Below are 144,179 nucleotides of genomic sequence, written 5' to 3' on the forward strand. Positions count from 1 at the left end.
AACAAGAATATTTGTCTTATTTTTAGTTAAAATGTCTTATTTTTAGTAAATAAATCTCATTACACTTAAAACAAGAGTCATTACCTGAAAAATAACTTGTTATTTGACAATTTTCACCTGTTTCAAGTAAATTTTCACTTGAAATAAGTAGAAAAATCTGCCAGTGGAACAAGATTTATCTTCTCATTACAAGCAAAAAAATCTTGTTCCACTGGCAGATTTTTCTACTTATTTTAAGTGAAAATCTACTTGAAACAGGTGAGAATTGTTGTTTTTTCCAGTGATGAGTCTTGTTTTAAGTGTAATGAGATTTTTTGACTAAAAATGAGACATTTTAACACACATCTGACACCTGAAATCTGAATATTTTAACTTTGATGACTTTAAATTTGTGAACAAATCTGTTTTAGTTTACTAACATCTGCACTGTGACTGCAGGACACAGAAGGGATGAGGCTCAATAATCTAGACCAGGGGTTGGCAACCCAAAATGCTGAAAGAGCCATATTGGCTTTTTATGTTTTTTTGTTTTATGTTAAGCACTTTGTATTGCATTATTTGTTTGAAAAGTGCTCTATAAATAAAGTTTGATTTGATTTGATTTTGATATTAGTTATAACTGGGGGAAGATTTTTTTTTCCATTATGCACTTCGAGAAAAAAGTCTAAATTTCGAGAAAAAAGTCAAAATGTCGAGAGAAAAAAGTCTAAATTTCGAGAAAAAAGACGAAATGTTGGGAAAAAAGTCGAAATGTCAAGATTAATGTTGAAGTATAATTTTGAGAAACAAGTCGAAATGTCGAGAAAAAAGTAAATTTCGTGAATAAAGTTGAAATGTCGGGAAAAAAGTCGAAATGTTGGATTAATGTAAAGTACAATCTCGAGAAAAAAGTCTAAATGTCAAGAAAAAAATCAAGAAAAAAGTCGAAATGTCGAGAAAAAAGTCAAAATTTTGTGAAGTCGAAATATTGAGAAAAAAGTTGAAATGTCGAGATTAAAAACTAAAAAGGAAAGGAAAAAGGAAAAAAAGAGAAAAAAAGGAAAAAAAGAAGAAAAAAAAAGTGAAAAAAAGAAGAAGAAAAGAAAAAAAGAGGAAAAAATGGAGAAAAAAAAAGGTCAAACATTTTTGAAAAAGCTAAAGAGACTCTAGGCTGATCTAGCCTACCTGTGCTCAAGTACACAGGTACAAGTACACACTCAGACACCCCCATGTGACCAGCCCCCCCCCCCCGGGTCCTCCCTGTCTGCTATGACTGTTGATTACCGATGGAGAACAGGAACTACAGCGGTCAAATGGTTCAACAATGGAGAGTGTGTGTGTGTCCATGTGTTTCTGTTGTAGCGCTGCCATGTGTGCGTTTCTGGCCGTGTGTGAGTTGTGGTGTGCTTCAGTGTATTGGTTGCTGATAAATGGGGGCCTCTTTAAAGAACTTATCTCTTTAAGTGTTGCCACGGTGAAGGATGACATCATTTGGATCCCCCCCTGGCTAACTGGCTGCCATGACGACATTTTGCCAACCTATCCATTTGCCAGATGGACTGATAGTGTCTGCACATGCACACGTGCATGCACACCGCCTGCGCGCACACACACACACACACACACACACGGACACGCAGGTAATAGTGGGCCGTGTGGAAATTACAGCCAGCTCCCAGTTCTGATGCACACTGCTGCGATAGGAATACACACACACACACACACACTGATAACAGACACTCAGGTGTAGGTGTGTTATAAACGCAGACACACACACCGCCCACACCCCGGGCCCTCCCTCCTCTTATCACAGCTTAACAGAGAGAAAAAAGCATTGAGGAGGAAAAATTAAGTATTGATCAAATTAGCAGTTTTTTAAAGCATCAAACACAGTGTGTGTGTGTGTGTGTGTGTGTGTGTGTGTGTGTGTGTGTGTGTGTGTGTGTGTGTGTGTGTGTGTGTGTGTAGGAGGTGGTGGGTTGAGGAGGGTCAGAGACATTTAATGAACCCATCAAGCTGCAAACAAACTGAAAAGGCCAGAAGGATCCTTGACCTGAAACACAAACACACACACACACACACACACACACACACACACACACACACACACACACACACACACACACACACACACACACACACACACACACACACACACACAGTATGACAGCAGTGCTTCAGCTGCTTCTTCACCCTCACAGCAGCATCTTTGAGGTTGTTCATGAGAGTGAAGTGGTCTCTCTCTCAGTGTTGTGTAGCGGCTTCTTCTGCAGCACCAGCTCTATGATAATAGCAGGACAAACAGCAGATCTGGCACTTCCTGTCTGTGTGTATCGATGGTCTGGGGTCGATAAGTCTTCATTTGTCTGCTAATTGGCTCTGTCTGAATGAGAACTCCTGGCTGGATGGGACACTGGTGGCCAGAGGCCCCGTGTCCCTCTAGCCAGCGTCAGTGGTACAGCTGCTGGATCATCCCCTCCTTTCTGTCACTCAGTACGTTTACATGCAGCAAAGAAATGGGATTTCTGATTGTATCAGATAAACATCCAGAAGACCCAATCACTTGTCTGAGTTTACATTCTGTTCAGAGAATCGGATAAATGTCCAGAGCATGGCTGACTCCGTGACGCTATGTGGCGCTGTAACCATGGTAACCATGGTAACCATTGTAACCATTTGTAACCATTTGTAACCATTGGAACCATTGGAACCATTGGAACCATTGGAACCATTGGAACCATTGGAACCATGGTAACCATTGTAACCATTTGTAACCATTGGAACCATTGGAACCATTGGAACCATGGTAACCATGGTAACCATTGTAACCATTTGTAACCATTTGTAACCATTGGAACCATTGGAACCATTGGAACCATTGGAACCATTGGAACCATGGTAACCATGGTAACCATTGTAACCATTTGTAACCATTTGTAACCATTGGAACCATTGGAACCATTGGAACCATTGGAACCATGGTAACCATGGTAACCATTGTAACCATTTGTAACCATTGGAACCATTGGAACCATTGGAACCATTGGAACCATTGGAACCATTTGTAACCATTGGAACCATTGGAACCATTGGAACCATGGTAACCATGGTAACCATTGGAACCATTGGAACCATGGTAACCATGGTAACCATTGTAACCATTAGAACCATTGGAACCATTTCAACAAAGAGCCACTTCCGGTTGACGGTTGTTTTGTTTGGCGCCAATGTTAAACCTTCCGTATATTTTTCCGCTTTATTTTGATCTGCTCCGGTGTCCTGATGAAGCTTCTGCCATCTCACAGATCTTTTCAAAGGTTTTTAAACAACTATTTAGCACGCGGCGTCTCCTTTCACTTCCGGGTGAAGCCCCAGAGTAAATTCTCCAGCATGTGCAGCAATATCCGATGTCTCCGTATACATGGTGTTAACATTCCACCTGTGAACGAATTATCTAGGTGTTGCTATCCGATTACTAAATGTCCGATATAGGTCCGAAGTAGATCGGATTGAGGTGTTTACATGCAGTTTAAAAGTCCATACTGCTGCATGTAAACGTACTGAGTGACTGAACCGGGGATAGGGATGGGAATGGAGAACCGGTTCTTGTTCAGAACCAGTTCCCAGTGTTTCAATTCCTTGGAATCATTTGCATGTTTTTCAAATGATTCCCTTTTTCCATCCCAGTGAGCATAGTGACGTCATCACGCATGTTGCGTAACATGCCTAAGCCAGCAGTCGATAGACATGGTGCCCGAGTGATACAGGCGTACCAAAGTCTGGTTATATTTCAGTAAAAAAGACGACAACTGGCTAACTTGCAATACTTGCTAAGTAGTGGTGGGGAAAAAAATTGATATTGCAATATATTGTTGCGCTCTCTGTCGCAATAAATAATTGATAAACTGACGGCAGATATCGATATTTTATTAAAACACACATCATGGATTTACGCGGTTGTCACGTTGGAAACGTTGGAGTCTTCAACTGATGTTCAGGATTTTATTAAGTTCCTTCACACCGTAAGAACTGCAGTAAACAGATATTCACCTTACAACACACTTCAAACAAATATTTACAAACGTATTCATTGACAACATTACCTTTTTCCTCTCTAACTGAGACACTATAACAAAAAATCCGTTTGACAGCAGCCAAAAAAACCCAACAAAAAAGTTAGCTATGGAGGTATCTGGTCCGAACATTCAAAATAAAAGTCCTTTTCAAAATAAAGTTCTCCTTTCATCCTTTCAAAGGATCGTTCATCCGTTCAATTAAAGACAAAGGTGCTAATATAATGTAAATCATAAATATTTATACAAGAGAAGTAACTGAATAAAGAAACGACCAAATAAGGGCAGTGAGGTACTATGCAAAATGAAGTTGCTTACTGACTTTTCAGAATTAGAAACAAAGCAGTGCACTGTCCTGGTTTATGTAAAACATGTTATTAAAGTTCATGCACTTTTCCTTTCCCAGACGTTTTCCTTTTTATGGGTATTTTTTCTTTTTCAGTCGCATATATTGTGATACATCGTTGTTGAAATTTCTTACAATATATTGAATAGCGTAGATATCGTGTATCGTGATATTATTGTTATCATGGGCCACATATGGCCACAGTATTGAATCGAGAGTTACACATATCGTCCCACCCCTATTGCTAAGTGAATATTTCGTCAAAGGGAGGAAATGCTACCAACATGCAAGAATATTTGCGCACACAGCAGCAATAATGATGAAGGAATGTTGCGTTTTCCAGCAGCATCAGCAACGTTAGCATGTCCATGGCTAATAATACTGCAGGTAACTAATTAACTAGTGAACACTCCCTTTCATATTAGCGCCATTTGCCTCATTGTTGTCCTTTTTTTCCAAATGCGATAAAGGAATTGTTAAAGAACCAAATCGGTAAGCAGGATCGAAAATGGAATCAGAATCGTAAAAAACTTATCAATTCCCATCTTTAACCGGGGATATGCAACTCTGCTTTGAAAAAAAGTTATAAAGATTACAAATGGATATTTTGGCAAATCAACTTCAAACATAACATTGTCCGTAAATCCGTCTTCTAGGCCGGAGTCCTCCTATCCGGAGTAATGAGGGTTCTGCTGGAGCCATCCAAGGTGTTAATCGGGATTTTAACCAGGAACCCGCTTACTGTGACACAACACTGAGAACATTTTAAACAACTTTGTGTACGTACTACTCTTAAAAGCATGTGCACATCAGTCTGAGGGGGAACTTTGTGGAATGGTGTTGATGAAGAAATCAAACGAAACACTAGTTTAAAAACACATACCACAAAACAATTCTTGACAAATATAAAAATAAGGACCTCTTAAGAACTCAATTTACCTTCTGTATGTATTTATTTTATTATTATTCTGTTCCTTATGTGATACATCATATACGATACAAATGTAACTCCCTGCCACAATAGGTCCCCTAAACTGGTTTAAGAGATAGCCTACTGGACAGAAGAGTGAAAGAAAAACAACCTAAAAGTGTCACCAATTTATGGGAACTATTGCAAGAGTTGGGAAGAACTTTCTGAAGAATATTTGATTTCCATCATAGGAGGGATGAATATTAGTATGATCAGCTGTTATTTCTGCCAAATAAGGTACTTTGTCAAAAGTCTAAAGTTTAGATTACCTTTTGGTCCAAATTGATTCCATGATTTCTTTTTTCTTTTTTTAAGTCAATTAAGTTGCTTATGCGCTATAATTTCATTTCAGAGTACAATGAGACATTAAAATGCAGAAATGTCAAAAGCGGGCGTTCTAAAACCTTTGACCTGTAGTGTAGAATACAGGACTGTCTCAGAAAATTAGAATATTGTGATAAAGTTCTTTATTTTCTGTAATGCAATTAAAAAAACAAAAATGTCATACATTCTGGATTCATTACAAATCAACTGAAATATTGCAAGCCTTTTATTATTTTAATATTGCTGATTATGGTTTACAGTTTACGATTAAGATTCCCAGAATATTAAATTTTTTTGAGATAGGATATTTGAGTTTCCTTAAGCTGTATAATAATAATAAAAGGCTTGCAATATTTCAGTTGATTTGTAATGAATCCAGAATGTATGACATTTTTGTTTTTGTAATTGCATTACAGAAAATCACAATATCCTAATTTTCTGAGACAGTCCTGTACACATGTCCATATTTTACCATTTTTAATATGCTGTATTGATATTTAATTGTATTTATTGGATATTTTAGGCAGTGATGTGTACTGTACAGTACATAAGTGTGGTTTGCACTTCCAGTCTTCATGTAGGTAACATTCTACCTCTTATTTCTTACATGAACGGGTTCAGAACCTTCTAGTACATGTCACTTTCCTTTACCAAGAGGGAGAATTCCCTCCATCAGCCTCCTCGTGTTTCCCAACACTCGGCCTGTGCGTGGTGTCCCATGCAGCAGCGCTGCTCATGGTTACTAATAGGAGTGCTCTGTACGATCAGGGTGACAATTACTCATTCTTAAAATAAGTAGTATGTCCCTTTAGACCTCTTTGGACTGAACTAATAGTCTCTCAGTGAATGGAAAAGTCAAACAAATGCCGTTGGTAATGATGAGCTATATGTTCTGCTTGTGTGGACTTCATACTGCATATTCACACTGGAAACAATACAAACACACACTGACCTCATTGACCTCACATGCAACACACAAACACACCAAACACACACACACGCACAGACAAACACACTGTACTCTCACACACATATTCACATATCCAGGGGATGCAAGGGAGAAACTTATTAGGTTATTATCTTTCCGCCCCATAAAATAGGAATAACTTAAAGCGGTGCCGCAATTAATAACCCAACTATAAATCTGAATAATCCCCATGAATATTATTCCATATTACACACACAGGGATCAGCAGGGTGTTTGGGAGCACGCAGAATGATAAAGCCATCAGAGAATGTTCTGGATGAAGTGAGCCAAACGTGAACGTGTGCATCAGAGCATTTGAGTACCGTAGTGTGTGTGTGAGAGTGTGTGTGTGTGTGTAATTGTGTCTATGTCCCTTAAGAGTGTGTTCTGCAAGGCAGAATATGCATCAGCACACTGATGCATTTCCATCTCCACGGTGAGTTCCAGTCACATGTTCTGGTTAAATCAATGCTCTACCTTGTAACCTCCAAACAAACACGCACACACACACACACACACACACACACACACACACACAATGCTGTCTCTCACTGTGACCTTGCTTCTCGCCACTACACACACACCCTCACAAAGAGCTGCAGACATGCATGTGCTCCTCGTGCTCTTGAAAGAGACATGTATGATGTTTTTTTTTTAAGTTGACACAATAACTTGATGCAATTATGAAATGTCAGACATTTTTGGCCAAAAAGCGACGGGCTACAGCCCAGCAGCTCCCTCTTCAACCCACATATCACTGATTCACTGAGAGCTGGGACAAAACATGTCCTACATAGGAAAGTCTAATTTATATTGAAAATCAAGAAATTCCTCATGGTCTACATACTTACAAAGTTCATCTAAAGGAACTGTCTATACCAGGGGTTGGTAACCCGCGGCTCTTTAGCGCCGCCCTAGTGGCTCCCTAGAGCTTTTTCAAAAATGTTTGACCTTTTTTTTCCCTTTTTTTTTTCTTTTTTTCCCCTTTTTTATTCTTTTTTTTTCTTTTTTCTCTTTTTTTCTTCCTTTTTCCTTTCCTTCTTGACATTTCGACTTTTTCCTCGACATTACGACTTTTTTCTCAATATTTCGATTTTTTTCTTGAAATTTTTTATTTTTCTTGACATTTCGACTTCTTTTTCACCATTTTGACTTTTTTCTCGAAATTGTACCTTCAAAATTAATCTCGACATTTTGACTTTTTTCTCGAAATTGTATTTCAAAATTAATCTCGACATTTCGACTTTTTTCTCGACATTTTGGCAAGTGCATAATATTATTTTTATTTTTCTCCTGCCTGGCCTGGTTATAACAAAGAGTGGTCTTAAATATATAAAACAATACATAAAGTGAACTTCAAACAACATTTTCCCTAAAATCCTGGTACTGGTGGCTAGCCGTTGCTGTGGATACCGAGCACTGAGATGTGAAGGTGGAGTTTCTGCATCCTCATGGTCCAACAGCAAAGGTTAAACCTAAGCTCGGCAGGAAGGATGTCTGTTTGTGCTCAGTTGAAGACGTCATAGTGAAACTAATGGGAAATGCATCAGCAGTCCAATGAAGAACCAGAGAGATCTACAGCAAAGCCCTGATGTGATGGACTTCATGTCCGACGCCTGTTGCTCAAGGCAAAAATGAAGAGTTAAGCTAATTGATCCTGTTTCTAGGTAAAATATTTTGTGTTGCAGTATTGTTGTTAAGGAATATCAATTTAAAATTTGAATCAAGCAGTGTCACACACACACACACACACACACACACACACACACACACACACACACACACACACACACACACACACACACACACACACACACACACACATAAAATTATTGTTTTTAATCTACGTAGTTGTTCTTTTTGCAGGTAAATGAAAAACAAACAGAGATGCCGCAGTAGATTGATATATTGATATATATATATACAGAGCCGTCTGGGAGATTTGCGAGGCCCTGTGCGAAATGGCCAGGGGGGGCCCTCGCGAAATTTTTGGGTTTTTCGGGTCGGATCGGGTGTCTATATGCGCAATTTTAACTTTCCAATTAGCAAAATACTGGATACCTTCCTTTGCCTCATCATCATCTGGGCTTGCCTCGACGCGGGGCCCCACGGCTGCTTGAGACCCGGATCGGTGATTTTTGTAACAAATTTATCAAACAAGCCTTTCAGAGAGGCATTAAACTCTTCCATTTTCTTTATTTTTTTTCTTTTTTCATCCCCTGATGGAAATTTCCTGAAACTGTCTCGTTCTCTCGACATTGTGTGACAGTTTGTTCCACACTCCACCCGTCTGGATCAGAGCACCATGTGTCAATGCGCTTGGTACACATTTAGGTCTGTAATGGAAAGTGACTGTTTATAAGGGAAAAAAGGAAAAAAAAAAATAAATTGAAAAAAATTCAATTAAAAAAAACGGCCCATAGCGCGAGGCCCCGTGTCGCACGGTTCGCACACCCCTTGCGGTGGCCCTGTATATATATATATATATATATATATATATATATATATATATATATATACAGGGCCACCGCAAGGCTTATATTATATATATATATATTATATATATATATATATATATGCACTGAGCTCAGGTCTCCTCCTTAACCTGAGGAGTGAGCAGGCCGCATCTTTTCACCAGACAGGGTGGGGTTTCTCCGGCCGGACGTAGCGCGTGGAAGGATCACGTTATTCCGGCCGGATCCTCCCCACCCCATCTGGCGCCCCGGTTGGCCAGAGGGGGCATGTATAGCCCAGGACTGTGTGCATGTTTTTTTGTCAGGGGGTAACTCCCATTAGCTACCCAGGGGAACACGGGGAGAACATGAAAACTCCACACAGAAAGATCCTTTCTCCAACCCCACCCAGGGTGTGGGCGCTGAAGTCATGGGGGAACTAACACGCACTTCAGCGTCCACAGCGTCCCCGGCGGGAATCGAACCCAGGACCTTCTTGCTGTGAGACGGCTGCACTACGTGCTGCGCCACGGTGCCCCCCCGGTGCCAGCCTCCTTAACCCAGATTGGAAGTTGGTTCAATAGTAATGGTGCCTGATAGCAGAACGCCCGCCCTCCAAATCTACATTTAGATACTCTAGGAACTACGAGTAAACCTGCACTCTGAGAACGGAGAGCTCTGACAGGAACATAAGGCACTATCAGGTCTTGCAAATATTGCGGAGCTAAGCCGTTTTGGGCTTTATACGCAAGTAATAAAATTTTAAATTGGATTCTGAATTTTACGGGTTGCCAATGGAGCGACGCTAACACTGGAGAGACGTGGTCTCTCCTGCTGATTCCTGTCAGTACTCGCGCTGCTGTATTCTGGATCAGCTGGAGCCTATTCAGCAAGTCACTTGGACATCTGCTAACAACACATTACAGTAATCTAGTCTAGAAGATACAAATGCATGAACTAGTTTTTCTGCATCACTCTGCGAGAGGATTTTCCTAATCTTTGTCTGAACAAGATTGGCCCTAGCACTGAACCCTGCGGAACACCATAACAGACCCTTGACTGTTCTGAAGAAACTTCATGTACATGAACAAACTGGAACCTGTCATATAGATATGATTTAAACCAACGTAGAGCTGTCCCTTTAATCCCAACAACATGCTCTAACCTGTGCAGTAAAATGCCATGATCAACAGTGTCAAAAGCAGCACTGAGGTCCAGTAGAACCAGTATGGACACTAATCCCTTATCTGAGGTCCAGTAGAACCAGTATGGACACTAATCCCTTATCTGAGGTCCAGTAGAACCAGTATGGACATTAATCCCTTATCTGAGGTCCAGTAGAACCAGTATGGACACTATTCCCTTATCTGAGGTCCAGTAGAACCAGTATGGACACTAATCCCTTATCTGAGGTCCAGTAGAACCAGTATGGACACTAATCCCTTATCTGAGGTCCAATAGAACCAGTATGGACACTATTCCCTTATCTGAGGTCCAGTAGAACCAGTATGGACACTAATCCCTTATCTGAGGTCCAGTAGAACCAGTATGGACACTATTCCCTTATCTGAGGTCCAGTAGAACCAGTATGGACATTAATCCCTTATCTGAGGTCGAGTAGAACCAGTATGGACACTAGTCCCTTATCTGAGGTCCAGTAGAACCAGTATGGACACTATTCCCTTATCTGAGGTCCAGTAGAACCAGTATGGACATTAATCCCTTATCTGAGGTCCAGTAGAACCAGTATGGACACTAATTCCTTATCTGAGGTCGAGTAGAACCAGTATGGAAACTAATCCCTTATCTGAGGTCCAGTAGAACCAGTATGGACACTAATCCCTTATCTGAGGTCCAGTAGAACCGGTATGGACACTAATCAGAATCAGAATCAGAATCAGAATCATCTTTATTGGCCAGGTTCGAACATTGTCCAACAAGGAATTTGACTCCGGTAGTTTCACTCTCTATGGTCTTAAAGGTAAACAATAAACAAATAAACAATAGACAAATGTGGAATTTCTATGTACAAAAATTATAAACATTTTAAGGTGCAGCAGTTTGAGGTAGTGAGAATAATTATGACCTATTTACAATTTCTACAGACAAGAATTATGCAAAAGTACAAGATAAAAAATTAAAATTTTTACAAAAGAAATAAAAAAGTGAGAGGTGCAGCAGAGTGAGGCAACATGAATATTAAAGAGGGGTGCTGGATGATTTATTTATATTTTGATGATTTATTTTTATAATAATAATCCCTTATCTGAGGTCCAGTAGAACCAGTATGGACACTAATCCCTTATCTGAGGTCCAGTAGAACCAGTATGGACACTAATCCCTTATCTGAGGTCCAGTAGAACCAGTATGGACACTAATCCCTTATCTGAGACCATAAGAAGGTCATTCGTCACTCGAACCAGTGCTGTCTCTGTGCTATGATGCATTCTGAACCCTGACTGAAAGACTTCAAACAGATCATTTCTATACAAATAGTCACATAACTGGCTTGAAACTGCCTTTTCCAGAATTGGAAGGTTTGAAATTGGTCTATAATTAGCTAAAATGTCTGGGTCTAGAGAAGGTTTTTTAAGTAAAGGTTTAACATTGCAACTTTGAAAACATGTGGTACGTATCCTAAATTTAGGGATAAATTGATCGGGTCCAGTATTGTCGTGCCTCAGACCTCTACAGGAGATCCTTTAGACCTACAGGAGATCCTTCAGACCTCTACAGGAGATCCTTCAGACCTCTACAGGAGATCCTTCAGACCTCTACAGGAGATCCTTCAGACCTCTACAGGAGATCCTTTAGACCTACAGGAGATCCTTCAGACCTCTACAGGAGATCCTTCAGACCTACAGGAGATCCTTCAGACCTCTACAGGAGATCCTTCAGACCTACAGGAGATCCTTCAGACCTCTACAGGAGATCCTTCAGACCTCTACAGGAGATCCTTCAGACCTCTACAGGAGATCCTCCAGACCTCTACAGGTAATCCTTCAGACCTCTACAGGAGATCCTTCAGACCTGTACAAGAGATCCTTCCGACCTCTACAGGAGATCCTTCAGACCTCTACAGGAGATCCTTCAGACCTCTACAGGAGATCCTTCAGGCCGCCGCTACAGTTAATCCTTCAGACAACTACAGTTAATCCTTCAGACCTCTACAGGAGATCTTTCAGACCTCTACAGGAGATCCTTCAGACCTCTACAGGAGATCCTTTAGACCTCTACAGGAGATCCTTCAGACCTCTACAGGAGATCCTCCAGACCTCTACAGGAGATCTTTCAGACCTCTACAGGAGATCTTTCAGACCTCTACAGGAGATCCTTCAGACCTCTACAGGAGATCCTTCAGGCCGCTACAGTTAATCCTTCAGACAACTACAGTTAATCCTTCAGACCTCTACAGGAGATCTTTCAGACCTCTACAGGAGATCCTCCAGACCTCTACAGGAGATCCTTCAGGGCGCGACAAGAACTCCTTCCTGGTTATGAAATGTCCCCCCACATTAGAGGTAATATATCTATTATCTTCATTGCATTCTTCTGGACCTTTTAGGATTTTACGTAGGCAGAAATGATGTGTTGGTTGAGCTTTTGGTTAATAATCTGGGGAATTTTGGGCAGTGAAAATCTTTTCTGGCCTGTAGTGATATCTATCCACTCAAATGCCATCATTTTGATTTGGTTTGTCCAGGTTTTATGAGGACAGATCTCAGACTGGTTCCTTACAGCAGACGTGCTTTTTTTTTCTTGAATTTACCTCAGCTGGCCTGTTAAGCTAAATGACAATTTCTGCAACCTTGTATCTACTCATCCACACTTCTCCACCTCTAACCCCCCTGAGATCATTGATTCAGATGGTGCCAAACGTGCTATCATTCTCTCCCATTATCTCTGTCTCACACACACACAATGCTGACAAAGTGGGGTCAGGACCACTGATCACGCCACCACTTCATATCCCTCATCCTCTCTCTTTGTGCCCTTTTTTATGTCCTACTATATGTTGTTATACTTTTGTCCCATTCCTCCCGCTCTCTGATCTATGTCCTCCAGCTCAATCTGTGTGCTCCAACACTCTCCTGTAGCCTTACTTCAATTCCCCCTAAACAGATACCATCAGAGCAGCCAAGAAGAGAGGAAAAAGCTTGACGTCTCTTTCCTTCTCTCACTCTCACACACACACACACACACACACACACACACACACACACACACACACACACACACACACACACACACACACACACACACACACACACACACACACACACACACACACACACACACACACACACACACACACACATCATAGCCACTCAGTAGGTTGACAGATGTGCTGGGACAATAAAACAGTTTGTAATGGAGGTAATATGATTTAAAATACTATCTATTAACTTGGATTGGCCTGTCAGGTGTGTGTATATGTCTGTGGGAGATAAAACAATGAAGATGGCAGAGAGAATATAGGGTTGAACATCTAAATCACAATGAAGGCACACAAACACGGAGACAAAAAGTCCAATTCATCCCATTATACAAAGCGGTCCAACCAGTCCTGTGAAAACAGATAACACACTCACACAAATACAGTAAATGCAAAACCAGTAAGAAGTCAGATCCATATGTCACTTGAGCGGACTTGATAAGAGAATATAGTGATTTCTGAGAGACCTGCTATACATATCTTCCTGTTCATAATGCTGCGGTTCAAGTAAAGCGAAGAACTCTTAGACACTAGACTAATTCACACGCTGGTATGTGGCATGGAAAAATATTCCCTCCAACATTTACAATGGCAATAGATGGATAGCTCAGTGGGTTGAGCGGGCGCCATTTGTAGAGGTCCTTGTGCGGGCAGCATAGGATCTAGTCCTGGCCTGTAGCTCCATACTGCAATGTCTACCCCCTTCTCTTTCCCCATTTCCTGTCTACCTACTTTCTCAATAAAGGCCACTAGCACAACAAAAACCTTTTAAAAAAAACAATGGCAATTGATTACACCTGCAGGTTATTTGCCCGGGGACAAAGCTGGCGGATATGCCGACCCTCACTGATGGGACGGCTTTGGTGGGATTCCATCTCACTACCAAACCCGGAATGTGAACACAGGGCCTCTCATTTCCCTGAGTGTTAGAGCTCTTCTGTTCCTCAGAAACCTCTACCTCCAGCAAGAGTTCACAACAAGAGTAAGTCAATTACCTATTAATGAGCTAATTAAGCGAGGGTCTTCTTCTTTCGTTCCCCAACTGGAAGGTGACTGGATTGATCCCCGACCACATTATGTGCTAAAGTGTCCCAGGGAAGGACCCTGAACCCTGAACCCTGAACCCCAACCACTCCCAAGTACAGTTGATAAATGGGAGTAGATTGTCAGGAAGGGCAAAAAGGGAAAAAAATTACCAGTAATTATAGGGGGCATATGATGAAAATGCAAAACTTACAACAAGATTATGCTAAAAGAAGGATCGATTCCAACTGTTAAAATTCACATTCAGTTCAGAGCTGCCAGTGTCTTATGAGGTGGAGTAAAGTGTTCCTGAATGGTGTCATGGAGCTGGTTAAGCACATTTGTCCAGGATAAAATGTTTGAAAATATTTGTCATGAACTACCTGCAACCAAACAGTTCATCAGAGGGCTCTTGGTAACGCTTGACATGGTCTGTTGGGTGAAAAGCAAAAACAAACTTTCCACAATGAAAGTTATTTTGTGTTTATTTATTACAAATATTAAGAAATAAAGTTGATGTTGTAACTTTGGAAACGTGTTTAATATAACTATTTATTAGTTGGTAAGGCACATACTGAAACCAGAACAGTTGATTTAGGATTAGGGTGGGGGTTAGGATTAGGGTTGGGATTGGGGTTAGGGTTGGGGTTAGGGTTGGGGTTAGGGTTAGGATTAGGGTTGGGGTTAGGATTAGCACGAGTCAGCACGAGTACTGACAGGAATTAGCAGGAGAGACCACGTCTCTCCAGTGTTAGCGTCGCTCCATTGGCAACCCGTAAAATTCAGAATCCAATTTAAAATTTTATTACTTGCGTATAAAGCCCAAAACGGCTTAGCTCCGCATTATTTGCTAGACCTGATAGTGCCTTATGTTCCTGTCAGAGCTCTTCGTTCTCAGAGTGCAGGTTTACTCGTAGTTCCTAGAGTATCTAAATGTAGATTTGGAGGGCAGGCGTTCTGCTATCAGGCACCACTACTATGGAACCAACTTCCAATCTGGGTTAAGGAGGCTGACACCACCTCCACCTTTAAAACTAAACTTAAAACATTTCTGTTTAGTAAAGCCTATAGTTAGTGTTTAGTAAACCTCTAGCTGGTGTTGGTAAATCTCTAGGTAGTGTAAACTTTAGTGTGTCAGAGTCGCTCCTGTAGTTTCTTGTGCTGGCCCCCCCTTCTCCTCCCTTTTCTCTCTTTTGTCCATGTTGCAGCATCCTTTGCCGGACACCGGAACCTGCAGGTGGTCGTGGGTGGCTTGTAGCTTGCATTACGGAGCACAAGTCTTTCCCTGACCCTGCACCCCAACCTGGGACTTGCTGATTGGGCCGGAGCTTCGGGAGCTGCGTGCTGGCCTGCGGTCCCCACCCCTGGTCATCCCGTTGCTGGCCCCCCTTCTCCTCCCTTTTCTCTCTCTGCAGGTGGTCGTGGGTGGCTTGTAGCTTGCATTACGGAGCACAAGTCTTTCCCTGACCCTGCACCCCAACCTGGGACTTGCTGATTGGGCCGGAGCTTCGGGAGCTGCGTGCTGGCCTGCGGTCCCCACCCCTGGTCATCCCGTTGCTGGCCCCCCTTCTCCTCCCTTTTCTCTCTCTGCAGGTGGTCGTGGGTGGCTTGTAGCTTGCATTACGGAGCACAAGTCTTTCCCTGACCCTGCACCCCAACCTGGGACTTGCTGATTGGGCCGGAGCTTCGGGAGCTGCGTGCTGGCCTGCGGTCCCCCCCCCCTGGTCATCCCGTTGCTGGCCCCCCTTCTCCTCCCTTTTCTCTCTCTGCAGGTGGTCGTGGGTGGCTTGTAGCTTGCATTACGGAGCACAAGTCTTTCCCTGACCCTGCACCCCAACCTGGGACTTGCTGATTGGGCCGGAGCTTCGGGAGCTGCGTGCTGGCCTGCGGTCCCCACCCCTGGTCATCCCGTTGCTGGCCCCCCTTCTCCTCCCTTTTCTCTCTCTGCAGGTGGTCGTGGGTGGCTTGTAGCTTGCATTACGGAGCACAAGTCTTTCCCTGACCCTGCACCCCAACCTGGGACTTGCTGATTGGGCCGGAGCTTCGGGAGCTGCGTGCTGGCCTGCGGTCCCCCCCCCTGGTCATCCCGTTGCTGGCCCCCCTTCTCCTCCCTTTTCTCTCTCTGCAGGTGGTCGTGGGTGGCTTGTAGCTTGCATTACGGAGCACAAGTCTTTCCCTGACCCTGCACCCCAACCTGGGACTTGCTGATTGGGCCGGAGCTTCGGGAGCTGCGTGCTGGCCTGCGGTCCCCACCCCTGGTCATCCCGTTGCTGCTTCCACCTGCCTGCTGTGCTGTTGCCGTCCCTGACCCACCAGTCTGGCCCTCGGCAGGAGGGTCCCCCCTTATGAGCCTGGTCCTGCTCAAGGTTTCTCCCCTCCTAAAGGGGAGTTTTTCCTTGCCACTGTTTGGCTTAAGGTTTTTCTCCCACTAGGGGAGTTTTTACCTGCCATTGTTTATGTAATAACTGCTCGGGGGTCATGTTCTGGGTATGGGTCTCTGGAAAGCGTCTAGAGACAACTCTGTTGTATTAGACGCTATATAAATAAAATTGAATTGAATTTAATTGAATTGATTAGGGTAGGGATTGGGGTTAGGGTTGGGGTTAGGGTTAGGATTAGGGTGGGGGTTAGGATTAGGGTTGGGATTGGGGTTAGGGTTGGGGTTAGGGTTAGGGTTGGGGTTAGGTTTGAGGTTAGGGTTAGGGTTAGGGTTGGGGTTGGGGTTGGGGTTGGGGTTAGGGTTAGGGTTGGGGTTGGGGTTGGGGTTAGGGTTAGGGTTGGGGTTAGGTTTGGGGTTAGGGTTAGGGTTGGGGTTAGGGTGCTCCATTTATCCCTGGTATAAACAGCTGATCTGTGTGTGATCCTTCCGGAAAATGATCTTACACATATTGATAGTAAATGTTATGGCCAGTGTAAAAGTGCGGTTGCCTTGATTAAAGTCTTTGAGAGCTGCAATACAAGGCAGAACTGATCCGCCAATCTGGTTGTCTCTCTCTTTTAAGTCTGGTTGTTATTTGATTGTTGAGTTCGCATTCAAACCAGACTGAGAACCATCACATTGTGAGCTTGAACATCTCCTAATGTAGAAAGTGGAGGGTCCATTCATCCAAATGCATTTGATTTACTCCTCCATCTGGGTTCATGCCTCAACTCCATGGAAACAGTCCCATTTCTACATGGGACTCTTTACCTGCTCTCTCAAGAGTATCAAATATCAAATACCTTCTATGACCAAGTGACTTAAAAAAAACTATATATTATTCATGAGTTGCCAGTATTTTGGTCCACAAGAACGATCTAACTCTGTGGACCATGATCTATTTGCACCATGGAGCAGCTCTCCGTTATCAGGTACAGCAGGTATTCCTGGTAAAGAGTCTGAACAGCTGACCCTCACAAAGAGGCTGGTGAGGGAACGTTAGCTCAGCAGAAGGTTTGATCAATTCTGACTTCTCCTCGTTCTTTATTGTTTTACTTACATGGACAACCTTTATTTATTCTGTCAGTGATTTCATTTCATTTCATTTCTGTCATCTCTTAGTTTTCATTCATTGAGTCTGAATGTGGGTGACTTGTTCTGCTTTTTTTGAGTGGGTTTCTCTGTTAGATTGTTCTGCTTTTTTTTGCATTTCAACTATTATTACAGTCATCTGACCAGCACAGTGATTTATTTTCCCCGCTGTAAAGCAGACATTTGAAGTCTGCTAGATTTTAACATCTGTGTTGATCCAGCAGTGATTGAAACTGTCTGGCCGTTGTTTCACATTCTCATCGTAAAAAAAAATGACCCCAAATGCCTCCATGAGAGGCAACATAAGCATCAGCCACTCAGGTAGCCTTTAGATGGAGTAAACCTCGGGGCGTGCAGAGAAGATAGAAGACATATCAACATGGACAGAGAGAAAATAAAGGCCCTGTGGAAAAACAGAGCAGTGTTTGCAGAATCCAATTGAGCTGACACTTTTTCAGCTACATACCATTTTCTGTTGTTTACGGCCTTATGAGCGCCGGACCCGTGTGTGTGTGTGTGTTTGTGCGTGAGTGTGCGTGCGGCTGAGCGGCTGACCCGTGTATGTTTGCGTGTGTGTGTGTGTGTGATTGAGGCTGATGGATGTTGACAGCTGCGGAGAATCACTTTCCTGTTGGTAAAACAGCACATTGACCCTGCAGCCCCGGCGCAGGCAGAGGTTAGAGCAGGGATGACATCCAGCTGGGGGCTGAGGGCTGTGCTTGAACCCACAACATTACCCTGACCCACAGAGTGCCCTGGACACACACCGACACACACCACCTGACCCAAAACCATACCTGCCAACACTCCGATTTATGCGGGAGTCTCCCCATCTTCAACCATTTCTCCCGCCCTGCTCCCGATTTGTAATTTCTCCCGCTTATCTCCCGATTTTAAAGTGAAATGAGTCAATGTTGTTTCATGTGTCGTGGTCAGTACTGGAGTTGTTAAAAAAAATCAGGGGGGATGGTGGATTTTATCATATGGGGACAGATAATTTGTGCTGATTACAAATAATATCATATATTACAAATAATAGCAGTGACCAAAACACCTGCAGAAATACTGCAGGAATGACATAGCAGCAGTTAAATGCAGCCTTCTGTAAACTTTAAATATCCACTGGGCTTACATCAAATACATCAAAACACAACAATAAAAAACACTTTTCTGAACTTATCAATATGACTGTCCTTCACAGGATAAGTAAAATGGATCACTGCAAAAACTCACAATCTTAACAAGAATATTTGTCTTATTTCTAGTTAAAATGTCTCATTTTAGTAAAAAAATCTCATTACACTTAAAACAAGACTGATGACTGGAAAAAACAACAGTTTTTACCTGTTTCAAGTAGATTTTCACTTGAAATAAGTAGAAAAATCTGCCAGTGAAACAAGATTTTTTTGCTTCTAATAAGAAGATAAATCTTGTCCCACTGGCAGATTTTTCTACTTATTTCAAGTGAAAATTTACTTGAAACAGGTGAAAATTGTCACATTTTTCTGGTGTTATTTTTCTGGTGATGACTCTAAATGTTGAAATAGCAGTAAAACCACATTCATTGATGAAATGACATAAGGGATGGAAAGGGGGGGTGGCAGTTTTACAGGGGGGATGATTTGGACCGTTTTTATTTCAGGGGGGATGCCATCCCCCCTCATCCCCCCTCATCCCCCCTCAACTCCAGTACTGGTCGTGGTACCTGACAACCTGGCAACCCAACCCAAAAGCACCCGCCCTACATGCCTTGCGTACGTCCAAGCTCACGTCCATTCCCGGGCTACACATAATGAGTGGGATGGAGACCATAGACATATCCGTACATCCATATTGGATGTTCAAGACTGCGCTGTAAACTAATACTAGTAAATGGACTTATTTTCATAAAGCGCCTTTCTACAAAGAAATGTACGTTTTACGTCTCATTTATTCATTCACACACGCACTAATATACTTGGGAAACAGTTAGGCACCAAATATAATATATTTAATTTTCTCAGATGGCAAAAATAAGAACTTTATTGATCCCACATAGGAGTAATACATGTTATATCAGCTAAAGAGAACGAGGTAGTGCCGAAAAACAATATATATCCCCCCTCACAAAAATAAGAAAAATAAAGAAACATATTTTCTCATCAGCAAAGAATATTTTACATAAACATATTTAATTATTTTTCAAATAACAAAATAACATATTTGAACCATTTTCCAGACAATAAAATTACATATTTTAACAATTTTTCAGATTTTTATTTTATTGTCTGAAAAATTGTTCAAATGTTATTTTATTGTCTGGAAAATGGTTCAAATATGTTATTTTGTTATTTGAAATTTTTTAAATTGTATATTGTATTTTATTGTTATTAATATTTGTAGCATGGCTCGCTGCTACAGACAGGACAGCAGACACAGGGATTTGTGCAGAAAACATTTTTATTCTCGTTCAGCAGAGACACACGTGCACCAGCACCTTCAGCAGAGCTGCACTTCCGCTCCGCTCTGCTTCCTTCCTCTCCCGTCTCCAGGGCCCGCACACTACTGAAATACACAGAGAGTGATTAGACACACCTGTGCAGCATCAGCTGTTCCAGCCGCGTCACCTGTGCGCCACTCCCCCGCACTCCCTCTCTCCCCTGCAGACCCTGCCCCAATCCTGCACCCTGCCACAATATTAAATATATTTGGCTCCAAGAAGGCTGTAGAGTCATTTTGGGAGGTACATGTTAGCATTTCATTGTAGCTATGGATTTAAAGCTCATTAAAAGTGGTCTTGTTTATATCAGGGTGGGGATGTTGTGAGTGGAGCATTCCAACCGCTACCCCAGAAAATCTCCCTCTTTTTCACAGCCCAATGTTGGCAGGTATGCCCAAAACCCACGACTACCGGGACAAGAAACTGCTGCTGCTGCTGCTACTGCTGCCGCCGTGTCAGAGCTGTGCTGAGATAAACACGGGGATGAAGCGTTAAAGTGTCACCTCTGATTCTGAAGTTATCCAGTCCTTGTACATCATCATCAGGTGACAGGAGCCGTCTCTCTCCAATCAGCTCTAACAACATTAGTGTAGGAAAACCCTCAATTATGATCAAACAGACTGAGATCCAGCGTGATGATACCATAAAATAATCTTTAAAATTTAAATTAAATTTTATTTCTAAACAGTAGTGAAAACAAAACGAAACAATAATAATCAATTATAAATAAATATAAATAAGAAAACAAAAAGACAAAACTGTAAATAAAAACATGCATCCATCATAATTAACATGCTCGAAAAGGAGTTGGAAGAAGTAAAAACGTATTAAATACTACCCCCTAAAGTCTATTTCATTATAAAAAATTAATTTAATTATACAAAATTAATTTATTTTCATATAAAAAACAAAAGATATATATATATATACACATACACACATACACACACACACACACACACACACACATATACACATACACATGAAGTACGGCTCAATGCACCCAACCTGACCCTGGCAATGGACCCCGTAATCGCCTGTTTGTACCGGATGCTGTCCGGCCCAGAGTACTTCAGTGGGGTCATGCCAGTCTTTTCGTCTGCCACCCTGGTGCTCGTCGTACTTTGGCTTTCATCCGCAGGCGCTTCTGGTGGCCTTCCCTTGAGGCTGACACGAGGAGTGTGATGTCTGCTCCCGCAGTAAGGCCTCTCATCAGCCCCCAGCAGGTCTCCTACGCCCCCTCCCAATCCCCAGTCGGCCATGGTCTCATGTGGGGGTGGATTTTGTGACTGGGCTCCCCTCATGCCAAGGTAACAATACCATACTCACCATTGTTGACCAGTTCAGTAAAGATGTTCACCTTGTTGCCCTGCCCAAACTCCCCACAGCTACTGAGACCGCAGACCTCCTGGTGACCCATGTCGTACGCCTCCACGGGATTCCCCAGGATATTGTCTCGCACCGTGGCCCCCAGTTCACTGCTAAGGTGTGGCAGGCTTTCTGCAGTGGAATTGGGGCCACAGCCAGCCTTTCATCGGGATACCACACACAGACCAACGGGCAGACGGAGCGAGCTAACCAGGTTGTGGAAGCGGCTCTACGCTGCGCTACCACCAGCAACCCTGCCTCCTGGAGCAAGTATCTACCTTGGGTGGAGTATGCCATTAACACTCTGGAAAGTTCTGCTATGGGGCTGTCTCCCTTCGAATGCTCCTTAGGTTACCAACCCCCATTGTTCCCTAGCCAGGAGCTAGAGGTGGCGGTCCCTTCCACCCAAGCTCATCTCCATCGTTGCCAGTGCATCTGGAAGACTGCACGGAGGGCCATGCTACGGGCCAACGAGCAGTCTCGGCGGACTGCTGATCGACGGAGGAGGCCAGCACCAGACTACAGGCCGGGTCAACAGGTGTACTTGTTGGCCCAGGACTTCCTGCCACCTCCAGATGGGATCCCGCTACGTTGGCCCATATGCTATTGACCGCATCATCAACCCCATGACGGTACACCTCCACCTTCCAGCTTCACTCAAGGTGCACCCCGTGTTTCATGTTTCACGTCTCAAACCCGTAGTCTCCAGCATTCTCTCTGCCCCAGCTCCGCCTCCCCCCCCACCACGAGTCCTGGAAGGGGGTGACCTGGTCTGGGATGTTAAGGAGCTCCTGGCTGTCCGTCGTCGGGGCCGGGGCTATCAATACCTGGTGGACTGGGTAGGGTATGGCCCCGAGGACCGCACCTAGGTCCCTCATTCTTACCTGGCGGACCCCACCCTCCTGAAGGACTTCTACCAAGCCCACCCAGATGCCATTGGACGGTCGCCCGGTGTCTCCCGGAAGAAGGGGGTTCCTGTTAGGAGTCCTCCTCCTCTGGCTGGGAGAGCCAGCAGCACAGGTGCTGCTGATCTGCATTCAACCCCAACTGCCACTAATCGCCAGCCTAGGCTTAAAAGGAGACGTGGACCTTTACTCAGTGCTTGATTGTACTGAACCTATGCAGTAACTAATCTGGCCCTTCGAGAAGTTTCTCCAGCTTTTCCAGCCCTCCAGTTTGAACCTTTTTGCCGTGCTTGCGTTAATCCCTCTTTGTTTTTTGTCCCAAGGCTTTTTGTTTCTGTGTCTACGTTGCCTCCCTTGAAACCTCCGCGACGCCTCTGCTCCCCTCGCGACCATCTCGTGGATCTCTGTGACCCCCCCCAACCAATCGCTTCCCCGTTTCCTCTGCCTTCCCCTCCGGATCTACCCCTGAGTCAGTATTTTCCCCTTTACTTTAATAAACAGCCATCTGGCTCTTTAGTTAAATTGTTTGGTCTCCTGCCTGTTTGTGGTTGGCTACCCGGGTTCACTTCAGGGTTTTGGTCGGACCCAACACAGTATTTACTCAAAAGTAGACACTTTTGAGTAAATATCAGTAGTATGTATTAATTCGGACGTACTATTCAGAGCGCAAACGTCTCTTCCTGCCGTTGGGAGGAAGTGACGTGTCACAGCAGCAGTAGCAGCTGTTACCATGGTAACAGCAGCAGTAGCAGCACCGCTCCGCTATTTCCTGTTTATTCTGGCCGAAACAAGATGACATTATATAATATTATTATATACGAATATTATAATATTAATAATAATATTATTATACTTAAGATTATACTTATGACATATACGTAGCACTTAGCAACCAAACACTGCTGCATTGCATTGTGGGAAGTTTCTGCTTAGCTAGTGTCCATCAATCCACACTAATACATTTCTCCAGAATGAGTATGGATAGCGCATACTACTACTTGAGTACGTTTTAATGTTTCGGACGCACTAAAAAATCTTGCATACTCATTCTGCATACTCATTAGGGTGGAAGTATGGAATTTCGGACACAGCCCAGTAGTGTGTGTGACCCCTCGGCCGCACCTGGTTAGCAGCATTTGCATGTGTGCAGCCCATGCACCTGGAATCAGTTTTTAAACCTGATTTGGGCCGCCGAGACACATTGCAGTGCCACTTGGTGTGGCCCCTGGGCGGCTGTTGGGACCACTTTAATTTGTGTTGCTGTTGGGGTGTAGCTGACCGCCCTGGCTTAATGACAAGGTTGGCCGGCCAGCAGGACCCGGCTGTCCTCCACGTTTCTGTCTCACAGAGCCCGACCACGGCTATGTGTGTGTGTGTGTGTGTTTGAGGGCAGCCGGAGTGTGTGGGTGAGGGGTGTTCACCTAGAGAGTGTAAGCTGTAATTTAAAACAACTAGAGCAAATCTCTATCTCTCTTTGTTTCACATGCTCTCACAGAGTCTCTGTCTCTCGTTATTACAGACTAGCAGGCAGCTGATTGGTGGAGATTACTAAAACATCCTGCCTGTCTCAGCAGCGCCCTGCCACCCCTGACAGGCGGTGTGTGTGTATGTGTGTGTTGTGTTGTGTGTGGGTCAGTCATGCCCCATCACCCAAAGTGACCACAGGGAGTATGTCCTTTAACTGCTCTTTCTCTCCCTCTACTCATTCCTTCATCTCCATCCCTCTTTCCTCCTCTGTGATTTGTTTCTTCCTTTATCTTCTCTTTACCCCCCCCCCCCCCCCCACCTCTTCCTCTCCATTATAAAGACAAAGTCATTTTGCATTCATGTCCAAAGGGAACGGTGGTCAGGACCAACTACGATCTACAACACAGCAACAAGCGTAGAGATTCCACAGCCCGTATGTGACAATTAAATGCTCCACATTGTTTCTCTATCAAAATGCACCTTTGCGTGCTTTGGTGCTGGTTAAGTGCCACGTTGCTGGGAAAGGCCCACACAAGTTCAAATGAAACGACGGCCCAACGACTATCAAATGGCGCTTTTCCACTAGCACCTACTCAGCCCGACTCGACTCGCCTCGGTTTGGTTCTTTTCCACCAGGGGTCTAACGTGCCGACTAGATACTTTTCTGTATCTATTCTGCCGAGGTTCTAAGCTGCTGAGTCGGCTGTATCTGACATCATCACACTACAGGCCACCGATTGGTCGGGGGGTTGGAGTCAGACGTCTGAGTCAGGAGGAGGAAATCAGAGAAAGAGACTCTGACGGATTCTTGTTCATTTTATTCAACAAGCAATGGCAGCAAAAGTCATGATCCAACTCTGAGGTGCAGATGTTCATAAACCTGGTGCTGAGGAGAGAATTAAAAAGGGATCTAGACGGAGATAAGGAACGACCAGATCTACCAGGAGCTCTGTCTCTTCATAGCTGCTCACGGCTCCAGCTGACTTTTCAGCAGCGCCGAGACAAACTAACAAAAAAATTAAAAAGTGTTGCTGCTTGAAGTTTCTCTCACTCTCATTTTTTAACTTGATATCAAACACAAGCCAAAGATCCAGCAGCACATCTATCATCTCCTCCAGGTTCTACATCTTTAGTGTTGTTGTCTTCTTCATTTAGATACACAATCAAATACGTCACAGCAGCTTCACTCCAACATCCTACTTCTGATCCAGGTGCTGAATTGTAGTGGAAAAGAAACCAGGCCGAGTTGAATTGAGTAGAGCCGAGTAGTTGCTAGTGGAAAAGCGCCGTATGGCAGCATGCCTGCAGTTTGGTTTGACTGGTGTCTGTCTCTGCTGCATGTCCTGCATCCGGCCTGGCGTCTCACGTCTTACCTGGTTCCTGCTCTCACGGATCTTTTTCAGCACAAATTATTCTGGGCGGCATTATTTTAATGGAGCCTAAAGATCTGTTTAGATTCACATTTTCCCACTAGCTGTGTTGTACGGAAGAGTATTAGGGAGGAGAAAAAATATTTTAGAGAAGATTTTTTTTTTTATTGTGCACTTCGAGAAAAAAGTCGAAATGTTGAGAAAAAAGTCGAAATGTCGAGATTAATGTTGAAAGACAATTTCGAGGAAAAAGTAGAAATTTCGTGAATAAATTTAGCCTTTTTTCCCGAAATTTTTACTGTTTTCTTGAAATTGTATTTCAACATTAATCTCGACATTTCGAATTTATTCTCGAAATTGTATTTCACCATTATTCTTGACAGTTTTTTATCAACATTTCGACTTTTTTCTCCAAATTGTATTTCAACATTAATCTCAACATTTCGACTTTTTTCTAGACATTTCGACTTTTTTCTCGAAGTGCATAATGAAAAAAAAATCGTCCTCCTCTAAAATATTATTTGTATTCTTCCCCTGCCTGGCCCTAATACTCTTCTGTAGTACTGCAAGCAGGAAATGAAAGAATTTCTGTGTGTAAGCAGTTTAAGTCGGAGTTTACCACCATCAAACTCTTCCTCTCCTCTCCTCCATTAGCGCTGACCCCTACGTAAAAACACTGGTCTGTAATGACGGCTAAACTAACGCCATTCATCATCCGCTCAGCTTTGACACTCCTCTAACCCCCCGTTCCTTCATACGCACGGTCGTAGCGCCGGACACGCCGGCAGAGAAACTACTGTACCCACACACACACACACACACACACACACACACACACACACACACACACACACACACACACGCACACACACACACGCTGATAACGGTCTGGCTCAAAAGCAGAGCAGTAAAGTGGAACTCCAGTGAAACAGAAGTGTGTGCCGAATGAACGGTGTGTGTTTGTGTGTGAAATAGAAACACGAGGCTGATTGCTGTAAAAGTCACTGGCCACCCTGCTGTCTCCTCGGGCGCCCGGCTCCTACGCTTGATTAAAGCTGCAGCCCTGCAGCCCTGCAGCTTTAGCAGCTGCTGCCACTGAAAGGTTGCCTGTTCGAGTCCCTGGATCCGCAGCAGGACTGCGTATATCTTCGTCTTGACATGTGTGATACGAGACTACATGCAAACTTGACTTTCTGGCCTTCACGTCACTACAGTTAATTTCTTCCTATGAGCTATTTTTTTTAGCTTTTTTTTCTTTTTCTTTTTTTTCTTCTTTTTTCCCTTTTTTTCTTCCTTTTTCCTTTCCTTTTTAATCTCGAAATTTCAACTTTTTCTCGAAATTTCAACGTTTTTCTTGGGATTTTGACTTTTTTCTCGACATTGACTTTTTTCTCAACATTTCGACTTTTGTCTCAAGATTGTACTTCAACATTAATCTCGAAATTTTGACTTTTTTCTCAACATTTCGACTTTTTTCTTGACATTTTGACTTTTGTCTCAAGATTGTATTTCAACATTAATCTTGACATTTCGACTTTTTTCTTGAAATTTCAACTTTTTTCTCAACATTTCGACTTTTTTCTCAACATTGACTTTTTTCTCAACATTGACTTTTTTCTCAACATTTCGACTTTTTTCTCGACATTTCGACTTTTGTCTCAAGATTGTACTTCAACATTTATCTTGACATTTTGACTTTTTTCTCGAAATTTCGACTTTTTTCTCGACATTTCGACTTTTTTCTTGAAGTGCATAATGAAAAAAAAAATCTTCCCCCAGTTATAACTAATATACAGGACTGTCTCAGAAAATTAGAATATTGTGATAAAGTTCTTTATTTTCTGTAATGCAATTAAAAAAACAAAAATGTCATACATTCTGGATTCATTACAAATCAACTGAAATATTGCAAGCCTTTTATTATTTTAATATTGCTGATTATGGCTTTTTTCTGAGACAGTCCTGTAGATCCATGCACCCTGCTGTCTCCTCGGGCTCCTACGCTTGATTAAAGCTGCAGCCCTGCAGCTTTGGAAAGGTTGCCGGTTCGATTCCCTGGGTCCGCAGCAGGACTGCGTATATCTTCATCTTGACATGTGTGATACCAGACTACATGCAAACTTGACTTTCTGGCCTTCACGTCACCACAGTTAATTTCTTCCTATGAGCTATTGACTGGTCACCTATTGATCTCCACACAATGTATCTCACAAATCATCCGTCTGTCGATCAATAGAGAAATCTCCCGGAAAATTCATATTGAGAAGCCGTGTGTGCTTTCTGCTGGCCTGCTGAATGGAGGGTATTGAATGTTCATTTGATTAATCGGGCTACTTTAAATTTGACCGTGGCTAGCTCTATTAAACAGTGGCCAGTGTAAATCAAGATGCTGCCGTTTGTGATTGAAATGAGCTGAGCTCTGCACACACAGTTGCTGAAAATAAATCACACGCCGGGTTTTCATATTTTTATTGGCAGTAATAACTGGGAAGAAATCTGGCAAAGCCAAGGTCTTTGTTGTGATGGATAATTCACATTTGAGGGCATTAAGATGATATGAACGACTGTTCATCTAGCGTATGTATATTAAAGCTTGACGAGTGTTTGGGGCTCATGTCCAGGTATTAGATGTAGGATGTGGTCTGTTGATGATGTGGTCAAGTCACCTCTGATTTGATTGATATTATGATCAATACAACTGTGATTATCTATGGGACACTCTTAACCTCAACTGATTCTGGAGAGACAGTTGGAGGATTTGTGTGTATGAACGCAATTACAGTGCAGTCACCTTCAATAAACTGAAGAAATTAACTCCAGGCCGTATCAGGACCGACTTTAGCCGGCCGGGTTTAAGGCTTCATTAGGATATTAGGTCGTAGTTTACCGGGAGTTCTGGGATTTATCCTAAAGACGATTTCATTTGTTATCTCTTTGGTTTAAGTATGATGTACAAAGTTGTTTATTTTTTCTGCCTATAGTTTAACCTGTAAAGGAATAAATGCTGGAAGAAGGTAAGAATGAAATTCAAAATGGATTACTTACTGATGCCAGTTTTGATGACACTTTCCTGAGGTCTTAATTTAATATCTCTGACATGGTTAGGTCCAAATACGGCAGACGAGTGCAGCTCTCGAACATTAAAACATGAATAAAAACCAGGATTTAAAATTGAAACAAAAGAAAGAAAGAAAAAAAGAACAATACATAGAATCCGTAGCTAAAATATGATCCAGTTTTGTTTCTCAAGTTTAAAAGTACCAGTTCAGGTTTGGATCTTTACTCAAAGGCGGCTGAAAACAGGTGAGACTTAAGGCCACGTTTACACATAGCTGGGTATTTACAAAAACTGATATTTCCCCCTCTACGTTTTGAAAAATCTCTGGACCAGGACCTGGATCATAAGGGGGTAGAAACCTGGACCAGGACCTGGATCATAAGGAGAAACCTGGACCAGGACCTGGGTCATAAGGAGAAACTCCTGCTGAAGGCCAGCCCGTTAGAGCAGGAACAGAAAGATGGAACAGAGAGGAGAGACAGACACAGTGGTTACTGCTGGACTACAGAGAGGATTATATAAACAGTAGACAGTGAGGTGGTGAGAGGCAGAGCCGGACAAGGCATAAGTAACTAAGCAGCTGCTTAGAGCCCCGTGACCACTAGGGGGCCCCCAAGAGTAAAAAATATATATGTACAGGACTGTCTCCGAAAATTAGAATATTGTAATTTTCTGTAATGCAATTAAAAAAACAAAAATGTCATACATTCTGGATTCATTACAAATCAACTGAAATATTGCAAGCCTTTTATTATTTTAATATTGCTGATTATGGCTTTTTTCTGAGACAGTCAGTTTACAGCTTAAGAAAACTCAAATATCCTATCTCAAAAAATTAGGATATTCTGGGAATCTTAATCTTAAACTGTTGCATTACAGAAAATAAAGAACTTTATCACAATATTCTAATTTTCTGAGACAGTCCTGTATATTTTTAATAATTAATATTATTACATAAACAATATCTAGTTGACAGACTACAGTTAACCTGTAAATGGTTTATAAATGATCTATTGGATTATTTTGTTTCTTTTATTTTGTATCCTACACTGTAGATGACACTCAGTATCACTTAGTACTATATCACTTTAAATATTAATGTAAATCAACCCCAGGCTGCTCTTGTAGCTGAATTTGCTCCATTTCAGATTAAAAACCATAGATGGTAAAAACCTGCCAGGCTGACAGTAGGATGATGGAAACAACTCTGCTGCAACCCGCGGCTCTACAGCCGCCCTGGTGACTCCCTGGACCTTTTTTTTCTCCTTTTTTTCCCTCTTTTCCTTTTTTTCTCTTTTTTTATTCCTTTTTCATTTCCCTTTTAATCTCGACATTTCGACTTTTTTCTCGAAATTTCAACTTTTTTCACCAAATTTAAACTTTTTTCTCGAGATTGTACTTCAACATTAATCTCGACATTTCAACTTTTTTCTCGACATTTAGACTTTTTTTTCGAAGTGCATAATGAAAAAAAAATCTTCCTCCTCTAAAATATTATTTTATTTTTCTCCTGCCTGGCCCTAATACTCTTCAATAGATTTGCGTAACAAATAGAGTCATGTGGAAAGACATTAGCAGCTACATTTGCAGCCGAGGACCCAGTTCTAACTAATATAGAAACATGCAGCATGTGTTTGTTTTTTGTGTTTTTGGTCCAATATGGCTCTTTCAACATTTCGGGTTGCCGACCCCTGGTCTATTTCTTCTCTGTGTGGCCAGTAGGGGCAGTTGCTGACTTTGATCAATATTAATTGAACGATGTTTCTGCAAGTTTGTTAATCTGTTGTAGCTTCCATGGTCTTAATCACTGTGGATTACAATCTAACTACAACAAAAAGTTCTTACATTTAGTTTTACAAGTGTATTTGTAATGACAGGGAAGGACATTAAATAAGTTAATAGTGGGTGTGTGAATGATCAATAATCAGTATTATTGGCAGTAATAGAGGGCCCCAAAATCACATTTTGCTCACAAAGGAGAAAAGGAGGGAGCAGACCAGCACAACAGACTACAACAACCTTAAGAAGGTTAAGTGACACGCATCTGTTTCCAGGTATATTAAAGGTTCCTCTGTTTCCTCTCTACATACTGTAATCAGCGTGTAATCACTGTTGCATAGCCCTCAAGTCTTAACCTAAACCAAAGTGTGTGAAGTTGATTTACAGCTCATTTTCTGGCCATTGTTACACCACAGTGTGCCAATGCACTGTGACCTACAGACACAATTACACACCGCACAGGTGTGTGTCGGTGAAGGGCACGAGGCGCGTGTTTTAATTTGGAGAGAAGATAACATGATGTTATCAGGACAGAGAGGAGGCAGACTGAGGGATGCGGAAGGTGGAGAAAGTTACACTTGTCCTAAAAGTTTTGTCTTTTATATTAAAATGGTTTGAAATGCTTGTGGGATGCTACAAGTCAGGTGGAGCAGAATTCAGTCATTGTACTTAGAAAAGGGGTCGGCAACCCAAAATGTTGAAAGAGCCATATTGGAGCAAAAACACAAAAAACAAATTCAATTCAATTCAATTCAATTTTATTTATACATGTATAGCGTCTAATACAACAGATGTTGTCTCTAGACGCTTTCCAGAGACCCAGAACAAAATATGTTTGGAGCTGCAAAAAATGAAAAGTCTTGTATAAACCTTAGAATGAAGACAAATGGTGAAAGGCGAAATGTTGAGAAAAAAGTTGAAATTTCGAGAAAAAAGTTGAAATTTCGAGAAAAAAGTCGAAGTGTTGAGAAAAAGTCGAAATGTCAACATTAATGTTGAAGTACAATCTCGAGAATAAAATCGAAATGTTGAGAAAAAGTCGAAATGTCGAGAAAAAAGTCAAAATTTTGAGAAAAAGTCGAAATGTCGAGATTAATGTTGAAGTACAATTTCGACAAAAAAGTCGAAATGTCGAGAAAAGAGTTGAACTGTCGAGATTAAAAAGGAAAGGAAAAAGGAAGAAAAAAGATAAAAAAGAAGAAAAAAGAAAAACAGAAGAAAAAATAAAAAAAAGAAGAAAAAAAGGAAAAAAAAGAAGAAAAAAAGGAAAAAAAAAGGTCAAACATTTTTGAAAAAGCTCCAGGGAGCCAGTAGGGCGGCGCTAAAGAGCCGGGTTGCCGACCCCTGGTTTAGAAGTATTGAGATGTGAGCGGTTGTGACGCAGGAGGCTACAAGGTCTTTGCTGCGTTCCCTTCCACCGGTGAAGGACGCTGATATCGGCACGGAGCCAGGGAGGTTTGGTGTTTGAAGGCACAACCGGTAGAGACGATGACCTGATGAGAGATGGAGAGATAAGTGGACAGATAGATGGAAACAGAGACACAGAGATGTGCAGGCTGAGAGGATTAGAGGAGCAGAGGTGCAGCTCTGGAGCACTGGGACATGATACACTACAAACACACTCATACATACTTTGTAAATGAAGTCACTGCACAAATACGCGTTCACTTCAGAGATTATGATAAATACAGCAGATTTACAGCTGACACACCTCTTCATGCTCCAACCACACAGTGGAATATGCACATTATGAAGGAGGGACTTCAACATTCAGCCCTTTCACGGTTAATTGGAAACTTCTTTAAATCCATAGTTCCTCTACGAACCGTTGAGTGGCAGCAACGACACACTAGGAATACTAATTTGAAAGACGTTATGCTCAGTGCTCATGAATAACTTTTTGCAAGTCCAAGTCAAGGGAAGAGTGTGTTAAGAGTTGTATGCATGTTTGTTAGGGCTGGGCGATATGGCCTTTTATTAATATCTCCATATTTTTAGGCCATGTCACGATACACAATATACTGTATTTTCGCGACCATACGGCGCGCCGTATGAAACGGCGCCGTCTACACACACATATGGCGCGCCGCCTAACAACAACACACACACAAGCATACAAGTGTGCGTAGTGTAAAGAACTGGAATGTTTAATTGTTCTGTTCAGTTTAGAAGTGTTGTGTTGTCCGGGTGTCCATGAAGGCCTCACGGGCGGAGAGTTACCATGGTAATGGTAAATAACGGGCGCAACGGAGCGGTTGGTGGTTGCTGTGAGAGACGGAAAAGAGAGGAGTAACTGAGGCCCCGTTTCCACGTAGCAAAAACGGCGGCGTTTTCATGCGTTTTGGACGTTCGTTTACACGAAAACGAAGCTCAAAGTCTCCAAAAACCATCATTTCTGAAAACTCCGGCCAAAGTGGAGATTTGCAAAAACTCAGTCTTCACGTTTGCTTGTAAACAGAGGGAAACAGAGATTTAGGCTTCAGAACGTCACATTATGCAACAGAAACGTCACCAGCGTCATGAGTGCGACCTGTGTTTACAATTAGTTTGGCCACCGTCAATATTTTCTTGTATTTGACCTGTTTTATATTCTAAAGTCACACTTAAAAGTAACTCCACTTCTCTGTCACTCCAAACCAAAGACTCTCGTTCATCTTGGAAGTAACTGGCAGTCAAGGCTGATTTATGGTTCCGCGTTACACCAACGCAGAGCCTACGGCGTAGGGTACGCAGCGACGCGCACCGTACGTAGGCTACGCCGTCGATTTAACGTGGAACCATATTATTCAGGCTTCACACGTGTCATTTGTTGACGTTTTTTTCCAGGATTCTGATTGGCTAGCATGACTTTATCTTCTCGTTACACTGCCCCCTGTAGGTTTGGATGCTCATTTTATTCTTTATTTCATTCATTAAAAGAAAAACAAAACAGTTCAATATAATTACAACAAATCTCTTTCCTTGAATAAAAGGAAACAGAAAGAAGACTAAGCATATTTTATGTGCCCCTTTCGAATTTCAATTCATATAATAATAAAAAAAAAACAAAAACAACGCAATTTTTAAAAAAAACAAATTTTTCTGTGTACCGTGTATTGGGCCAAAGCCTCGCCGCTATGATAGCTGAGGCCCCGTGTGTGTTTTTAGCTCCTTCTTCTGTGATTTGATATAACAGGCAAAGATTTCTCAGTTATAGCAGAAACATCAGGGAGGAAACTCACAGAGGAAGAGACTCGCTGCTGCACGTTCACCTGATAACTACAATTATTCAATACGCTGTTTGCTTCCTCATTAACGCTCTAATTACACTTCCTCCCTCTGAGCTCCTGCACACACACACACACACACACACACACACACACACACACACACACACACACACACACACACACACACACACACACACAGGCACATTCATGCATGACCTTGTGATAACCTGTTTGTTCTGTGGTCAGGACCAAACTCTCACACACACGCACACACACACACGTTTGACCTTTATTTTCCTTTTTTCCTCTTTTTTTTATTTTTTTCCTTTTTTTCTCTTTTTGTCCTTTTTTTCTTTTCTTTTTTTTCTTCTTTTTTTCCTTCTTTCTCTTTTTTCTTCCTTTTTCCTTTCCTTTTTAATCTCGACATTTCGACTTTTTTCTCGAGATTTTGACTATTTCTTCAACATTAAAACTTTTTTCTCAACATTTCAACTTTTTTCTCAACATTTCGCCTTTCGCCATTTGCCTTCATTCTAAGGCTTATACAAGACTTTTCATTTTTTGCGGCTCCAGACATATTTGTTTTTTGTGTTTTTGGTCCAATACAGCTCTTTTAGCATTTTGGGTTGCCGCCCCCTGGTCTAGCCCCTAACGGCAGGACGTTATGAATCTGAGTTCATGCATTCATCAGTGGAGCCGCCCACACTGGCCTCATGGCCACTGAGGATTAATGAATGCGTGAGAGGGATGGGGGGATGAGAGGGGAGGGAGAGAGGCAGGTTAAACGGTATAAACGTGTGTGTATGAACGTAGAAAACAAAAGCACACAGGGAGCAGTTTGTTAAAAGGCTTTCTGGAAGAGGTCATTTAGGCTTCTTTAAATGCAACCACGGTTGGGGGGGGGGGGGGCGCAAGCCTTCCCTCCCATGACCCTCAGCTGGTCTGGGGGGTCTGGGGGGGGACGAAGCTGCTGATTCCAGTTTTGGACGATGACTGAATGTGACTTGTGTAATTGGAGTCATTCATGTTGGTCAGTTTAGAGAAAGAAACTCTCTCTCTCTGTTGCTCCGTCTCCACCTATATATATATATATATATATATATATATATATATATATATATATATATATATATATATATATATATATATATATATATATATATATATATATGTATGTATATATATATATATATATATGTATGTATAATATATAGGACTGTCTCAGAAAATTAGAATATTGTGATTTTTCTGTAATGCAATCACCAAAACTAAAATGTCATACATTCTGGATTCATTACAAATCAACTGAAATATTGCAAGCCTTTTATTATTTTAATATTGCTGATCATGGCTTACAGCTTAAGAAAACTCAAATATCCTATCTCAAATAATTAGAATATTCTGGGAATCTTAATCTTAAACTGTAAGCCATAATCAGAAATATTAAAATAATAAAATGCTTGTAAAAATTTCAGTTGATTTGTGAATCCAGAATGTATGACATTTTTGTTTTGGTGATTGCATTACAGAAAATCACAATATTCTAATTTTCTGAGACAGTCCTATATATTATACATATATATATATATATATTTTTATATATATATATATATATATATATATATATATATATATATATATATATATATACATATATATATATATATATATATATATATATATATATATATATATATATATATATATATATATAGGACTGTCCATCTATGAATCCAGAATGTATGACATTTTAGTTTTTTTAATTACATTACAGAAAATAAAGAACTTTATCACAATTATCAAATTTTCTGAGACAGTCCTGTAGAATATATATTTTTGTTTTATTTATTTTTTTCATTTGATATATCTTCACTTTTTTATTCCTTTCATCTCTTATCTTAACTTCATTATTTCTGTTTCCTTTTAATTATCAAACTGTAGCACTTTGAGTTTTTCAGTAACGTAAAGTGCATTATAAATATAATATAAATATATATATATATATATATATATATATATATATATATATATATATATATATATATATATATATATATATATATATATATATATATATATATATATATATATATATATATATACACGCTGCAGAACCATTAGTAAAGGACAGATGAGGTAAGCGGGTGTTATATGAGTGAGGATCATTTACGTTTTAATTAGTGTGTAATTACTGTGTAATTACTGTGTGGTGTACAGTAACGGGCCATAACTAAGCTGCACTCCCCCAGGGCGTGGGGCAGGTTTGCGTGGCGGGGCAAGTGTCTTAACCCGTACTGTGTCGCCATCTAGTGGAAATAATAACCCCGTTTTAAACTCACTCTGCAAGTATTATTTATATACAGTTTATTTATTTGTAACCCAGGTTTATACATTATGCTAATGTTGGACTTGTGCTTTTGTGTTTTTTATGAAGCAACCTGTTTTCATAGGTTTCATTTGGATGTCATATATCAGTGTTTCCCAACCCTGGACCTAATGGCCCCATGTCCTGCACCGAGGAGACAGGATAAGTCTTTCATCTATGTTGCCAATATATGAATATATGCCAAAGTTCAACTTCATAATAATATCACTTATATCACATATAATAATAATGTTTTTATTTATTTATTGTAATAATATTGGTTTCATTTTTTTAGTTATTTTTGTAATAATATTGGGTTTATTTAGATTTATTTATTTATTAATTTATATTTATAAAAGTATTGGGTTTATTTTTATTTGTATTTATAATACTATTTTGTTTATTTTGAGTTTTATTTATTATTATAATATTGGGCTTATTTTGAATGTCTTTGTCACGTGACGCTGCTGTTGTGTCTGGTTCTCGCGAGAGTTGGCATCGCTGCCATAGCAACGGTTATACAGAAATGGCGGTCTGGGATAGCGTGTTATTCTCCTCCGTTCTTCTCGTGGTTGTTGTTTTGATTTCAGCCGAAAATACAACGAGCAGCGATCTGAACTCTACTACGCCGAGTGAGAGGAACTCTACGGAGGAGATTACACTTTATGAAACAACTACGGAGACTGAGTTAACGACCACAACGCCGACTGACGGCAGCCCGGAGGAGACGTCCCAACCCGGGGAGACAGTCCGAGCCGGGGACACGTCCAGCCCGGAGGAGCCGGTCCTCCCCGCGGAGCCGCTGCCCGTCTCCGGCAGCCTCCTCACCGCGGTGACGAAAGGTAAAGGCTGATTTATGGTTCCGCGTTACACCGTTGCTGCGTCTCGCGTCCAAAACATTAGTACGTACACTAACACTAGTATGCACTATCCATACTCATTCCGGAGAAATGTATTTATTTATTTATTAACAACAAAACTTTATTGAAAATATACAAACTCTAAAAGAGGATAATGGACAAATATATAAAATAATAAAGGAAAATAAAATAAAAATAAAAAAGGGGATTCTTGTAAGGAATACAAAAAAACAAAAAACAAGGCGCTCTAAGAATTAAAAGAATGAAAAGGTGCATATGAATAACAATATAAATTAAGCATTTAAATTCACATAATGGGAGAAGGCCCTCGCTGCAGCACCGCGGAAGGGGGCGGGGCGTCGGACATCACAGGGGCGGGGCGTCGGACATCACAGGGGCGGGGCGTCGGACATCACAGGGGCGGGGCGTCGGACATCACAGGGGCGGGGCGTCGGACATATATAAAGGCTAGATGACTCGTCCGCGCTGCTGCCAATGGAGAGCGACGTCGTCACATGGCGGCCATCTTGCCACAGGAGAGCTCGCTCACTTTAACATTGTGTTTAATGGAGCATGTACTGCAAAAAAACCATAACTTACTCAATTCTCAACAGATTTTCAAACTGTGTGGTTTTTATGAACGTCAGAGATGTAGTTATGACACTGCATACTTGTGAATAATTATAAACATTGAAAAACGTACTTTTATATGAAAATAACCAGAAACAGATAGCTATAACATGGTATTTATATTAAATCAATATTTCCATAGTATTCTTAGTAACATTTATATTTACATTTATATTTACATTATAACATATATACATATACATATTATTACCATATAACACATGTATATATGTATGTATATATATATATATATATATATATATATATATATATATATATATATATATATATATATATATATATATATATTATTACATTATAACATGTTTATATATTATTACATTATGATGTATTTATATCATGACATTATAACATCTATGTATATATATATACATGTTATATAGTAATTATATATATATATATATATATATATATATATATATATATATATATATATATATATGTTATATATATTGTTGTTGAAAAAATGTAATTTGTATATATATATACCAATGATTTTTAGTGCTAGCCTACTCATCACACTCAATACCCAATGACAATCTATATATTTTTATTATAATTATGTAATATTAAACATAATAATTATATTACACAAGTATGTTTTATAATCTTATATAATATCTATCTTTGCATATTATGAGTATATATATTAGTGTCACTGTTGCAGCCAATTTAGAGTTCTGCTATGTGTGTGTGTATGTGTGGGTGGAGGTTGTCATGACATCACCTGCGCACCTGTGGGGAATGAGAGGTGATTGGCAATCAGAGGTTAAGTAAGGGAGACACAGGTGATCAGATGGGGAATTAGGAGCTGGAAGCCACACAGTTTTTCAACCGTGCACAGAGTTTGTGTGGGTCCGTATGGTTGTGCTATCACCAGCAGCTTAAGTTGTTTTTGATACTACACCGGCTCGTCAGCACCCAGGTTTTTGTAGGTGTTTTTTGAGGCTTCACATGCAAATAAAGTGTTGAACGCAGCTCCCTGTCGGACCACTTCTTTCAAGATCAGCATCAGTTGGAAATGGCTTCAAAATCCCTCATATGACATTTTTTGTGGATAGATTGCCATAACAGTCACCTTTTGAGTTTAATTACTGAAACAAATTAACTTTTGCACGGTATTCTTATTTTCGGAGATTCATCTGTATAAATGATGACTTTGAATATAAATTTGCATTTGGAAATGGCCACCAGATGGTGCTGTGTCATTTTGATATCACGCCCCGCCCCTGTGATGTCCGACGCCCCGCCCCTGTGATGTCCGACGCCCCGCCCCTGTGATGTCCGACGCCCCGCCCCCTTCCGCAGGGCTGCAGCGAGGGGTACTAGCATAATGGAGCATAGAAAAGGAGAGGAATTATTCAATTCAATTCAATTCAATTCACACTTTATTAGAGACACATCTCGAGAAAAGGTCCATAGTACTTATAAATATTATACATATAACATACACGATATAAAAGACAACAACCTACAATATAAAAGACAACAACAACCACAATATAAAAGACTTTAAGTGGTCTTCTTAGTCTTCTGCCCAACCGGAAGCCAATCAGTGCACGTTTAATAAGGTCCAAGACCAGAAAAAAATGAATCTGTCCAAATACCAATTTAACCTAAGCTTTGGTGTGTGTGTGTGTGTGTGTGTGTGTGTGTGTGTGTGTGTGTGTGTGTGTGTGTGTGTGTGTGTGTGTGTGTGTGTGTGTGTGTGTGTGTGTGTGTGTGTGTGTGTGTGTGTGTGTTCCAGTTGACAGCTTGTGTCCCTGCGATGAGCTCCAGGATGTGTGTGACATCAACTGCTGCTGTGACAGAGAGTGTAAGGAGGAGGTGTCGCTGTTCACCAGCTGTTCGGTCACCGCTGTCAGGTAGGTAGTACCCACCTACTGGGTACTTTACAGGTAGGTAGTACCCACCTACTAGGTACTAGTAGGTACTAGGTACCTGGGGCTGCATGTACGAAGAGTGAGACGCACAAGCAACTTTCAGATTCTGATATGGAGTCAGCTGCAGGTGCTGCAGGACTGTAGAAAGTGAGAGTGAGAGACTGGTTCTTTATTTCTCACGTTTGCACCTCGATAATCCCATTTGCACAACTCGTCTTTATTTCTGCAGCGGAGGAATCAGATCGTGATGCTTCATGTTTTAAATATAAATGTATATTGTTCACATTGTTATACTTATGAGAGAGGTTATCGCGGACATCCACAATGTGTAAAACTCAATAAACGTGTACATTGGGCTTAATCCGTTAGTATATAATACGCGTGACAGTAAAGCGGAACGAGGAGCCGTTTTTCGTCCACCAATTTAAGTTCTGGTGTCGGTTCTTAAAATACAAACAAGATAAAAAGGCCCAATCCCAATACTCCCCCTACTTTCTACCACTACCCCTAAAAAAGAAGGGACAGATTTTAGGGCACTTGAAATCTTCCCAGGGGCCTGTCCCAATACTCCCCCTCCTCCTACTTTCAGCACCACCACTAAAATCAGGAAGAGACAAAAGCTGTTTTAATTTCAGCTGTAGCGCTGTTAATATGCCACTTTATTAACTTTTAATATTTTTTCAGGAGTAAAAGTAACCGTTAAGATCCTCAACCTGGGCTCAGTTTATCCAAATAACGCCTGTTAAGAAATTTGATCCGATGTTTTGGGAGAAGAGCCGCCGGCTCCGGAGCAGCAGCAGCAGCAGCAGCTCACGGCCGGGTCAACCTGCGCCGTCGTCCCGGGGAGAAACCTGCAGCTCTGTGGAGAATTACCGCTGGCTGAAATAAATCATTTAGGAAGATAAATGTTGGTTTAATAGATGAAATCTAACAGTTGTAGCCTGTTAAGAAATTTGCTCCGATGTTTTGGGAGAAGAGCCGCCGGCTCCGGAGCAGCAGCAGCAGCAGCAGCAGCAGCAGCTCACGGCCGGGTCAACCTGCGCCGTCATCCCGGGGAGAAACCTGCAGCTCTGTGGAGAATTACCGCTGGCTGAAATAAATCATTTAGGAAGATAAATGTTGGTTTAATAGATGAAATCTAACAGTTGTAGCTACGCCTGTTAAGAAATTTGCTCCGAAAATTTTGAGATTTCTGCCTGCCGGCTCCGGATCTGATTTATGGTTCCGCGTTAAATCGACGCAGAGCCTACGGCGTAGGGTACGGCGTAGGGTACGGCGTAGGGTACGGCGTAGCGTACGGTGTAGGGTACGGCGTAGGGTACGGCGTAGGGTACGGCGTAGCGTACGGCGTAGGGTACGGCGTAGCGTACGGCGTAGGGTACGGCGTAGGGTATGGCGTAGGGTACGGCGTAGGGTACGGCGTAGCGTACGGCGTAGGGTACGGCGTAGGGTATGGCGTAGGGTACGGCGTAGGGTACGGCGTAGGGTACGGCGTAGGGTACGGCGTAGTGTACGGTGTTGCTGCTGTGTTTCTCTTCATGGTGTTTGTGCGAATGTCAGCGGTGGCAATGAAGAAGAGCGTTGAGAGGGCTGTGATTCCCTGCCTACGCCAACACCACCCTCCAGTACCTGCAGTCCAGCATGCTATATAAATAAAATTGAATTTAATTTAATTGAATGTGTTTATGGTTGCAGGGCCGGTGTGCAGCTGTGCAGCCACCAGGTGGCGTTCTACTCTCTACAGAGCAGAGAGGACGGCTACGCAGAGCTGCAGTCCTCCGTCCAGCAGGAGAAGAACTCTCACATCTTCTGCATTCATTCATACAACCGTGAGTCTACAGGACAACCCTGTTGTAAACACATGGAGCTCCAGATTTAAATAGATTTAAATAGAACTTTGACGGGATTTTGGATGTTAGGACATGATAAAGACTCATGCTTACTGTATAACGTGTGGTCCATCCATCCATCCATCCATCCATCCATCCATCCATCCATCCATCCATCCATCCATCCATCCATCCATCCATCCATCCATCCATCCATCCATCCATCCATCCATCCATCCATCCATCCATCCATCCATCCAACCAACCAAACCAATCCAAACCAACGGTTTAGATTTGTTTTTACATTTTCTACCATGAGTTGGTCACTGAAGGTAAAATCCCTGCATTTCTGGGGTTTGTATTTCAGCTCTAGTGGAAGTGTTTCTTCACTACGGAGCTCGTCTCTGTTCCCGTCTGCTCTCTCTCTAGGAGTTGATGGATTGTCTCACCCGTCACCAGCTCTTCCCACTGACAGCAACTTTGAGTCCGTCCTGAACCAGTTCAGCAGCTTCATGTTTGGGTGGGGGAGCAGCGTCCAACCGTCCCCTGCAGAGCTGCCGGCTCCAGCTGGATACCAGGTCACTGCTGTTCATTACTAATGCCGGGAAACCAGGGAACACTTCAAACACACACACTCACTCAAAGTTGTTTACAGTCTGCACTGCTTTCTACAGTAGAGCAGAGCTACACTGCAAAAACTCAAAATCTTACCACGAATATTTGTCTTATTTCTAGTTAAAATGTCTCATTTTTAGTCAAACAAATCTCATTACACTTAAAACAAGAGTCATTACCAGAAAAAGAACTTATTTGACAATTTTCACCTGTTTCAAGTAGATTTTCACTTAAAATACCGGTAAGTAGAAAAATCTGCCAGTGGAACAAGATTTATTTGCTTGTAATAAGAAGATAAATCTTGTTCCACTGGCAGATTTTTCTACTTATTTCAAGTGAAAATTTACTTGAAACAGGTGAAAATTGTCAAATAAGTTATTTTTCTGGTAATGACTCTTGTTTTAAGTGTAATAAGATTTTTTGACTAGAAATGAGACATTTTAACTAGAAATAAGACAAATATTCGTGGTAAGATTTTGAGTTTTTGCAGTGTAAAGATTATGGAAGCGTATTGCATTCATTTGAGAAAAAAAAATGCAATTATCTTAGAATTCCGAGAAAGATTTTAATTAAAAAAAAAAATCTGCTCTGTTTTTCTGAATTAACGAGATAGTTTTCACAGAATTCAGAGAAAAGCTTTAATGAAAAAAAAAAATCTGCTCTGTTTACAACCTGCATGTCCTGGACAACCGCAAAGTCCTGAGGTGCCTGCGCAAAGTCGACGAACTAATAACAATACCATCTATATAACTTAAAGACAATGTTTCAAACCAAAAGCAAAATAAAACTGGATTAAACTGGACAGGAACATGTTTGCTTCCATTAAATCCAGCTCTCAAGTGAATGACAGCTTCTTGCAAGTTGTGAGGTCTCTCTTAATTCAGAAAAACAGAGCAGATTTATTTTTTTTCATTAAAACTTTTCTCGGAATTCTGAGATAATTAACTCGTTAATTAACTCGTTAATAGTTTTTTTCTCAAGTGAATGCAATACACTTCCGTAAAAGAAATACATGCACAACACTTAATTTCTTAATCTAGTGCCACCTCACCTCTAGTGGCTTGGAGGGTGAATTGAAGATATGCCTTTTGTTCACATGTTGTTTTACAAATGTTGGTCCCACATGTTCTGCATATTGAATGCTGTATGCGGTGGTGGTGATTCCAGCGGTCCGGTGGGCTGATGTCTGTTCTGTTTCAGTATGGGGACGTGCTCCTGACAGCAGGGGGACGTGGACAGAGAGGGACGTTCTTCCTGCCGTCCCCTGGAATCACGGCGGCCTGTGTGAACAACAGTCCAGCAGGTAACTGGGTCATCACGGTGGTGAAGTGAGGACTAGGCCCGTGTTTAAAAAATCCATTTTCCCTAAATCAATTCTCATTATTAATTCCTGAAAATTAATTCATACGTCTTAAGATCAATTTTTTTTTTTCATCATTACATTACAACTTTTGGTATTTTTTTTGTTTATGCCCAAAAAAAGGAATATTTTGTTGGACACAAGAATAACTGGTGCATGATTTTGCCTTTAAATATATTTAAAGGTATGAAAACATTAAAGTTTTTCAGTTATAATTGCATAAATTGTCTATATTTCATTACTTTATATACTGTTTTGGAGTTACATTTGCTTGAAATGCTAAAAACCAAATTCTCAAAAAATGTAAAACCGAAATAGACCGAAAATGGAAAAAATTAAAACAGAATGTGGGAAAAATTAAAACCGATTTCATCCGTCGTCTGTTTGCTCACTGCAAAAACTCAAAATCTTAACAAGAATATTTGTCTTATGAAAACTGTCAAATAACAAGTTATTTATCTGGTGATGACTCTTGTTTTAAGTGTAATGAGATTTTTTGACTAAAAATTAGACATTTTTTTATTTATTTAATATTGATATTGAAATTAGTAGAATTATCATAATGATAGCAGTGACTGAAAATATATTACTAATGTGTGGTATTATAGTGTATTAGTATAATTATAGTGTTACTAATATATTATGATATTATGCATATATAACTGATGTGTGTGTGTGTGTGTGTGTGTGTGTGTGTCTACATGTATGTGTATTATTATTGTTGTTGTTATTATTGTTGTTTTTATTACAAGTGTACACTGCAAAAACTCAAAATCTTACCTAGAATATTTGTCTTATTTCTAGTTAAATGTCTCATTTTTAGTAAAAAAAAATCTCATTACACTTAAAACAAGAGTCATTACCAGAAAAATAACTTGTTATTTGACAATTTTCACCTGTTTCAAGTAAATTTTTACTTAAAATAAGTAGAAAAATCTTTCAGTGGGACAAGATTTTTTGGCTTGTAATGAGAAGATAAATCTTGTTCCGCTGGCAGATTTTTCTACTTATTTTAAGTGAAAATGTCAATTATAATGATGTTGTCCTGATCTTAGTTAGTCTCCAGTGAAAAACAAACATCTAAGGAGAATAATGTGTAATTTAAGATTTATTGTGGAATTTGTGCCTTTGAAACAGCCACTGTGGTTAAGATATTTTAAAAGGGGGAGTAAAACATGTGACCCGGCAGTGAGAGACTGCAGAACGCTGACCAGAGGTTTTCCACCGTGAGTCACATGACTGTTAATTCTCCAGCGGATGGTCCAGAGTACAACGCAAATAAAAGCAGAGCATCGTAAACGCTGTAACCTCAGATACTTTCACCAGGAGTACAGGACACCTGTTCTCTCACGCTTCATGGTTCTATTCTACCACGGCCCTGTTCCAGGTTCTTTGAGTAAACTCTGACTGCAGGAGCATGTTCTCACACACTCACTGCAAAAACTCTAAATCTTACCAGGAATATTTGTCTTATTTCTAGTTAAAATGTCTCATTTTCAGTCAAAAAATCTAATTTCACTTAAAACAAGAGTCATCACCAGAAAAAATAACTTGTTATTTGACAATTTTCACCTGTTTCAAGTAAATGTTCACTTGAAATAAGTAGAAAAATCTGCAAAAAAATCTTGTTCCACTGGCAGATTTTTCTACTTATTTTAAGTGAAAATCCACTTGAAACAGGTGAAAATTGTTGTTTTTTCCAGTGATGAGTCTTGTTTTAAGTGTTATGAGATTTTGTTGACTAAAAATGAGACATTTTAACTAGAAATAAGACAAATATTCTTGTTAAGATTTTGAGTTTTTGCAGTGCATCTAGGTCTCTCTACACTCAAGCTCCTCTTTACTTGTATTTGGGAGGATACAGGGGGACAGAATACTTCAGACAGACACACAGATGTAGGTAGATGCTCGGAGTGTTTGCTAACAACCCTAGACATCAGAATCAGAATCAGAATCAGAATCATGTTTATTTGGCCACGTCAGGTCAAACAAGACTTGGAATTTGACTTGGTTATTTTCGCTCACTCTCGCTCGTTTTTGTTTTTCTCGTTCTTATTTTTCTTTGAAAAATTAGATATTTAATGGTTTGCATTAATGGGCGTGGCCTAACGGCTCAACAGCGCCCCCTAGAAAACTTTGTGCCTCAAGCCCCACAATACGTTTTGACGTACATGCACGAAAATCGGTACACACCTGTATCATGTCACAACTTAAAGAAAAGTGTCTTGGCGCCATGGCCGAAACCCAACAGGAAGTCGGCCATTTTGAATTAATCGTGTAATTTGGCCGCAATTTATGCCATTCCTTCGGCTGTTTCTTCGCCCGAACTGTAACGTTCACCCAGGTGTGTTATACATCAAAATGTGCGTCTCCATCCTGCGACGACGTGCATTACTATCCTCAGTCAAAAGCATTAACATGGCGACGATAGATGCCAAAAAGCGCGCCCCCCCCCCCTTCTTCTGATTGGTCAATATCTGATAGTTCCTATTTTCTGCTATAACTTTTGAATGGTTTGATATAGAGAGTCGTGGCTGGTTTCATCAGCTAGATGTCCAGGCCTGAAGAATCTACATCAAGTCATACAAGCTTCCACTGCAGCCTGAACGTGCACAAGGGTGGAGGACCGTTCATGGCTGCTTGCAGCTTTAATTGTTTGTGTTTGTGGTTGTTTTGTCAGCGTTCCTGAAGGAGCAGCACAGCCGGTGTTCCCAGCAGGTGGTTGTGGGGGGGGACTGCAGCTCTCTACCGGCCCTCAGCACGGACACCTACACCAACATCCAGCTGCTCAGTGTAAGCCTCAACACACCGGCTCACACTTGAAGTTAAACTCAGCTTCAACATCCTGATGGTTTTTAGAAACATCATATTCAATCAGAAACCTGAATATTTGTTCAACCAATTCCTAAATACTAGAGACAGACATAACCATGACACCAGAAATGGCAGCTCTAGATACCTGATACCTCCAACTGTAGAACTAATCTACTAAAACACTCAGTTATCTATCATTCAATAATGTCCTGGAACTCTTTACCTCCTCACATATCTCGCTCACAAAACAAATTAACTTTCAAAAAACGACTTAAGGCTCAGCTAATGCTGTAGGCCATATGACTGGGAATTTATTTAATATTGATATTGAAATTAGTAGAATTATTATAACGATAGCAGTGATTGAAAATATATTACTAGTGTATGGTATTATTAGTGCTATTATAGTGTATTAGTATAATTATAGTGTTATTAATATATTATGATATTATGCATATATAACTGATCTCATTTTTAGTCAAACAAATCTCATTACACTTTAAACAAGTGAAAAATAACTTGTTATTTGACAATTTTCACCTGTTTTTAAGTGTCTTAACGGTCTTGGGCCATCTTATTTATCTGATCTGCTTTTACCATATCAACCCTCACGGACCCTGAGGTCCTCTGGCACCGGCCTTTTAACCATTCCCCGAACCGCGACCAAAACCCACGGTGAGGCTGCATTCAGCCACTATGGCCCTTATTTATGGAACAGCCTGCCAGAGAACCTCAGGGCCGCAGAGAACGTTGATACTTTTAAAAGGAGGCTCAAGACACACCTTTTTAGTTTGGCTTTTATCTGATCTCATTTACCTAGTCTTTTCAGCTATTTATTGTGTTTACTTCTTTAGCTGTGTTATTATTTTTAAAACTTTAATCCATTTTAGTGACTTTTTATTTTATGTTATTTATTATTCATCTTAAGTTTTGTATAGATTTCTCTAAAATGTTACACTTTTAGGCATTTTTTACTTTCTTTTAATTGAAACAAGTTATTTTTCCTGGTAATGACTCTTGTTTTAAGTGTAATGACACTTTTTGACTAAAAATGAGACATTTTAACTAGAAATAAGACAAATATTCTTGGTAAGATTGTGAGTTTTTGCAGCGTAGTTACACTAGGAATGTATGACTGTATGTATTTATGTCTTAGATGTCAGATCTCAGTTTCTTTCTAAAAAAACAACCTCTTATAAAGGAGTGTCCACGTTGTCCTCCTGGTCTTCCTCCAAACGTTAACGCTGCCCCCTAAACATTTCAGATACTGTTGCTGGAAGGTTTTCCTGCTGAACCTTCTCTTCCAGTGTTTTAATGCGTAATATTAGAGAAAAAGAAGTGAGGGAACAGGAAGGAGGCGTAGGGCACCTTGGAGCACAGAAGTAGGACCGGGATTCCATTTGTTTATCACGGTTGGCCGTCAGAGAAACCAGGGGGGCGTTTCCTCTAAATCTGGGGTCGGCAACCTTTTTTTTCCTTTTTTCCTTCTTTTTTTTCTCTTTTTCTCTTTTTTTTTCTTCTTTTTTTTCCCTTTTTTCTCTTTTTTTCTTTTTTCCTTTCCTTTTTAATCTCGACATTTCGACTATTTTCTCGAAATATTGACTTTTTTCTCGCATTTTGACTTTCTTGTCGAGATTGTACTTCAACATTAATCTTGACATTTCCACTTTTTTCTCGAAATTTTGACTTTTTTCTCGAAATTTCGACTTTTTTCTCGACATTTCGACTTTTTTCGCAAGATTGTACTTCAACATTAATCGTGACATTTTCGACTTTTTCTGTAAATTTTGACTTTTTTCTCGACATTTCGACTTTTTTCTCGAAGTGCATAATGAAAAAAAAATCTTCCCCCAGTTCTAACTAATATAGATACATGCAGCATGTGTTTGCCCATTTTCTAAGACTTTTCATTTTTTGCGGCTCCAGACATATTTGTTTTTTGTTTTTTTGGTCCAATATGGCGCTTTCAACATTTTGGGTTGCCGACCCCTGCTCTAAATGTTCACCAGAGAGGTTTTGTTCGTCCTGTTTGTGAGCAGAGTAACACGTGTCCTGAGAGCAGGAAACCTTCACCGGTCCTAGTAACTTTCATTATAGTTTATTATCTACATTATATTATATTGGAGTCAAAGATTGATCAATATTCAAAGACATCTAACAAAGTGATTTGTGTTCCACAGGGAAAGACTCCAGATGCGTTGGTAAGTAATTGATCACTGCAGAGACTGTTAAAATGCTGGGCCAGTGTCCCCGAGAGAATAATACCATGTCCAGCGGCTGCAGCCGGGGAAGAGGCCAAGAGGCTCCTGTACCACTTCTTATTATTATTATAACCTTTATTTAACCAGGGAAAAAAGTCTTGTTGGGATTAAAAATCTTTTTTTACAAGAGAGTCCTGGCCAAGACAGGCAGTTGCACAAACAAACAATAAAAAAACAGTTAAAAACAAGTCAGAAATACAGATCACAAACAAAATCAGCAGTCAAAGCTTCTACAGCCAGTTGTACTTGATTCCAAGTCTTTCAGAAGAACCTTAAAAGCATCAAGTGACACCAGATTATTCAATTTTAAGATTTTCTGCATCTCATTCCAAGCAGAGGGGGCAGCTTGTCCAGTGCGGACCCTTGGTACAGTCAATAAAAATAAGGCCTGCGACCCAACATTCTGCCTCACAGTGCTTTTTTGAGAGAGACACCTCCCCAAATAAGCTGGAAGAGGGCCAAGAATGGCCTAATAATAGCAAAGCTTGAAGGCTTACAAAAGTCTTGACGCTTGGTCCGACTTCAAGGCAGGATTTGTTGTAGAAATTAAAGTGATGAGGACACCGAACTTTATGATTTGACCGTTTAACGTTAGTTACCCAAAAATCCAACATTACCTGATACAAAATGGGAACCACAAATTCACGTTTCAGTGCCTGGAACCCAGTTGTTTCTGTGAATTGCAGCGATCCATTTGTCTCTCTTAAGCTTATTTTTCGGCAGTCTGTGAAACAATAACTCAGATTTCTTGCTAAATCTATGAGTACAGTTGATCCCACAACAGCTCTTTCCCATTTTAGATGTTTTCCAGTTGCTCAAACTGAAAATTTACGCTGACACTCAGTCTTTCTGCCATTCAGTCTTTCTGACACTCAGTCTTTCTGACACTCAGTGGACGTAACCCGCTGTGAAGTCGCATATGTGACGTCATGCTCATTCCCTCTAATGTATACAGTGATCAGTCTTAGGATAGGGGGCGATTCATTCGCACTTCTCACCTAAAAATATTGAAATTAACTGAAATGAACGTGAATTATTCATTTTTAAACTATGTGAACCGAACTTTGAACTAGTTAATGAGAAGTATGAGCTTGCACAACACTGTCAAGATCCTCCACCAACTGGGCCTCAGTGCTCCAGATACATGAACAGATACAGGAAGACCTAAATATGAGACATGTCCCTGTTGATACGGCTAATGTCCCTGTCACTTGTTTTTTTTAAAGATGATGGCTGCGTCCGAAATCGCATACTTCCACCTTAATGAGTATGCAAAATGAGTATGTGAGATTTTTTAGTGCGTCCGAAACATTAGAAGGTACTCAATAGTATGTACAATCCATACTCATTCTGGAGAAATTTTTAGTGTGTATTGATGGACACTAGCTAAGCAGAAACTTCCCACAATGCAATGCAGCAGCGTTTGGTTGCTAAGTGATACGTATAAGTATAATATTAAGTATAATAATATTATTATATAATATTATTATAATATTCGTATTTAATAATATTATATAATGTAATCTTGTTTCGGCCAGAATAAACGGGAAAGAGCAGAGCGGACCGCTGCTACCGCTGCTACCGCTGCTACCGCTGCTACCGCTGCTACCGCTGCTACCGCTGCTACCGCTGCTACCGCTGCTACCGCTGCTACCGCTGCTACCGCTGCTACCGCTGCTACCGCTGCTACCGCTGCTACCGTGGCTGTGACAGGTTACCATGGTAACAACCCTAAGCAGGAAGTGCCGTGTGGCTCTTAATAGTACGTCCGAATTAATGCACACTACTGATATTTACTCAAAAGTGTGCCGAACTTAAGAATACTTTTTAGTATGGCATTTCGGACGCATCGCCAGAGTAGAAAATCACTATAATGGAATGCCATAAGCAGAAGTGCTTAGGCAGCGTCCAGGTCCTCAGGGGCCGCTGGCCAGCTTGTTGGGCGACGCCCTGCAGCAGCCCTACCGATCAAACCAACGAGTCCTTGACAAGCTGATGGTACAGCAAGGCTGCTGAGGATCTGGATGAGGAACCCCGACAAACCAGAACATTTAGCAAGACAAAGATCCACACACACGTCTGGGTTCAGCTTTCCCCATCGGGGAGTTAGTTCCCCGGACACCACAGTGTGGTCAAGTGCTGTAATCCAAAAACAGAAGAAAAGTGACACAACTTTAAAGTAGCGCTTCTTTCTCCACAACTTAAACTGAGTGGTGTGTTCAGTTCAGTTCACCGGTCTATTAATGTGTACAGGACTGTCTCAGAAAATTAGAATATTGTGGTTTTCTGTAATGCAATTACAAAAACAAAAATGTCATACATTCTGGATTCATTACAAATCAACTGAAATATTGCAAGCCTTTTATTATTTTAATATTGCTGATCATGGCTTACAGCTTAAGAAAACTCAAATATCCTATCTCAAAAAATTAGAATATTCTGGGAATCTTAATCTTAAACTTAAACTTGAATTAATTGCATTACAGCAAATAAAGAACTTCATCCCAATATTCTAATTTTCTGAGACAGTCCTGTACATCTGTTATTTCAAGTCTCCCATTATCGTGTGACTCCAGCTACGTCCACCTTTCTGCAAAATAACATACAGATTAATTCATTGAAATGAACGGTTACCTTAAATATGCAGTTTGAGAAAAAGTTTTTAAACAACTCCTAAGTACAAACTGTGTGACGGTGCACTAAAGATCAATAAAACCAAGGATTCCTAATGAAAGAGAAGTGCAGAGTAGTGGTGGGACTCGATTAAAAAAATGTATCTAATTAATTAAATAGCGAACCAGCGAACTGGAAAGATGTATGGAGAATCGGGATGACTGGAGACAACGATGGACGGCTCGTCTGAGGACGACCTAGAGAGAATTAGAGGCTTTGTAATTAATTAATCGCAATTAATAAGCATATCAATATTTGACACGAGAAGCAACATTTTTCAATTTAAGTGGATTTTGGTATATGACTGAATCATTGAATTGACACATAAATGAGCTTAAACAACAATTGTGTTTATTTTGATAACTGAGTGTTAACATAATGTGCAATATGAATAATAGGAATATGATTACATTGTCCACAAGACACAAACTTAAATTCAAGTTAGCTATATTCAAGCTTTTTCAGGACTTTTTGTAAACGTTCTATGTCTTAAACACATTTGTTTTTGTTTAGTAAAATTAAAAACAGCACTTTCAAGTGCATTCCAGAAAAGTGGAAACTGAACATTGCAAAATAGTTAAAATATCCTTGGCATAAAACAAACAGACCAACAGTTAAACATAAAGTGCCCTTTCTACCATAAATGGTTTTGAAAAACAACCGAAACAAAAAAGATCCATGAAGTGATGACATCCCTCCTATTCTGCCATTGTCCTGAGCAAAAGATCTTTGCAACATAACAGTTTGATCAACATTAGTGGTACTCACTAGTAGTAGTAGTAGCAGTAGTGTCAGTGTGTGAATGTGGAAAATGTGTGGTGCGTGTTGTTAAGAAAAATAGAATCAAAACCAAGCAAATGAATGGGCTGGCAGGGAAGAGAGAGAACACTGAAGGCAGGGAGGTTTTATAGACTGGAACACTGACTACGTTTACATGCAGTCAAAATTCAGGTTATTGCTAATATTCCGGTTACTGGAACATTGGGAATATTCGTTTACATGGTAATTAATCATTCAGGATATCTGGATCAAACCAGTGACGCACGGAGAACATGATGATGCAATTCCCGTCATTTCTGCTTCTTCTTCCTGTATCCAAATTCAAAACAAATGCTGCTTCACGCAACTTTTCTCTCACCTTCTTGTAAATCTTCTATCCCGGTACTTTCTACCGTCTACAAATGCAGAATTGTTCATATCCTTCATTACATTTATGAAGTGATTAGTCTCCTCCTGGTCTTGGTTTCTCCGTGTTTATAAGAACTTCCTGGACTCAAAAGACCAGGATTCCTTGTGAACAGAGCATGTGCAGAAAACAAATTCATGTTCCGTTTGATGGGGATATTCAGTTTGGCGTTTACATGACCCAATATTCGGGTTTTAAAAGGAGTAACCCAGGGGTCAAATTCGAGTTTTTAAAACCCGAACATAAGCAAATTCGGGTTATTCAAAGGGTTATTGGTGTTTACATGGCCGTGCAAAACTGGGTTATTGCCAATATTCGGGTTTTAAAAGGGTTATTGATGCATGGAAACACAGTCACTGTAGTACTGTAGTACTGGGCCCAGGTGCTCCAAATCAGCCCATCTCACATCAGACTCCTCAAAGACAAACAGAGAGAAAGTTAGGCATGCCCACAATTAGACAGGGTCATCACAATGCATTATTTTTTTGTTGCGTTATTTTTCTGTAATTAATTCCTGGTAATTAACGTGATAAAGTCCCAGTCCTAGTGGCGAGTGTTTTCTGATGCGTCTGTTTCCCGGTGCTGCTGGAGCTGGTTCCTGTGGAGGTGTCCTCACTGGTCCTGCAGTCCCTGGACGGGACCCAGACGGAGATGTCCAGCAGTGGAGGAATCCTCCGTCCTGCTCTGCTCAACCCCACCCTCTGCACCAACGTGGTGCTGAAGGTTAGTGTTTGGAGTTGGTTTTTATTACCTTGTATTCATGTCTAAATCAGTGGACCCAATAGAAATATGTCAACATTTGATCTAACAGCATTGTCTCGTCACCTGTGTTTACGGAGGTCAAAGTGTCCCTCAGTTGGACTTCAGGTGTATCTAAGATTTAGTTAATTATGTTCGTGGTGAGGGTTTTATCAAGAGCTGCTTCTCATCAAGCCTCTTTTTATTCAATTGTTATTAAACGACTTGTTTACAGGTGGGGTTCAGACAAAGTGACATTTTCTTATCCCCCTTTAAACTCAGTGTGGGATTTAGAGGAACCCAGTTTCAAATATTAGACATTTGTTGTGAGTATGATTGTTATTAGACAGTGGAAACATTTCGGTTTGCTGACTGGACTCTGAGGGATCAATACAGTACGGTGGCCGAGACCCGCCATTGCTGAAAATAAAAGTAACGCTGCAAATAAAATAAACACTTAGCAAATAAAATAAACGCTTAGCAAATAAAATAAACACTTAGCAAATAAAATAAACGCTTAGCAAATAAAATAAACACTTAGCAAATAAAATAAACGCTTAGCAAATAAAATAAACACTTAGCAAATAAAATAAACGCTTAGCAAGTAAAATAAACGCTGCAAACAAAAAGAAATGCCGCTGCAAATAAAAGAAACGCTGCAAATATAAAGAAACCCCGCTGCAAATAAAATAAAAAAACGACGCACATAAGAAAGCCACAATGGAAGTGAATTACCGGGGACTATTTTTGCCGATGCACCGGTGTTGCACATTAAAAATGACACGTAGCGACGTTGAACACTAACCTTTTCACTTATTTTCTCGTCGTTGTTATTCTTATTCCTCGCTCTTCTTATTTCTTCCTTTTCTCTTACGTCTTCTTCGTCTTCTTCTTCTCCTCTCACGTAAAAAACACCGGTGCATCAGCAAAAATAATCCCCGGTAATTCACTTCCGTTGTGCCTTTTTTATTTGCGTAATTTAATTTTTTTTTATTTGCAGCAGCGTTTCATTTATTTGCAGCGGGGTTTCTTTATATTTGCAGCGTTTCTTTTATTTGAAGCAGCGTTTGTTTTTATTTGCAGCGTTTATTTTATCTGCAAAGCGTTTATTTTATTTGCAGCGGCATTTCTTTTTATTTGCAGCGTTTAATTTGCAGCAATGGCGGGTCTCGGCCACCGTAATACAGGGCAACTATGTGACCTGAACATAGCATATCGCAGCTATGTACATTTATTTAAAACAAAACCAAGTGATGTGAGTAGATCCGGTGCCCGTGTGTCCCCAGGTGGAGTACGTGATCCGGTACAGCTCAGCTGGGGAGGTCGTCAAGGCAACAGTGTCTCTGGTGCTGGGATCCATCCGTGCAGCCAGAGTAACGCTGCAGCAGGAGTTTCACGTCACGTACGTCCAGGTACTGGAGCCATCAGATACTCACTGACATTGATGCTCACACTAAGACTAGTGGTGGGACTCCGTTAAAAAAATGAACCAAATTAATTAGAGGCTTTGTAATTAATTAATCGCAATTAATTGCATATCAATATTTGACACGAAAAGCAACATTTTTCAATTTAAATGGATTTTGGTATATGACTGAATCATTAAATTGACACATAAATGAGCTTAAACAACAAAATTGTGTTTATTTTGATAAGTGAGTGTTAACATAACAGGTATATAATAATATAATAATAGCTTTTTTCAGGACTTAAACACATTTGTTTTTGTTTAGTAAAATTAAAAGACAGCAAGGACTGGATGTCCGGAAATTTCTTGCTTCTAAATTCAGATAAAATTAGATGGATAGATTAGATGGTGTTGCGATGGCTTCCAGTGCAACTGTGAGAAACATTGGTGTTGTTTTTGATCAGGACTTGTCGTTTTAAACCATATGTTAATCAGGTTTGTAAAATAGCATTTTTCCATCTCCGTAATATTGCAAAGATTAGGAAAATCCTCTCGCAGAGTGATGCAGAAAAACTAGTTCATGCGTTTGTATCTTCTAGACTAGATTACTGTAATGTGTTGTTAGCAGGATGTCCAAGTAATTTGCTGAATAGGCTCCAGCTGATCCAAAATGCAGCAGCACGAGTGCTGACAGGAATCAGCAGGAGAGACCACGTCTCTCCAGTGTTAGCGTCGCTCCATTGGCTACCTGTAAAATTTAGAATCCAATTTAAAATTGTATTACTTGCGTATAAAGCCCAAAACGGCTTAGCTCCGCATTATTTGCAAGACCTGAAAGTGCCTTATGTTCCTGGCAGAGCTCTCCGTTCTCAGAGTGCAGGTTTACTCGTAGTTCCTAGAGTATCTAAATGTAGATTTGGAGGGCGGGCGTTCTGCGTTTATTTATTTTTTTGTTGCGTTATTTTTCTGTAATTAATTAATTGCAATTAACGCAATGAAGTCCCAGCCCTAACTAAGACACATTCACATTCATAACTGACTCTTTGGGGCCATCCGACTCTTCAGTGGACAACTGCACCCACTACAATGTTTTAGTTAACAATGAGAAAACCGTAAATGTCTGTTGATCTGAGAAGCGTTTTCTGTCTCTGTTTCTCCGTGTGAAGGAGGATGCAGAGTTCCCTGTCCGTTCCAGCGGCAGTCCAGGTTACGTGGTCGGACTGCCTCTTGTTTCTGGAGCAAGAACAACAGAATATCCTTCTCTTGAAAGAGGTGGATTTGCAATACCCATAAGTTCATTGATTTACTATTTTACCTCTATTTTACCAGGACGTCCTTTGAGATACAACCTTTATTGAGGGAGACCCTGAATGAGCAGGATGAATGAGAGAGAGAGCATTTTTATCAGGAGAAAGTTAATTATCATCGATATCATTTAAAAAAGATGAGTGGTGTTTTCTTTTCAATTAGAAGTTAAGTCTTGTTGCAAAGCTACCTGCCATGACTGAACATAGGGCTTAAAAACTGGACCTGCTGGTTTCTGAACGTACGGGTCACTTGACCCAAGCATTAGGTCATATTAGGTCATGTGACCCATTGGTTCCTGAAGAGGCCTTTTTGCCCCCCTAAATGTGCCCCAAAAGTCACCAAATTTTGCACCAAGCCACGCCTGGCGAATATTTATATTTAATGGTTTAATTTAAAGGTTTGCATTAATGGGCGTGGCCTAATGGTTCAACAGCGCCCCATAGAAAACTTTGTGCCTCAAGCCCCACAATACGGTTTGACGTACATGCACGAAAATAAGAACCCGCCTGTATCATGTCACAACTTAAAGAAAAGTCTCTTGGCACCATGGCCAAAACCGAACAAGAAGACGGCCATTTTGAATTAATCGTGTCATTTTGGCGCAATTTATACCATTTCTTCAGCCCTTAATGCGTCCCGAACCGTAATGTGCACCCAGGTGTGTTATACATCAAAATGTGCAACTCCATCCTGCGACAACGCGCATAACTTTTCTCTTTCAAAAGCGTTACCGTGGCGACGATAGACGCCAAAAAGCGCACCCCCCCCTTCATCTGGTTCGTGAAGAGGGGGACCAAGCATTTGGTTTCTGAAGAGGGGGTTTGAAGCTTCTCTTTCTTTCTGCAGCGTGCAGCCATGTTGCTCTGGAAGCTGATAGCCACACACTCACCGTATGTCAATCAAAGTGGCCGTGGCTACCAGCTGAAGTCTGCTGAGATACCTGCAGACCTGCCGTCACATGTTTATAGAGGAAGATCTGGTTTCTCATGTTGAATTGATGGTGAAATCAGAAAGTACTGCTCTGTGTATCCAACCCTGGGTTAGTACAGCCTGCTGATTGCTTGTTAGCATGACTCTCATGGATGAGGAAGTGATTTTGGGTAGGCATCGCTGAGCCGACTGTCAAAACAGTTTTTCCCGGACAACCAATTACAACCAATCTTACTTGTGCATGAGACTCAGCCGGGAAATGAGACGGTTGGCGCCGGGTGGTGTACTGATGACTAGCGTTATCTTTGCCACACCCTGGTGCTCCAGGAAGCAGCATTTGTCCTTGACAGCGTCGTCCACTGGGATCAGCAGGAGCATCAACCCCAGAGACACCCTGTCTCTGCTGCAGGGAGCTGGAGACCAGGACTGTCTGCAGGGTCCCCACCAGCACTCCCCCGTCCTGTTTGGCCTGGACTCCACGTCAGGCTGCACTCTCAGGCACGTTTACACCTCTACACCCCACACGCTTCAGACCTGTTAACACCTGTAGTGGTAACAGGAGTTGTATCCCTGCAGAGTGGAGGCTACAGCCAACTGCTCCTTACTCTCCCAGCTCCTCCTGGAGGTTCTGAGAGGACCAAACCGTCCTCAGTATGTGGCTTCCTTTGGAAACTCGCCGTTGGAAAATGGACTGGAATGGGTCCAAATCAAGAGGAACCTCGACGCAGCGGTGAGTGACATCTCCAAGTAGAGCTTCAGTGAGAGGGGGAGGTGGAAGTGTCTGCCCCCCCGCCCTCAAACCTCTCCCCATCCCAAATGTATCATTGCTACAGAATGACCGTATCACAACATGCCATTTAACTTCACAACCCGGCAATTAGTGGTGGGGGAAAAAATCCATATTGCAATATATTGTTGCGCTCTCTGTCACAATAAATAATCGATAAACTGATGGCAAATATCGATATTTTATTACAACACACATAATGGATTTACGCGGTTATCACCGCACTAATGTTCATGCACTTCAATTTGTCCAGCTGTACAGTGTTTACATTTACAAGCCTACGAGCCAGTGAGGAAATATACAAATGCACTTTTTTTGTACATTGTATGAAGTTTTGGCATTATACTTTCTGCCATAACTTTTGAATGGTTTGACATATAGTCGTGGGTGGTGTCATCGGACTCGGTTTTGAGTCCTTGAACATAATTGGTGCAAATTAGACCCGCCCCTTCATCTTCTTTTTTTTTTTTTACCTTGTCTGCACACATATTAATGGTTGATACCATGCCGGTAAAGACCCGCCCCTTCTTCTGATTGGTTGATATTTCATAGTTCCTATTTTCTACCATAACTTTTGAATGGTTTCACATAGAGAGTCGTGGATGGTGTCATTTCTGATATGATTATGATGTTAAGTTGAGTTTTATGTGAACAGCAAAGGCACTTTTTATAGTACAGGGGTCGGCAACCCGCGACTCTAGAGCCGAAGGCGGCTCTTTAGCGCCGCCGTAGTGGCTCCCTGGAGCTTTTAAAAAAATGTTTCACCTTTTTTTTTCCTTTTTTTCTTTTCTTTTTTTCTTCTTTTTTTTCCTTCTTTTCTTTTTTTCCTTTTTTTCTATTTTTTTCTTCCTTTTTCCTTTCCTTTTTAATCTCGACATTTCGACTTTTTTCTCGACATTTAGATTTTTTTCTCGACATTTTGACTTTTTTCACAAGATCTTGACTATTTCCTCAACATTTCGACTTTTTTCTCGAGATTGTACTTCAACATTAATCTCGACATTTTGACTTTTTTCTTGAAATTTTGACTTTTTTCTCAAGACTGTAATTCAACATTAATCTTGACATTTTGACTTTTTTCTCAAGGTTGTACTTCAACATTAATCTCGACATTTCGACTTTTTTCTCGACATTTTGACTTTTTTCTCGACATTTTGACTTTTTTCTCGACATTTTGACTTTTTTCACAAAATTCTGACTATTTCCTCCACATTTCGACTTTTTTCTTGAAATTTTGACCTTTTTCTCGACATTTCAACATTTTTCTCAAGACTGTACTTCAACATTAATCTTGACATTTCAACATTAATCTCGACATTTCGACTTTTTTCTTGAAGTGCATAATGGAAAAAAAAAATCTTCCCCCAGTTCTTGTGTTGTGTGTTGTCTTCATTCTAAGGCTGATAGAAGACGTTTCATTTTTTGCGGCTCCAGACATATTTGTTTTTTGTATTTTTTGGTCCAATATGGCTCTTAAACATTTTGGGTTGCCGACCCCTGTTATAGTATTATTGACCTAGGAATGTGGGGGAAACCGGGGGGGGCGGTGGCCATGAGTTGCCCATTCATCGCTGCTTGCAGCTTTAATTGTGTTTGTCATTTGCAGGAAACACAAGGTTGCAACATCCCACTGTCACTCCACTTAGAAATTGAATGGACCAAATTTGGGACCCTGGTGAACCCTCAAGCTCAGATTGTGAGCGTCACAGAAATCATCCAGACCAACACCAGCAGTTTGGTAAGTGATGGGTACTGACAAAGGACGGGGATAAAAGAAGGTGAAGTGGGAGGGCAGGCTTACAGAAACATGGGAACACCCAGGGAAACCAAAAGCAGGAATTTGACATTAATTGATGGCGTAGCATCCCGCCGTAGGATCGTTCATGTAAAACACAGAACGCCAAAATAACTACGGCTGGGGATCGATTCAAATGTCAAGAATCGATTCCGATTCTTAAGATTCAGAATCAATTATCAAGATTTGATCCGATTCTATTCCAATATTGATTTGGGTTAGTGTTGTTAAAACTGTTCTTTGAGCTGTTGCATGAATGATATGACAGTAGTTATGCAACATATTAATACTAGTATTATATTGAGATTCAACAGCAAGTATTGCAGCTAATGATGCTGTAAGGACCAATCAGCTCCCAGAATGCTGATAGAACTGAAACAGAAACATCGTGGGTCAGAATTACCAAACAGATCCAGGGAGGAAACAGAGACGGATGAAATCGGTTTTATTTTTTTCCCACATTCCGTTTTAATTTTTTCCATTTTCAGTCTATTTTGGTTTTTAATTTTTGAGAATTTGGTTTTAAGCATTTTTTGCAAATGTAACCCCAAGACAGTATATAAAGTAATGAAATATAGAGAATTTCTGCAATTATAACTGAAAACTTTAATGTTTTCATACCTTTAAACATATTTAAAGGCAAAAACATGGAACCAGTTATTCTTGTGTCCAACAAAACATTCCTTTTTTGGGCATAAACAAAAAAATACCAAAAGTTCTAATGTAATGATGAAAAAAAAAATCGATCTTTAGACATACAAATCGATTTTTAGGGAATTAATATGAGAATAGATTTAGAATGGGAAAATCTATTTTTTCAACACAGGCCTAATTCCAGCGGTTTTACGGCTCTGACAGGTGGAAGACGTGAACAAGACTTCTTGATCTTTTGAAACTTTGTAATTTCATTGTCTCCACCATGGACTTTTCTGTCATGAGCTTAATTATGGTTAAGCCTCATTATCGTGTGTGTGCGTGCGTGCGTCAGGGTTCATACACATTTTAACCAACAAATTACCATGACTTTTCCATGACTTGGCAGCAAGTTTCCATGAAAAAACATCAATGTATGAATGAAATATAGGAATAAAACTATGTCAAAGGTCACTACAGTGGAGATCTAATGACATTTATGGTTTTATACAAACTAAACATTTGTTTAAACTAATACTAACACTGATATACCAGCAATATGTTGTAGTGTATGTTGTATAGTAATCTAATATTGCACAGTCACATTAAAGAACAAATAACTAACATAAACCAAATGTAAGGCCAAATGTACACAGATATGCGCATTTGCGTTCGCCACAAGCAAATCTCGTTGCTATTTGTCTATCTGGAAACATAGCCTGGAATAGCTGCTTCTGTCTTCACATGACTTCATGTCATTCATGTCATGGGTCGTGTATTTTGAAGGATCAAATACTCAACATCCTACAGTATATTATCCATTTTACATCGTGCAAGAAATGATGCAAACGTTGAAAATCGACCGTGCGCATGCACGCGCGCGAGACTTTTCCATACGAAATATTTATTGATCAATTTTAAATCTACCTTATAGGCTGTTATTACTAAATGTTATCAAGTCAGAAAATTCAAATTCCATGACTTTTCCAGATTTTTTCTAAACGTGCCAACCCTGGTGTGTGTTCTCCCCAGGCCTCGTTGTCCGGGGGCAGCAGCTCCTTCCCCATCAGCAGCTCCGTGTCCTTCCTCCCGGTGTCTGCGGAGCCTCTTCCTGGATACAGAGCCACCCCAACCATCGATGCCAAACTGCCCTTTGACTTCTTCTTCCCTTTTGTCTGAGCCGTCCAGCTCCAGCCACACCTCACCTCTGACCTCCATCCCTACCGGGACTGTCTGGATCTGCTCATGGTTGTTGTGTGAATAGTGTATATAAGAGTATTTTACTACATTATTTAATAAAATAAATCAGTCCTCCTCCTGTCACATGTTGAAATCTTTTATTTAAGCAAATACATCTATATTTCTGTGTGAGGTTTCATGGCTGTACAAGACTCCTACAGGAGTCCATTAGGTCTAGTAAAGGACTCCTACAAGACTCCTTTAGACCTAATGGACTGATAAACTGCATCTATATATTTTCTATTATACCAAGGTCTGTGTGAATACTCCATTCTGATTGGCTGGCAGGAGTACATTAAAAGTGATAACCTACACCTAGAAAACAAGTTTGGTCAAATTCCCTGATAACTTTAATATCATTGCGCTGGATCAACTGCCAGGTGGTAACCATGGCAACGGAGATTCAGAGAAGAGCCGGACAGGACGGTAAAGAGCAGAAGTCCGGCAAATCTTAATATATACATCTCATATATGTAGCTTAATAAAAGGATTTAGGAAACTATCTGTGGACTTGATTGTTTGAAACAAATATATTTCCTGTTTGTTACTGCAGCATAGCCGAGTGGAGCTGAGCGGACTAGAATATCTCCTGTTGCCATGGAAACTGACTAGAATATCTCCCGTTACTGAGACCCCGTCCACACGTAGTCGGATATCTGCGGATATCTGCTAAACCGGAGATATTTTCCTACGTTTGGACCTGTCATCCACACGAAAACGCAAATAAACGAAGGTTTAAAAAAACTCCGGGCAAAGTGAAGATTTTTGAAAACTCCGTTTATGTAGATGCGTGTGGACACACATAACCGGAGTTTTGCGTTTTCGAACGTCACATTATGCGCCAAAACAACAACAAATCTGCTCTGACGTGCGACTTTTGTTTACTATAGAAATACAGATGATCCAGCATCTGTTCTCCAAGCCATTTATTAAATAAATGGTCTCTGCTCTTGACCGGCCGCTTACTGCGTTACACCGACACAGAGGGCTCCGCGGAGCCGCGGAGGCTGAACCTCCGCCGAGCCCCGCCGAGCCCCCCGGAGCCCCGGAGCGGCGGAGCCGCGGAGCCCGCGGAGCTTCCCCGGGAGCCGCAGATTATCTACAGGTTAGAATGCTTATGAATGTGGTCGAAAACGCAGATCTTCGGTTACGTGTGGATGCAAATTTTTTTATAAACGGAGGGGGGAAATATTCGTTTTTAAAAATACCCGGCTACGTGTGGACGGGGTCTGAGTCGTATCTCAGGTCCGTCCAGTTCCTGGAGAATCAACACTGTGTCCATTAAGGAGCTTATGGGACGGTAGTGATTGTTCCAGGTATTAGTCAGACCCTCAGGTGTTACCAAGGAAACTGAGTTATGGCTTGTTAAAAAACTTTGTAACTTGTTATTTTATACCTTTCTCTTTATTTAAACTGCACTTGCTGTTTGCCTTATTATTGATGTAAAGCACTTTGAGCTACAATTCTTGTATGAAATGTGCTATACAAATAAAGTTTTATTATTATTATTATAACTTACCAGGTTCCAACGGCTGCAGACGAGAGATTAAATAGTCGCTCAGCTGCTCAGCTGTGGCTGGTTATAAAACTAATGATTTACACTGAAAACACATTAAAGCATGAATAACTGATTTAATATTTGTGTTTTTTGTTAAGTGACCGTGGTATAAAACTTGGCGGAGGCAAACCGGACGGTTCACACCCCTGTGTCGTCCATATATTTATTTTAATGGCCACCTCGTCGGGCATTAATCCTTACTTAACTCAATGAATTGAGCTATTTCAAAAGAATGACCTGAATATGGATCATCTAATAAAAATCTAGAATATCCTGTAAAAAAAAAAAAAAAAGAAGTGTCCTGCTCACTCCTCAGGTTAAGAAGAACTGACTTAGGTAGGAGCACTGGGTGATAAAATGCGGGGGGGGAAAAAAAAAAAAAAAAAAAAAAAAAAAATCGGGATTACAAATATGTAAAATTCTAGAAAAGATTATTCCACTACAGTTATTTATTAAATAGTAAGTAGGTGCAATTTAGTGCTGCAGCTTCACTGAATTTACAGGTAAAATAACAGAGTAGATGGCTGATTAAAGAAACCCATGGAATAAGTACAAGAATGGAATAACAGTGAACGATGGTTAGCAGTTGCCATGGTGATTAAAAGTCTATGTTGTGCTTCTTCAAGAGGGCTTTCAGTTTCTGGTTCTCTTGTTCCTAAAACACAGACAGAGAGAAGAATGGGTTGGTTGGTTCCAGTAGTTCATGGATCACACAGAGAATGTACTACAACTTACACCGTAATCACGCAAGAAAGAAGAAAACCTACGTCCTTTTCAGAGGTGCTGATTCAGCAGAGGTTTGCTCACTGGTTGAACTATAATATGTTACACTGACAGAAGTACAGATGTTGTACACACTATGTTCAAGTGAGGACTTGCTAAATGCACAGCAAAAACTCAAAATCTTACCAGGAATATTTGTCTTATTTCTAGTTAAAATGTCTCATTTTTAGTCAAAAAATCTCATTACACTTAAAACAAGAGTCATTACTGGAAAAATAACTTATTTTACAATTTTCACCTGTTTCAAGTAAATTTTCACTTGAAATAAGTAGAAAAATCTGCCAGTGGAACAAGATTTATCTTCTCATTACAAGCAAAACAATCTTGTTCCACATGCAGATTTTTCTACTTATTTCAAGTGAAAATCTACTTGAAACAGGTGAAAATTGTTGTTTTTTCCAGTGATGAGTCTTGTTTTAAGTGTTATGAGATTTTTTTTTTACTAAAATGAGACATTTTAACAAAAATAAGACAAATATTCTTGTTAAGATTTTGAGTTTTTGCAGTGATCCATTTTACTTATCCTGTGAAGGACAGAGTCATATTGATAAGTTCAGAAAAGTGTTTTTTATTGTTGTGTTTTGATGTATTTGATGTAAGCCCAGTGGATATTTAAAGCTTACAGAAGGCTGCATTTAACTGCTGCTATGTCATTCCTGCAGTATTTCTGCAGGTGTTTTGGTCACTGCTATTATTTGTAATATATTATATTATTTGTAATCAGCACAAATTATCTGTCCCCATATGATACAATCCACCACCCCCCCTGATTGTTTTTTACAACTCGAGTACTGGGTGTATGGTATATGTTGGTTTGAAGATGAAGTGAATTTTTATCTTCCCTGTTTTAAAGTTTGATGAGTCCTAAACTATGTTTAGATTTAAGGCGAGGGTAAAGAGCTCACCAGTTCGTCGCTGCGTTTCTGCAGCTCCGTGGCTCTCTCCACCAGGTGGTCGTAGCTCTCCTTCAGCTTGTGGATCTTCTGGTGAGCACGAGTCTTCACCGACACCAGGATTCCTGCAGCACATTAAACACAGCCGTCAGCAACCATGCACCCATGCAGAGATGAAGTTAACCACATCTCAACAACAGTTTCAAAACAAATAGAAACAAATGATCTTTAAAAGATACAGGGAGGAGGAGGAGGGGGGGGGGGGGTTTGGTTGCTTTTGGGGGGCCCCGCCGTTATGAGTTGTTTGTTTTCTTCTTTGTGTATTGTTGATACTGATATATTAATTTATAAATGGGTATATTTATATCAGTGTATGTAGGTGTGAGGATGCGTTATTATTGATATTCATATAACATTTGTGTGTGTGTGTGTATATATATATATCTATATATATATATATAGATATATATATATACACACACACACACACATACATACATACATACCTACGGGACTGTCTCAGAAAATTAGAATATTGTGATAAAGTTCTTTATTTTCTGTAATGCAATTAAAAAAACTAAAAAGTCATACATTCTGGATTCATTACAAATCAACTGAAATATTGCAAGCCTTTTATTATTTTAATATTGCTGATTATGGTTTACAGTTTAAGATTAAGATTCCCAGAATATTCAAATTTTTTGAGATAGGATATTTCAGTTTTCTTAAACTGTAAACCATGATCAGCAATATTAAAATAATAAAAGGCATGAAATATTTCAGTTGATTTGTAATGAATCCAGAATGTATGACATTTATGTTTTTTTAATTGCATTACAGAAAATCACAATATTCTAATTTTCTGAGACAGTCCTGTAGATATCTTTTGTTTTTGTATGCATGTTTTTATTTATATTTTTGTCTTTTTGTTTTCCTATTTACATTTATTTATTATTGATTATTATTGTTTTGTTTTGTTTTCACGACTGTTTCATGTTTGAAATAAAATTTCAATTCAATTCAATTCCAGCCTCCCTGACTGGCCTAAGCCTTTGGGAAGGTGCAGGTTTGCATGTATGGAATTCAGAAGCTTCTGTATTTTGTATTCCAGCTGTTTTGTTCCGTGTTTTCCATCCTATGCAGCGGTAGGTGGTACTGACCGTTGATGATCCGGGCCACCCTCCACAGTCTCAGCAGGATGAGCAGGCCCATCCCATCGAAGGCATCCTCGTGGAAGATGAACACCACGTCCAGGACGAAGGAAACCACCACCACCACAGCGTCAAACACCTCAAACTTGTGCTCGAAGAACTCCAGACGATACGCAAACAGCTTCCCAGCCAGCTCGATCATGAAGAAGGTGAGGAGCGCCAGACTTAAGTAGTGAAACACCTAAAGAAGACGAGACGTGTCTGGTTATCCCGTCTCTAAGTCTGGATATCGCTGGTCTAGTTCCAGTACTCGAGTTGTAAAAAACAATCAGGGGGGATGGTGGATTTGATCATATGGGGACAGATAATTTGTGCTGATTACAAATAATATAATATATTACAAATAATAGCAGTGACCAAAACAGCTGCAGAAATACTGCAGGAATGACATAGCAGCAGTTAAATGCAGCCTTCTGTAAGCTTTAAATATCCACTGGGCTTACATCAAATACATCAAAACACAACAATAAAAAACACTTTTCTGAACTTATCAATATGACTCTGTCCTTCACAGGATAATTAACATGGATCACTGCAAAAACTCACAATCTTAACAAGAATATTTGTCCTATTTCTAATTAAAATGTCTCATTTTAGTAAAGAAATCTCATTACACTTAAAACAAGTAGTTACTGGAAAAAACAACAATTTTCACCTGTTTTAAGTAGATTTTCACTTGAAATAAGTAGAAAAATCTGCCAGTGGAACAAGATTTTTTTGCTTGTAATGAGAAGATAAATCTTGTCCCACTGGCAGATTTTTCTACTTATTTCAAGTGAAAATTTACTTAAACAGGTGAAAATTGTCAAATAAGTTATTTTTCTGGTGTTATTTTTCTGGTGATGACTCTAAATGTTGAAATAGCAGTAAAACCACATTCATTGATGAAATGACATAAGGGATGTAAAGGAGGGATGGCAGTTTTACAGGGGGGATGATTTGGACCGTTTTTATTTCAGGGGGGATGATTTGGACCGTTTTTATTTCAGGGGGGATGATTTGGACCGTTTTTATTTCAGGGGGGATGATTTGGACCATTTTTATTTCAGGGGGGATGACATCCCCCCTCATCCCCCCTCAACTCCAGTCCTGTCCAGTTCTGAGCGTGACGGGATAACGGTCTCACCTCGGGAGCGATGTGTCCGTGTTCCAGCTTGATGACGGACAGATCTATAAGCAGCTCGGCCAGAACAAAGAAGGCGTCCAGGATTATCAGAAAAACCACCACCACCTGAAACAGACGTGGACAGAGAGCAGAGGGAGCTTTTACATCAGCACTGTTACAATAAAGTTGCTTTCGTCAACGAAAATGCCGACTAAACATCGTCGTCAACGAACCTCCATCACCTGAGGAACACGAGGCGCAACGAAAATGCTGGTCATGTGACGATAACGATAATTAAATATATAATGCAATATCGGAGACGAATAAGAACAGGAATGAAATGTAGATTACAAAATAAAAACTGCTAAAAATGTGTCTTCATTTTCATTGACCAAAACAAGACGAGACGGAATGTTATAACAAATATCCTTAATATACTTTTTTTCAGTAGTTTCCTCTGGTTTAGTCTTTAAATCAGTTTAGTCTTTAGATCTTTGGATACACTTTCCTACTGTACATAGACGTGGAAGAGAACCGAATGTGTCGCCCAAAAATAAAAAGACGGGGAGAAATGCAGAAAAATAAATATGTTGTAAACTCAAATGAGAGTCTTCTGTATCTGGAATGAATGTATTCTTGAGTCTATAAGGTAACAATAATATAATAATAGGATAACCTTGTTTGAATTGTAAAATGGGTTTGGGTAAATACAATCTTTGACTAAAACTAGACTAAAATGGACAATTCTGACTGAAATAAGACTAAAATGCTTAGACTTTTAGTCGACTGAAACTTGACACGACTAAAAGGAGAATGAACGTGACTAAAACTCATAAAAACTGAATTGATAGTTTGACCCAAAGACTAGATTAAAACTAAACATGCACTAAAACTTGTTCATGTTTGCAGCCCGGAGCTTCGGGAGCTCCGTGCTGGCCTGCGGTCCCCCACCCTCCTCTGGTCATCCTGTTGCTGCTTCCACCTGCCTGCTGTGTGCTGCTGACGCCCCCCCACCCTCCTCTGGTCACCCCGCTGCTGCTTCCACCTGCCTGCTGTGTGCTGCTGACGTGCCCGACCCCCCAGTCTGGAACCTCGGCAGGAGGGTCCCCCCTTATGATCCAGGTCCTGGTCCAGGTTTCTACTCCCTTATGATCCAGGTCCTGGTCCAGGTTTCTTCCTCCTAAAGGGGAGTTTTTCTTGCCACTGTTTGGCTTAAGGTTTTTCTCCCACTAGGGGAGTTTTTACCTGCCATTGTTTATGTAATAACTGCTCGGGGGTTTATGTTCTGGGTCTCTGGAAAGCGTCTAGAGACAACATCTGTTGTAATAGACGCTATACAAATAAAATTGAAATTGAAACAGGCTGATAAAAACAACACTATTTTACAAGTTTAATAAATCCCCTTGAGGACGTTCTGCAGCTTCCCCCAGCAGGTCCCTGAGGTCCTGGGACCAGGGTCTGCTGTTATTCAGGAAACACGGCTGACAGAGACTTTGCAGCAGCGCCCTCCCCTTGGGACCCCCCCACCCCAGAACCTCCCCTAGGGACCCCTAAATTCAGTCCTAAAAATGAAATGACAGTGTGAAAAAAAAGAAGAAAAAAGAAGAAAAGAAAAAGCTTCTGACAGGGTGCCCAGAGAGGAACCTTGGTTCTGTATGAGGAAGTGTGGAGTGGCAGAGAAGTGTGTTAGAGCGGTGCAGGACATGCGTGAGGACGGTGCAGGACATGCGTGAGGACGGTGCAGGACGTGCGTGAGGACGGTGCAGGACATGCGTGAGGACGGTGCAGGACATGCGTGAGGACGGTGCAGGACATGCGTGAGGACGGTGCAGGACATGCGTGAGGACGGTGCAGGACATGCGTGAGGACGGTACAGGACATGCGTGAGGACGGTACAGGACATGCGTGAGGACGGTGCAGGACATGCGTGAGGACGGTGCAGGACATGCGTGAGGACGGTGCAGGACATGCGTGAGGACGGTACAGGACATGCGTGAGGACGGTGCAGGACATGCGTGAGGACGGTGCAGGACATGCGTGAGGACGGTACAGGACATGCGTGAGGACGGTGCAGGACATGCGTGAGGACGGTGCAGGACATGCGTGAGGACGGTGCAGGACATGCGTGAGGACGGTGCAGGACATGCGTGAGGACGGTGCAGGACATGCGTGAGGACGGTGCAGGACATGCGTGAGGACGGTGCAGGACATGCGTGAGGACGGTGCAGGACATGCGTGAGGACGGTGCAGGACATGCGTGAGGACGGTGCAGGACATGCGTGAGGACGGTGCAGGACGTGCGTGAGGACGGTGCAGGACGTGCGTGAGGACGGTGCAGGACGTGCGTGAGGACGGTGCAGGACGTGCGTGAGGACGGTGCAGGACATGCGTGAGGACGGTGCAGGACATGCGTGAGGACGGTACAGGACATGCGTGAGGACGGTGCAGGACATGCGTGAGGACGGTGCAGGACATGCGTGAGGACGGTGCAGGACATGCGTGAGGACGGTGCAGGACATGCGTGAGGACGGTGCAGGACATGCGTGAGGACGGTGCAGGACATGCGTGAGGACGGTGCAGGACATGCGTGAGGACGGTGCAGGACATGCGTGAGGACGGTGCAGGACATGCGTGAGGACGGTGCAGGACATGCGTGAGGACGGTGCAGGACATGCGTGAGGACGGTGCAGGACATGCGTGAGGACGGTGCAGGACATGCGTGAGGACGGGGCAGGACATGCGTGAGGACGGTGCAGGACATGCGTGAGGACGGTGCAGGACATGCGTGAGGACGGTGCAGGACATGCGTGAGGACGGGGCAGGACATGCGTGAGGACGGTACAGGACATGCGTGAGGACGGTGCAGGACATGCGTGAGGACGGTGCAGGACATGCGTGAGGACGGTGCAGGACGGTGCAGGACATGCGTGAGGACGGTGCAGGACATGCGTGAGGACGGTACAGGACATGCGTGAGGACGGTGCAGGACATGCGTGAGGACGGTGCAGGACATGCGTGAGGACGGTGCAGGACATGCGTGAGGACGGTGCAGGACATGCGTGAGGACGGTGCAGGACATGCGTGAGGACGGTGCAGGACATGCGTGAGGACGGTGCAGGACATGCGTGAGGACGGTGCAGGACATGCGTGAGGACGGTGCAGGACATGCGTGAGGACGGTGCAGGACATGCGTGAGGACGGTGCAGGACATGCGTGAGGATGGTGAGACGGTGGTGATTGTGCTGTAGGTGTGACAGAGGAGTTCAAGGTGGAGGTGGGACTACGTCAGGGATCAGCCCTGAGCCCCTGCTTGTTGCTATGGTGACGGACAGGCTGACAGACGAGGTTAGACAGGAATCACCATGGACTATGATGTTTGCAGATGACATTGTGGTCTGTAGGGAGAGCAGGGGACAGGTGGAGGAGAAGCTAGAGGTGGAGGTTTTTCCCTGGAGAGGAGCCGCAGCAAGACGGAATATATGACTGCGTTTCCATGCATCAATAACCCTTTTAAAACCCGAATATTAGCAATAACCCAATGTTGCACGGCCATGTAAACACCATTAACCCCTTTGAATAACCCGAATTTGCTCATATTGGGGTTTTTAAAAACCTGAATATGAGCCCTGGGTTACTCCTTTTAAAACCCGAATATTCGGTCATGTAAACGCCAAACGAAGGCGTCGGCAACCCGCGGCTCTAGAGCTCTTTAGCGCCGCCCTGGTGGCTCCCTGGAGCTTTTTCAAAAATGTTTGACCTTTTTTCTTCTTTTTTTTTCTTTATTTCTCTTTTTTTCTTTTTTCTTCTTTTTTTCTTCCTTTTTCCTTTCCTTTTTAATATCAACATTTCGACTTTTTTTCTCAAAATTTTTACTTTTTTCTCGACATTTTCAACATTTCGACTTTTTTTCTCAAAATTTTTACTTTTTTCTCGACATTTCGACTTTTTTCACAAAATTTTGACTTTTTTCTTGACATTTCAACTTTTTTCTCGAAGTCCATAATGAAAAAAAAATCTTCCTCAAGTTCTAACTAATATAGAAACATGCAGCATGTGTTGTCTTCATTCTAAGGCTTATACAAGACTTTTCATTTTTTGCGGCTCCAGACATATTTGTTTTTTCTGTTTTTGGTCCAATATGGCTCTAAAACATTTTGGGTTGCCGACCCCTGGCCTAACAGAATATCCCCATCAAACGGAACAGGAATTTGTTTTCTGGGCATGCTCTGTTCACAAGGAATCCTGGTCTTTTGAGTCCAGGAAGTTCTTATAAACACGGAGAAACCAAGACCAGGAGGAGACTAATCACTTCATAAATGTAATGAAGGATATGAACATTTCTGCATTTGTAGACGGTAGAAAGTACCGGGATAGAACATTTACAAGAAAGTGAGAGAAGCAGGATTTCTGTAGGAACGCCAGACCAGATCAAGCTCCGCTGGAAGACGCTGAACAAAGGAAACTACAGGGTCAAGAAACAAAACCACTTCTACTGGGCTGTTGATTATCCTCCGTGCTGCTGTTATTGTTGTTGTTTTGAATTTGGATACAGGAAGAAGAAGCGGAAATGATGGGAATTGCATCATCACGTTCTCCCGTGCGTCGCTGGTTTGATCCAGATATCCTGAATGATTAATCACCATGTAAACAGGGATAACCCCTGTTAACTCACGCATGGAAACAGATTATTCCCAATGTTTCAGTAATATTTCAGGAGTAATGTTTCAGGAATATTGACCTTAACTCCAATTTTGACTGCATGTAAACGTAGTCAGGGTCACTGAGGAAAAGACAGGATGGAGCAACTGATTCGCTGTGGCTGAAGGGAAAAGCCGAAAGAAATGAAATGTTGGCACCTATAACTTCAAGTCAAGCACTTTTCTTAAACCAATTATGTTAAATGAAGCTATAGTTCACAATTCTTTTTCAGATCATTTGTTTGAGTGTTTTCGGCTACTACTACTGCTCCATAACACGTTAAAGTCGTCATCTCAAAGGCGATCCAGCTTCTCCTTTCTCTCACCCTGGGGGTTTTAACCACCAACTCAGTCTTTTCTACTTATTCTGACATTGCAAAAGTGTTCATATATTCAAACCAGCTTTCACCATCAACTCTTCCTCTTTGTAGTTTCTCTTCTTCCATGCGAGGACGTTGTTTGTTTGTTTGTTTGGATCCACCACTAGATACAGCAAATATGCAGTAGCTATTCTTCCTGGGGTCCTAATATTACATTACACAACAATATCTTCATCTTAAGACACATATTACAGACAATAAACTTCCATAACATTCATACTAACAATCCTTTCATACAGCAGCTCTATTATTTACTCTTGGTTGAAGAAAAATAAACCAATACTTAAATAAAAATACAAGAAAGAAAAGTGGAGCGACAAAACAGAACTCTCCTTACCTTTTAGGATCTCAGATAACTCAACTCAATTCACCAGAGAAGCACTTAACATCCCATATGTAACAAATACATTTTCAATGTCTTGTTAAAGCAACTTCTATTATTTGAAATTAAAAAGCTTGGTAATAAATTCCATGCCACCATTGCTCTGTAGTGAACTGTTCCTTGTATTATATTTGTTCTGCACAATGTTCATAAACCTGGTGCTGAGGAGAGAATTAAAAAGATCTAGACGGGAGATAAGGAATGACCTGGGGCCGGATTCACAAAACATTCTTAAGAATAAAAATCTTCTTAAGTGTCATTTTTTTCTTAAGTTCAGTCTTAAGAAAAAGGAGAAGAATTCATATTCTCTTAAGTTCTTAAGTATTTTCTCAACTTTCTTCTTAAGAAAAAACACAGAATAAATGGCATTCTTGAAATAAAAGTTCTCAGTTTTGTTCTTGACTTTTTTCTTAACTTTAAGACAACCTTGACCTGTTTTAAAATGTCTTCTGTGTAAAGGTAAGCCTGAATGAAATGAATAATATATATAATGTTGTATACCAAGTACGTAGAGGTGCACTAAATAAAAACCCAAACATATGTAGCTTAATAAAATAAAATTCAATAGACTGATATGTTCATTTTAATACATTTATTAAAATGGTGACGGCTCTGATGTACAGGCGTACTGAATCCTTCATTTAGTATTCAGTATGCAGTACATACTGATGTAGTATGTAGCATGTAGTATGCAGTATGCCATTTCGGATACAGCCATATTTTAAGAAGTTCTTAAGTAGGAAAAATAAGAAATTCGTAAGAAATGACAGTTCTTAAGACGGTTCTAAAGAAAATATTGAGGAATTGCACTTAAGAACTTCATAATTTTAGATCTTAAGACATTTCTTAAGATCTAAAATTAAGAATCCGGCCCCAGATCTACCAGGAGCTCTGTCTCTTCATAGCTGCTCACGGCTCCAGCTGACTTTTCAGCAGCACAGAGACAAACTAACAAAAAATTAAAAATTCTTGCCGCTTGAAGTTTCTCTCTCTCTCATTTTTTAACTTTATATCAAACACAAACCACAGACCCAGCAGCACATCTATCATCTCCTCCAGGTTCTACATCTTTAGTGTTGTGTCTTCTTCCTTTAGATACACAATCAAATACGTCACAGCAGCTTCTCCAACCTCCTACTTCTGCTCTGGGTGCTGAATTGTAATGGAAAAGAAACCAGGCCCAGTGGAGATGAGTTGAGCTGAGGAGGTTCTAGTCCAGGGGTCGGCAACCCGCGGCTCTTTAGCACCGCCCTAGTGGCTCCTGGAGCTTTTTCAAAAATGTTTGACCTTTTTTTCCTTTTTTTCCCCCTTTTTTTCTTCCTTTTTCCTTTCCTTTTTAATCTCGACATTTTGACTTTTTTCACAAGATTTTGACTTTTTTCTCAACATTTCGACTTTTTTCCTCAACATTTCGACTATTTCTCAAGATTGTACTTCAACATTAATCTTGACATTTCAACTTTTTTCTAGAAATTTTGACTTTTTTCACAACATTGACTTTTTTCTCGAAGTGCATAATGAAAAAAAAAAATCTTCCCCCAGTTCTAACTAATATAGAAACATGCGGCATGTGTTGTCTTCATTCTAAGGCTTATACAAGACTTTTCATTTTTTGCGGCTCTAGACATATTTGTTTTTTGTGTTTTTGGTCCAATATGGATCTAAAACATTTTAGGTTTCCGACCTCTGATCTAGTGGAAAAGCTCCATATTCTGACACCTAGAGGTGTTTGAGTGGAGGACCCCGACTTAAAGATCAGGGTTGTGTTTCCTGGCCTCTTTAAAGCGATCGTACCTGGAAGCGGTCAGAGCCGTACAGCCGTCTCAGCGAGTCCCTGAAGGTGAGCGTTGTGGGGAACTGGCCCGTAGCCGGGCCCAGCTCCTCACTGGCCACGTGCAGCTCCTCGTCCTCCCACTGGGGCGGCTGCTTCTCCCCCACCGTGGTGAAGTGTTTCAGGTACCGAGACATGGTGGCAACGCTGCACCTCGCTGCACCTCAGCCTGCTGGGAGGGTTGGAGAAGAACCTTTTTACTTCAGTTTACAGGACAAACGTCCTGAGCTGCAGCTCTGGCCTGCCTGGGAGGGTTGGAGAAGAACCTTTTACCTTCAGTTTAGAGGACAAACGTCCTGAGCTGCAGCTCTGGCCTGCTGCAGAGCTCCAGAGCAGCCAGGAGAGCTGTTCTAAACCTCTACAGAGCAGGCAAGGTTGTGGTCTTTCACAAGCTTTGCAATTCATCTCAACTTCTGAGTAAATTTCTTCACACGTTGGACAATCAGCGTCTACTTCTGCTTTTATGGATCTTGCGACATGCATTGAGAAATGTCAATATGAAGGCAATTTGCTTGTTCAGGGAAAAATGTACAATACCAGCAGTGACGTCATCCATCCATCCAAGACTTTCTCTAACCCCGTCTTATCCAGGGTTGACAACCGACCCTTGAGAAACGGAATCGTCCCGTATTCATAAACTAAAGTACGTCCCGTATTGAGCTGAAAAGGGACGCACTTTGTCCCGTATTACTGAGAGAGTCAGAAAATAGTCAGAAAATGGCATTGAGCTGTTGAGTTCATAAGTTATTTTTCTGTTTTACTACAACTGTAGCTACAGTCATGGCCTTTGAGGCACGTTTACAAGTTTTCTACAGACTTTCTGTTTGCACTTTTGTTATTGCACTAAAAATGTGCACTATTACAGAATGCATGTTCTGCTTTCTTTCTATTGTTTTATATTAATTCATAACATTTTAAGTTAAGCAGGACAAGTTTCTGTTTAAGAAAGATACTTATTTTATTCAGTTCATTTTGTTATTTTGTATTAAAGTGAATTGCTGGATAATAATTTGTTTTCCATGTGTTCATGACATTCAAAAATATGCATCTAATTCAATTCAGGTTCCAGTCAAATAGTTAAAAAAAAATCGTTTTACTCACAAAAAAAAGGGGCTAAAAAAATTCACCACACCAGGAAAGGTGAAGGCAGTCGGGTTGATGAGGTGGCCCTGATTTATTTTTCAGTGAGTTTTCAACCCTAGTCTTATCAGATTGAAGGATTAACACCAAACCGGGAGGAACCAGGCAGAGTGGGACCAGAACCTGCCAGCATGTTGACCAGTGGCGCCACCAGGGGGGGTTCAGGGGGGGGCCATGCCCCCCCCACTGGCCTCAATAAAAAAAAAAAAAAACTTGCCGGTCACATGGATTCTATCGTCACTTATGCATTTCATCCCAAATCATTTGGGCAAAATGCATATCAGTAGGCGTGTCTTTAAAGGGGACCTATTATGAAAACCAGGTTTTTTCTTGCCTAACATGTATAAAGTGGTCTCCCCTCAGCCTGCCAACTCAGAGAAGGAGGAAACAACCAAATTCTGCAGTGTCTGTACAGCCACCTGGATGATCGTCCAGTGTGATATGGATCTACGAGCCGTTCAGATTCTGCTCCTGTCATGACGTAACCAAAATGTGATTTACATAGGTTGTCCTCCGATGCGTGAAACCACGGCCACAACTAACTCCACCGGCCGGAGCTTCCAACATTTTTTTGTAGCGGTGTATTGCGTCATTCAGGCAGCCAATCAGCACAGAGCCTCATTATCATAGCCCCGCCCACTCAGAATCCTGCATAGATAAGGAGGTTAGAGAATGGGAAGATAAAGACATGGATCAGAGGCTGAATTTCTAATTTAGAAAAAACAATCAAAAGCTTGTTTTTAAGACATTCAAGGCCTGTTTAAAATAGGTATTAGATGCCATAATAGGTCCCCTTTAAGTATTTCTGAGCCTAATATATATATATATATATATATATATATGATGATCATATATATGATATATATTATATATTAAAAATGCATATATATATACGCCTTAGGTTTTTACCAACAGGGTATTAACCATTAATATATATGCAGACCATTTAGAAAGTAAAAAAAAAAAAAAAAAAAAAAAAAAAAAGTATTTCTGCGCTTGTATACTACAACAGTATAATAAAATCTTGATTGTCGACAGCTTTTCAAAGGTTAAAGTTTAACCACAATCCTCTGGCTCCAGTCAAAAGCTTTTTGTTTTGTTTTGGTCTTTGTTTTTTTGTCTTTGCTTCTTGTCTAGATACTTCTGTTACTTGTCCAATATATCCATTCGTTCTCAATGTTTGAATCCTAATTACTAGTAGTTGTGTTGTGTATAAAACCCCCTGAGTTGAGGTTCATAAAAGGGTAGGCTGCATAATAAGCCTTGGCTTCAGCCTGTACATGTATGTAAAGCACTTTGTGTTGCACTGCAGCTGCATGAAAAGTTCTGTTTAAATAAATAAAGTTTAAAGTGTATACCTTTTAGGTGCCATTTAAAATATTGGACTATTTTTATGTTGTATCCAAATGGACGGAAATAAAAACTCAAAAACTATAAACTAAGTGCGTCCAGGGAGTCATGTCACCGCCGCAGCAGAGTCGCAGCAGCCTGATTTATGGTTCCACGTTAAATTGACGCCCTAGCCTACGCCGTAGCCTACAGTGTAGGCTACGGTGTAGCCTTACGTCGGTGTGACGCGGAACCATAAATCACCCTGAAGGGTCGCAGCAGAGTCGCAGGATCTCGGTGTGAATCCGAGGTTTGACCAGCAGGAATCCGAGGTGAGACCACTGTTCGGATCAGCTGCGGTTCCTACCGGGTTGTTCTGCAGCTGGGGGTCCGTCTCTGCAGCTCTGGTTTCAGCCTCTGGCACGACGACCCGCGCACTCGTGATGGAAACATCCGCTGCTGGACGGGAAAGCTGCACACGCAGCAGGACGGGACGGGGAGGACGGGAGGAAGGAAGTCGGGACTTTCTGCAGCTTTTCTGCGTGTGGATGCGTCCAGGCCAAGACTCTGATCCGGTCCGGACCCTTCAGCCCCGGCTCTGATCCGGACCACTTTGGGGGCTTTAGGGGGCTGGTTCCAGCTGAAAAGCTTGGTTGTCTAGATGGAACTTTCCCCGGAGAAGCGGCTCCTCCTCCTGAACCCGCAGCCAGATGTGCTGCAGAAACGCAGCCAGATGTGCTGCAGAAAAACGCAGCGATCACGCAGCGGAACCAGGCCTTTCTCTGCAGGAAAACACACACTAAACACACACATGAACTCATGCAAATACAAATAAAAGTGCGTCTGACATGTTGCAGGCACGCACAAGTCAATGCAGCTCCGCATGCACTGATACTGGAAATAAGAAAGAAAGTTCAGCAGGACAGGTTTCTGTTTAAGAAAGATACAGGACTGTCTCAGAAAATTAGAATATTGTGATTTTCTGTAATGCAATTACAAAAACTAAAATGTCATACATTCTGGATTCATTACAAATCAACTGAAATGTTGCAAGCCTTTTATTATTTTAATATTGCTGATCATGGCTTACAGTTTAAGAAAACTCAAATATCCTATCTCAAAAAATTTGAATATTCTGTGAATCTTAATCTTAAACTGTAATCCATAATCAGCAATATTAAAATAATGTTCTGCCAATTTCTGCTGCTTTTGCCAAAGCAGCAGATGTGCAGATTGGTAGAACACCGGCCATGAAGATGAGGTGTCCCTGATTTAGTTTTCAGGGAGTTGGCGACCCTAATAAGCTTACCTGTATCATGTTAAAGCAGGGGTCATCAATCCTGGTCCTCGAGGACCGGTGTCCTGCATGTTTTAGATGATGCTGCTTTAACACACCTGATTCTAATTAATCATCGTCACCAGCTTGTCATCAAAGTCTGGATAGTTCTGTTGATGACACAGTCACTTGTATCATGGTGCAATGAAGCAGGGAAACATCTAAAACCTGCAGGGACACCGGCCCTCGAGGACCAGGGTTGGTGACCCCTGTGTTAAAGCAAACCCCCGTAACCCCAAACAGACTCTGTGAGAAAGTGAGCAACCCCTCCCCTTCTCACCATCACCGGACCTTTTTAATGTGTGTGTCAGAGTGGAGGATTGGGCGTGGTCTGCGGGGGAGCAGCACACAGGTGTGCCTGGTTCTACTGAGTGTGGCACACCTGTGTCCAATCAACCTCTCCACCCTGCCTGGGTTTAGAAACAGCAGCTGCATACCAGAAGAGGGGTCTGCTGAATGGAGGAAGCTTGTTGAGAGGCTATGCCCCATTGTGAATTTTTTTTTTTTGAATAATGATTTTGCCCTCCGCCTGTATGTGGTTTTTTTACACAAAATAAAAAGCCTTATTTTTTTGGCATTCTACGCTCTGCGAGGGTTTTTTACACCTCATCACCCAGGTCCAGTTTTGCCTTGTCCCCTTGTACGTGGAGAGGCTGCTCTGGTTCCTCACAGACTCATAACTGTTACTGCCATTTCTTTGACTGATCCTTGTTAAATCCCACTAACACTTAGTTAAACAGCAGGTTAAACTACGAGTGTGTAATGAGGCCGGCCCTAAGCTAGATGTGATTTCAGGGCCCTCTATTACTGCTGATGTTCCAGCAGACATGGAGAGGACGGTGGACACAGCAGTGGATGGGCTTGAGAGGCAGACATGGACCTAAGATGAAAACAACAACAAAACATAGTTACGTTAGATGTCATACTACATTATAATTATGCTGCTTACTTTTTGAATTATTCCAGTGTGGTTTTGCTTGTAATAAGAAAAACAATCTGCCAGTAGAACAACTGAAAATTGCTTGAGATTTTTTTTAATAATATGCATTTGTCTAAAAACAAGTCCCTTGTCATATGATTATGTCCAGAGATGGGCGGTGTTTCAATTACATGTGAATAAATACATATTTTAATGACTTAAGGTGCATATTTTGTACGCATGTAGTTTACTGCACATCTCTGATTATATCATACTGTATATTAACTCTTAATGAGATCATTTGACTAGAAGTCAAAACAGTTTCCCCCTCACCTGATCCATCTGCCTCTCTTGACGGATAAGTTTGTTTTTTTGTGACAAAAAGTCGAAATGTTGGGGAAAAAAGTCGAAATGTTGGGAAAAAAGTCGAAATGTCGAGAAAAAAGTCGAAATGTTGAGAAAAGGAAAAAAGAAAAAAGGAAAAAGAAGAAAAAAAGAAAAAAGAAAAAAAGAAAAAAAGGTCAAACATTTCTGAAAAAGCTCCAGGAGCCACTAGGGCGGCGCTAAAGAGCCGCGGGTTGACGACCCCTGGCTTAGTCTGTTAACATAATATTGTTTATGTAATAATATTAATTATGGTGTTTTTGTACATTAACATACATTTGATAATGTATGAATCATCACTCACACATAACATAATTTGTATTTTTTATTTTATTTTTTTAAACTCTTGAGCGCCCCCTAGTGGCCACGGGGCCCTAAGCAGCTGCTTAGTTCGCTTATTTTATTTATTTATTTTATTTTATTAGTTTGCACACAATAAAAGTAACACTTACAAACAAAATAGTAAAACAAATGTGACAGGAGAGCTCAAAAAGCCAACAGGCTTATGCAGCGAAACCTCCCCTCAATTTAGGAAGTAAAACTGTAATTACAAAAAAACAACACTCTCCCACACAAATATACACACTAATTACAGATGAGTACTGTTTAGATTTTTCTTTAAGCAGGTTTTAGTTTTGGTGATGAACATGTTAAACTCTGAGATGGATTTAATGTCTGATGTCAGTGAGTTCCAGAGTTTACAGCTCTGAGAGGAGAAGGCTGACTGTCCCAAAGTCGTCCTGCAGAACGGGATTTAGCAATGTGGTTTGAGGAGGTTCTGGTGACTCGGTTGCTGTTTTGTCTCTCAACAAATTGAGTTGTTTATACACTTAAAAATTAATTTACCGATTTGGATCATGCTTCACAACTGCTGACTCCAGGGTATTGATATAAATATATAACGGCTGACACGATAAGTAGGATCATTAACGATACCAGCGTCGATGTACAGTACAGTACAGTACCACGTGTTCAGCTATGAAACCTGCACTGCAAAAACTAGAAATCTTACCAGGAATATTTGTCTTATTTCTAGTTAAAATGTCTCATTTTTAGTAAAAAAAAAAATCTCATTACATTTAAAACAAGAGTCATTACCAGAAAAATAACTTATTTGACAATTTTCCCCTGTTTCAAGTAAATTTTCACTTGAAATAAGTAGGAAAATCTGCCAGTGGAACAAGATTTATCTTCTTATTACAAGCAAAAAAATCTTGTTCCACTGGCAGATTTTTCTACTTATTTCAAGTGAAAATCTACTAGAAACAGGTGAAAATTGTTGTTTTTTCCAGTGAACTCCCCTTTAGGAGGAAGAAACCTGGACCAGGACCAGGAAGAAGTGTGACCACCATAAGAAGTGAATTGCAGTGTCATGGAAATCTGATTCCCCTCTATTTATCGCTCTTTTCAGATGAATAATTGCATCCCCCTGGAAAAAAATCACATATCGTCTCATTTCCTTTTTGAAAATTTGCAAGCCTTATCTAGACCATATCCATAAATCTCTTACACCAAGTTCTTAATGTAGTTGTTTGTATCCACTTCCCACACTGACTGTTTTTTTTTTGTTTTTTTTTGTGGGGGGGGGGGGGGGGCGTCAGTTTTACTCACCACACCAAATAAAAAACGCCTGGACATTTATTGGAAAAACATGCAAAAAACAATTGAGAACAAAGTCCAGACACACTTTTTGTAAATATGTAAAATAGTTCAAAGTTCAAATTGTTCATGTGAAATTGTTTGTACGTTTCATTTCAGAGTTCTTATCCTGTTATAAACTTGAAAAATCCAAATTCGTTTTTATCTTTTTATTCCTTTAAACAGTTATTACACTGTCAGAACACACAGTAATATTGAACTGCCGCCAGATATTGAAAGTTGAAGTTATCTTGGGAAAAGAATGGGCAGGAGCACGAGTTCTTTGCACATTTGACAATTCTACAGCCATAAAATCTAAATAAATCCAGGCGGCCTGGATGTAATTACAGTAGTAAAAGGGTTTTAAACCTTACCCACGATAAATACCCCGTATTATAACTAATGCTGAAACTAATGGAAACATACAAAACTATAATAAGTCTGGATAGCCACTAATCAAAACTAAAGTAATGACAAAAACATTACACATCTGAATTATAACATATACATTCAACTGGTACATGTGCCGTCTGCTGGGCCGGTGATGAGGGCCTGCTGGCTGCATGGCAGGATAGTGATGCTTTAGCTTATTTTGAAAATGGAATCCTCAAATTCCTAATTGAACATATAAGTTGTATTTACTGGTTGGATTGGACTCCCACGCGTTGGCTGGAGCCGCTTTTCCTTCCCACAATCTCTTCATCTTCCATTTGTTTTTATTGGACAGTAACTAGAAAACGTGAACGGCTGAGATGAAACATTCCTCCCCCAGATACAGGTGCTTGCTGCTGCAGCCTCTTCACACCTGTATATATATATATATATATTTATGCTCCTTTTGCCCAGATATGCTCCACAGAGACTTAAGTCCTTAGTTCCTGCAGCAACCAGACTTTTTAATTTGGACTGCTGATGTCATGTCTTGCTGCTATACTAATCTATACTAATCCACTTTTAACTGCATCCACTCTTTTAGACTGTCATAACTTGCTGCCATATTTGCTTGTACAGTGCACTTTTAATTGCAGCTATACCCTTACCTGTTTAACTTGCTGCTATACTTGTCCTGCACATTTAAAATAGATTTGTATTCTTTTATGCATTTTTTTTATCTCCCTTTCTGGGGGTCATTCTGGTTATTTTGCTGTTGTATTGATCCACTGCTGTCCCTAGCTGGAGACAGTGTGTTATTATCTTATGTTGTATTGTTGTGGCCATGGTGGCAATCCCCTTTGGAGATTATTAAAGTTGAATCCAATCCAATATACAGTCGTTTCCTTTATGTTCATGTTAACACTTGTTCAGCGGTGACTATTCTCTTGTTCAGTATTCCTGCACCAGTGCAACCTGATTTAAAACCCTCCCCAGCTTCCTGCAGCTGAAACGTGACCATGTGATATTCACCACGAGAACCAGAACTATTTAAAACCACCGACTGCTTGACAAAAACATATCAATTTTATCTGTAATCTGATAAAATACTGGTCTCTAGATTAAGTAAATTATAAAAAAAAGACAATCAATCCAAAATTAAATCAGTTGAGTGAACTGATGAATGACAAAACTGCACTTTGAGAAAACATTTATTGAGAGAGCGGAACATTTCCAACTGATACATCACAAATGACGAGGGCCCGCTAGCTTCACCCTTTGATAGATGGAAACGTCGTTAAAAGTGGTTTGTTTGGAATAAATATCCATTACAAATATGGGGAAACTGTTGCATCTTCATCCTCCTGCAGGCCGGAGCGGCTCCTGGAGTCTCCTCCCCCGCAGCGCTCGCCTCACTGCAACCAGGAAACAGAATTAATTAATGTTCATCACAGTCACATTATATTATATGCAGCTTAACTGGTGTGCATGAAACTGACAAAACAGTATCCTACATATTTACACTAATCAGTTTCACACAAATAAACTTTGTGTAACCGATAAAGGAGCAGGCTGAAGCCGGAGATTATTTTTGCTGATCCTGTACCTTCCAAAAGATAACCCGGTTTATCAGTAATACCAAAGAAAAGAAAATTCACTCTAAATCGCTCTGCATAATTAATTCATATTCAAATCATTTTGCATTGTATTCCTTAATTATTTTGTCTCAATTATTTTTTTAAACTCAGATCTACATAATTTCAGTTCATCAAAGTCCATTCTATAATTTGACTAGATAAGAATGAAACGTGTGTATTTAACATAATATTTCTAATGTTTTTAAATAAATAATATCTATGAATTTTCATGTGCTATTATTCCTATAACTCTTCTGGAGTTTAACTATGAGTTTCACAGGTTCTCATGTCTCAGGTCTTCAGTCAGGCTAGAGGAAACGGTGTTCACTTAAACCTGTGCCAAAAGTCCTGAGTTTCTCTCCCCACCGTTTAATTCCCCGGCAGAGGGAGACGCCTCTGCCACGGTAGTACAGGTGGGGTCAGAGATAGAAGCTGTATAATAATTGAAATTTTCGATTGTGATCACCCTTGATAACTTGGGAAAGTAACGTTAGTTAGTGGTGATACACAACTATTGTATGTGCTGCATGATTAAGTCGTTTTTCGAAAAGAAAAGATACAATTTCAACATGTCCAAGCATCCAGAATCATACCCACGTTAATGACGTTTATAATAAACCAAACCGTTTGTAAATCCGTCAAGATTTCAGCAAGTTCTGAGTATTTGTGTCTGCACAGACCACTCACCCTCCAACAGCAACAACGATAGTGACCAGAGTGTCCTGTAGTAAGATGGCCGCCGGTGAACGACGCTGGAGACGCCGCCTTGAGTCATCTAGGCCGGGCGGCTCCTCGCCCCGCGGGCCGGGCGGCTCCTCCCCCTGCAGAACAGAGAGGTGTCAGTGGAGGAATCAGGAACCCGTCTCAGCCGACCTGGACCCGGGCTCAGCATGTTAGGGTCACCACGGGCTTTAGTCAGCATGATGTGTTTTATGATTCATCACAGCGAGCAACGTGCAGCCGCCAGGTCTGCCCGGCCTCACCTGCAGCACGCCGCAGGCCCAGGTTCTGCCTGCTCCACACGGGGCCCGGGTTCTGCCTGCAACAGAGAAGAAATCTGAGGATTAAGTCCATCAACGCTGGAAAACCAAACTCTTTACTTCCGCAAGTTGGCAAAACAGTATATACTCAAAAAGTATAATGCAATGCAGTTCTGCATTGCGGGAAGTTTCTGCTTAGCTAGTGTCCATCAATCCACACTAATACATTTCTCCAGAATGAGTATGGATAGTACATACTATTGTGTACAGACTAATGTTTCAGACGTACTTAAAAAAAACAAAACTTTTTGCTACTCATTAGGGTGGAAGTGTGGAATTTCAGACACAGCTTTTAAAACAGTTATAGGTAGGTTATACCACTCTTTAACCACTTTAGTTGGTTCTCTTAAAGCTGACTCAAAGGATTGTGGTGGAACATGGTACAATGATTTACAAAATTAAACCCATATAGTATGAAATTAAGAGTGTGAGGCCCGGCACTAGGCCCGTCCCTGGGGGGAGCGGGACCGGCCACTCTCTAGCCGGGCCTCGCCCTGCAGCAGCTCAGCGGCAGCAGACTCTAAAACAGAGCCGGCGCCGCTGAGGCGGAGAGCAGAGACTTCATCTGCCAGCTCTGTAACACTGAACCAGACATGGACGGCTGGTCAGCTGACTGAGAGCTGGGGGGGGATTCACCTCAGCTGGGGGGGGGGGGGGGGGGGGATCTGGAGACTCACCCCAACATCAGCAGCTGACTGAGAGCTGGGGGGTGGAGGGAGAGGAGGGAAGACTCACCTCAACCAGGAGTCTCTGGAGAATCACCTCAACACCAGCGTGGCCATGAGGCCTCATCACGTCAGCCGGCCTCCATCAGCCTCTCTGGAAGGAAGAGAACAACATTAAATACACTAAATAAATAAACTTATACAACTGGACAATCCTTCACAATCACACCCAAAGATATTATCTCCAAATTTGAATGTGATGAAAACTTCATATTCATAAGATTAAGTTCTCCAAGCATTTTTTTTACACTTCTGGAGTTTAACCATGAGTTTCAGGTTCTCATGTCTCAGGTCTTCAGTCAGGCTAGAGGAAACAGTTTTCACTTAAACCTGTGCCAAAAGTCCTGAGTTTCTCTCCCCACCGTGAGATTCCCCGGCAGAGGGAGACGCCTCTGCCACGGCAGTACAGGTGGGGTCAGGGGTCACGGCAGTACAGGTGGGGTCAGGGGTCACAGAGGGGTCAGGGGCCACGGCAGTACAGGTGGGTTAGGGGTCATGGAGGGGTCAGGGGTCACAACCATAGACATTGACGTATCCGCCCCATGGAGCTGCTGTGATACGTCAACGTCGCTGCTATATTGGATGTTCAAGACTGCGCTGTAAACTAATACAAGTAAATAGACTTATTTTCATAAAGGACCTTTCTACAAAGAAATGTACATTTTACGTCTCATTTATTCATTCACACACGCACTAATATACTTGGGAAACAGTTCTCGTAATACAGTAATAATATATAGTAATATATTTAATTTTCTCAGATGGCAAAAATAAGAACTTTATTGATCCAAAAAAAATAAATATATATATTTACAGTGGAATTACACTTTTATATGAACCCTTTAGAGCAGAGGTTTTCAACTGGTTTTGTCCCAGTCCCACCATTATAACCAAGAAGCCACTCAGGGACCAACTACTTTTGGGGATGTTTGTTTTATTTTGCATCTTGCTTTTAAATAAGAGTATGGGCCTATATAGGCTATTTATTTGCATCTTTTGCTATATATAAAAAAAAAAATGAAAAATGACCAACAGGAAGTCAAGATGGCACACAAAGTTACAAATTACAAAGTTCACTGACTCATTTGACATGATTTGGATGGATACATTATTCACAAAAATGAATAGTAAATGGAAAATAAATTGAGTTTAAAGAATAAATATATATATTTTTTTAATTATCGTTTTCCATTTAGAATTTCACGGACCACCTGCAATACCGCCACGGACCACCAGAGGGCCGCGGACCACCGGTAGACAATTCCTGCTTTAGAGCTAATGTCAAATAAGAAACGTGAACCAACACTGCTGTACTTTAACAGATTACTTTCAGTAACTCCAGAATAACGAGATATTTTGTGCCTTATTTTAATTTATATGTTTTATGTTTTTGTATTATCCAATTGTAAATATTTACACGATTTTATTTTACATACAAAATGAATGTCTGTATGCCTGCAGTTTTTCCAATAAAGTTTGGAAAAAAGACAATACACATTTCCTTTATAAAAACAGCCTGAAATTGTCATTTATACTTTTTAATAACCATATAAACACGTGCAGTTATGCAAAAAAAATAAAAAATAGTCATGCTGCTCCCACGTGTTCATGATGTTCAGGTTTAATGATCACCTCAATAGCAGTTTAACCCATTAGGGTAAACAGTTTTCACAGTTCTAAATACAAATCACAGAAGCAACTCTAAAGGTAAACGACCCAAAGCACTTACATGGTGGGAGTAAAGGGGCCAGAACCCCGCCATGGTGGGAGTGCAGCCCTGCGGCCTCCAGCCCGCTGCTGCTGCTCCTTCGTGCTGCTGTTGCTTCTTGCTGCCTGCATGACCGGACAGACTGAGAGAGGGAGCGCTGCTCCAGCTCGGCTTTATAACGTCGCGCCGCGTTGCATTGTGGGAACCGGGAAAGATCGTTGTAAATAAAGATGCACCACTCGTCTGTTTTTACCAATATTTGATTTGATTTGATTTGATTTGAAGATTTTATTTTGAACATGCAGGCACCTTTGAGAAATGGCAACTATCCATGCGGTAATTGTGCCCAATGTAACAATACGCATGTATTATATATGCACTATATATGTACTATATATATGCAGGCAAAACTATACGTAGTCTGAAACAGAGAATTAGTGACCATAACAGTTCCATCAGACGTGCTGATCCTTACTATCCAGTTGCCAGCCATTTTAATGCTTTGTCTCATCCCATCTCTTCCCTCCGTTTCCAGGGAATTGAGCATGTACACTTGCCAAGAGGAGGTGACATTGACAGAATATTATGTTGAAGGGAGCTCTTCTGGATACACACATTGGACTCTCTTTACCCTAAGGGCCTAAATGTTGAGTTTGACATGAGTGTTTTGTTATAATATGGATTTTTGTAGATCTGTCGTGAACCTATTATGGTAGGGCAAAGGGCACTGCATTTTATGACCATTTCCCTGATGTTTATGCAGTGTCTTCACCCTTTATTGAGTGGCATGTATATATTTTCTATCTTGTATTTGCTATACTGTGTATAGATGTGTGTGTACGTATATGTCTATATATATATATATATATATATATATATATATATATATATATATATATATATATATATATATATATATATATATATATATATATATATATATATATATATATATATATATATATATATATATATATATAGAACTCGAGTTGTAAAAATAAATCAGGGGGGTGGTGGATTTTTTCATATGGGGACAGATAATTTGTGCTGATTACAAATAATATAATATATTACAAATAATAGCAGTGACCAAAACAGCTGCAGAAATACTGCAGGAATGACATAGCAGCAGTTAAATGCAGCCTTCTGTAAGCTTTAAATATCCACTGGGCTTACATCAAATACATCAAAACACAACAATAAAAAACACTTTTCTGAACTTATCAATATGACTCTGTCCTTCACAGGATAAGTAACATGGATCACTGCAAAAACTCACAATCTTAACAAGAATATTTGTCCTATTTCTAGTTAAAATGTCTCATTTTAGTAAAAAAATCTCATTACACTTAAAACAATCACTCATGACTGAAAAAAACAAAAAAAAAACAATTTTTCACCTGTTTCAAGTAGATTTTCACTTGAAATAGATTTTATTGCTTGTAATGAGAAGATAAATCTTGTCCCACTGGCAGATGTTCCTACTTATATCAAGTGAAAATTTACTTGAAACAGGTGAAAATTGTCAAATAAGGTATTTTTCTGGTGTTATTTTTCTGGTGATGACTCTAAATGTTGAAATAGCAGTAAAACCACATTCATTGATGAAATGACATAAGGGATGGAAAGGGGGGATGACAGTTTTACAGGGGGGATGATTTGGACCGTTTTTATTTCAGGAGGGATGCCGTCCCCCTCATCACCCCTCAATTCGAATACTGTATATATATATATATATATATATATATATATATATATATATATATATATATATATATATATATATATATATATATATATATATTTTTTTTTTTTTTTTTTTTTGTAGAGAGGACTACATTTCCTGCTTCTGAACTACATCTCCCATCTTGGTGGGAGTGCTGCAGCAGGTGCTGCTGATTGCCTTGATGAACCACATAAGATTGTTCACTGAACTCATGTGCTGACTATTACCCTGATGAAGGCCTTCTGACCGAAAGCTTGGTCAATTAAAGATACTTGCATTGATCCAAGTGTGCAGATCCTCTTTTTTTACATAGTTTACACATGTTTTTCTGGCACCTTGGCATATTTTGGTCGTGAGTGCGGTGACTGGCTCCTGGAACATGCATAAAGATAACAAAACAAACGCCCAGCATTCACTTGTGCTACTATGTATGTATGTACTAATAGAAGTAATTATAATGTATAGTATTACATTATCATTACTTTACTATAATACTACAATATAATAGGGAACAATGGACAGCAATGGTATAACAATATAGTTGAATAACTATATAAGAGCAGATATGATATATACACTGGTTAATATATTTACCTCCAATTATATACATAAAAATGTATATAAATCTATATATCGACATATCTACATATAACTATAAATCAATATATATTAATAGAGATATGTAGATGTATAAATACTGTACATATAATATAACTCAATATATCTATATACATACCTACATATATCTATATCCATGATATACATCTATATATCTACATATATTAATAAATGTTCATATCTACATATTTACTCTACATTCTTGAAGAAGTCCTTCTACATATATTTAATTTCATACTATATGTTATGGGTTTAATTTTGTAAAACATATTACCATGTTCCACCATAATCCTTTGAGTCAACTTTAAGAGAACCAGCTAAAGTGGTTAAAGTGGTATAACCTACCTATAACTATATCATAAATATATCATAAATATATCATATAATATATATATTATAGATCACTTTTTTGAATAGCAGGTTAAATATCTCACTTCTCTTCAGTTATATAAAACTTGGATTGATTTTGTTTGTACATTAAGCTTCTTTTCTGTTGACTGTTTTAGTCAAAACTGGAATATGTTCTTTTTATTATAAGGGTAGACGTGGCCTTCTCAGTGACATTAATAATGTGACTTTGAAAACTTGTTTTAAAGCCCATTTTTATTCTTCGGCTTTAAACTTCAGCAAGACTTAGTTTCTTTTAATCTTAGATGTTTTGATTTTTCTTATCATGTTGAATTGTTCTTAGGTGTTTTTACATACATCTGTCTTATGTTTTCTTTTGCTCTGATTCTTATAGTCTCTTATAATTTGGGCGGGGGAGAAGGTTAGTCCCTCAAAACTCCTCTCCCTGGCCCTGCCCCTTCTCAACCTTTCCCCGACCCTGCACCCCAACCTGGGACTTGATGATTGGACTGGAGCTTCGGGAGCTGCGTGCTGGCCTGCGGTCCCCACCCCGGTCATCCCGCTGCTGCTTCCACCTGCCTGCTGTGTGCTGCGGCCTGCGAGCACGACCAGCGTGCACTTCTGTGGCCTGAATGTGAGACTGTGGACGGACCGAGACGGAGCCCACCTGAACCTGGCCGACGTGTTCCCATCCACACAAGAAAAGGCTCTTGTACGTGCTGTCTTCACCCAGAGTATCTTTGTAGTTACAGGTGAAAATATTGTACAACCCCAACCAGAATGAACATATTTAAACACTCCACTGTGTGAGTTTTCTGAAAGCTGTATCGACGGTGAACAGCTAATGCAGAATCAATTTTCTGCTTCATAGACTCCCTGCTACCGTCATCGTCCCAACTGATGCATCATTACATGAAAGCATGAGACGTCTGGTCAAAAGTTCTGCCACTGGACACTTTGCTGTACCTTGTGTCAAAGACCTGCAGGGGGGGCTCACGTCTCAATGTTTGGGGTCTCTGGGACTTGTGAGACCTGTGAGACCCCGGTTTCAGGAGGTCCCCAGAACCAAATGATTTTGGGAGTCGACACTGGTTCAGGTGCCGACTTCCTGTTGGGTTTCGGCCATGGCGCCAAGAGACTTTTCTTTAAGTTTGACATGATACAGGTGTGTACCGATTTTCATGCATGTACGTGATGAGGCATTGTGACACCGTGGTTGACCTGAAAGCCAGCTTCCTACCCCCTGCAGAGGCGACACCTTGAAAGTAGCTTCAACACAGACTTGAACCACGACAACACCCTAGGGGGTAATTTAGAACTCAGTGACAGTCATGCCAAATGCCCGATAATGACATTTGGCCACACAGATCACATCCGACTCTAAATTGCTTTTCGTCTCTCACTTGGTTTGTTTATTCCTGCCTTTTGTGCTTTGAACTTACTGTATAAAAGTCCTGTTGTCAAACCACTCTGGGTCGGCACACCAACTCAGACCCGATCTGTGCTGGTCCGCTCACCGCCGGCTACTAAATAAAACTCTCAACACCACAGCGGATTCCTGAACTGGATTCTATATTATTCCTCAACATATGTCAAACCGTATTGTGGGGCTTGAGGCACAAAGTTTTCTAGGGGGTGCTGTTGAGCCATTAGGCCACGCCCATTAATGCAAACCATTAAATATCAAATTTTTCGCCAGGCCTGGCTTGCGTGCCAAATTTGTTGGCTTTTGGGGCACGTTTAGGTGGAAAAAGGCCCTCATTTCGTCGGAAGAAAATAAAGAAATTCCTACAGATACAATAGGGCCTTCGCACTCAGTGCTCGGGCCCTAATAATAATAATAAAGGGGATAAAAAGTCAAGACATGGCAGAAAAGAGAATAAAACAATTAAAAACAGCAACTACGGAAAAAAAACAACAACATTGTTTAATGATAAAATGCTTTGCTAAAAAGAATGTGAATTGGAAACCATGGGATGGTCCGGCCGTTGTACACCGTCTGCGTCACAGACCGTCGACTCAATGCTGTCCAGTCCAACTCCCTTCATATTGTGTCTCAGGTATTTGAATTTACTTTTTTATTGAGGTGTTGTCGTTGGACAGATGAGTTTTCAAATATAGGAGTGAAAATGAGAAACATAGCTTTAAAAGTGCCCCCTTCAAATACCCAACACATAATTTGAAGTACTTGAAGCGGTCAGACGTCCATCCCAAATACCTCAACACTAAAATGGGGTATCAGTATATGGGGTACAAATGAGCTGGCAGCAGGGGTGCCACAGGGATCTGTGCTTGGCCCTCTTCTCGTTTCCTTGTTTTCTGGTACCAGCAACGCCTGACCCCATTCGACCCCATTAATGTCTTTGTTTTGTTGCCCACAACCTTGACACAGAACCGGAGAGGATCCACAGAACCAACATCACACTTCTAACAGCAAACAGACAGTCGTCATTGCTCTCAAACATGTTCTTGTGTCATAAAGAATTCAAAGAAGAACCCAGAAGGCAGCTGGAAACCAAAAGCAAACTTTAATAAATCATGATCAGATCTGAAGACAGTAAAACCGCAGAACAAGAACAAAAGCATGAGTGAGGATTTCCAGTGACTCAGAAGTGGCTCTCTCTTAAGGCTGAGTTATGGTTCTGCGTCAAAACGACGCCGTGCCTACGCCGTAGGGTACGCGTTTAAATGACACTACACTCCACTCCACACTGGACTGCAGTAGACTGTACAGGTGCAAGTCATAAAAGTGGACTGAGTGAAGCCTGCAACCAACAATTATTTTCATTATTGATTTATCTGTCCGTTATTATGAGAAAATAGTGAAAGATTTGAATTACAACCCAAAGATATTCAGTTTACAATTATAGAAAAGAAAATGCATCATCCATTTCCAGTGACTCAGAAGTGGCTCTCTCTTAAGGCTGAGTTATGGTTCTGCGTCAAAACGACGCCGTGCCTACGGCGTGTGATCTGTGTCGACGCGTACCACACGCCGTCACTGACGCCGCCACTGACGCCGTCGCTGGCGTGCACCTCCCGAAAATTGTAACTACGCGTCGAGGCGACGCAGACCAAACACAGACGAGAGGGCTGTGATTGTTTCACTTGGAAGCAATGCATTTCCGGTTTCCGCAGTCGTGAACTTTCAGCGCTCTTTTCTTCGTGTATGTGTGATTTTTTTGGTTTTGTTTTTTTACACAATAGTTGTCCAGACCCAGATCCCTAACCCAGATCCAACCATGTTGAACCTGCATTTTTAAAGCAGTAAAGGTGTAGCAGTATCATTTCTGACCACATGGGGGCGTTTACAGCTGCTGTCCACTGTGTTACTGAGTCCACTCTGTTGTGTTCTCCACCAGCAGCTGAACAATCACCAAGCAAGCTGTCAATCACAGACATCACCTGATGACTTAGCTTATGCTAATCTATGATGCTAACTGATATAGCTCTATATAAAATCTGATCAAACTGGTCCAACGATCCTCATTAATGTTCCACTAATGAACCAAAAAGGACGAGTAGAACTGAAACAGTGACCCGGTTTCAGTTCGAGAAAAAAGTCGAAATACATTTCGACTTTTTTCTCGAAATTGTACTTCAACATAAATCTCAACATTCCGACTTTTTTCTCGACATTCTGATTTTTTTCTCGACATTTCGACTTTATTCACGTAATTTTGACTTTTTTCCTCAACATTTCGGCTTTTTTCTTGAAATTGTACTTCAACATTATTCTCGACATTTTGACTTTTTTCTCAACATTTCAACTTTATTCACGGAATTTTGACTGTTTTGGACCTTCATCTCTGCTGTCCGGCCTCGCTGAGGTCCAGGTTGATCCCGGACAGCAGTTCTCCTCGTCCTCCTCGTCCCAGCAGCTCCTTGAGGGCCTCGTTGACGTCGTTGTTGAAGACGGTGGAGAAGCTGCAGCCTCCTCCTCCTCCTCCTCCTCCTCCTCCTCCTCCTCCTCCCACCACCTCCTGCAGCCTCGTCAGCTCCCTGCTGAGGTCCAGCCGCAGGGCGTCCAGGCGGTTCTGCCGGTCCTGGAAGCGCCGGCTCACGGCCTCCAGGCTGCAGCCGAAGGCCCGCATGTCGTCCTGCAGGCTCCTCTTGGAGGCCTCCACCTTCCGGAAGTCGTAGCGGACCTGCGACAGCTCGTGGCGGACGGCCTCGCTCTCCTCCTTGTACCAGGACTCCTTGTCGTTGTAGATGGAGACCATGGCGTCGATGTCCTCCTGCAGGGAGTCGTGGGCCGACGCCAGGCTGCAGAAGGACGTCTCCATGCGGTCGATGTCCTCCACCACCTGGGCGAAGCGCTCGAAGTTCACGTAGGTGTTGTTGGGCGGCATGCTGGAGTGGGACTTGATGGTGTACTCGCGGAGACGCTTGGTCTTCAGCTGGCGACGCTCGCGCTTCCTCGGCTCCTTGGCCTTGTTTTCCTCCTTGTGCTCGTTGGACTGCAGGAGGTAAATAAACACCAGTCAGACAATCATTGGAGGAACAACCATCTAGAGGTTCACAAGCAAATACAGAGAAAAGATTTTTGCCAAATACAGGGAAGAGGAAACATGAGGTAGTGATTGTGTTGGGATTCATCATAATGTACGTGTATAAAATGGAAGATTGTAGGGGTGTAACGGTACACAAAAATCTCGGTTCGGTACGTACCTCGGTTTGGAGGTCACGGTTCGGTTCATTTTCGGTACAGTAAGAAAACAAAATGCAAAATATAAACGTGCTAGTTGTTTATTACACACACACAAAATAACATTGGCTCTACGTGTGCCGGCGCTAGGACCCCGCGGACGCCTGTTGTGTCGTCGGGCTGTGTTTTCCTTCATGCTTCCCTGCAGCATCACACGCAAACACAAACACACGTACCTGGCAGAAAGATTACTTTATATCATGTTGTTTGTCGCCCGCGATATTTTTTCTTTTTTTGGCCGGCGCCATAGTTGGCTGGCTACAAACTCTATACATCCCATAATGTATAATAATATGCCCGCGCTCTCAGCAGCGGTACTCGCATCGTTAAGGCTGATTTATGGTTCCGCGTTACACCAACGCAGATCCTACGGCGTAGGGTACGCAGCGAGCGGCCGTACGGTGCACGTCGCTGCGTACCCTACGGCGTAGGCTCTACGTCGATTTAACGCTGAACCATAATTCAGGCTTTACTAGGCAACGGAGCAGGTTCACTCACGTTGCAGAACAACTGCTTTTTTTTTTTAGGCCTGGCGGGGGGTCTCGTTGGCGGCCCCGCCAGGCCTAAACAATGGTAGGGGAAACACTGGACTTGTCACAATTATGTGCTTAGCTCTTTAGTTCTTCATTAGTTAGTGCTTTTTTCTTTAATCTTAATACTTTCTCGGTGTGAGTGCAACTGCATGTGCAGCTGCAGCAGCGCTCTGCTCCACAACGTGCGGTCCTCTACTTAATATGTCCATGTGGAAACTCGTTCGGTACGCCTCCGTTCCGAACCGAACACGCTATACCGAACGGTTCAATACAAATACATGTACCGTTACACCCCTAGTAGATTGAGTATATTGTTTATGATAAGATATGTATATATGTGTAGTTAGCGTTAGTAAACCTCTAATTAGTGTTAGTAAACCTCTAGTTAGTGTTAGTAAACCTCTAGTTAGTGTTTAGTAAACCTCTAGTTAGTGTTTAGTAAACCTCTAGTTAGTGTTAGTAAACCTCTAGTTAGTGTTAGTAAACCTCTAGTTAGTGTTAGTAAACCTCTAGTTAGTGTCAGTAAACCTCTAATTAGTGTTTAGTAAACCTCTAGTTAGTGTTTAGTAAACCTCTAGTTAGTGTAGGTAAACCTCTAGTTAGTGTTTAGTAAACCTCTAGTTAGTGTTTAGTAAACCTCTACTAAGTGTTAGTAAACCTCTAGTTAGTGTTTAGTAAACCTCTAGTTAGATTAGGTAAACCTCTAGTTAGTGTTTAGTAAACCTCTAGTTAGTGTTTAGTAAACCTCTAGTTAGTGTTTAGTAAACCTCTACTAAGTGTTAGTAAACCTCTAGTTAGTGTTTAGTAAACCTCTAGTTAGATTAGGTAAACCTCTAGTTAGTGTTTAGTAAACCTCTAGTTAGTGTTTAGTAAACCTCTAATTAGTGTTAGTAAACCTCTAGTTAGTGTTAGTAAACCTCTAGTTAGTGTCAGTAAACATCTAGTTAGTGTTTAGTAAACCTCTAGTTAGTGTCAGTAAACCTCTAGTTAGTGTTAGTAAACCTCTAGTTAGTGTTTAATAAACCTCTAGTTAGTGTTAGTAAACCTCTAGTTAGTGTTTAGTAAACCTCTAGTTAGTGTTAGTAAACCTCTAGTTAGTGTTAGTAAACCTCTAGTTAGTGTTTAGTAAACCTCTAGTTAGTGTTAGTAAACCTCTAATTAGTGTTAGTAAACCTCTAGTTAGTGTTTAATAAACCTCTAGTTAGTGTTAGTAAACCTCTAGTTAGTGTTTAGTAAACCTCTAGTTAGTGTTAGTAAACCTCTAGTTAGTGTTAGTAAACCTCTAGTTAGTGTTAGTAAACCTCTAGTTAGTGTCAGTAAACCTCTAGTTAGTGTTAGTAAACCTCTAGTTAGTGTTAGTAAACCTCTAGTAAGTGTTAGTAAACCTCTAGTTAGTGTTAGTAAACCTCTAGTTAGTGTTTAATAAACCTTCACCTTGATCCAGGGATGATTGAGGGTGTCTTGAATCGTTAACCTCTTCCTGTAAAACAAACAGATCTGCAGATTTAGACCCCAGCTCTGCTGATCTGAAGGAAGGTTCAGTAAAACAGCCGTTACGTCTTGTCCTTCTCCAGCAGCTGGCGGATGAAGGTCTTGGCCAGGTCGCTGGTGTGGCAGAAGAACTCCTCGTCAAAGTCGTAGTTGACGGCTGAGATGTTCTCCAGCGTGTCCTTCTTGGTCTCTCCCAGGAACGGAGACGCGCCGCTCAGCCTGGAAACAAACATCCATCATTGTTACAACCTTTTAGACGCAGCGGTAATGGTTTGGAGGGTCGGGGGGTCAGGGGATCAGGTGATCAGGTGATCGGGTGATCGGGTGATCGGGTGATCAGGTGATCAGGTGATCAGGTGATCGGGTGATCAGGGGATCGGGTGATCGGGTGATCAGGTGATCAGGTGATCGGGTGATCAGGTGATCGGGTGATCGGGTGATCGGGTGATCGGGTGATCAGGTGATCGGGTGATCAGGGGATCAGGTGATCAGGGGATCGGGTGATCGGGTGATCAGGTGATCAGGTGATCGGGTGATCAGGTGATCGGGTGATCGGGTGATCGGGTGATCAGGTGATCGGGTGATCAGGTGATCGGGTGATCAGGTGATCGGTTGATCGGGTGATCAGGTGATTAGGTGATCAGGTGATCAGGGGTAACTTGCAGGATGTAGGTGATGACTCCGATGCTCCACATGTCGGCCTCCAGACCTAACGGCTCATAGTTCACGATCTCTGGAGCTGGAAAGACAGAAACGTGAAGTTTAATGGGACGATGGATGGATGGATGGATGATGGATGGATGATGGATGGATGGATGGATGGATAGATGATGGATGGATGGATGGATGGATGATGGATGGATGATGGATGGATGGATGATGGATGGATGATGGATGGATGGATGGATGGATAAATGATGGATGGATGATAGATGGATGGATGATGGATGGATGATGGTTGGATGATGGATGGATGATGGATGGATGGATGATGGTTGGGTGGATGGATGAATGGATGGATGGATGGATGGGTGGATGGATGATGGATGGATGATGGATGGATGGATGGATGGATGGATGATGGATGGATGAATGGATGGATGATGGATGGATGATGGATGGATGATGGATGGATGATGGATGGATGGGTGGATGGATGATGGATGATGGATGGATGATGGATGGATGATGGATGGATGGGTGGATGGATGATGGATGGATGATGGATGGATGGATGAATGATGGATGGATGGATGATGGATGGATGATGTATGGATGGGTGGATGGATGATGGATGGATGGATGATGGATGGATGATGGATGGATGGGTGGATGGATGATGGATGGATGATGGATGGATGGATGATGGATGGATGGATGATGGATGGGTGGGTGGATGGATGATGGATGGATGGATGGGTGGATGGATGATGGATGGATGATGGATGGATGGATGGATGGATGGATGATGGATGGATGGATGGGTGGATGGATGATGGATGGATGATGGATGGATGGATGGATGATGGATGGATGGATGGGTGGATGGATGGGTGGATGATGGATGGATGGGTGGATGGATGATGGATGGATGATTGATGGATGGGTGGATGGATGATGGATGGATGATGGATGGATGGATGATGGATGGATGGGTGGATGATGGATGGATGGATGGGTGGGTGGGTGGATGGATGGATGGATGGATGATGGATGGATGGATGGATGGATGATGGATGGATGATGGATGGATGGATGATGGATGGATGGGTGGATGGATGATGGATGGATGGATGATGGATGGATGGATGGATGGGTGGATGATGGATGGATGGATGGGTGGATGGATGGGTGGATGGATGGGTGGATGGATGGATGATGGATGATGGATGGATGGATGGATGGATGGATGGATGATGGATGGATGATGGATGGATGGATGGATGGATGGATTTGTGGATGGATGGATGATGGATGGATGGATGGATGATGGATGGATGGGTGGATGATGGATGGATGATGGATGGATGGATGGATGGATGGATGGATGGATGAATGGATGGATGGATGAATGGATGGATGGATGGATGGATGGGTGGATGGATGATGGATGGATGATGGATGGATGGATGATGGAGTTTTTGTTTCTGCTGACCCCAGGCTTCTCTAATAAACTGTCTCACCCACAAACTCCGGCGTTCCAAAGATGTTCTTGAACTCGACTCCGGCCTCGATCTTGTGGGCGAGACCGAAGTCGATCAGCTTGATCCGGGGAAGAGAGGCGTTCTGGTCCAGCAGCATGATGTTCTCCGGCTGCAGGATAATAATAATAATAATAATAATAATAATAATAATAATAATAATAATAATAATAATAATAATAATAATAATAATAATAATAATAATAATGATAATAATAATAATGGTCTAGACCTGGACCTGGACCTGGACCTGGTCTAGACCTGGACCTGGACCTGGATCTGGTCTGGACCTGGACCTGGTCTGAACCCAGACCTCCTCACTGAGAGACTCCTTCTGGGCCAGGAAGTTGATGAAGCATTGTGACAGCATGTGCACCTGCAGGGACAATGACGCCTTGCAAGTTGCCCCAGCCTCATACCCCCGCTTGACGCATTGTCATGCAAGTTCCAGTTTCCTGAAACCCCTGCAGGGGAACGACGCCTTGCAGGTTGCCCCAGCCTCATACCCCCGCTTGACCTATTGTCACACAAGTTCCGGCGTCTTGCATCCCTGCCGAGACAGGCACCGTGGGAGTGGCTGTGACTTCCAGCCCCTGCAGAGACGAGGACCATATATGGACTTCCTGACTCCTCAGGGGTAGTCCCAAAACTGAAAGATCACACCTGACTGTCTCTCACTTGGCTTGTTTATTCCTGTCTTTGTTGATTGAACTTTTGTATAAAAACCCTGTGGTCAAATCAATCTGGGTCAGCATTTCAACCAGACCCTGGTCTGTGTAGACGTGCTCACCGCCGGCTGAATAAAAACTCACTATACCACGAGCGGACTTATGAACTGATTTTCATAAATTCCTCAACAAAGTCAAACAGCTCCCCTCCAGAGACCCTGGAACAGAAGAAACCAGGACCTGGTCCAGGTCTGACCTGCAGTCCCTCTACAGACCACCAGGGTCCGGATCCTTTGACCTCCAGGTAAAAATGTTCAGCTAGCGTCTCATAAAAAACAGTTTTGGTTTCAATCGTTTGATCCTGCTGGTCCTGGTTCCTCCCCGGTTCTACCCGGTTCTACTCACAGCTCCAGCACCAGCACCACGTCGGTCCGGTTCTACCTGGTTCTGGTTCTACTCACAGCTCCAGCACCAGAACCACGTCGGTCCGGTTCTACCTGGTTCTGGTTTTACTCACAGCTCCAGCACCAGCACCACGTCGGCCCGGTTCTACTCACAGCTCCAGCACCAGCACCACGTCGGTCCGGTTCTCGTAGACGTCGTGCAGCGTGACGATGTTCTGGTGCCGGTTCTGCTGCAGAATCTCCACCTCTCTCTGGATCTCCTCCCGCCTGACGCCGCGCGAGGAGCCGGCGCTGACCCGCTTCTTGATGAACTTGGCCGCAAAGTCCCGACCCGAAGCCCGGTTCCGGCACCGCTTCACCATGGCAAACTGCCCGCTGGAAGACAGAACATCTGGGTCAGAACTGGGCCGGAACCGCACCAGAACCAGTACCAGGACCAGTATCAATAAGACCCTCATTATTTTATATAAAAACAGATGACTGACAAATATGCTCCTTGTGGAGCCGCTGTAAAGATCTAAGACACTAGCTGCGTCCAAAATGTAGTTTGTTATAATTATAATAAATACTAATAAAATAAAATAAAAACGAATAATTAATTAAAAATTATTATTTACAATTATTTATTAATATTATAACAGCATCCAAGCCATTAAAATGATATTTTGAGTTTTTGACGACGCTCTGGTTAAGGTCTGGTTAGGTTAAGTCACCACTTATGTTTGGTTAGAAGAAGTAGGAAACGCTTGTGGTTTGTCCTAAAAATTATAATTTCATGTCAGTTACGCAAACCTCACGATTAAATACTCGAATTTACGCTAAATACTAGAAAACACGGTTAAATACTCGCCGTCAAAATACTGTTAAAACATAATCAAAACACCATTAAAACAGCGAAAAAAACCTGCTTTTACAAACTGAAAGTAACAAACATAACTTGCGCGGCAACACAGTAACAAAAACTCCTAATTAACCCACTATAAAAAATAATAATATATAAATCAGTGATTCTTAACTATAGGGCCGCGGCCCACACTTGGGGCGCTAGCGCCATCTAGTGGGCCACAAAAAAAATCTGTTTTGTACGTGTGGGCCGCGTGGGCCGCAGGACTGCATAGCAACTCCCGACCAAATGAGGAGAAGACACTCAGCTAGCTGTACGTGTAATAGTAAGAGAAATGGTGTGTATTTACAGAGTAAATCCTTCATTTTGCACAGAGTAGGTTTAGATCCGCCAGGATCAGGGATCGATTACTTGGGTCTGCGCCCACCAACGGGGAGCGAACGCGGCGTGATCATTTATCCCGACGCGTCCCCGCGGCCGGGGAGGTCGGCTCCCGCTCGGGCGGCGGGCTCCGTCGTTACTGCTGAAGGATTGTACAAGTAGATGCGTGGGCTGTCGTGTCTGCTGGACTGGACAGTCCGGGCTTTCCCAAAAGCATCGGAAAATGACTCTGCTGCAGCACGGCCAGAGAGCTGCGGGCTCGTGCCCGTCGCAGCGCTGAGCAGTTCTCCCGGTCTCATTGATCAGGCTCGGATGAAACCCGACACGCTGAGTCCTGACAACTGATTAATGTAATTAAAAAAAGTACAATCAAACTAAGTTTTTTTCCCGCTCTATTTTTAAATATGCACACTTGTATGCTTGTGTGTGTTGTAAGGTGGCGCTCCGTGTGTGTAGACGTCGGCTTTCCACACGGCGCGCCGTGTGTGTGTTTTAAATCCAGAAATGACACAAAACTGAGGGTGCTCCTTTCCACACGGCACGCCGTATGGTCGTCAAAATACGGTAATTAGCTTGACTCTATAGATGAGAAGCGTAACAGGTGGAAAGGGAAGTTCAACCCGGAATGGACAGATTCATCCTGGTTCAGTCTTCACACTGGGACAAAACCAGTGTCTCATACGTTCAGAGACCGTGGCGTTCAAAGTGCGAAAGTGAAACGCCACTGAAACAAAACACAAAGTTTTTCATCAAACATATTCACTCAAGTCTGAACTGAAGTCACAGAAAATAAACTGACCATCTTAAAACATCCTGCCCATGTTTGGGTCCAGATACAGCTGTGAGGCAGCTTTCTCCACAATGAACATAATTAAAACTAAATATTGTTCCAGGCTCAATAATGAGCACCTCCACATGTGCATGAGATCCTGACACCATCCAGCCCAGATTTAAGTTCTGGCAGGAGAAGTTAGAGCTCAATTCTCTCACTGAACGACAGAAAGTGGGGGCATAAGATTATAAGAGGGGAAGAAAGAGAAACTGCAAAACTGTTCAATTGTTAAGATGTGTTTATATTCATTTATTATAACAATTTGTTGAGACAATTAAAGAAAAGGGGAAATCAAACTGAAATAAAATAAAATAAGATAGCATTTGAAAAATAAAATAAAATCTATTTTATTTTGAAGAGAAAAAAATATGTGTAATTCAAGTTACACATGTTAAGTGGCAAATATGTACTTTTTTAATATAACAGTCAGATGCAGATGTTGATACAACTATGAGGCTATATATATATATATATATATATATATATATATATATATATATATATATATATATATATATATATATATATATATATTATGACCAGTGGCGGAACGTTATGTCTACGGGCCCCAGTGCAAGACCGATGTACGGGCCCTTTAGTATGTCGCACTGTACATTGAGACGCAAACTGCAGGACAACGTCTTTAACTGAATAGACCTACTCACTCACGGTGGCTAGACTAGACTTTAATATCATTAAGCATGCGGTGACTCTTATCCACTGAAACCTTCCCTTGCTGAGTAAAGCTTTATATCAACATTAATACATCGCTGCACATTCACTTTACAATCAGTAGAAAACAAAAAGTAATATAAAATAAAACCTCATTCAATTACCCGTTGCATGCTGGGAGCTCCGCCTCTCCACCTTCAATACATTATAGGCTACAGCTGTGCTGTATTGACCAGCGTCTTTGCTGCTGTAAGAAGTGATTCTTACAGATATATTTTTAACTTTAAATTAGTTCTGAGTTCTCGTTCTCCAATGGATATTTGTCTCTCTCTCTCTCTCTCTCACTCTTTCTGTCTGTTTCGCTCTCGTCTCTCGCTCCGCTCTATGTTTACATTTCAAATTTCTGAATTTCCCGCCGGTTAATCTCGTCTTGTCACATGATCAATCCTGATTGGTCGACTCGACATGCAGCATACACATATTACCCATAATTCATCTCTGCATAACGTGATATATCTTTTTTCATCACGTTTTGAGTTTGTGTCAGTGTTATTATATTTTCTCTATATAAAATAACATAAAGTACACTAATACTGTGATTCATTGACTTTTTCTCCAACCGAAGTGGTGACACCATGACCCAGATGAACGTGTACAATACATATTAGAGGAGATGATGTATAAATTACCGCGAGTGCGGGCTGTCCTCCCATTGAGGCGGTTACGTTACACCGTGTCCTAACTGCATGCGATGCGAGCGAGCGTCAGCGTCAAAAACTGTTCCATTGCTTTATTTTTTATTTGCACTGTCTACACTGGTTGCGAGCGACGCGGCGTCGTTTTGAGCTGGACTTTTGTCGCACGCCCTACTCACTTTGAAAGCCGGTTGAAAGTTGAAAAAAAAGTTGAAAGCGCTGTAGGAAACAGTCATTTCAATACAAGAACCTCAATAAAGTGGCAGCTGCTGGAGGGAGATGGACAGGGAGCTGGAAGGTTCTGATAAAATAATAAGATATAATAAGAATCTTATCTTAATCTTATTAGGGCTTAATTTGTGCCGGATCCAACAAGATCTGGTACCTATTTGATCATTTCTTGTGTCCTCTGCTTTTTCCCCACATCCCAGTAATGATCTGACATGCTGACATGTTTGCTGCATTTAACACCACGAACACGCCGGTCACTCCAGCTGTTCGCTGTTTGATTGCGTCACCACACGCCGTTATTTTGTTCGTTTTTTTCCCCACTTTGGTCGGACGTTAGACCTGCTTCTATTTTCTTCCTGCCGCCTTGTCTAGGAGTTCTTTCAGGAGTTTCTTTCAGGAGCGCACGGGCGGTTGGTGGGGCGAATAAAAGGCGAGTCTCGGGCGGGTGAATAAAGGCAGATTTATGGTTCCGCGTAAAATCGACGGCGTAGCCTACGGCGTAGGGTACGCGGAGACGCGCACCGTTCGGTTAATGGGCCCCGGGCCACTCTGTACTGAAAAAATTGGGCCCCAAGGTCAGAAAGGTTAAGAACCCCTGATATAAATAATAATAATGTAATAATCCGTGTATATATACGAATAGGGCTTGGTCACCAAGTTACATTCTCAGTGCGGTGGCCATTTTGGCAGCGCTGTGTTTTATGAGTTTATATTATGAGTGTAAACAAACAGCAGTGTAGTAGCACCAAGTGAACAGACGGAACGCAAAAAAAAGATGTTAAAATGCCGGAAAGGAACTGGAATTTACCGGGATACCTTAAACAAGGAAGCCAGGGACCGGAATATGGAGAAAATAATGATTATTAACGGTCTGGAGCCATATGAGATCACTACTAAAGAATGGAGCTCCAACGAGGATTTACTGCCGCAGTTCTGCACAACCACCGTCTTACTACCTTGTTTAGGAGTGTTTGGCAGCTGCTTTGGAAAATGTTTGACTCACCATGTGTTTCAATAAATTAGTGTAATAGTACAACATGCAGTACATGTTTTGTATTACTCTTACTTTTTTCTTTTCTTTGACCGCTATATTATGCGGAAGAGGCTCCGAGGCGTGAGCAATATTTTTGTTTTCCTGGTGAGATTATTTTTTTCCTCTGCAGCTACAAATAGAGTTAATATTTTTTCCTCAACAAACTAGTTTTATCTGAAGACTGGGGTTAATCGCACCGCAGAGAGCTGGCCAGCAACTGCGTTTAGCTGGAGAAGTCGGGAATAAAACCCGTGTGAATGATCCGACCCCGGTCTGTGTGAGTGTTTGTTTGTGGTTTACTGTGGAAGGTTATGTTTGGTCGTTACAGCCGCGATCCAAGCGAGCCGACGACTCTTTTACTCTTTTACTTTGTTATCTCAGATACTTGGCCTCCGTGGTTCTGCCTCCGAGCAGGAAAGCGGTGAAAAGTTAAACCATTAGCGATCGTTTCCCCACTCCGAGTAGTAACGAGTAGGCTAAGACAAAATGAAGAGGGAGCACGTCTGTACACAGTGCGCAGTGGTCCAAAGAGCTGCTAAGCTAAGCTAAGGTAGCTTCCGGTATGGCGGGTCCACCAGGTGATGACGTCAAGACGACCAAGACCTATTGATCTTGCATAGGTACAATACCTGTGGTGCTCACACGGAATTTACCACTTTCCGTGCTGGTGCCACGGAAAATGGTGGTGAGAGGTCGCAACCTGATCATCAGGTTGTATTAGAATCCATCTGGGCAGCTAATTCTAACAGAGTTTGTCACTAAACGTCTACAATCCAGGCAAATATGCAGCGTCAAATGTCCACAGCTCCCCCTAGCGTAATTAGATGCAGCACGGTCAGCATGAAGCTGAAAGGAGCGGCCGTGACGTCACTCTCCTGCGCCGCTGGGATTGCAAATTCGTTTTCGAATTTTGACCACTATTTTGCGGGCAGAGCATGAAAAAGAAAAAGCAATGTCCTCTTTGTTTTCTTTTTGATTATGACATAAAATGTGCAGTGTAAAGAAGAAAATTAAAATGCAAATCGGTTTATATATATTATTAATTTGATTTGTGACTCAAATAATGCAGCCACATTCTTAAAATTAAAAAGCATTTCCGCAAATGCATTTTAATTTGAATATAGACCCTCATATGCTTCCATACTCCCCTGGCATGAAATGTGATTTCTATGTTCTGTTGAAGATATATAATTTGTAAACTTCATGTTTTTGTGAAATAAAGTTTTTTGAAAAAAAAAAAAAAAAAACGTCCAGTTGGTCTGTAGTTGGTCTGTCTCACATTCTGGTTTATTATTAGTGTCTCACATTCTGGTTTATTATTAGTGTCTCACATTCTGCATGTCTGCCCCCCCCTCTCTCCCTCCCTCTCTCTCTCACATAAACTGTATCCAACATCCCAAAATACACCTAACCATGTCCAGTTAAAGTATGCAGAGTTTGGTTGTGGAGGTCTCTGGTCGGTCTGGGGTCTCTGGTCCTGCTGGGGGTCTCTGTGGACCGGATCTGGGGGGTCTGGGGGTCTCTGTTCCCCCCTCTGGTCTCTGGGGGGTCTGGGGGTCTCTGGTCCCCCTCTGGTCTCTGGGGGGTCTGGGGGTCTCTGGTCCCCCCTCTGGTCTCTGGGGGGTCTGGAGGTTTCTGTGGACTGGATCTGGGGGGTCTGGGGGTCTCTGGTCTCTGGGGGATCTCTGGCCCCCCCTCTGGTCTCTGAGGGGTTTGGGGGTCTCTGGTCCCCCCTCTGGTCCTGCTGGGGGGTCTCTGATCCTGCTGGGCGGTCTCTGGTCCCCCCTCTGGGTCTGGGGGGTCTGGGGGTCTCTGGTCTCTGGGGGGTCTGGAGGTTTCTGTGGACCGGATCTGCTAAACATAGACAAGTCCTTTAAAAGGCAGTGCTGGGTCAGTTTTCAGAGTTACACTTGTTGTAGTTCCCTCCTCCGCCCCCGGCTAACCCTCTCCAGTGTTTCAGGTGTTTCAGGGTCATGTGGTCTGAGAGGCTGCAGGTCTCCTGAGGTGATTACCCAGCATGCTCCTGAGGTGATTACCCAGCATGCTCCACTCCCCCCATGCAGGGTTAGCTAGCACATGCTGCATCGCTAACCTTCCCAGCTCTTCTCCGATCTCATAGAAGTCCTCCACGTTCTGCTGCTTGAACAGCTCCATCCTCAGGGTTTAGGTCTGAACTTAGGACCACAAACAACGTCTATGTCCTCGTCTACGTCCTCATGATGGACCCTGGAAGGTTCCTGAAACCACCGGGGTCTGGGTTTGAGCTCTAACTGAAACCTGAGAGCCTCCTGCTGCTGCAGGACTGACGTCAGCAGGGTTGCCACCTTTCAGAAATAGAAATAAGTCTCCACTGCCTCCACTGAACAACATTCGGCTGAATTGCTGCCTTGGTCCTCCGTCGCTGGGCGGGGGCCACGTGCCCCTGCGTCTGTGGGGACTCCATGACCTTTGGGGTGTCCGCCGGGGTGGGCCGGGGGGGGGGGGATGGGCCGGGTCCGGGGATCGGGCCTCCCCTGGCCGGGGGGTGCACGGGCGGTGGGGTGGAGTCACTCTCAGGTGTCTATGTCTTATGTTGTCAGTATGAATGGGGGAATGTTGGACCGTTTCCCCCTCTGCCTGGGGGCTCCGGCGGCGCCGGGGGTGCCAGTGGAGGTATAGTGGGGCCCTGGCCCGGCTCGGATGGCTGGCCCCCGTCTACTGGATGGCCGGTGGGGGAGCGTGGGCGTCCTTCCAGGGCCGGCTCCACTGGTCCTGCCTCCTGGCTTCGGCCTCCGCTCCCCCTCCTGCCTCCCCTACACGACTTATACGCACATAGGCAGGGGCGGGGGGTCCGGGGCGTAGGGGGCATTGTCCCGCGTGGCCCGGCACTCCCCGCCTCACGGTTTTAATAACACTGTAGACACTGCACATTCAACATTTCATTAATACATTTAACAAGGATACTTAGTTCTGGAGGGGGGGGATTATTGTCAACTTGATACCCTGACCTCCCCCTCCCTGTTTTTATGGCATTAATCACATGCACTCAACAACAGGGTCGGGAGGGGGGGCCACATCACCCGCGTTGCCTCGCCAGCCTGGGATCTTTTGCATTCAAATGCGACTGCAATTTATTTCATATATGGAACATATGTGCTAAAAAATTGTCCATCTCTGTAAAAATAGATTTTCAACCTGACCGTAGTTAAACTTTTTGGGAGGTGCATGTCAGGCTACGGCGTAGGCTACAGAGACCCTCCCGTAGCCGTGTAGCCTACAGCGTAGGTTTAACGCAGAACCAGAATTCAGGCTTCAGTGCCGGCAGGGGGGTTGATTTCACCCCTACTCCTAATAATCTTTGTATCCTTGTATGCATGAGTGTCCTACAGCTTCTTGGCCCCAGGCCTTTCCCAGGTTCTTCTTGGCCTGTTGGAGTCAATGCTGTCAGCGGTTCAGTCAGGGCCTCGCTGGTGTTTTGCAACGCCTGTCTGCATTTGCCGACTTTGATGCACTGACTCGTTGACTGGGCCTGGATTTAAAGTGACAGCAGTACATACGGTAAGTTATGTCCCTTGGTTCCCACCTCCTCTAAGCTTTCTTCACAAAAGGACGCTCTTTCATCAGAACAAAGCAACTGGTCAAGTGCAGGTGCAGCTATTGATTTACCAAGCACAAACTGTCAGCCCCCATTTTAGAGATACAAGCTGGTACTTATAGTCATTATAGATTACGTTCAAGAAGAACAGAACGCACAAACAAAATCACTCTTACGGCTGTGAGCTGGAGTACACTCATCTCCTGTAGAGACATAATTCATCTCCATAAAGACTCCCAGACGGTCCACATCACTCCTTCAGTCACCTGCTGGCATCCTGACACACTGTAAACACACAAACACACGCAATGACACTCTTAGATAGGACTGTGAGTCACTCTAACCGCCTAAAGTGTTTCTTTAATCATAAAGGATCCCAGGTAAATTGCTTTATACCGATACAGATTATGGTCTAAAAGCAGAGCTGGGTAGAGTAGCCAAAAACTGTACTCAAGTAAAAGTACTGTTACTTCAAGTAGAAGTAAAAAGTAGTCATCCAAATAATTACTTGAGTAAAAGTAAAAAAGTACTTGGTGAAAAAACTACTCAAGTACTGAGTAACTGTTGAGTAACGTCTGATTTATTTTTTTAACACAACCATTAAAACAGACAAAAGTACAAAATAATCATCTTCAGACAAATTAAATCAATAAAATAATAAAATAAATTAAACTTAATAAAAAATAAAAAATAGCTTAAATTAAAATAATCTTAAAGTAAATTCAAGTACTTTAATAAATAATAAAATAACGGAATAAAAAATAAATTAAGAACAAGTAGCACAAAATGTCCAGCCTTTGTACTTTTCTTTTTTAACCAGCAGAACTAGAACAAACATGAACTCATAGAAACTCTGTGTGTGTTTGAGTCTGTGTAAATGTGACAAAACATGCAAAAACTAACATTTTTCCCAAAGAATCACTCAGTGATGTCATGAGATTGACGCGTACGTGGATAAAAGGGATAAAAGAAAAGTAACAGCTCAACGTAGCCTAATGTAGCGGAGTAAGAGGAACAGTTTCTTCTTCACAAATCTACTCAAGTAAAAGTAAAAAGTATAGTGATTCAAAACTACTCCTAAAAGTACAACATTTCCCAAAACTTACTCAAGTAAATGTTACGGAGTAAATGTAACGGAGTAAATGTAACTCGTTACTACACACCTCTGTCTAAAAGACAAAGGAACAGACGTAATAGTCATCCAGATATTGTCCTTGTATCTAGCTAATAGTAGGACATGGAACTGTGTATCTTGTGTATCTTGTGTATCTTGTGTACCTGCGTACACAGGCTGGTTGCCACGGAGAAAATATATAAGTAAGGATAAATGTGACCTTCAAAGTAAAAGCAGAACAGCTGCTTGATGAATGTAACAGTGTACCTCTGCGTACTGAGACCAACGCTGTGATGATGAAACTGTCACTTTTAAAATATTTAAGTGCTAAAGCCATGATGGGACCGATCAGACTGACTGACCAGAGAGGCTATCAGTACCAAGTAACTTCATGCTTTCCTCTTAGCACGAACGTAGAAGAAAACTGCAACTTATCAGTAGCTGCAAGCCCTGGGCTGGGGTGGATATCGACTTCAGGACACTTTGAGAGTTAAGTCAAAACATGACTTGAAATGAGGCTGAAATAACTTCCCAGTGCAGCGGAGATATGACTGCTCTGTATTCCTGAGGTCTAAATCATTAAAATGCAGATTACACTGAATGTTGCATTTATTCAGCTATTCAGGGTTTGATGGCCCCCTGGCCCCCTGGCCCCCCCGTTCCAGCCCCGGGTCCCCCTGGCCCCCTGGCCCCCTGGCCCCCCGTTCCGGCCCCGGGCCCCCCTGGCCCCCCCGTTCCGGCACCGGGGCCCCTATCCCAGCTATCTTCAGGGCGGGGTGCGGTACTCCCTGAACAGGTACCTAGTCAGTTAGGTAAAAACCAACCAACCTAACGTGCAGAGGTGTCAAGTAACGAAGTACAAATACTTTGTTACCTTACTAAATGTTGGTTATCTATACTTCACTGGAGTAATTATTTTTCAGACAACTTTTTACTTTTACTCCTTACATTTTCACGCAATTATCTGTACTTTTTACTCCTTACATTTTAAAAACAGCCTTGTTACTCTATTTCATTTCAGCCTTTAAACAAAAAAAATCCAGTTAAATTGCTCCATCCGGATAGAGTGAATTTGGTTGTGGTTGGATAAGAAGTATTAACATAATACCATCCCGACATCCTATTGGTTTGTACGCATCTGCTCTCTGAAACACATGTTAATGCTCAATAGTACACATATATGCTTCTTTAATATATTTGCATTATACTAAGATACATTCATTTTCAATGGCTTTTGTCCTTAATGGCTTTTTTCCCCCTTACATTACTTTTACTTTTATACTTTAAGTAGTTTTGAAACCAGTACTTTTATACTTTTACTTGAGTAAAAAACTTGAGTTGATACTTCAACTTTTTTAAACTGTAGTATCTATACTTCTACCTGAGTAATGAATGTGAATACTTTTGACACCTCTGCTAACGTGTCTTTTTGTTCGGTGGGAGGAAGTTAGAAGACATGGAGGCTTGCAGGAGGCCTGCAGGACGTCATCTGGAGGTCAGCTGGAGGTCTGCAGGACGTCTGTAGGAGGCTATTCCTTATCAGCGAAGGGCCATAAATGCAAAGCGTGCTGGAGCTTTGAGTCATTATGGAGGTTTTTTTGTTTCAAACCATGAGGTCAGCTGTAATGGTAGATTCACACTGGAAGCCTGTTGACGCCTGCAGTGGGCGGGGCCTTCAAGCTGCTGCAGAACTGGAGGAACAAAGTGCATATAGTCTAAACATATCTGTGTATAGCGTTTCCTATTTCACCATGGATCGCACTTTGGGAAGCCTTCTTTATATTTCAGTTATTTCCACATATATAAGAGTGAGTTTAATACTCCTTAACCAGGTTGGTCCTGGATCAACATCAACCACCATGAAGCTGCAGTCTGTCTGCGGTGATTACTGACACACCGGGTCGGAGTGACTTAGGTCATATTGTTTAAACTGTGTTTTGTGATTAATAAGCACGGTTATTAATTATTTCGCGTGGGATCGATGTAGCAAATAAAATAGTTCAGACCATCCAGCTCCTCAACCATCAGATACTGTTTCACATGAGCAGTTCAGGTAAAAACGTCGATCAATCAGTTCAAATTCAGTGAATAAAGTCAGTGTGTGATGACAGATCTGTTCATGTACGATGAATGAGTGTATGTTTGTGTGAGACATGAAAGCTACATGTACGCATGTGAGGTGTCATGTTTGTCGTGATCAGGCATACATTCTGCATTGAGGTTCTTGCTTCAGGAATCCCGGTCTGTGATTGGACGCTGCCTCGGCGTCGCCGCTGCTCATTTGCATAAAGTTGAGATTTTTCAACTTCAAATTGACGCTCTGGACAACTCCAACACCTCCAACACCTCTGACGCCTCTGACAGTGCACTTTCATAGAAAATGAAAGGCCGGACGCCTGTGACTCTTTCAGTGTGAATCCAGGGTAAGAAATCAAGGCTGGTCTCAGACTGAGGCCTCAGAACTCTTAAAGTTGAAATGAAGGCTTCCCAGGTTCACATAGGACTGTGGGCCAACACTTGTATCAGGGAGAAAAAGATGTAACACTCATTCTATCATGTATTTCATTTGTAAATAAAAGAGCGGCCTCTGCATATTGTTATGTTTTTAATTTATGTACTATAGGACTGTCAGAAAATTATAATATTGTAATAAAGTCCTTTATTTTCTGTAATGCAAAAATGTCATACATTCTGGATTCATTACAAATCAACTGAAATATTGCAAGCCTTTTATTATTTTAATATTGCTGATCATGGCTTACAGCTTAAGAAAACTCAAATATCCTATCTCAAAAAATTAGAATATTCTGGGAATCTTAATCTTAAACTGTAAACCATAATCAGCAATATTAAAATAATAAAAGGCTTGCAATATTTCAGTTGATTTGTAATGAATCCAGAATGTCTGTCAGAAAGACATTTTTATTTTTTTAATTGCATTGCAGAAAATAAAGAACTTTATCACAATATTCTAATTTTCTGAGACAGTCCTGTAATCTTGCTGCTAGAAGATGAGCTTAAAATGCCTTCAGGATTTCACTTTTAACTGATATACTGCAGGTCTTTCTAAGGAAGACACCTGTCATGTCTGAAGGTTCATTTGATGACTGTTTAGTTAGCGCAGAAGCAACGATGTCTTCAGTTTTACTTCAAAAGGTGCTATTAGAAGATTGTGACTTGGGCTCCGCTGTGGCCACAGGGTGGCAGTCCTGCCTTACGGCTGAAAACAAGAGCAACGCTTCGCCCACTGAGACAAGTTCACGTCACAGAAATGACTTGTGAACAATAAGAGTGGTTTCACTTCCTTCACAGCTTCTGTTTTGATGCTGATTCTGCTGATTTGAGGTCTGAAGCAGAAAGAGACAGTGGTGGCAGTTGGAAACAAAGAGGAACATGTGAGGCCGACAGGGAGAGGAAAACAGACACCATACCGACAGACTGGAGAAGAGCAGGACGTTTAAGAGCAAGTGCGTAAGGACGGACATAGAAGGGGTAATAGGGGGGATTCTGCTGGGTCAACCCCCCCAATACGTGCATTTATTAACAACATGAACATGGTTCCAGCTCCAAGGTGGGCTGTTGTCGGGCTGGCTCATTATTTATCTACATCTTTAATCTATGAGCAGTGAACACAACATACTTTGCTTGTTTGATCTGTTTAATTAATAGGAAAACATATTTAATTGTGACAATATGTCTTAATCATTGTGCTGTCTTCAGGTCAAGGAAGGAGGAAGGGAGGAAAGAAGGAAGAAAGAAATGAAGGAAGGAAGGGAGAAAAGAAGGAAGGAAGAAACGAAGGAAGGAAGGGAGAAAAGAAGGAAGGAAGGAAGGGAAGAAGGGAGGAAAGAAGGAAGAAAGAAATGAAGGAAGGAAGGAAGGGAGAAAAGAAGGAAGGAAGGGAGAAAAGAAGGAAGGAAGGAAAGAAGGAAGGAAGGGAGAAAAGAAGGAAAGAGGAAAGATGGAAGGTAGGGAGAAAAGAAGGAAGGAAGGAAAGGAGGGAGGAAAGAAGGAAGAAAGAAACGAAGGAAGGAAGGGAGAAAAGAAGGAAGGAAGAAACGAAGGAAGGAAGGGAGAAAAGAAGGAAGGAAGAAACGAAGGAAGGAAGGGAGAAAAGAAGGAAAGAGGAAAGATGGAAGGTAGGGAGAAAAGAAGGAAGGAAGGAAAGAAGGGAGGAAATAAGGAAGGAAGGGAGGAAAGAAGGAAGGAAGGAAGGAAGGAAGGAAGGGGGGAAGGGAGAAAGAAAGAAGGAGGGAAAGAAGGAAGGAAGGGAAAAAAGAAGGAAGGGAGGAAAGAAAGAAGGAAAGGAGAAAAGATGAAGGGAGGAGATAGCAGGAGGAAAAAAGGAACAGGAGAATGAGGTCATTTTGATCCAAAGACAGAACAAGGGTTAATGAACATCAGGATAAATAATAAATACATCAATAAATATGAGAATGTAAATATGCTGTCATGGTTTTGTCAGTTCCTGTTTTATTTTGAAACCCGTGTCTTTGTGTTTCAGTTATGTCTTGACGTTCCTGTTTTCCATCTGCCCTGATTGTCTGCACCTGTGTCTCGTTAACCTTCTGTATATCTGGTCTTGTCTCTCCCTGCTCCCTGCTGGTCCATACTGTTTCCTCCCTCCTCGTGTCCTGTCAGGTTCTCTAGTGGTAAACTCTTGTGTTTTTGTCATCCCTGCCTTTCAGTACTTTTGGTTTGGATTAATAAATCACCCTTTTTGGAACTCTGTCTCTTGCATTTGGGTCCTATCAACAACGTGATACATGCTGGATCACAGCAGAACTGGTATTTTACATCCACACCCTCCAAAAATGATACAAATAAACCGGACACCAGTAAATACATGAATATTCAGTGTAACGATGACGCGTCGCTACTGGACACGTATACAGACAAATAACTCTGCTCGTGTATTGACTGATGTCTTGTAATACAACAATACAGGTAATTAATGAGGAAATTGAGGCTTTAGTCAGTGTTCAAACCTGGGCACAAGGTTATCTTTCAAAGATCCCATTCCCTTTGGCAGATGAGGTGATGGGGTTGTGAAGGTCAGGTTTGGAAATGGTAGAGTCTTGATGGATTTTAAAAGCATGTAGAGGAGGTACTCTGAGGATAGATGTGTTCAGCTTCAGTTGTCAGGGCAGAGACAAACGGATTTGTTTTCTCAACGAAAGAAGAAGCCTAGCCCTAGGGAAGAGGACATAGTGGTATAATCATTTGTGCAACATTAAAGTACTGCGGATCTTCACCTCCACTATTCTATCTGAAAGTAAGCATTCAAGCAAAATCCCAAACTCTTTTTTTCTGTATTAAAACAAAAAAACCTGCACTCAAAAATGTAGTTTCATGATGAGCTCCATGTTTCTATAACAGGCAGTTTTACCACTCCCACTCTTACAGCATGTTAGCAGTCCAGACGGGTCAGGTCGTCATCTAAACCCACACTGAAACCTATAACCTATAAATTCCTACATAAGCACAAGTACTTGTAGCAAGGGTTAAAAACAATCACATAGGCTACAGGATAAAAAAGTTACATTGGGTAAAAGAAAAACAGGTCTATAGAAAAAGGAAAGACGGGTTAGGTGTTTAAAAGGCGGGCGTTCTGCTATCAGGCACCATTACTTTGGAACCAACTTCCAATCTGGGTTAAGGAGGCTGACTCCACCTCCACCTTTAAAACTAAACTTAAAACCTTTCTGTTTAGTAAAGCCTATAGTTAGTGTTTAGTAAACCTCTAGCTGGTGTTGGTAAATCTCTAGGTAGTGTAAACTTTAGTGTGTCAGAGTCGCTCCTGTAGTTTCTTGTGCTGGCCCCCCCTTCTCCTCCCTTTTCTCTCTTTTGTCCATGTTGCAGCATCCTTTGCCGGACACCGGAACCTGCAGGTGGTCGTGGGTGGCTTGTAGCTTGCATTACGGAGCACAAGTCTTTCCCTGACCCTGCACCCCAACCTGGGACTTGCTGATTGGGCCGGAGCTTCGGGAGCTGTGTGCTGGCCTGCGGTCCCCACCCCTGGTCATCCCGTTGCTGCCCCCCCCTTCTCCTCCCTTTTCTCTCTTTTGTCCTGCAGGTGGCCGTGGGTGGCTTGTAGCTTGCATTACGGAGCACAAGTCTTTTCCTGACCCTGCACCCCAACCTGGGACTTGCTGATTGGGCCGGAGCTTCGGGAGCTGTGTGCTGGCCTGCGGTCCCCACCCCCGGTCATCCCGTTGCTGCTTCCACCTGCCTGCTGTGCTGTTGCCGTCCCTGACCCACCAGTCTGGCCCTCGGCAGGAGGGTCCCCCCTGATGAGCCTGGTCCTGCTCAAGGTTTCTTCCCTCCTAAAGGGGAGTTTTTCCTTGCCACTGTTTGGCTTAAGGTTTTTCTCCCACTAGGGGAGTTTTTTACCTGCCATTGTTTATGTAATATCTGCTCGGGGGTCATGTTCTGGGTATGGGTCTCTGTAAAGCGTCTAGAGACAACTCTGTTGTATTAGACGCTATATAAATAAAATTGAATTGAATTGAATTAAAAGTGGGATTGAGGTGGGGATGAAACTGGATGATCTCTCTTTGTCCGGAATGGGAGTGACCTGTATCTGATTCTGATGGTAGTAGAGTGTAGTTGCCATGTAATGTGTGTTGTGTCTGTTGCAATCTGTGTGCCTTTTTTCTTGACCTGAGTATTGTAGATGTTGATGAGGTTCCTGTTCCTGACCTATGATTTTATTGCTGAGTTTGACTATTTTATTTAGACTTCTCCGGTCGGTGATGCTGAGTGAACCAAACCAGGCTGTTATGTTGAATGTTAGGATGGATTCAATTCAACTGCATCTCCATCTGGCATGAAAGCTGTATGGCAGCCGATGGAAAAGCCCTGCAGAGAGTGGTGGTTGCTGCAGCCAAAGTCACCGGCACTTCCCTCACATCCATCCAGGACATCGCACACAGTCGTTGCATATCAAGGGCAAACTAAATCCTGGTGGATCCCACCCATCCTGACCTGTTCCCCCTCCTGCCCTCAGGGAGAAGGTTTCTGAGCAACAGGTGCAGATCAGCCCGGCTCCATGACAGTCCCCCCCCAACTCCATAAGACTTTTAAATAAACAGAACCTGTCGACAATGACTGTCTACAGTCCTGCACCAAACACTTTGAACTCTGTATATGTTGCAGGCAGGAAGGGGGTAGAGAGAGAATGGGGATGACATGCAGCAAAGGTGCACAGGCTGGGATTGGAACCTGCGACCACTGCAGGAGGAGCCTCAGTATATGAACCACTGCTTAACCCACTGCGCCACCGAGCGGCCCGTGTCCTTACTTTTTAGTGTTTAGAGTTTTTAGTGTTTTAATTGTTTTTATTGCTTGCTTTAAGCCAGTGGCAACCCAATTTAGTTCCACTTGATTTCATGAGATTGACGCGTATGTGGATAAAAGGGATAAAAGAAAAGTAACAGCTCAACGTAGCCTAATGTAGCGGAGTAAGAGAAACAGTTTCTTCTTCACAAATCTACTCAAGTAAAAGTAAAAAGTATAGTGATTCAAAACTACTCCTAAAAGTACAACATTTCCCAAAACTTACTCAACTAAATGTAACGGAGTAAATGTAACTCGTTACTACCCAGCTCTGTCTAAAAGACATAGTATAAAGGAACAGACGTAATAGTCATCCAGATATTGTCCTTGTATCTAGCTAATAGTAGGACATGGAACTGTGTATCTTGTGTATCTTGTGTATCTTGTGTATCTGCGTACACAGGCTGGTTGCCAAGGAGAAAATATGTAAGTAAGGATAAATGTGACCTTCAAAATAAAAGCAGAACACGTGCTTGATGAATGTAACAGTGTACCTCTGCGTACTGAGACCAACGCTGTGATGATGAAACTGTCACTTTTAAAATATTTAAGTGCTAAAGTCATGATGGGACCGATCAGACTGACTGACCATAGAGGCTATCAGTACCAAGTAACTTCATGCTTTCCTCTTAGCACGAACGTAGAAGAAAACTGCAACTTATTAGTAGCTGCAGGCCCTGGGCTGGGGTGGATATTGACTTCAGGACACTTTGAGAGTTAAGTCAAAACATGACTTCAAATGAGGCTGAAATAACTTCCCAGTGCAGCGGAGATATGACTGCTCTGTATTCCTGAGGTCTAAATCATTAAAATGCAGATTACACTGAATGTTGCATTTATTCAGCTATTCAGGGTTTGATGGCCCCCTGGCCCCCCGTTCCGGCCCCGGGCCCCCCTGGCCCCCCGTTCCGGCACCGGGCCCCCCTGGCCCCCCGTTCCGGCACCGGGCCCCCCTGGCCCCCCGTTCCGGCCCCGGGGCCCCTATCCCAGCTATCTTCAGGGCGGGGTGGGGTACTCCCTGAACAGGTACCTAGTCAGTTAGGTAAAAACCAACCAACCTAACGTGCAGAGGTGTCAAGTAACGAAGTACAAATACTTCATTACCTTACTTAAGTAGAAATTTTGGTTATCTATACTTCACTGGAGTAATTATTTTTCAGACAACTTTTTACTTTTACTCCTTACATTTTCACGCAATTATCTGTACTTTTTACTCCTTACATTTTAAAAACAGCCTCGTTACTCTATTTCATTTCTGCCTTTAAAAAAAACTATCCAGTTAAATTGCTCCATCCGGATAGAGTGAATTTGGTTGTGGTTGTTTCAGATGTTCTTGTCCAGTTTTGTTCTTACATCCGTTCCCTCAGATTCCTGCAACTAAACTTGGATGTACATTCCAATAAAGGTTAGGATAAATGATAACATGAACATGAACGTTTGACTTTTTGCACCATTACAATAATGACTTATAGGCAACTAGTCATCATATCTGCTGCTCTCTGAAACACATGTTAATGCTCAATAGTACACATATATGCTTCTTTAATATATTTGCATTATACTAAGATACATTCATTTTCAATGGCTTTTGTCCTTAATGGCTTTTTTCCCCCTTACATTACTTTCACTTTTATACTTTAAGTAGTTTTGAAACCAGTACTTTTATACTTTTACTTGAGTAAAAAACTTGAGTTGATACTTCAACTTCTACAGGAGTATTTTTAAACTCTAGTATCTATACTTCTACCTGAGTAATGAATGGGAATACTTTTGACACCTCTGCTAACGTGTCTTTTTGTTCGGTGGGAGGAAGTTAGAAGACATGGAGGCCTGCAGGACGTCAGCTGGAGGTCAGCTGGAGGTCTGCAGGATGTCTGTAGGAGGCTATTCCTTATCACCGAAGGGCCATAAATGCAAAGCCTGCTGGAGCTTTGAGTCATTATAGAGGTTTTTTTGTTTCAAACCATGAGGTCAGCTGTAATGGTAGATTCACACTGAAAGTCTGTTGACGCCTGCAGTGGGCGGGGCTTTCAAGCTGCTGCAGAACTGGAGGAACAAAGTGCATATAGTCTAAACATATCTGTGTATAGCTGCACATCTTCAGTTTCCTCTTTCACCATGGATCACACTTTGGGAAGCCTTCTTTATATTTCAGTTATTTCCACATAAATAAGAGTGAGTTTGATGTTCTCCTTAACCAGGTTGGTCCTGGATCAACATCAACCATCATGAAGCTGCAGTCTGTCTGCGGTGAACACTGACACACCGGGTCGGAGCGGATTTGGTCATGATGTTTAAACTGTGTTTTGTGATTAATAAGCACGATTTTTAATTATTGGATCGATGTTGGATCGAAGTTGGATCGATGTAGCAAATATAATAGTTCAGATCATCCAGCTCCTCAACCATCAGTTAGGTGTTTCACATGAGCAGTTCTGGTAAAAACAGCAGTCAAATCAGCAAAAATTTGGGACTCCCCGACGGTTGCTGTTGATCCAGGACCAACCTTGTTAAGGAGCATCAGACTCACTCTTATCTACGCGGAATTAACTCAGAAATATAAAGAAGGCTTCCCAAAGGGGGGCCCTGCCCCTTCTCAACCTTTCCCCGACCCTGAACCTAACCTGGGACTTGCTGATTGGGCCGGAGCTTCGGGAGCTGCGTGCTGGCCTGCGGCCCCCACCCCCGGTCATCCAGCTGCTGCTTCCACCTGCCTGCGGTCCCCCACTCCCCTCTGGTCATCATGAGTGTACGTTTGTGTGAACATGAAAGTACAATCTGCATTGAGGTTCTTTCTTCAGGAATCCCGGTCTGTGATTGGATGCTGCCTCAGCGTCACTGCTGCTCATTTGCATAAAGTTGAGATTTTTCAACTTCAAATTGACGCTCTGGACGCCTCCAACCCCTCCAATGCCTCTGACGCCTCTGACAGCGCACTTTCATAGAAAATGAATGGCAGCTGGACGCGTGTGACTCTTTCAGTGTGAATCCAGGGTAAGAGATCAAGGCTGGTCTCAGACTGAGGCCTCAGAGCTGGGCCTTAAAGTTGAAATTAAGGCTTCCCAGGTTCACATAGGACTGTGGCCCAACACTTGTATCAGGGAGAAAAAGATGTAACACTCATTCTATCATGTATTTCATTTGTAAATAAAAGAGCGGCCTCTGCATATTGTTATGTTTTTAATTTATGTACTACAGGACTGTCAGAAAATTAGAATATTGTGATAAAGTCCTTTATTTTCTGTAATGCAAAAATGTCATACATTCTGGATTCATTACAAATCAACTGAAATATTGCAAGCCTTTTATTATTTTAATATTGCTGATCATGGCTTACAGCTTAAGAAAACTCCAATATCCTATCTAAAAAAAGTAGAATATTCTGGGAATCTTAATCTTAAACTGTAAGCATAATCAGCAATATTAAAATAATAAAAGGCTTGCAATATTTCAGTTGATTTGTAATGAATCCAGAATGTATGACATTTATGTTTTTTTAATTGCATTACAAAAAATAAAGAACTTTATCACAATATTGTAATTTTCTGAGACAGTCCTGTAATCTTGCTGCTAGAAGATGAGCCTAAAATGCCTTCAGGATTTCACTTTTAACTGATATACTGCAGGTCTTTCTAAGGAAGACACCTGTCATGTCTGAAGGTTCATTTGATGACTGTTTAGTTAGTGCAGAAGCAACGATGTCTTCAGTTTTACTTGAAAAGGGGCTACTTGAAGATTGTGACCTGGGCCCCGCTGTGGCCACAGGGTGGCAGTCCTGCCTTACGGCTGAAAACAAGACCAACGCTTCGCCCACTGAGACAAGTTCACGTCACAGAAATGACTTATGAACAATAAGAGTGGTTTCACTTCCTTCACAGCTTCTGTTTTGATGCTGATTCTGCTGATTTGAGGTCTGAAGCAGAAAGAGACAGTGGTGGGAGTTGGAAACAAAGAGGAACATGTGAGGCAGACAGGGAGAGGAAAACAGACACCATACCGACAGACTGGAGAAGAGCAGGGAGTTTACAGTAAGAGCAAGTGCGTAAGGACGGACATAGAAGGGGTAATGGGGGGGATTCTGCTGGCTGAATTCCTTGGAGATCTGCTGGGTCAACCCCCCCAATACGTGCATTTATTAACAACATGAACATGGTTCCAGCTCCAAGGCGGGCTGTTGTCAGGCTGGCTCATTATTTATCTACATCTTTAATCTATGAGCAGTGAACACAACATACTTTGCTTGTTTGATCTGTTTAATTAATAGGAAAACATATTTAATTTTGACAATATGTCTTAATCATTGTGCTGTCTTCAGGTCAAGGTAGGAGGAAGGGAGGAAGGGAGGAAAGAAGGAAGAAAGAAACAAAGGAAGGAAGGGAGAAAAGAAGGGAGAAAAGAAGGAAAGAGGAAAGATGGAAGGAAAGGAGAAAAGAAGGAAGGAATGAAAGAAGGAAGGAAAGAAGGAAGGAAGGAAGGAAGGAAGGAAGGAAGGAAGGAAGGAAGGAAGGAAGGAAGGAAGGAAGGAAGGAAGGAAGGAAGGAAGGAAGGAAGGAAGGAAGGAAGGAAGGGAGAAAAGAAAGAAGGAAGGAAAGAAGGGAGGAAAGAAGGAAGGAAGGGAAAAAAGAAGGAAGGAAGGGAGAAAAGAAAGAAGGGAGGAAAGAAGGAAGGAAGGGAAAAAAGAAGGAAGGAAGGAAAGAAAGAAGGAAAGGAGAAAAGAGGAAGGGAGGAAAGAAAGAAGGAAAGGAGAAAAGAGGAAGGGAGAAGGAAGGAGAGAGCAGGAGGAAAGAAGGACAGGAGAAATAGGTCATACTGTCAGAGACAGTACAAGGGTTAATGAACATCAGGATAAATAATAAATAAATAAATAAATGTGAGAATGTAAATGTCACGGTTTTGTCAGTTCCTGTTTTATTTTGAAACCCATGTCTTTGTGTTCCAGTTTTGTCTTGACGTTCCTGTTTCCCATCTGCCCTGATTGTCTGCACCTGTGTCTCATTAACCCTTCTGTATATCTGGTCTTGTCTTTCCCTGCTCCCTGCTGGTCCGTACTGTTTCCACCCTCCTTGTGTCTTGTCAGGTTTTTTTTGGTTCTCTAGTGGCAAGCTCTTGTGTTTTTTTGTTATCCCTGCTTTTGGTTTTGTTTGGATTAATAAATCTTCTTTTTTGGAATTCCTGCTCTCCTGCATTTGGGTCCTATCAACAACGCAACGTGACTGAGCGGACCAGCCACAATGGACCCATACTCTCTTTGAATTATTCTGCCGGGAGGAGGAAGGAGCAGGAGCAGGATTCACTCTTTTGGGGAACGCACCTGGCTCTAGGTGGGCCCAAGAGCCTTCAGGCTCAGTTCAGGTAAAGATGGGGGCAATGTCAGCGCCGTATGGAAGAAGAGGAGTGTCCGTTCTGGGGGAGAACGCCTGGCTTGAGGTGGACCCAGGCTCAAGGGAGACGTCATGACGATGACGACGGCCCCAACCTGTTCCAGTGGTGGTCCCGGACACACCTCAGCTGGCACCCAGGCCCCTGCCAAGGACCCTGTGTGTCCCTCAGCCGGGACCAAGGACCCCATCTGCCCCACAGGCAGCCCCCCGGATCCCATCTGCCCCATCCCGAGAACAGCCCCCCGACTCTAGACGGCCCCCTGAACTGTCTCGCCGGTCTGCCCGGCCCCGAGGATCTTCTCCTCTTCCCTTCCTCTGTTCTCCATTTCCATTTTTATTCATTCTAAGTATCTCATATCCATCATTTTCATCATCGTTCCTGTAGTTTCTTGTGCTGGCCCCCCTTTTTTCTCTTTTGTGCATGTTTGCAGGCCGGAACTTCAGGAGATGCGTGCTGGCCTGCGCGGCCCCCGCCCCCCTCTGGTCATCCCGCTGCTGCTTCCGCCTGCCCGCACCCCAACCCTTCTGTATATCTTGTCTTGTCTTTCCCTGCTCCCTGCTGGTCCGTACTGTTTCCACCCTCCTTGTGTCCTGTCAGGTTTCTTTGGTTCTCTAGTGGTAAACTCTTGTGTTTTTGTCATCCCTGCCTTTCAGTGCTTTTGGTTTTGTTTGGATTAATAAATCACCTTTTTTGGAACCCTGTCTCCTGCATTTGGGTCCTATCAACAACGTGATACATGCTGGATCACAGCACAACTGGTATTTTACATCCGCAGCCTCCAAAATGATACAAATAAACCGGACACCAGTAAATACATGAATATTCAGTGTAACGATGACGCGTCGCTACTGGCCACGTATACAGACAAATAACTCTGCTCGTGTATTGACGTCTTGTAATACAACAATACAGGTAATTAATGAGGAAATTGAGGCTTTAGTCAGTGTTCAAACCTGGGCACAAGGTTATCTTTCAAAGATCCCATTCCCTTTGGCAGATGAGGTGATGGGGTTGTGAAGGTCAGGTTTGGAAATGGTAGTCTTGATGGATTTTAAAAGCATGTAGAGGAGGTACTCTGAGGATAGATGTATTCAGCTTCAGTTGTCAGGGCAGAGACAAACGGATTTGTTTTCTCAACGAAATCAGACGCCTAGCCCTAGGGAAGAGGACATAGTGGTATAATCATTTGTGCAACATTAAAGTACTGTGGATCTTCGCTTCCACTTCTATCTGAAAGTAAGCTTTCAAGCAAAATCCCAAACTCTTTTTTTTTTTCTGTATTAAAACAAAAAAACCTGCACACAAAAATGTAGTTTCATGATGAGCTCCATGTTTCTATAACAGGCAGTTTTACCACTCCCACTCTTACAGCATGTTAGCAGTCCAGACTGGTCAGGTCGTCATCTAAACCCACACTGAAACCTATAACCTATAAATTCCTACATAAGCACAAGTACTCGTAGCAAGGGTTAAAAACAATCACATAGGCTACAGGATAAAAAAGTTACATAGGATAAAAGAAAAACAGGTCTATAGAAAAAGGAAAGACGGGTTACGTGTTTAAAAGTGGGATTGAGGTGGGGATGAAACTGGATGATGCTCTTTGTCCGGAGCGGGAGTGACCTGTATCTGATTCTGATGGTAGTAGAGTGTAGTTGTCATGTAATGTGTGTGTTGTGTCTGTTGCGATCTGTGTGCCTTTTTTCTTGACCTGAGTACTGTAGATGTTGATGAGGTTCCTGTTCCTGACCTATGATTTTATTGCTGAGTTTGACTATTTTATTTAAACTGTCCCGGGGGGTGATGCTGAGTGAACCAAACCAGGCTGTTATGTTGAATGTTAGGATGGATTCAATTCAACTGCATCTCCATCTGGCATGAAAGCTGTATGGCAGCCGATGGAAAAGCCCTGCAGAGAGTGGTGGATGCTGCAGCCAAAGTCACCAGCACTTCCCTCACATCCATCCAGGACATCGCACACAATCGTTGCATATCAAGGGCAAACTAAATCCTGGTGGATCCCACCCATCCTGACCTGTTCCCCCTCCCGCCCTCAGGCAGAAGGTTTCTGAGCAACAGGTGCAGATCAGCCACAGTCCCCCCCCAACTCCATAAGACTTTTAAATAAACAGAACCCGTTCCCTGTCTAACTGTCTACAGTTCTGCACCAAACACTTTGAACTCTGTATATCCTTCTGCACTTTTGAGTATGCATACAGCGTTTTAGTTTTTAGCCTAGTGTCCTTTTTCCTTTTTATGCTTTAGTGGCCCTTTATTCAAGTTGCAGACAGGAAGGGGATAGAGAGAGAGAGAATGGGGATGACATGCAGCAAAGGTGCACAGGCCGGGATTCTAAGCTGCAACCTCCGCAGGAGGACTGTAGCCTCAGTATATGAGCAGCTTGCTTAACCCACTGTACCACCGAGCGGCCTGTGTCCTTATCTTTTAGTGTTTAGAGTGTTTAGTGTTTTAATTGTTTTTATTGCTTGCTTTAAGCCAGTGGCAACAAAAATTAGTTCCACTTGTACTTGGAATTTTGGAATGACAAAGTGAACCTTGAACCTTGAACCTTATAAATACTGTTTCAGTGTGGTCCATAGCATTTCGTACAAGTAGATCCTGCTTTCATCTTGTGTATATGGTAAATGAAAAATCTGTAACATTTGTGTCATTAAGAGAATAATACATATAGACTGTGGAAATATTGTAATGGGAAAAGAACTGTGAAAACCCTTTGTTGAGAAACTAGAACAACTTTGTTTAGCCATAGAACATAGATGAATGACGAGGAGCATGGTCTCTCATTTGATGATTGAAAATGTGACCAATTGTGTATATGTGCCTTTCACTGTGTGGTAATGTGTCATGGCCTGGGGCTGCTTCCCCATCAGAGCTGGTTATTTTTTCCACAGGCAATCACAACAGTATGACAGTGGCAGTGTACTTGAGAGCAATCCCACTCTGTCAGGATGTGGCTACTTAGTCAGCAGACTTGTGAAGAATACAAGTGAATTCAAGGGAATTTGCTGCAAACAAAAAAAGCCACATTTCTACAGTTTATACTATTAAAGGGTGGGTGATTTAAACCAGAAGCAGAAGTTGCACGAACAAAGTTCAACATAGTGTTGAATTAGTGGTATGAATCCTATAAACATTGATTTAACACCCACCAGTTGAGATATCCTTTCACTTTCTATAACGGCTAGGTCTTGTTCAGGATCAAAGGGGAGCTGTACCTATCTCAATATGTTTCCATCCATCAATAACCCTTTTCTAACCGGAATATTAGCAATAACCCAGTTGCGCACGGCCATGTAAACACCAATAACCCCTTCCCTCCAGTCCTGACTGCTGCACCTTCATCCAAAGTGTCCATGCTGCTCTGGTGGAAACGGGTAGCATGGATATGACGGCACAGCTCCGGCTCCATTTGCCATTTCTTCACGTTCTCGCCTTCCATTAATGAAGAAGGCGACGAGGAATAGTGCTAAGTCCTGGTTGGTCAGTACCAGCACCAAAGCGCAAAAGAAGGCGACTTCTACTGGGCTGTTCATTATCCTCCGTGCTGCTGTTATTAGGGCCTGAGCACTTACAGTGCGAAGGCCCTATTGTATCTGTAGGAATTTTCCTTTTTTTCCTTTTCCTTTCTTTTCTGACGAAAGGAGGCCCTTTTTGCCCCCCTAAACGTGCCCCAAAAGTCACCAAATTTTGCACGCAAGCCAGGACTGGTGAAAAATTTGATATTCAATGGTTTGCATTAATGGGCGTGGCCTAATGGCTCAACAGCGCCCCCTAGAAAACTTTGTGCCTCAAGCCCCACAATACGGTTTGACGTACATGCACGAAAATCGGTACACACCTGTATCATGTCACAACTTAAAGAAAAGTCTCTTGGCGCCATGGCTGAAACCCAACAGGAAGTCGGCCATTTTGAATTAATCGTGTAATTTTGGCGCAATTTATGCAATTCCTTCAGCAGTTAATACGGCCCGAACCGTAACGTGCACCCAGGTGTGTTAGACATCAAAATGTGCGTCTCCATCCTGCAACGATGCGCATGAACTTTTCTCAGTCAAAAGCGTTACTGTGGCGACGATAGACGCCAAAAAGCGCGCCCACCCTTCATCTGATTGGTTCATATTTGATAGTTCCTACTTTCTGCCATAACTTCTGAATGGTTTGATATAGAGAGTCGTGGGTGGTGTCATCGGACTTGGTATTGAGTACTCGACCTTCATTGGCCTGAATTAGCCCCGCCCCTTCTTCTGATTGGTCGATATCTGATAATTCCTACTTTCTACCATAACTTTTGAATGGTTTAATATAGAAAGTCGTGGGTGGTTTCATCCGCTAAATGTCCAGGCCTGAAGAATCTACATGCAAGTCATACAAGCTTCCACTGCAGCCTGAACGTGCACAAGGGTGGAGGGCCGTTCATCGCTGCTTGCAGCTTTAATTATTCCTTGTTTTTTAAGTGATTGGAAAAAAAAAGTACCTGGACGAACCCTCCACAAGAAGAATAGTGTGATATTCCTGATCTGGATAACTTGGCATAATATAATAAAAGTCGACCAGCCACAAGAGATGAAAATGTTGGCAGTCAATGCTGAGACTTCACCAATCCCCAATAACAGCTGGTCACTTACACGTGAAAGTCTGATTGATCAGAACTACATGGGGACCATGAATCAGATCAGAACTTGAACAAAATTGGACAATTTGGTTGACTGTGAACATATTCTTATAATCCAAACACATCCGTCGTGGAACAGCAAAACCCCGCAGTATGTGTGTATGAAAGGAGTTGACAAAAATCGGAGAAAAAGAGTAAAGAAAGCTTTTGTCATTGCGTTACATGTAGACTGCAGAGCTTCAGACAAAACAAGGATAACATTTTTTATTTTTTTTATTATTATTTGTATTATTATTTATTAACATACAGTGCAAACAGCGACAAAAGACGACATCAGTTACAATTATATGTATCTAGGTGTGTGTGTGTGTGTGCCTGTTAATAATATGATGAATGTAGATAAATAAATTAAGAATATTAATTTGAGAATAAATAACAAATAAATAATTATCATATAGAGCTGTGTAGCACGATATAATATAAATATAGCATAATAATATAGTAATATCCTAATATAACATAATAATTTTATAATATTATAACATATAGCAAAATGATATCACTATACTATAATATAGAACAATATAATAATACTATAGTTTAACATCCCATGAGATTTCCATCCATCCATCCATCCATCCATCCATCCATCCATCCATCCATCCATCCATCCATCCATCCATCCATCCATCCATCCATCCATCCATCCATCCATCCATCCATCCATCCATCCATCCATCCATCCATCCATCCATCCATCCATCCATCCATCCATCGTCCGCCGCTTTCCGTTCCCGGGTCGCGGGGGCAGCAGTCTCAGCAGAGATGCCCAGAGTTCCGTCACCCCAGACACTTCCTCCAGCTGCTCCGAGGGGAGTCCGAGGCGTTCCCAGGCCAGCCGAGAGACTTATGCCCCTTTTGCACTAGTACCACCTCAGCTCGGTTCTACCCGTTTTGCCCTTTTGCACTAGGGCTGAGACGGGTAGAGCCGCTCCAAGCCGATACCTTTTTCTGTAACCATTTCAGCGAGGTTCTATACGGGGCTGAGCGGGGACTATTTCCGACGTCACCACCCTCCGCGCCAGTGATTGGTTGGGGGGCGGGGACGTCACCACCCTCCGCGCCTCTGATTGGTCGGGGGGCGGGGCCGTCAGACGTTTGAATCAGGAAGAGGGAGTCAGCGCGAGAGCGACCCGTGGCTCGCGGCGATTTTATTATAAAGCGCAAAACGTCTGTTTGGTGATCCAACTCTGAGGTGCAGATGTTCATAAACCTGGTGACTGACGAGAGAATTCAAAAAGGGATGTAGACGGGCTGTTTTACTCTCAGCCGCTCGCGGCTCCAGCTGATTTCTGATCAGCGCCGACATGAACAAAGCGGTTGTGCAATCGAGTACGTCACAGCAGCTTCACCCCAACCTGCCCACTTCTCCCCTGGCTGTGGAAAAACAAACGGGTAGAGGCGTGACGAGCCGAGTCGGGCCGAGTAAGTCCTAGTGCAAAAGTGCCAATAGTCTCTCCAGCGTGTCCCTAAGGTATCTCTAAGGGAGCGTCCAGCCACCCTGCGGAGGAAACTCATCTTGGCCGCTTGTATCCGCGATCTTGTCCTTTCGGTCACTACCCAAAGTTCATGACCATAGGTGAGGGTAGGTGCGTAGATTGACCGGTAAATCGAGAGCTTCACCTTTTGACTCAGCTCCTTCTTCACCACGACGGTCCGGTACATCGACCGCATAACTGCGGACGCTGCACCGATCCGTCTGTCAATCTCCCGCTACATCATTCCCTTACTCGTGAACAAGACCATGAAGATACTTGAACTCCTCCACCTGAGGCAGGACTTCTCCACCTACCCGGAGAAGGCACGCCACCCTTTCCCGGTGTGGTTCCCAAACCGGATCCCCTCCGGCCCCTGGCTGCGCCTAAAAATCCTGTCCATAAAAATCATGTACAGGACCGGTGACAAAGGGCAGCCCTGCCGGAGTCCAACATGCACCGGGAACAAGTCTGACTTACTGCCGGCAATGCGAACCAGACTCCGATCAGACCGGACAGCCCTTAATAGAGGGCCCCGGACCCCATACTCACTCAGCACCCCCCACAGAATGGCACGAGGGACATGGTCAAATGCCTTCTCCAGATCCACAAAGCACATGTAGACTGGTTAAGCAAATTCTCATGAACCCTCGAGCACCCTGCGGAGGGTGTAGAGCTGGTCCAGTGTTCTACGACCGGGACGAAAACCGCATTGTTCCTCCTGAATCCGAGGTTCAACTATCGGCCGTATTCTCCTCTCCAGTACCCTGGCGTAGACTTTCCCGGGGAGGCTGAGAAGTGTGATCCCCCTATAGTTGGAACACACTCTCCGGTCCCCCTTTTTAAACAGAGGGACCACCACCCCGGTTTGCCACTCCAGCGGTACTGTCCCCTTCCTCCATGCGATGTCGCAGAGGCGTGTCAACCAAGACAGCCCTACGACATCCAGAGACTTGAGGTACTCAGGGCGAATCTCATCCACCCCCGGTGCCACTGAGGAGCTTACGAACCACCTCAGTGACCTCGGCTTGGGTGATGGATGAGCACACCCCAGAGTCCCCACTCTCTGCTTCCTCAGTGGAAGGCATGTCAGTTTGGTTGAGGAGATCCTCGCAGTATTCCTTCCACCGTCTGACGATGTCCCCAGTTGAGGACAACAGCTCCCCACCCACACCGTAAACGGTGCTGGCAGAGTACTGCTTCCCCCCTCTGAGGCACCGAACGGTCCTCCAGAATTTCCTCGAGGCCGACCGAAAGTCTTCCTCCATGGCCTCCCTGAACTCGAGTTTTTGCCTCCAGGACTGCCCGAGCTGCGGCTCGCTTGGCCTGCCGGTACCTATCTACTGCGTCAGGAGTCCCACAGGCCAACATAGCCCGGTAGGACTCCTTCTTCAGTCTGACGGCATCCTGTACTTCCGGTGTCCACCACCGGGTTCTAGGATTGCCGCCACAACAGGCACCGGAGACCTTGCAATCACAACTTCGAGCCGCTGCGTCGACAATGGAGGCAGAGAACATGGTCCACTCGGACTCGATGTCCCCCGTCTCCCCCGGGATCTGAGAGAAGCTCTCCCGGAGGTGGGAGTTGAAGATGTCCCTGACAGAGGGCTTGGCCAGACATTCCCAACAGACCCTTACAATCCGTTTGGGGCTGCCCGGTCTATCCAACCTCCTCCTCCGCCAGTGCATCCAACTCACCACCAGGTGGTGATCAGTTGACAGCTCAGCCCCTCTCTTCACCCGAGTGTCCAAGACATGCGGCCGAAGGTCAGATGAAACGACAACAAAGTCGATCATTGACCTCCGGCCTAGGGTGTCCTGGTGCCACGTGCACTGATGGACACCCTTATGCTTGAACATGGTGTTCGTTATGGACAAACTGTGACTAGAACACAAGTCCAACAACAAAACACTGCTTGGGTTCAGATCGGGAAGGCCGTTCCTCCCAATCACGCCTCTCCAGGTATCACTGTCATTGCCCACGTGAGCGTTGAAGTCCCCCAGTAGAACAATGGAGTCCCCAGTTGGAGCACCATCAAGTACTCCTCCCAGGGACCCCAAGAAGGCCGGGTACTCCGCACTGCTGTTCGGCCTGTAGGCACAAACAACAGTGAGAGACCTTTTCCCGACCCGAAGGCGCAGGGAAGCGACCTTCTCGTTCACCGGGGTGAACTCCAACACATGGCGGCTGAGCTGGGGGGCTATAACCAAGCCCACACCAGCCCACCGCCTCTCACCCTGGGCAACTCCAGAGTAGTGGAGGGTCCAGCCCCTTTCAAGGAGCTGGGTTCCAGAGCCCAAGCTATGTGAGGAGGTGAGCCTGACTATATCTAGCCGGTATCTCTCAACCTCACGCACAAGCTCCGGCTCCTTCCCCCCCAGCGAGGTGACATTCCATGTCCCCACTGTGAGGGTTTTAGTCCAGGGATTGGGTTGTCGAGGCACCCCGCCACGACTGCTAGCCAGATCACAAGGCACCAGCCTCTCATGGTCCTTCCTGCGGGTGGTGGGCCTACGGGAAGGTGGGCCCACGTCGCCGTTTCAGGCTGAGCCCGGCCGGTTCCCACGGGCAAAGACCCGGCCACCAGGCGCTCGCCTACGAGCCCCAACCCCAAGGCCTGGCTCCAGGGAGGAGCCCCAACCCCAGGCCTGGCTCCAGAGAGGGGCCCCCGGTGACACCGATCCGGGTGACGTAGCGGTCCTTGTTGGTTTCCTCCTCATAACAAGCTTGTGAACCGCTCTTAGTCTGGCCCGTCACCTAGGACCTGTTTGCCATGGGAGACCCTACCTAGGGTGTAATGCCCCCGACAACATAGCTCCTAGGATCACTCGGGCACACAAACCCCTCCACCGCAGTAAGGTGGCGGTTCAAGGAGGGGCCATGAGATTTCATAACTAATAATACACTATGAAACAATATATCATGATAATGCCAGGAATAATTATTAGAGTTAGAATTGGTAATTTATGTATTGCAATGAGGGGTGAGGTCAGACCGGGGGAAAAACAAGGATAACATTTAACAAAGACTTTATTTTTTTGTCAAATTAAGGTCTTGCCCTCAGAAAGAAAGACCAATAGAGACAAATGAAGAAAAACGAAACAAGGCCGACAGAACAAAGTAAAAGCTGCCATTATAAGCTAGGAGATGTTAACATACAGTACAGTGAAGGTTTATGCTGTTGTTGCTACGATAATGTAATTGCATCTTTAATTCTGCATAGACTAAAAACTCCTTCGGTCATACTTAGATAGCTGAAGGAGCATGTCTGGTGTTTTATTACATCCATTATGTTGTAAATCTAAACTAGTCCAGTGTCACGGAGGAACGTATGAACATGAAACACATCACCTCTAACATGCGGTATGAATCGCAAAAACAGAAATGTTTGCCTCAGTTTTTTACTATATCATGAGGACAGACCGAAGGAAATCTCTCAATGATTTAGAGGGATGTAGAAGACAGCATGAAGAGAACGGAGGAGGCCAGTATCTCGGCTCATCACTAAACATTGCTTAAATCCTCTCCTCTTAATGACCTTAGATACAGATGGAAAATGGATAAATAAATTAGTAAAGGGAAGGACACAGTCATATCAAATGGAAAATGTAGATTCATATGGATTGCAAGCTCAGTGAAGCACTCTTTCAGTCATGCTCTACATAACAAGTGTTTGGCAGCCAAATTCTTCTCTGCCGGGATGATGAGATGGATGGACAGTAATCTCCGTGAGCCTCGGAGGGAAATATACTGGAAAATATTTAGGTCGTCATGATAGCTGTTGACAGGTGCAATTGTAATTTAACAACATTAAATGTAGGTGGTACAACCCGAATCTGAAAAACCAGGACTATAAGTGATTCTAACTTGTATCTTTTTGCAGATAGCGGCAACTTGCAATATTTCATAATTTTTTTCTTTTCTCTCCTTAATATGCAACAATTTGTACTTTTCAGATGTACGACATATTCCCAAAACTGGGACATCAAAGCTTACCCCCTTTTTCACAACACTTAAAACGAATTCTGGCTTTGAGGAGGCCAAGTGAGGAAGAGTTCCAGTTATTCCTTCTTCCTGCAACTGTCTCTTACGGTGCGCAACATTACAAGTCTCCTGGGGCCTCGTGTACAAAGAGTGTGGCGCACAAAAACGTGTGTACGCCACTTTCTACACTCATGGTCGAGTTTTCAAAAAGTGATGGTCTGGCGTACGCACTTTTCTGAGGTTTGGTCCGTTGGCGACACTCACTGGTGATGCAGTGAAGTGCAGAATATGAGGAAACTTGACGTCATCAATAAGTTCACGACCACATGGAGGACACGACAGTCTCCACATCACCAGATAAGTTACACAAGAGTGGAGCTGCAACAATCTCACAATCAACCACATGATCATATGAAGGTAGAAACCTGTCAATCACAACCATGGAACCTGTCAATCACAACCATGGCACCTGTCAATCACAATGATGGAACCTGTCAATCACAACCATGGAACCTGTCAATCACAACCATGGCACGTGTCAATCACAATGATGGAACCTGTTAATCGCAATGATGGAACCTGTCAATCACAACAGTGGAACCTGTCAATCACAACGGTGGAACCTGTCAATCACAACGGTGGAACCTGTCAATCACAACGGTGGAACCTGTCAATAACAACGGCAGGCTTGGTTCTGTTAGGGGAACCTGCTGATGCAGCATCAGTAGCGTCTTCAGGCACCACACCGATCTGCTGGTCCAGGACTAAGACTGGACCATCAGCTGGTTTAGTCTGGATCTGCTGGTCCAGGACTAAGACTGGACCATCAGCTGGTTTAGTCTGGATCTGCTGGTCCAGGACTAAGACTGGACCATCAGCTGGTTTAGTCTGGACCTGCTGGTCCAGGACTAAGACTGGACCATCAGCTGGTTTAGTCTGGATCTGCTGGTCCAGGACTAAGACTGGACCATCAGCTGGAGCTGCTACAGGTCGGCCATCTCTGTCACCATGACGACCGTATGGGACGACTACTGGAGATAAAAGCCAGATCCTAAAACATCCCATAACTGTGTCAAAAAAAACAAAAAAACATTAAAATAGAATTTGCAACGAAAAACCGGTTCCCTAAAGTTGTCTTTTGAAATAAAACTACCATGAAATGTTGGTTGGTACGAACTGATGTCACTCAGCAATATATGAATAAAGTTGTTATTGAATGTTTGGGCAACTTTCAGAGTCTGATATTGAGTCAGCTGCAGGTGCTGCAGGATCCAGAAAGTGTTTCTCCGGTGACGGAGATCGGGACCTAGACCGGTCTCTCCTCCTGGACCTAGACCGGTCTCTCCTCCTGGACCTGGACCGGTCTCTCCTCCCGGTGTCATAGGCCGGGACCTACTGTAGACCGGTCTGCCTGAAATGGAAAAATGTAAGTATAATAATAAATAAAATGAAGTAAAAAAAAACACATCTTGAATTCATATTGTCTGCAGTCAAAATGTAAGTAAGAATCACATTTGTTTTTTCATTTATTTGAACTACCAGGGTCTATACCATGGCAACTTTTCTTGATTTCTTGAGTTGTAAATAACTGTCGTGGTACAGGATGTAAGCAAGTACATACAGTACACAAAATAACAGTATTGATGAAGAAGATGTGGGCTGTGGTGGGGCTATAACTGATGGTGTCACAGTTCAGTGACATGTCCTAAAAAAACAGCTAAGATTGAAGATGGAGGCAACTCTTGACACAGAAGTGAGATGTTCAAAATGACTTATACTCTGATTAAATCGATTCAAATCTAATTTAATAGGTTAGGATAGAATTATTTGTATCTGACAATCAGGACTCTAAAACTTAAATGAAAAAATAAAGAAAGAAAACATAACAAGGTACACACAGTACCACCCAAGAACTCCCCGGTCTAGGGGAGTGTTAGCCTCACTCCATTGGCTCCCCGTAAAACTCAGAATCTAATTCAAAATGTTATTACTTGTGTATAAAATTTCTCTGCTCCGCTTCTCTGCTGCTTCTCAGGGACTAACGCCTGCCAATAAAACTGTAGGAATGCATTATGTAATCGGTGACTTTAACAAGGTGCCTAGCAAAATAGAATTGGTGTCAATTCCCTGCCCCCCAAAAGTTTACCAGTTGCATACGGGTGTTAGTCAAAATAACATTGTAAAATTTAAAACCAATGCGCATTTGGTACCAATTAGACACCAAAAAATTAGATGCGGACTACTAAATATACGATTGTTAAGCTCCAAGTCTCTACTTTTAAACGATTTAATTACCGAGACCAGAAGTGATATTTTCTGTTTAACAGAAACGTGGCTACAGGAGGAAGAGTGTTGGGCCACATCTCTCCAGTGTTAGCCTCACTTAATTTGCTACCCGTAAAATTCAGAATCCAATTCAAAATTTTATTACTTGCGTATAAAGCCCAAAACAGCTTAGCTCCGCGATATTTGCAAGACCTGATAGTGCCTTATGTTCCTGGCAGAGCTCTCCATTCTCAGAGTGCAGGTTTACTAGTAGTTCCTAGAGTATCCAAATGTAGATTTGGAGGGCGAGAGTTCTGCTATCAGGCACCATTACTATGGAACCAACTTCCAATCTGGGTTAAGGAGGCTGACACCACCTCCACCTTTAAAACTAAACTTAAAACCTTTCTGTTTAGTAAAGCCTATAGTTAGTGTTAGTACACCTCTAGTTAGTGTTCAGTAAACCTCTAGTTAGTGTTAGTAAACCTCTAGTTCAGGGGTGGCCAACCAGTCAGAGGCTAAGAGCCACAATTGGTTACTATGTTACTGCAAAGAGCCACATCCTTCACTCCCTGCTCTCTGAGACGTAAAAATACCATTATAAAACGGAAAGGTGAAATCATGCAATCTGATTGGTTGTTAACTGTGGTATAATGAGCAAATTATTTTTCATTTCAATGTATACAGTAGCCTATACTGTTTATATTTCATAATTATATATATTTTTTTTTTTTTTACCCTTTCCCTGCATGTGTGAGTGTACTGCTGCTGCACAAAGTTAATTTCCCCATTGAGGGAGAAATAAAGGACAATCTTTTTTTATATACCGCAGCTTCTATTCTAAAGCATATCATTCCGTGTCAGGGAAGCAGCAACATATCCATGACAACAACCAACTGTTACGGTTACAGCAGGTAGCAAAAAGTAGCTGGTGTTATTTTTGTATTTTTCGTAAAAAATTAATTTGTCATGTTGACAGTAAACTTTGATCCCCGGGGAGGAGCTAACGATGGATGAATGGATTGACGAGTGGCTGTCTCTGAAAAAAAAGACGATCAAAAGACGACATGCGGAGCTACATCTGGAGAGCCGGGACTATTTTTTGCCACAGTGGGGCTTTTTTTACCGGATAATATATATTTCTGATTAATTAAAAACGACATAAAATATATTGTGAGTTCCTCTTTCATATTTACATTATTGGTAACCGTTATAAAAGCAATACATCACTTGGCGTGGGGCCAGAGACGCCGCTCAGCTGTGATATAATGAGCGTATACCACGGCCTGGCGGGATGTATTGCTCTCCCACTCTGTTAAAAACCTCCTATGTTTATCTTCATATTTCCGTTTGGATGGTTATATATATATATATATATATATATATATATATATATATATATATATATATATATATATATATATATATATATATATATATATATATATATATATATATATTCAAAGGTCTGACGGCCCCGCCCCCGACCAATCAGTGGCGTGGAAGGTGGTGACGTCAGATCCAGGGCCGACTCAGCACGCTTAGAACCTTGGCAGAATAAGTACCTACTACTACCAGCCTTTACCCGTCTCGGCCCGTAGTGGAGAAGAGCGTGGCGAGTAGAAGCACGCAGAGAAGGTACTAGTCGAAAAGGGCTTATAGACTCTCCAGGGTGTCCTCCCCGAGGGACATGCCTGGAACACCTCCCTAGGGAGGAGGGACATGCCTGGAACTCCTTCCCAGGGAGGAGGGACATGCCTGGAACACCTCCCTAGGGAGGAGGGACATGCCTGAAACTCCTCCCTAGGGAGGAGGGACATGCCTGGAACACCTCCCTAGGGAGGCGTCCAGGAGGATCCGGTACAGATGTCCAAGCCACCTCAGCTGACTCCTCTTAATGTGAAGGAGCAGCGGCTCGACTCCGAGCTCCTCCCGGGTGACCGAACTCCTCACCCTATCTCTAAGGGAGCGTCCAGCCACCCTGCGGAGGAAACTCATCTCTAAGGGAGCGTCCAGCCACCCTGCGGAGGAAACTCATCTCTAATGGAGCGTCCAGCCGCCCTGCGGAGGAAACTCATCTCTAAGGGAGCGTCCAGCCACCCTGCGGAGGAAACTCATCTCTAAGGGAGCGTCCAGCCGCCCTGCGGAGGAAACTCATCTCTAAGGGAGCGTCCAGCCATCCTGCGGAGGAAACTCATCTCGGCTGCTTGTATCCGCGGTCTTGTCCTTTCGGTCACTACCCAAAGTTCATGACCATAGGTGAGGGTAGGTGCGTAGATTGACCGGTAAATCGAGAGCTTTGCTTCGCTTCATTTAAACACAAAACGTCATATTTATTTTACAGGAAAAGCAGTACCAAATGACTGGGCTGGCAGCGGGTGTTCTAAGAAAATACCACAGGAGCTCTTGCATCATTAAGTCGAAGCAGCAGACCTTTACAAACAAGAACTTGGATCCTCGCTCACAACACATTCTGTTTTTGGAGATGATCAATTTTCAAGTGAACAGGATAAACTCACAGTTGAGAGTCAGTGTGCAGAAAAATATCCAGACATTTCAAACATTCTCTCAAAAGCAGTGAGCAATCATTTTGCTTCACTTAAAGAGTCATTGCTTTACCTCATAATCACAGCTTGCTGTAATATATAAAAGAAACCCCAAAAACATTATGACAGATTTAATGGTTCCTCAGGAAGTCCGGATTATTCCATAAGGGTGTATTAGGGTATTAGGTTAAACTGTGGTGTTGGCCATTTGGTAAAAGTCCCAACTCTGACAGGCTGTCAGAGTTGAGGCTATTATTGGGTTTTTGAAGCAGAGATGACGAGTAATAGAACAGTTTATAAAGTTGTAAATATGATATCTGATTTCTTTACAAAATAACTGTTGTAGTTCTATCAAGGAAAGATTGCATTGATTTGGTTTCATCCATTTATGAACATAGTGGAGTTTGTTTGGAATGAAATAATGAAGGAAGTTGGAGGCTTCAAAACCACCATTTAATTTATCTTTTTCTAGCATGGATAATTTAATTCTAGCTTTCTTGTTTTTCCAATTATAGTGTGAGACTGTCGATTCTAGCAATTTAAACCAGGAGGGCGGAGGCTTGATGGGGATCATTGAGAAAAGTTAATTTACCACAGGAAGTACTGCGGCAATTCTGCCAATAAGGTTTATTGGTGGTTTATCCAACATTTTAGGTTTACTTCTATTGTTTTTAAAAGTGGGTTGTAGTTAAGACCAACTAACTCTGACAGCTTAGGAGTTTCCCTATCCCAACCACTTTTGTTCGGTGGTAGTCTGGTGGACTTTGACCAGTTAATAGTGTAATCTCAAATATCAGGGATTGAATGAATCAGGTTGATGTTTTGGAGAGGCGATGTTGAATGGAGGATATCATCAGCATATAAACTGATGTTATGGGCTGTATCTCTGGCATTGATTCCTAAAATTGTACTATTTTGACATATGGATGCTGCAAGATATTTTATAAAGATGCTGAATAAAGATCTGGGGAAAGTGGACATCCGTGTCTTGTACTCTTCTTGTAAAGTGAAGCCCTGTGATCATTACTCCATTTATGGATACTAACTTGTCCGTGTGGGTTAGTAAGGAGGGGAGGAAAAACTGGTGTGATCTCTCACCACCGGTACCTTAATCGTTCTGCTGTTTCCCCAGAGGAGCCAGTGTCTGGAACAAAATCCACGACACCCGCTGTAAGCTTTTGACGGGGAAACAGGAGCACGAACCGCCTCGGTAGTGAGGGAACACGTTATATGGGTCCGCATACACACACCCGTAACAATATAATACACAAACGTATTTTACCATCATTTTTGTCCATCGCTCCTGCAGTTTCTTGTGCTGGCCCCCCTTTTTTCTCTTTTGTGCATGTTTGCAGGCCGGAGCCTCGGGAGTTGCATGCTGGCCTGCGGTCCCGGTAAACCCCCCACCCCCCACCCCCGGTCATCCCGCTGCTGCTTCCACCTGCCTGCGCCATGTTCAATTCAATTCATTTCAATTTTATTTGTATAGCGTGTAATACAACAGATGTTGTCTCTAGACGCTTTCCAGAGACCCAGAACATAAACCCCCGAGCAATTATTACATAAACATTGGCAGGTAAAAACTCCCCTATTGGGAGAAAAGCCTTAAGCCAAACAGTGGCAAGAAAAACTCCCCTTTAGGAGGGAAGAAACCTGGACCAGGACCTGGATCATAAGGGGGGGCCCTCCTGTCGAAGGCCAGACTTGGGGGTCGGGAACGTCAGCAGCACACAGCAGGCAGGTGGAAGCAGCAGCGGGATGACCAGAGGGGGGGGGGACCTGCCGAAGGAGGGTTCGTGCGAAACTTCATCTCGTTGTGCATGGGTCCCCGTTTGTTCTGCTCATCGAAGCGTTGGAACGTTTGCTGGTCACTCCGTTGTCACGCGGGTGGGCGAGTGGGCGAGTGGGCTTTCACGAGTGCAGCTAGTGGGATGGTTCCTTGCCTGATGCTGGTCACGCTGATCGGAGATGAGGTGTAGTCCTTACAAAACGTAAGGACAGTAGACCTTTGCGATGAAAAAGGTCGGAGAGATCGAGATTTGGGAAGCAGACCAGCGTTTCTTGGTGAACACCTGGATGGTTACGCACCGCAGGGGTTCCTGGTAAAGAGCGGCTCTTTTCCTCGCTCTCCTTGTCTCGGAGTGTTGACGCGCATGTAGCATTTGCAGCTCACGGAGAGCTCCGTGGAAGAGCTTGGTAGCATGGAAGAAAAGAGGATGAGGTTCTGGAAGCCACTGCTGTTTAACCACCTGCGGGATGCGCTTCGCGTCAGCAGGGCCTGCGGACCAATTCACTGTCCTTACTGTCTGCGCGTGACCTCAATCCTGCCCCCTTTTGACACCTGTAAGGGCAATAAACTGCAAAGCCCGCTGGGTCATTCCTTAATTTCCTTTGTTTTAACCCCATGCGATCAGCGGCTGGTCTAAGACTAAGGCAGGGGTCGGCAACCCAAAATGTTGAAAGAGCCACATTGGACCAAAAACACAAAAAAAGCTGCATGTATCTATATTAGTTATAACTGGGGGAAGATTTTTTTTTCATTATGCACTTCGAGAAAAAGGTTGAAATGTCAAGAAAAAAGTCGAAATGTCAAGATTAATGTTGAAGTACAATCTTGAGAAAAAAGTGGAAATGTCGAGAAAAAAGTCGAAATGTCAAGAAAAAAGTTGAAATGTCGAGAAAAAAGTCAAAATTTCGAGAAAAAAGTCGAAATGTTGAGAAAAAAGTTGAAATGAAGGCGTCCCATGTTCACATAGGACTGTGTCCCAACAGATCTAAAAGAGAGACCTCATAACTCGCTCAGAGATGAGATTTTCCTCATGCGGCTGATGCTTCCACCATCCAGTGGGACTCTGACCTTTACCCATCTTTTTCTCTCCCCCTTTCTTTTCCTACTCCACAAACGTATGATGTCATGTCTCCGTGCCTCCCGATCCCGAGAGACCGTAACCAATTAACCAAAGTGCTGTCCCCTTACTGACCCTCTTAACTCACCGTCCCACCCCTCAAGCTTCTGACCCGTCCCCTCCCCATTATCTCTCTGGGGATGCTTCTACCGACACCCCTGGTCATCTCAGAGATGGACAAGGTAAAGAGAGAGAAATCATTTACATACACAGGTGGGAACAGTATCTTTGTGTCTGTTCCCTTATGATGAAGTGCATCAATCCACGTTCAAGAGTGAAAGCAGCTATATATGGCTGTGAGTGTATGTTTCATTTACAGATTTACAGGTTATGGGTCGCACGTATAGTTTCTGTTGACAGCTATAACCATTCAGAGGTCTCACACTCCCCCACAAACACACACACCTACACACAACTACACACAACTACACACACACAGAATAGACTTAAGATCTTCTTTATAAGTTAATGGCAAACTCGCTTCATCAACACTTTAAAGTCTATTAATCAAACCGATTTATGAAGCCAGCAGGATAGACCTACAACAAATAAACAGAGTGAAATATGTACTTGTTGTCAAGTGTGTTAAAATAATTGCGATGATACAAATGGACAATGCCTTGCAATAAATTACATACACATGGTTTTGACTCGTCATCCCATGAACAAAAGAGAAGAGGATCCCTCACTCAACGGGGAATTGTATGAAGTATGAACAGAAAGCTAAGAGAAAAGATTTGGATAAGCCACAGAAAAACAAATATTAAATAACAACAGCTTTTTAAAGCGACACTACGTAACTTTTCCACCTTAATATCATATTTCCAGAGTCATTGTGATGGAACATCAACTTCCAACAGGTTTAATGAACCTCTGTCATGGTCTGAGGGGTCTGTATCGCCTCCACTGGTACTATGTAACTTTGAGGAGCATGGTAGGAACCCTGCCACACTAAAAAACTACATTTTTACGGCTTTGACTGCTTTACGGCATACGTCACTTCCCCCTCCTTCCCGATTCGTAGTCGAGACGAAAATGGGCGGGGCTTGGAGCTCAGAGGCTGAGCTCAGCAGAAGCTGGTATATGGGGGTATTATTGTTCCAATATTATTTGTGTGTGCGTATCTCAATCTGTGTGTGCGTAAAAAGATTCGTGTGTCTGTATTCAGATCTGTGTGTGCGTAAACATATTTTGTGTGTCTGTAGTCAGATTTGTGTGTGCGTAAAAAGATTTGTGTGTCTGTATTAAGATCTGTGTGTGCGTAAAAAGATTTGTGTGTCTGTATTAAGATCTGTGTGTGCGTAAAAAGATTCGTGTGTCTGTATTAAGATCTGTGTGTGCGTAAAAAGATTTGTGTGTCTGTATTCAGATTTGTGTGTGCGCAAAAATCAGCCGGTAGCTCTCGATTGGCTGTCTTTGCACACGTGGATTTTGACACACTTCTGCCGCGGCAAATCTGTAAAAAGATCTGTGTGTAAAACGATTTGTCTGTATCTTTTGCTTTGCCCTGAGCTCGGACTCACAGGCTCACGCCAGGCTACAGTAGCAATGCAGCCTTCACCACTAGTCGGCGCGTAGCACTCAGTCAGTACGTTCACCTGCAGCAGTTCCATCGGGGTTTTGAACATATTATTAGACATCGTTTGGACTTTTATACTTCATGCAAACACCTGAACCCCATCTACTTCGGACCTATGTCGGACACTTAGTAATCGGGTTGCATATGGAGTAAGATAACTTCCAAAAAGATGTGTCCATGTTATAACTATTCGTATTCATAATGATAAACATTTGTGTGTGTAAATAAAAAAGTTGTACTCAAAATGCTGCTGTCACGCACATGAGTCTGATAAATTATTAGGGTAAGAGTAAGAAATTAGGTAAGAAATTGACCTTTTACGTCTCATTTATTCATTCGCACACGCACTAATATATTTGGGAAACAGTTAGGCACCAAATATAATATATTTTAATTTTCTCAGATGGCAAAAATAAGAACTTTATTGATCCCACATACTGTAGGAGTAATTCATGTCATATTAGAGAACAAGGTAGTGCCGAAAAACAATATATAGCCTATCCCCCCTCACAAAAATAAGAAAAATATATTTTCTCATCAACAAAGCATATTTTACATAAACATATTTAAAAATTTTCAAGTAACAAAATAACATATTTGAACAATTCTTCAGATTTTTTCAGTTCTTTTATTGTCTGAAAAATGGTTCAAATGTGTTATTTTGTTATTTGAAAAAATTTAAATTTGTTTTGTTGATGAGAAAATATGTTTCTCTATTCTTATTTTGTGAGGGAGGATAGAGTATTGTTTTTTTTTTCAGCACTACCTTGTTCTTTATAGCTGATATAAAATTAATTACTCCTATGTGGGATCAATAAAGTTCTTATTTTTGCCCTCTGAGAAAATTAAATATATTATATTTGGTGCCTAACTGTTTCCCAAATATATTAGTGCGTGTGTGAATGAATAAATGAGACGTAAAAGGTCAATTTCTTACCTAATTTCTTACTCTTAACCTAATAATTTATCAGACTCATGTGCGTGACAGCAGAATTTTGAGTACAACATTTTTATTTACATACAAATGTTTATCATTATGAATACGAATAGTTATAACATGGACACATCTTTTTGGAAGTTATCTTACTCCATATGCAACCCGATTACTAAGTGTCCGACATAGGTCCGAAGTAGATGGGGTTCAGGTGTTTGCATGCAGTATAAAAGGCCAAACGATGTCTAATAATATGTTCAGAAACCCGATGGAACTGCTGCAGGTGAACGTACTGACTGAGTGCTACGCGCCGACTAGTGGTGAAGGCTGCATTGCTACTGTAGCCTGGCGTGAGCCTGTGAGTCCGAGCTCAGGGCAAAGCAAAAGATACGGACAAATCGTTTTACACACAGATCTTTTTACAGATTTGCCGCGGCAGAACTGTGTCAAAATCCACGTGTGCAAAGACAGCCAATCGAGAGCTACCGGCTGATTTTTGCGCACACACAAATCTGAATACGGACACACAAATCTTTTTACGCACACACAGATCTTAATACAGACACACGAATCTTTTTACGCACACACAGATCTTAATACAGACACACAAATCTTTTTACGCACACACAGATCTTAATACAGACACACAAATCTTTTTACGCACACACAAATCTGACTACAGACACACAAAATATGTTTACGCACACACAGATCTGAATACAGACACACAAATCTTTTTACGCACACACAGATTGAGATACGCACACACAAATAATATTGGAACAATAATACCCCCATACTGGTAACCCGTTGCTGCGTTGCGGCTGCAGCAGCTCCACACAACAGACGTGGAGAAAAGATCCTAATGGTTTAACTTTTCAACGGTTTCCTGCTCGGAGGCAGAACCACGGAAGCCAAGTATCTGATATAACAAAGTAAAAGAGTGAAAGAGTCGTCGGCTCGGTTGGATCGCGGCTGTAACGACCAAACCTTCCACACAGTAAAGCCTGAATTATGGTTCTGCGTTAAATCGACGCACACCTACGGCGTACGGTGCGTGTCGCCGCGTACCCTACGCCGTAGGCTCTGCGTCGATTTAACGCAGAACCATAAACAGCCTTAAAGGGGACCTATTATGAAAAACACGTTTTTTCTTGTTTTAACATATATAAAGTGGTCTCCCCTCACCCTGCCAGCACAGGGGAGACAAAATACCATGAATTTCTGCAAGCTCTCTGACCCCCGCCGGACAGAGTCCCCCAGTGTCACGTGACCTTTTTTTGAGCCATTCTGAATCTGCGCTTATGGTGACGTCACCATAGGCGCTCATTTCCATAGGTTCAGCCTCCGCTGCTGAAACCACAGGGGGGAGGATTTTGACAGTTTTTATTTCAGGGGGGATGCCATCCCCCTCATCCCCCCTCAACTCCAGTACTGGTGAAACCTGAAAGAACTCGTGCAATCTGCAACCTTAGGTTTTGGCAGTTCTCCCTTAGTCTCACTACTTTAATAGGGGGTTCCTTTAGATATCACAAGTCACATGATCTTGGGAGCAGCTCCCATTATGGAGCACAAGCACCAGCACATATGTGCACTTATGTTTACGCTCGTTAAACTTTAAACCTTAAACTTTATTTATTTATATAACACCATATCATACATTTAAAAATTGCAACACATGGTGCTTTACATGCAGGATAAAATGACAATCAGAAAACATAATTTAAAACATCCCATACGACCCCACCCCCCACGCGTACACACACACTCACTCACGCTCATACACATGTACACACACACACACACACACACACACACACACACACACACACACACACACACACACACACACACACACACACACACACACACACACACACACACACACACACACACACAGTAAGTGGACTGGTGACATGGCTTAGCACTAACGATCCAGGTGAGGAAAACACTACCTATGGGTGGCAGATTGTTTCTTTTGGTGAGTTTTCTTATCGCCACAATGGTAAACTTTTGTGCTACTGTGGTTGTGGGAAGACATCAGATCGTCACATTGGTTGGTTGTTCTTTTGAATACAGAGTGTTGTGATCCGGTGATCAGGTGATCAAGTGATCAGGTTATCAGGTGATCAAGTGATCCGGTGATCAGGTGATCAGATGATCAGGTGATCAGGTGATCCGGTGATCAAGTGATCCGGTGATCAGGTGATCAGACAAAAGATATTTCACAAACCAGAAGAGCAGCCTGGCTCTCATAGATCCAAGGAGAGGATGTGCTGGAGAGCAGTATAAAGAACTCAAGAGGCAGAACAAAGTAGCTGATGTCTGGACATTTAACCTCATTCCGGAGTAAGGATCAATATAGTCGATTATGTTGCACTTATTTCCATACTGAGCCTGATCATCCTCAATCAAACCTTTGTACGTGAGTTTGCTTCTGTCATGATGACTTTGTGATCATCCAGCTTTACCTGGCTTGCACTGCTCGTCCTCCAACAGCTATGCAGGATTTAATGACGTCATTGGGAACATCTTAGTGATTCTGGACAGAAAGGCCATTTTTTAAACCTCTCATTTGCACTTGAGTTGTTGCCTCACCCTGTGAGAGGGAATGTTCTTAACCCTTGTGCTGTCTTCAGGTCAAGGAGGGAGGAAGGAAGGAAGGAAGGAAGGAAGGAAGGAAGGAAGGAAGGAAGGAAGGAAGGAAGGAAGGAAGGAAGGAAGGAAGGAAGGAAGGAAGGAAGGAAGGAAGGAAGGAAGGAAGGAAGGAAGGAAGGAAGAAGAGAAGGAAGGATGGGAGAAAAGAAGGAAGGAAGGGAGGAAAGAAGGAAGGAGGGAAAGAAGGAAGGAACGGAAAAAAAGAAGGAAGGGAGGGAGGAAAGAAGGAAGGAAGGGAGAAAAGAAGGAAGGAATGTAGAAAAGAAGGAAGGAAGGAAAGAAGGGAGGAAAGAAGGAAGGAAGGATGGAAGGGTGAAAAGAAGGAAGGGAGGATGGTAGAAAAGGAAGGGAGGAAGGAAGGAAGGAAGGAAGGAAGGAAGGAAGGAAGGAAGGAAGGAAGGAAGGAAGGAAGGAAGGAAGGAAGGAAGGAAGGAATAAAAGAAGG

General features: G+C 42.3%; 3 protein-coding genes, 1 long non-coding RNA gene and 1 other non-coding gene across 7 annotated transcripts; 1 reads left to right on the top strand and 4 right to left on the bottom strand.

Annotated features, from left to right (window-relative positions):
• The first annotated feature begins 36,378 nt into the window (after positions 1 to 36,378).
• Positions 36,379 to 61,102, top strand: LOC133447310 (tectonic-1-like). Its single transcript, XM_061725957.1, has 14 exons — positions 36,379 to 36,704; positions 39,121 to 39,238; positions 40,952 to 41,085; positions 41,515 to 41,663; positions 42,901 to 43,003; positions 45,741 to 45,853; positions 48,055 to 48,075; positions 52,586 to 52,717; positions 54,019 to 54,144; positions 55,307 to 55,392; positions 56,739 to 56,876; positions 56,955 to 57,108; positions 58,772 to 58,903; positions 60,626 to 61,102. Exons 1-14 carry the CDS (start codon positions 36,389 to 36,391, stop codon positions 60,770 to 60,772), a joined length of 1,869 nt encoding a protein of 622 aa, XP_061581941.1. The 5' UTR covers positions 36,379 to 36,388; the 3' UTR covers positions 60,773 to 61,102.
• Positions 60,886 to 76,825, bottom strand: LOC133447311 (voltage-gated hydrogen channel 1-like). 3 transcript variants are annotated; one of them, XM_061725960.1, is made up of 6 exons: positions 76,509 to 76,825; positions 73,636 to 73,841; positions 66,404 to 66,508; positions 65,227 to 65,458; positions 64,079 to 64,191; positions 60,886 to 63,045 (listed from the first exon to the last, which is right to left on the bottom strand). In XM_061725960.1, exons 2-6 carry the CDS (start codon positions 73,807 to 73,809, stop codon positions 62,989 to 62,991), a joined length of 681 nt encoding a protein of 226 aa, XP_061581944.1. In that variant the 5' UTR covers positions 73,810 to 73,841; positions 76,509 to 76,825; the 3' UTR covers positions 60,886 to 62,988. The 3 variants fall into 3 exon arrangements, with proteins under 3 accessions (XP_061581944.1, XP_061581942.1, XP_061581943.1); XM_061725958.1 differs by having other exon boundaries at positions 73,636 to 73,844; positions 76,509 to 76,824; XM_061725959.1 differs by lacking the exon at positions 76,509 to 76,825 and adding an exon at positions 73,946 to 74,055 and having other exon boundaries at positions 73,636 to 73,844.
• A 5,160-nt stretch (positions 76,826 to 81,985) lies between these two features.
• On the bottom strand, positions 81,986 to 86,043 carry LOC133447312 (uncharacterized). Its single transcript, XR_009782904.1, has 5 exons — positions 85,922 to 86,043; positions 84,203 to 84,286; positions 83,411 to 83,466; positions 83,115 to 83,248; positions 81,986 to 82,205 (listed from the first exon to the last, which is right to left on the bottom strand). It is a non-coding gene; the product is annotated as an uncharacterized LOC133447312 (long non-coding RNA).
• Positions 83,892 to 84,092, bottom strand: LOC133447784 (small nucleolar RNA SNORA74). Its single transcript, XR_009782946.1, has one exon. It is a non-coding gene; the product is annotated as a small nucleolar RNA SNORA74 (small nucleolar RNA).
• A 5,034-nt stretch (positions 86,044 to 91,077) lies between the features above and the next one.
• On the bottom strand, positions 91,078 to 105,632 carry LOC133447413 (death-associated protein kinase 3-like). The gene is made up of 9 exons (XM_061726084.1): positions 105,378 to 105,632; positions 98,751 to 98,972; positions 98,385 to 98,411; positions 97,839 to 97,869; positions 97,508 to 97,745; positions 95,988 to 96,063; positions 95,391 to 95,543; positions 95,268 to 95,313; positions 91,078 to 93,052 (listed from the first exon to the last, which is right to left on the bottom strand). Exons 1-9 carry the CDS (start codon positions 105,437 to 105,439, stop codon positions 92,396 to 92,398), a joined length of 1,512 nt encoding a protein of 503 aa, XP_061582068.1. The 5' UTR covers positions 105,440 to 105,632; the 3' UTR covers positions 91,078 to 92,395.
• Positions 105,633 to 144,179: the final 38,547 nt, after the last annotated feature.

The sequence above is a fragment of the Cololabis saira genome, chromosome 7 (genome assembly GCF_033807715.1).
Source record: "Cololabis saira isolate AMF1-May2022 chromosome 7, fColSai1.1, whole genome shotgun sequence".
Taxonomy (NCBI): domain Eukaryota; kingdom Metazoa; phylum Chordata; class Actinopteri; order Beloniformes; family Belonidae; genus Cololabis; species Cololabis saira.

Bases quoted from the DNA above. Each gene is read 5' to 3' on its own strand.
- LOC133447310 (XM_061725957.1), top strand. From the start codon at position 36,389: ATGGCGGTCTGGGATAGCGTGTTATTCTCCTCCGTTCTTCTCGTGGTT. The intron at 36,705-39,120 runs GTAAAGGCTGAT...TGTGTGTTCCAG, and splicing joins CCTCACCGCGGTGACGAAAG to TTGACAGCTTGTGTCCCTGC. The intron at 58,904-60,625 runs GTAAGTGATGGG...TGTTCTCCCCAG, and splicing joins AGACCAACACCAGCAGTTTG to GCCTCGTTGTCCGGGGGCAG.
- LOC133447413 (XM_061726084.1), bottom strand. From the start codon at position 105,439: ATGGAGCTGTTCAAGCAGCAGAACGTGGAGGACTTCTATGAGATCGGA. The intron at 98,973-105,377 runs GTTAGCGATGCA...TCTGTCTTCCAG, and splicing joins ATCGGAGAAGAGCTGGGAAG to CGGGCAGTTTGCCATGGTGA. The intron at 98,412-98,750 runs GTGAGTAGAACC...CTTCTGTTCCAG, and splicing joins GTGGTGCTGGTGCTGGAGCT to GGTCTCTGGAGGGGAGCTGT.
- LOC133447311 (XM_061725960.1), bottom strand. From the start codon at position 73,809: ATGTCTCGGTACCTGAAACACTTCACCACGGTGGGGGAGAAGCAGCCG. The intron at 65,459-66,403 runs GTGAGACCGTTA...CGTCTTCTTTAG, and splicing joins ACGGACACATCGCTCCCGAG to GTGTTTCACTACTTAAGTCT. The intron at 64,192-65,226 runs GTCAGTACCACC...AATGTGCTGCAG, and splicing joins GGTGGCCCGGATCATCAACG to GAATCCTGGTGTCGGTGAAG.